The 144,179-nt window shown below is 39.5% G+C and overlaps 1 protein-coding gene across 5 annotated transcripts; it reads right to left on the bottom strand.

Annotated features, from left to right (window-relative positions):
- Positions 1-31,389: 31,389 nt before the first annotated feature.
- On the bottom strand, positions 31,390-97,171 carry Npr3 (natriuretic peptide receptor 3). 5 transcript variants are annotated; one of them, XM_063258044.1, is made up of 8 exons: positions 96,801-97,171; positions 84,317-84,439; positions 71,696-71,859; positions 47,110-47,245; positions 41,366-41,460; positions 39,252-39,387; positions 37,679-37,766; positions 31,390-36,828 (listed from the first exon to the last, which is right to left on the bottom strand). In XM_063258044.1, exons 2-8 carry the CDS (start codon positions 84,429-84,431, stop codon positions 36,717-36,719), a joined length of 846 nt encoding a protein of 281 aa, XP_063114114.1. In that variant the 5' UTR covers positions 84,432-84,439; positions 96,801-97,171; the 3' UTR covers positions 31,390-36,716. The 5 variants fall into 5 exon arrangements, with proteins under 5 accessions (XP_063114114.1, XP_023421035.2, XP_063114111.1 ...); XM_023565267.2 differs by lacking the exon at positions 96,801-97,171 and adding an exon at positions 94,987-96,794; XM_063258041.1 differs by lacking the exon at positions 96,801-97,171 and adding an exon at positions 94,987-96,794 and having other exon boundaries at positions 37,679-37,763.
- Between the last annotated feature and the right edge of the window lie 47,008 nt (positions 97,172-144,179).

The following is a 144,179-nucleotide window of genomic DNA, read 5'->3' as shown; positions in this document are numbered from 1 at the left end:
ACTATACCTAAATAGAAATCATTCTTCTGTGACCCATATTTTCCATTTTTCCCTGTCCTTTCTAATGGATGGGCCCAAGGAGTGTTTTACACAATGTTATTAATTATCTATTCTCTTATATTTGTACCATAAACTCCATCTTAGATCATTTGGAAATTTCTCCAAAATAGCAACCATCTCAAATAGTAACTGTCAGGCATGTAAGCATGTGTGCTACAGAATTCATTTAAAATGAAGAGGTTTTCTTTTTAGAGACTCTTGTGCAGCATCCTGAAGCTATAAACCCAGTCACTGGCCTCCTTAACAGTGGGTTCTTGAAAAACAGGAGAGAGTGGCAGCTAAATGTTCTTTCAGTTTAATCATCTAAAAATATAAAACACAGGAATTTTACTTTCTTACTGATGTATCTCCAACACTTCTGATGGATAAAAGAGAGGCACTCACATTGTGGATTTGGATGGGTAGCAAGGCATTATTTGGAATATCTAGAGGAAAGAAAAGTAGCACTAATTCTTTAGAACGATTATGAAAAACTGCCAGCAGGGTTGGAAATTCTTTATAAATAGTTGACTTCAAAGGCCCAGGGATTAATGGACAAGAAAGAGAAATGACCTCATGAGCTTTCACCTTGATGTCATAAACTATCATTGCTTGTTCTTCCTTTTGTCAAACAAAGGCACTCAAAACTTTTGGACAAGCCCTCTCAGGCAGTTAGATATCTCTGCCCTTCTAAAGGACTCAAACCCTGCTCAACCAGGAAGAGAGAGAGCAAACAGATGCTTATCTGCATGGCCAGAGGAATCGGCTGCTTTCTGGTCTGAACCTGAGCTGACAGCCAAGCCAGGCACCAGGAAGATGCTATCTGGCAGGGAGCCACTTGGTGCAGTCCTCCCTGGAGGCCCAGTGCCCTGAAAGAGTTCATTCAGTCAACATGGGTGAGCAATTTCCTCCCAAGTGGCTACTCACCAAGGGCAGCCCCAATTACAGACAAGATTGATGGGTCTGCCTGAGGTGCTGAATCCACCTTTTTTTTTTTTCCTTAAAAAAATCTCCATGCAAGAAACTTTAATACAAACAATAAAATGATTTCTCTAAATAGTCTTTAAAAGGAAACAAGGAAGAAAGCCACAAGAAATGTTGCAGAAAAGGACTCAAGTAAGCCTTGGCTTCCACATTTTCTACACACACACACACAGAGAGAGAGAGAGAGAGAGAGAGAGAGAGAGAGAGAGAGAGAGAGAGAGAGAGAGAGACTCCCGAAGGGTAATGTTTCTCAGGCAAGAATTGAAGGCACTTTCTTACCAGAGTGGGCAGAGCTATAAGCTCTGCCAAGGCCTCCACGGCCTAAGTGTGTATTCTCTCTCTTTCAAGCCAAACTCCTCTAGCTGGAGGCTAACGTGAGGAAGATGAGTTTGCCTTTGTCCTATGTTATCTAGCATAACTTCTTAGTTAAACTATATTGGTATCCCAAGGCCTCTGAATTTTCCTTGACCAGCATTTTAGAGCCAACTATATAATTTATGGGGATCGGAACAAGATGAAAGTATAGTTTCCTATACAAAAACCGGGAAACATTTTTCTTCTAGATTCTCTTTTCTGAACTGTCAAGGTGTTGCTTTTTTGGTTTAGTTGCTTGGTTTCGTTTTTGTTATTTAATGTTGCACTTCCTTGGCTTCTCATCAGGGAACATCAGAGCAAATGGAAACCTCAAAGTTACTCTGGTCCTCACCTAGCAATGTGGGGGAACATGCACTTGACCACAAACCTCCCTCCATCCCTACCCACAGCCCGACCTAGCACAGAGGATAGCAGCAGTAACTGGAAAGTCGCTGAGTAGATCTCATGCCCTAGTCCCAATCTAAACTCACCTGACCCTTGTCTTCCGCAGTAACTGAGTGATAGTGTGTTCTTTCTACAATGCCTAAGTTTGGCAATAAGCAAGTGGGAGTTATAGCAGCTACACCCTCTGCCTTCCATTGTGTAATAACTGCATCAAAAGCACAGCAGGAAGTTGTGGTGGAGGAAAGTTGCTCATTTCATGGCAGCCAAAAAGCAGAAAGGGAAAGAGTCAGCTAGACTGGAAGGGGCTGGTAACACGAACCCCTCATAAGAGCCCGTTCAGTACCCTCTGATCCATTTTCCCAAACACCATCTCTGAATATATGAGACTTTGAGGGAATATTTTAGATCTAAACCATAACAATTGCACCATACATCAATAGCTTACAAATATGAAATTGCTAATAAAAATTGAAAGTGAGTATATTTATATTTAAATTTTTTATTTTAAAGAGATTAAGACAAAAGAGGACAGAACAAAGCAGAGCAGAACAGAACAATGTAAGAACACAGTACTTCACCACAAGACAACCCAATATTAATAGTAGCTACCATAATGTCTCTTTCTTTGAAATAGTGGAGCATACATTCACATACAATAGCAAATTTTTGAGCTAAATGTAGTACTCATTTGTCATGAACCAGAGTTGAAACTAACAATAAAAATACAAGGTACTCAGTTAAAATTTAATTTTGCCAAATAGTAGTGAAATGACTTCTACTGAGTAAACTTTTGTCATCTTATAATAAAAGCTGAAAACATTCCTTTGTTTCTATTTATTAAAAATCTAATATTAAACAGATTAAGATAAAATGGATCCATTTGAGAGTACATTTTTTAAGAGAACAATTTAAATCTGAAATCAGTGGGGGCTGGGGATTTAGCTCAGTAGCATAAGCACCTGCCTTACAAGCAGGCAATCGTGAGTTCGATCCCTGGTACCGATTAAAAAAAAAATTTGAAATCAGCTATAAAAATCAACATCTGTTTAGTCATATACAAGTAAAAATAGCCCTTTGTTCATGGTACATGATTACTTCCAATTATTCTTTATCTTTTTTATTATTACATATTTGTCACACACATAGATTATAATCATCACAGGGAATTTATAGCTGTTCCTGAGGTATCTTGAGTTTTCTTTGTTTCCCATTCCTCTCCCTTTAACCCATCTTTCCCTTCCCATTTATAAAACCTTTCTTTCCATTTTTTCCTTCCATTCTCTTTTCTTCTTTTACCTTCCTTCTCTTCCCTCTCCCCTTGATCCTCTTATTATTTTCATTATTATGCAATGTCAACTTTTAAAAACGATATGGATATATCAAGAGCAAGTAATATCATTAAAGAAACTGAAAAGTGACCAAAAACAATTAGACAGGACAGAGATTATACCACAAATTACAGTAATATTATGTCACATGACAGACATATAATTTAATAACAAAACAATGTTTTTTTTAATTTCATTTACTAACATTTTTCAGATATTTTCTCAAGTTCTTTGGAAAAGAAATTTTGTTTTGTTTTGTTTTGTTTTGTTTTTGCAGGGAAGGAGCTGGCTTTATTTTTGATGTTGTCCTTATTGTTTGTTTAATTTTATTTCAGAAACCAGAACTCTTGAAATAAAATTCTACTGTTAGAAATTTTTCATCTAGCAAAATCTATTCACACATTGGCTTTAAGATGTGTCATGGTGTGTACACAGTATTCACAATGACAACCCCAGGTATGTGATGTCTGAGTGTGTTGTTTAGAGATCATACCAGTGGAAGCAATGGCCCAGGAGAGTACACAGAAAAAAGGTTATGGATTTGATTTGAAGGAGAAATTGATGGTCGAATGTGACAGAGGAATGCTTCCCACATACCAAGCAAACCAGATAGAAACATCTTGTCAGGAGGATTTCTATGCTAGAAACAGTTGGCAAAGAATTAGAATGGAAATGAAGTCAAATTAAATCTGAATTTGGTCTCATCACTTCCCTGTAAATGTATTGTCCAACTTCAAGAAAGAATGAGATTGAAAGTACTGCATCCTATCCCAAATTTCAGTGGATGCATGTAACTTCTGAGTGATACGCAGCTCAAGATAACAGTGAAGTTCCCTGCCCCTATCCCCTACAATGGGAGCTATGCCCACCATGCTAAGAATGTTCTCACAAAATGTGCTCCTACTGGCCTTGTAGACTTCATGAATTGCAGATTTTTGAATATATAAGTGCTTTGTGAACAAATAATGCTGACTTATCCAATCCTAGGTTTTTTAGCTTTGCAATCTTCTGGCTTCACTGTAGAACACTGATGGTGAATCTATGGCATGTGTGCCTCAGCTGGCTATTTGTTATCATCGAGAGCTCTAAAAGGTTCACCATCACCGCAAAATGTAGATATTGGAACCTACCATTTGTTGTTGACTTTATGGGCCTCTAGCAAAATCTTCATTAATATCCCATTTCACTGGCATCTGGATGGCACATTCAGAAGATATGCATACAGTGTATATGTAGTCATTGTCAGGAACAAGGACTGATCTGCTACAGGACATACCTCTACCAAGTTCAAATTTTTGTTTCTGATTTTTGTAATCACACACACACACACAAAATCACTTATACAGTCTCCAAGACACTCATGTTAAGGTCTTCATAAAGACTGTGGAATCAAATATGAAGTTAAGGAGAGAGCAGACCGTGGCATGAAGGGTATGGTGAATATACAGATTCAGAAGATGACTTCAGCTCCCTGTCCCTTTTCCTCTCAACACTTGGCTTTGCTTTCTCTGGCTTGGCTTCATTCCCAGGATGCCTGTCTCCACAGGGAAGCCAATGTGCCTCCCGATGCTCCAAGTTCACCTAGTGCTCAGAAAGTCAAAAATAAGAAGAACCTCTCCTTATAGAGTTCATGTTGCTGTACTCCATGCCAAGATTCTCAGAGTGGTGATCTAAGATCTCGAGACCAATTTCTATATTCAAGAAGCAAAGCACTTGGGTTGATCAGCTTAAGTTAATTGGCTATCAAATGTTACATGGGACAATGTCCACTTAATTAACAGCCCCATCTAAAATATATGTAAAGGGAATAAATATTTCCTAAAATTATGTAAAGAAGTTAAGAATTAAGGAAGGGAAAATGGAAGAAGGAAGGAAGCTGGTAAGGAAGGTAAAAGATGTCTACTACATTACAGACTCAGAAATTATATGGACTATTTATTGTTAACTGCATGAATGGTACTGAAGAACTTTGGAAATCTAGAATTTAATGTTGAAAGTTTTACTATAAGAAATTTCAGCAATCTGTGACCTGATGGCACAAAATAAATTCTATGGTAATAATTTTTCCTGCTCTATTGATTCCCAAATTTTAGTGTGCATTGTCATCACTTGATGGACTTGCTTAAAATTCAGACAGCTGGCCTCATCTGGAGTGAGGCTAAAGGATATACATTTCCAGGAAGTTCTCTGGTTTTGCTGGTGTGGTTGTAAAGACTATACTGGAGGACCACAGCCCCTCTCAAAGGATTCATGAAGGAAAATTAGCATAAATAAAACAACAACTACTAATTTGAATCTCAGTTCAACAAGAATAGCAAACTTATTTGGTGAACTGAATTGCAACTTCTGCATAAGAATTAGTAGTATTCTTGAGTTTAGAAATACCCTAAAGTCTACTGATATATTCCTCTTAATCATTAAGAGTTTCATGTTCAAAGGTAATATAAACATCTCCCACCCAGAACATTAAGCTTAATGTCAGATACAAGTCATCAGATTAAACCTAAAGCCTGAAGCAAATAGTCTGCCCTGAAAACAATGCATGTCTTGACCAAGTCAAGGATACCATGAGAAAGAAACCAACAAAACAAGCAGAAAGACACCAAGAACTTTGCTTTCATCTCCAAAACAACACATTCTTTCTCTTTGGTTCATTCAGTGTTTCTGACAGAAGTGAAATTCTTCTCTGGCATCCAAGAAAGATTTATGGCTGAAAAAGAACAGATTTTACCTGGCAGTTGGTGCATGCAAGGTCTGTTCTCTCTCCTACCAGTCCCAATTGCTCTTTATTTTGTAGATACTAATATTAGACCCAGTTAATCATTCACATTCCTTTTATTAGGTGAGGAGCTGCATTCTTGAAACCACTCTCAGGAAAACAATCCTTCCCTTCCAGACCACCCTGAGCTGTAGACTTGGGGTTTCGGCAGCGGTAGCACTGCTGAGCCATGTGGCAGACATTTGGGCAGCCCATAGACATCTGCTCTTCAGCCTCAACCCTTTGGAAGTGGTTCGGGAACTTCCTCTTTTCTCCCCCATTTGGCCCAAGGTTGCTCCTTCTACAAACATCATGAAGGTGTTAGTACCACCAGAGTATTAGACTTTATTGCTTCTTTCCCCACGGGCAAAGCTGCCTATAATGAGAAGGCTGCTAGAATAGGATGTATTCAATAGACTTTGTGCAAAAGCCCTAATTCAGACAAGTTTGAGCCTTCTAAGTTTTATGAAAATCTAAAATCTGAAATGGCTAGATTACATTCAACTCCATTAACTTTAAGTGACTATATTTTGAATCTAAGGGTCGTTTCTAAGTCAACTATTGGCAAATTAACAATTCAATTTACCATAGAAACATTGTGGTCAGATTCTGAGCCAATCCCCAGATACTTCCTGAACTCATTTTGTGCCCAAAGTATAGTACTATGCTGATCATACTATAAAATCTCATCACCAATTTAAACTTTGCTTTGGAATAAGAAAACCCATGTTCCAACTCAGGACCTTAAGATATTGTTGTTGGGGCTCCCCTTGATTCTTTCTGGTCCAGCCACGTGGTCAGCAGGACTCCTAACAATTAGATGGGGACTCCAGAGAGCAGAATGGGGATTCTAGGGAGGTGTGGGGTGATGGAGTGACAGAAAAAAAGACAACAGGTCATTAGTAAATATGGACAAACAGTGTCAGGTGCCCACCTTATACATGGTCCTTGACGTGTGCCAATGGTGGAAACGAAGAGTAATGAAACCCCCAAAATGACGGTCCATTCCAGAAGCAGGGATGCCAGCAAGGAGATAAACCTCTGGCTTGAACTCTGGGTTACAAGAAGAAAATACTTGAGAGTCCTATATTAATAAGTGGTCCGTGTGATGACTATGGTGGAATTTTTTTAAAAATATGTGCCCAAAGATTCTTACGGGATTGGCTTCACCAAACAAAATGACTTATAATTGGCACATCAATTTGAAATCTAAATGCTTCCAAAATGCTTGAGAATCATTAAGTCTTATAATACCTACTTCTCTGCCAACCCAAATTTTACAATCAGACTGTACCCAGCAACTATTTATCAAGTACCTACTCTGTGTCCATATCAACTTTATATATTATCCATTAAGGCAACCTGTATAGCATTTGCTGTGCACATCAGCTTGTCTCCATCTTTCCTACATGGTGGCATCTGGTGACTTTTCTCTCTTCACTTGCTCTTTCTCTGACCAAGTTTCACTCTGGCTAAGCGGTTCTCCAAGGGTCACTGATCAGTACTCTGGGCATTGATCATTCTAGAATCGCATTGCAGGTTATAACACCAAGGCCCAGGTAGACAAGATCTCCCCGTTCCTAAAACAAGAAAGCAGACACTAGTCTTGGGTGCTGCCAAGCTGTGGAAGAGGATAATAAAGTCTGCCTCTATTCCTGCCTATTTCCTAGACTCTAGTTAAAATCAGTTCCTTCCCTTTTTTTCTTTTTTAATTTTTCTTTCTCCCTTCCTTTCATTTTCCCCTTGCATTATTTCCTTTTCCCTATCTTTACTGTTTTCTTCCTTCCTTAAAACCTGTATTTTGTTTAAACATGTATCCTGCTAAGCAGTGTTAAAGATTGTGGTGGATTAACTAAATGTCAGTTTGTAACATACAGCTGAACTGAATCAGCGTGGTGCTGGGTGTGGAAGGCCCACCTGAGGATTGTTGCCAACAGCATAAAAAAATAACTGGAGGGCAAGATGGTGTGTTACTGATTTCCCTGCAGCAGGTTATCATGTTGGTTTTCTGAAATAAACTCAGCTGTTCTCACCTTTGGAGGAGCTCCAGTCCTCTGTTGCTAAGAACGGTTGTGGTTCTTTTCAGGGAACTCTAGTCCTTATCTTCAGTGTCACCTCCTCGCTCCAGTGCAGATCCCTCAGCAGGCCAACATTGGTCCTTCATCCCTCTGACACAGACTTTTGACTTCTACCACTGACTTTTGGGCCTCCTCAGTGCAGGTCCTTGATATAGACTTGCATGAGACATTGTCATGGGCTCTAGGCCTCCAGTTGGACTGGTGCAGGACATTGCCATGAGAGCGAGGCCTTCAACTGGACTTTTTGGGTCTGTATTGTTTAGACAGATCCCCTGCACTCTTCTGCATTTGACTTTTGGGTAAATGTTATAAAATAGTTTTATAAATCATGTGTCCTATATTCCCTTGTAAACCCTGACTGCAGCAAGGATCAAGGGAGACATTACATGTGCAAATGCCAAGCACACACAGAAGAAAGATGCACATATTAGGCTGGAAATGATGAAACTGGAATTCAGAATTACATTCCAAAAAGAATTCTACTTTGGAAAGATTCCTTACAGGTCTTCAATGAAGGCTCCAACCTCTTAAGCTTCATTTACATTTCATAGTTTTTACTGAATTTTCTTCAACTGTGTCTCCAAACATACTTCTCTGGTCCATAAATTGTTTCAGTAAAATTTAAATCATACTTGGTGTGATTTCTGTAACTCTGTGGGAAGCTGAGACATTCTAAGCACTCTTCTCTACTCAAAAGCTCACGTTGGCCATGTTTCTGTCAGTGTCATTGACTGCAGCACTCTGATAATCATGGTGGTCTGCTACTTCCTAAAATAGCAGTCACTGGGACCCTGCTTACTGCTTTCTAATTCATTGTTTTTTGTATAAACCCTTATTTGTTTATTAAACTGTACACAAGCCTGGGGCTAAGTGTGAGAGAACAGCTGCTCACACTTGGTATTCCCAGATTTCCCTAGCCATTCCTTTGCAGGTAAAAAATCTTTCATACTATAATTTAGATAACAGATAAGACCTAGAGATAGATGACTTTTTTGAATATTTGGTATTTTTGTTGAGATTGAAGTAATATGAAATTTCAGGGAAGGAACAGCCAGGATGTTTTGAAGCTCTTAAAATATATCATGAGGGCCACTAACTCTTGGGGACCCAAGGGCTCTGAGAAATGGGAGCTCCTTGGCCTGTCGCTTCCAGGAGTCTAACTCTTTAAAATGATGAGGATGTAATCCGAAGGCAGCCTGACCCATGAGGTTTCCTAACACCTTGAACACGAGGTAGGAGAAGCAAGGGCTCTGTTCTCATGTCTCTTGGAAGGAAGAAACTGTACAAAGTCCTCTTTAAGGCTCCTACAAGAAAAAGTCTTCCATCCTGCTAGGCATCCAGCCAAGGAAAAGAACAGTTTGTTAAAGTCATTGCTCAGTGTCAGTTTTGCCAAAGAATTGTTGTGGGTTTCAGGGTGTGCTGTGTTGTGTTGTGTTGTGTTGTGTTGTGTTGTGTTGTGTTGTGTCTAGGTGGCATTTATTTTTACAACCTTGGGTGGCTTCCTTGAAGGAGAAACCTGTCCTTCTGAACTTCCAGAAAAACAATGGATTTCACCTCCAACCTTATAGACTTGGGCTTTTTAGTCATTCTAAATAGAGTTCTGTAGGCCTCCCTTCCAAGCTCAGAAAGTTGTTCTGGCAATCACCTGCTTCTCCAGAACTACCATTTTTAGGTACATTTGCCCCAAACATGGGCTTATCACTGAACACACTCCTGCACAATTTGGAGGCCTAGACAAGGGCTTGGCTTGTCCTGGGAAGTGGTGGTCATGCTTTTCAACAACGCAAGGGACTCTTGCATCTTTACCTGGAAGCCTCTGCTTTCAGGAAAGGTAAAAATCCAGTAAGAAATCCACATTTGTGCTTGTGGATGGAAGATAGTCATTATTAATGACTCTAATCTTCAAGGTATTTAGAAACATAGAGTCAGGTTTTCATTACCTAGAATAGTCACTGGGGAAATCTCAAACAAAAATCATTTGTTTAAACTGATAGAAAACAACTATTATTACTGCCTTTTGTTTCATTTCCTGAGGGGCTTGGGAACTATAAGTGACTTTTACTCTAAGGCAAGATATCAAATAATATGAAAATAATCTTCTTAGAACTTGACACAGAGCAAGTTGGACTAGTCAAGACTGTCCCCATTCTAAGGAAAAGTTACTCAATTTATTCAGGTCTAACCCAAATTGTACTTATTTAGAGGGCAAATTTGGGGGCTGGAGATTTAGCTCAGCAGCATAAGCACCTGCCTTGCAAGCAGGCAGTTGTGAGTTCAATCCCTGATACCAATAAAAAGCAAAAATAGAGGACAAATTTGAGATAGTGTCTTTCAATTTTGTTCACTATAATCCACACCAAAACACACACACATATGTACACATACACACGATTCTGACACACACAAATATTTACCAGAAATATATTTTATGAATCATGATTTACACTTACCATGTGCCATGAACTCCAATATTCTTTATGTTCTACTCCATTCCATTCAGTTCTATTTCATCCTTTTAAAAATATTAGTTGTAGGGTGAATATGTAGTCAGTGGTGGAGCACTTGCCTAGCATGTGAAAGGTTCTGGATTCAGTCCCCAGTACAAACACAGAAACACGCATGTGCACGCACGTGTACACCATACACACACACACACACACACACACACACACACACACACACACACATACACCATTAGTTGTAAACCACAAAATTGATTTCCAAATCCTCCAACCACATGAGGAACACTCTTAGGGACAGGAGGGTGGATTTATCACAAATCCTCCAAATTCTCCAACTTCCATTGAAGATATCCAAAAACTGTCACTGAGCATGTCACTGTTTCGGTCAAAAATTTTCTTTCATTAAAATGTAAATGAGGCCAAGTATGGTGGTGCATACCTGTAATTCCAGTACTCAGAGGTTGAGAGGAGGTTGAGGCAGCAGGGTCTCTGTGAATTTGAGGTCAGCCTGAACCACAAAAATGAGTTCAAGGCAGCCCTAAGTGCAAGGCAAAACTCTGTCTCAAAAGAAAATTATTTATACACACACACACACACACACACACACACACACACACACATACCTATTCATATATATGTAGTAAATGCGCCCTGAATGAGTAGTAGTCTGCCCTTGGTCCATCACTCTGACTTTATAAGCGGAATATACTGCCACCGTCTCACATCCAGTGGAGAAAAGAGCTCAGGAAGCATGAGGGGAGGGCGAATGTGAACAAGCGATGAAAGCTCTGGGAGGGACTGGGTGAGGTCTCCCTCGGAGGCTGTCAGTGCCTCAGAGACCCCAGGCCTTCATCCCCGCTCCATGTGCAGGAGGACGACCCTGGCCGGCAGCCTCCATAGCCCCGCCAGGCTGCCCCTTTCATTCCTTCTTACACCTGGGGCAGGGATGGGATTGCTTTGTGGAAACAGAAGGGAGAGCTCTGAGAGCCCATAGGGATGCTGCTTCTTTCTCCTGCAGGGAATGTTCCTCCAGTCTCACACTGTCACCTTCTCCAGTAAGAAGCTCCCGATTTGTCAGGCTTCCCTGATCTTTCTGCCAACCTCTCAGTCCTTCCAGAGCCCCTGCGTGTACATTGATCTGTGCACTGTACCCAGCACCAACACTGTTGATTGAGCTGTCTCTTGTCATTAGAGGGACCCTACCTGAGAGGCCTGTGGTCCTCTCTGGGACCCAGCATGGTGACCCTCACACCCTCACTCATCCATATATGCTTTCTTGTATTCATTCAACAAATAAACTACAAGATAACATCATGAGGCAGCACAGATTTAACTTATCCTCTCCTTCCCTTCATTCTTCCAGCTACAGAGAAGGCCTACAAAGGCAGCTGAACCCCATCTTGGCAGAGTGCCTGATGTGCTAGCACTGTATGGTTATCACTCCCTGGCCTGGGAGAGCTTTTCTCAGGGTTTCAGTTCACCCACAGAATTTCCTGACTGTGTCTGAAATAACCAGCTTCTCCATCCCAATAGCAAAAATCAGAAGTGTCCCTCAACTTAGTTGTATTTAAGGGCCATAATGCTGCCTAGTGCATACGGATGGTCTATAGTGAAAGAACAGAACCTAAAAGAGAGGAAGCCACCCAAAGAGAGGCCATCCAGACTAGGAATGCAGAGAGCTCCAGGGCTTTTGTGTCCAGTGTCCCATTTATCCCTGAAACCAAGCAACTTCCCTTTCCTTCCCTCAGTCTGGTTGTTTTTGGATTCTGAAAACCAATAAATTCCCCATTTTTTTTTTCTTTTGCCTAATCCCAGCTGGGTTTCTGTAAGTTACAACCAAAAAATTCCGAAGTAACACAACCCTTAATTTTTCTCTTCTGGAGTACTGCTGCATTGCTCCTACGCCAAATTTTTGCATTCAATACCTGTCTTTGGATGTAAAGTCAGGCTCTTACCTTTATTGCTGAGAAATATCATCTTGTTCTATTTGATTCATAGTTTTGGTATATCTGGTCACAAGCTTGCACACACAACAATCAGTTGTGTAAAGTAACTATGGCTTTTGACAGTGTTTTGGTGTGGCCTTGGCCATCACACTGTCATTCATAGCCAGAATCAGTGGTCATGGCCATTTGCCTTTGCTAACAAACTCACCATATACCATTGTAAAATAAACATAAATCTAGGTTTAGTGAGGAGGCGCTTTAACAGGATTATTGGAAAGGGGAAAAAGGAGCCATCGCCAGATGAGGCGATGGCTGTGACCCTAAGTTCTGCAAGGTTTAAAGAAAAGTGTTTTTTTTTTGCTTTGCTCTATTGTCATTTTTTATAGAAAAGAATGTACAAGGCTGAAAAGATCTAGTTGTAGGTAAGGGGGCTGAAAAGGTAGCATAATGGAACCGAAGATCAAAGAATATTTATCCTACCGACAGCTTAATCTTAAGAGGAGCCTTAGGAAGGGTCAGACGGGGCCTCAAGCTGCGGGTGAGCCAAAGTTCAAAGACCTGGGAGTAGGAGGGGCTCCTAACCCAAGTGTGACTAAGGAGTATCTCACTCTGACTGACGAGTGAACACTCACACTTCAGCTAATCATTTATGAGGCAAAGCCTGGGGATTGGGAAGTTCTGGATGTGTTCTTGCCATAGCTAAACAGATGGTATCCATGAGTCTTATCTAAGTAGAAAAGGGGAAGGATGGCTTTGCAATCAACCCTTTCTCAGGATACACAGGGTTGAAGAGGTTTCTTAACCATGCTTGTCTTTCAGGGTCATGGGGCTCCAGTAAACATCATCACTGTGAATCTTTCCATTGAGTGCAAGCTCTGTCAGCATCTCTTTGTGCTTTCCCTGGCCATTTGCAAATTTCTGGGCCATAAGAATGACACAAACAGACAATAGGAGATAAGAGTAATACTTTAGGGCCACCTCTCAATCTGCCTCCCTATGAGTGACACATGCTGGAAATTAGGTCTGTGCAGGTAAGTGTGAAGCTAACATCTGAACCTTGTAGGTTACCTCGGGTTACAACTATGCAAACCAGCCAATCATCTACAATATCATTGGTTTCCACAAACCTATCTGAATATTTCTGTAGCATCTGAACTCCTGACCTTGAAGGAGGTCCCTTAGGATCCTAGCATTTGACCCCACATCTTATTTTCTCCTTCCTGTAGATTTAAAGGGTAAGCTTTCCCTCAATCCTCAAAAACAGAGGCCTTTGTTTTTGTATTCTACTGGAATTATCCTAATTCCCTCTAAAGCAAACAGAGGACTCTGGCTCAAGAAGAGAAAGTTACATACAGGGAAGTTCAAATGGAAAAATCACTTTGTTATATATCAAAACCACTATCCCCATTACATCAGCAGGGAAATAAAATTAGAAGCAACTATGTCATCAGCTGATTTGCTAATATTGTGATCTCATTCACCAATAAATTTGAAAGATTTGCCAGTTGGAAACATTGGTAAAAATGATAATAAAGTTATTGAATGATATGGAGGTAGAGCTCTGAAACACAGGACTAGAAGAAATATATCTTCAAATTAACAGTGATTCATAGTGATATTATTGCCTGGGATTCATCACTACGCAAGCCCAAGTAAATTCCTTATTTGGGGTTGTGGTGGCAGATCCAAAGATAACCCCTGATGATCTTCATCTTCTGATATCCATGCCTTCGTGTATTCGTCTCCCCTTGAGTTCGAGTGCTACTTATGACTTGCTTATAAAAGATGAAATATGCCAATAATGATGCATTGTCACCTCGTGATTATATTAAATCATACAAGACTCCATCTCCCTAGAGACTTTCTCCCTTGCTGCCTTGGAGAAGGAAGGGAGTACGTGAGGAGGTACAGATGCCAAGGGGATGTAGAAGAGCTGAAGAACATCTCTAGTCAACAGCAAAAAGGAAGCTAGAGGCTTCGGTTTTATAGCAACAAGGAAATAGGTTCTGTTAACAATCTAAATGGGCTTGAAAGTAGATACCTCCCCTGCAAATCTTTCAAGAGAAATCATAGTCTGGCTGCTATTTGATTACTGCAGCCTGGGAGGCTACAGCTAAACCTTCATCATACTTCTGACCTTTGGGAATTGAGGAATGTAAACATGTCCTCTATTAAAATGCCATATTCATAGCATTTGCCACATAGCATAGAATATTACTTTTATTGTTGTTGTTGTTGTTGTTACTGTTGAGACAAAATATCCAACATCCAAAATTACAGAAGGAAAGGTTTATTTAGCTCATTGTTTGTGGAGGTTTTAGTCTATAATCAGCTGATTCCAAAGCAGGGTGGCATTGCACAGGGTCAACAGTTTAAGGCAGCAAAAGCAGCAAGAACAGAAGGGGGAAAAGAAGCCTCTTTTTCTCTCTTATACTAAAAGCAAGCTACACTCCCACCCCAGGAAAAGTGTAGCACTCACATCATCTCTGTACCCTCCTCTGGCACAGGATGAGGATGTTTGCAAAGTGAGGATCCTGGTCCCCTGCTGAGTCACTTAATTAAACTTTTAAATTTTAAAGTTGACACAGTGTATCAACTATTATGGACACTATACTTATGCTCTTGCCACATAAGACAGAATGCCAATACATGGTCATACAGTGAGGAAGCAAACTATTCAGACCTATGCTTTGGATTATGTCACTTCTTCTGCCACATAATTGAGTCAATATTTCAAAGACTTAGGAACAAGGCAAAATCATAACTAGAAATTCTCATTCCTTCTCTGCACCTACATTTTATCATCTATAAAATGAAGCCTTTGTACTTGCAAAACTTGAAGAGACCTTTCAAGTAGGCAAACTTCTGTCCTACAGTTTGAAAGTAGAAACATACCTGTGAAGTTATTTGAACTGAAATGAATCAGAAAGAATTAAATTTGGAAATAATGGAACAGAAATGAGTAAGTACTGAAACTTAATGTAAAATTTAGCTATAAGGTAACAGTAAGAGCCTATATCCTGGTAACCCCTTAGAAGCGACTGAAATAAAATGGCCCAGATCAAGCACAGATGCACATCCAGCCAACCTAGCAATGCAATGAGACTTTTAGTACCTCATTTCTTTTCATGAACATCACACTAAATTTCCCAAAGACTTTTTTTTATTTAAAAAAAATCTAATACAAATTTTTAGTAGTAAAAGAAAAATGAACTTACCTCAGTCCAATTCTGAAAAACTTAGCGTGGAAATCCTCTTCATGTTCTCCACCCTTAATAACAGACATTGCTTAGTTATTAGACCGCTGTCTTGACTTCTGGTTAGTCAGGAAAGCAGAGCCAGTGTTCTTAGAAGTAAACCAGAGAAACAAGATCACATGAAACAGTTTTGTGAATCTCAATTTTCTAATGCCACATAAAGAAAGACTTTGAATAATGCTGGATTCTGGGAAGAACCATAGTAAGTATTTTCTAAGTTTTCAAAGTCAATGGGGGATATAACTGAGAACATAAATTCTGAAGCCATCGTAAGCTGAATGTGGAAAAACAGAAGCAAGTGTTCTTTCCAGTGTGAGAAAATAAAACCTCTGCTCATTAGAGCCTTAGAATGAATCTACTCTTACAGGCCTAATCCATGAATAAACTAAGTAATAGAACTTTGCTGAAAAATTCCTCATGGATTTATAAGTTGCTGTAAGTCCCCAAGGAGTAGGATTTGAGCTATAAAGCTGCCTGAAGTACACAAGTCTGTACAGTGTAGTAAGAATTTGGGAACTGACATATTTCCACAACAAAGAATCTACTGATACCAAAAACCAGACCTATCTGGCTTTCTGTCCCCTGTGTTATTAAATAGTACTTAGTGTGGGTTTAAGCATAATTTAAGAGCTGCTGGCTTAACAAAAGACAATTTTGAGGGACTGTTGGATGTATAAAAATAGAAGATCCGATCTAGATTTCTTAAAAATCTTGAATGTGAGATAATTAATAATTTTTTCTTAATCTTAAATTGATAATTGTGATTTAATAATATTCAAATTCATAATTGCTTAGAAATAGATAGATAAAATAAAAATATGTGAATGCATGTGTTTTCTTGTCAAAATATATAATAATGTTAAAGACCAAGAAAATAAATGTGTTTGATAAATATATATTTCATTTCATCTCCATTCTGTGCTTTATGCAATTGGATCGTAGGAATAGTGGATCAACTCTTTGGCAGCTCTCAAATTTTATAATTGATTCAACTAAATATTAAGTGTATTGTGAGAATGCGCATCACTTAAAAACACAATCACAAATCTGAATTAGAATAAGACCAAGCTGATAATTGGCAGTCTTGAAGATAATGCTGGTCTTTCATGTTAAATCCACTTTTTAAAAAAAGTGTTTTGGCAATCTGGGAGGACTACCGAAGGCAGGAACATGATTGGCTTGGGAATATAAGAGTGTCTGGTCAGAATAAAGACTATTTTACCTTCTGTGTATTTTGCCTATTAGACTGAGTCACAATTCTGTGGGTCTGTGATTGGTCATGATCTTACAGTCTTAATCAGACAGCTGGATGCTCACCAGCTGAAGAATTCAAAGGGTATGTTCTGTGACCTGTGACCCATAAAGCTCATCCATGAACTTTTTACTTACCTCTGAGTTCAATCAAACTTTCTAGATCACATCTAAGAATTCAACAAAAGAAAATTTTTAGTAATTTTATTCAGTACTTGCTTACCAAACACTCATTCACTAAAGAATTGATTGATTTCCAACTATAGGCACAGCATTTTTTTTCCAAAAACAGCTTAAAAATCAGATTATAGGAATACATTTATACTTGTGCGTATAGCAGCACAATTCATAATAGACAAGTCTTCAAAGCAGCCTACAGGTCCAACAACAGGTGAATGGATAAAGAAAGTGTAGTATTTAAGCACTGTGGAGCACTACTTGCCATAATGAAGGATATATTTGAGTTATTTTGCAGGAAAGTGGGTGAACCTGGAGATCATCAGGTCAAATGAAGTAAATCAGACACACAAGGTTAATCTCACATGGTTTCTCTAATAGGAAAAACTTACTGTATAAATAAAGTACAAAGTAAAAACTAACAATAGGAAAAAAGAAAAAAAATTGGAATTCAGCATGGATAATATATCTAAATGGATATCTTGATTTAGTATAATTATGAATTTTACATATTTTTTCCTGTTAGTCTGGCTGTTAATTTATATGTATAATAATTTACTTTATAAGCACTTGTTACATAAATGAATGAATCTGGTGCTGGCAAAAAAAGACAAGAAATATGAGAAAAAAACACTCCAATTTAGAGATGGTAAATTGGGAAGAGAGGTACAAAAATAAATGAAACATAATACTTGACCTGTATGAACTAACACAATAGTAGAAATGATATATATATTCACTCATAACCATAAACAAGGTATAATATACCAGAAGAATAGTACAGATAATATATAATATAAATTCAAAATTAGCAAGGATTATCTGTGATTGGTAGGATTAAAAAACAATCAGTGGTATTTACTATCAATATCACAATGTTGAGCAATCAGAGTTATCTTAGAATCCAGGATTTCAGAATTGGAAAGATTCTAATAAATCAAGTCAAATTCTTTATCCTTGAGTTCTAAAGTAAAAATCTATGGCTTGCCTCTCAGGTGTCCTACACTGCCTCTCATTCTGTCTTCTTCAGAGATCACTTGTATCCTCAAGGATTAATTCCACACCCATCTTTCTACATCAACCAACTTCTAATTAATAATGAAATCAAGTGGCATTTGGTGGCAAATGTTAGGTGAGTGACAATTTGGAGTGAAAAGAAAGCATGATTACTCTGTATATTTTTTAATCTTTCAGAAGATAACATGCTGAAATTTTCTTTGCAAATTAAAGATTATTTGAATCCCTATCTGCCATTGATAGCTAACCTGAGCTACCCCATTTAACACATTGTAGATCAGATTATTTTATTTTCAAAATGTCCACCCGGTCACTGAGGTCACAGATGTGGGTGGATACACCTAAGACTAATGATACCTGGTTTTCTCTGTTCGGCCCCACGCTCACTCTAAGTTCCAGATGCATACACTTAACTGATTTATTGGCATCTCCACTAAAGATCCCATATACTCAGCATGTCCAAGGTCAACTTCAGAATCTACTCTCTCAGAATCTACCCTCTCAAAGTATGCCCTTCTTTCCCACCTGTTTCTATGCTTAAACTCTTACAATTCAATCCACACACACTAAAACTGGGAGATTTAACACACATCTTCCCATGTCACAGTTTTGCTGAAAGCCTCTTAGCAGTTTTCCATTGTAACTAGTCAAATACACCTATGCATCGCTGCATAGTTTGGGACACTTTAGGCTATAAGTAGTAGAAGGCACAAACATACACTCAATGAGCTTAAATAATACTGATGTCATCTTTCTTTTTCTCATTGAATTTTCTTTAAAGATTTCTGACTTGTGCTTATCATGATTTGGGTCATTAAGAAAAATTTTCTTTCCATATCACTCTTTTATTGAGCTATTACCTAACATGCCCTCATTTTGACCCTAAATTTCCATGAGAGCATTTTTGCAAAGACCTTTCAATTGCAAAACGATTCAAGGCATTTGTTGCCTTACTGGAGGGCACAATTTTAAGAACCTCTGTCCTACTTGGTTGGCCAAGAATTATCGTGATTCCATACAAACTTACTTGAAAAGCACCAACAGTCATTGAGTTTCAAGACCAAAATCATTAAGCTGTATTTGACTGAAATGTTTAATTATGTTTGGTCAAACATAGATTGACACATTGCTATGCCTATTTGCTATCTCTCAATAAAGTAAAATATTCATTAATCATGAGTCATACATTCTCTCCTTGCTATGTATCTTGCTGATTTGATCAAGAAACAATAAGGAAATGACAGAGAATATAAGAGGTGTGATTTCTTGTTTAGAGCCACACATTAGAGAAGTACACTGGGCTGAAAGACAACATGAAATACCCAAAGGTATGTCTCTCTCTCCCTCGTTGGACATGCATAACACTAACTGGAACTCAAAGTTTCCCAGCCAAATGCATCAAATTCTGATTCTTCATCAACTGCAAATAATGTCTGATAACCAAGGAAATCATTTGGGATGAAAATTATATGTTGAGTGGTCCTTCCTTCAAGGTCACCAAAGCAGACTTTTTGACATCCAATGGAAGACAATCACTTCAGATGAAGAGAGACCAAAACCTAGGATTGGTAGAGAGTGTATTCTTATAATTCTGGTCTAATCCAAAAATATAAAAGGTCTGACACAATGACCCTATGATAAGCTCTCAGAAGAAAAGTAAAACCCAAAATTAAGTGGTTTTCTATCACAGGAACACATACAAAAGGCTTATAAGGAAAGCTCTACAAGTTTATGTAAAGAAACCAGGTGGAATTTGGTGATGACTCTTAGCTGAGTGGCAATGTTAGATGAAAACCAAACATGAATATTCTGGATATTTTCTATTCTGGATTAGAAAACTCTAGATTTTTCAAAACTTCTTTTCAACCTGAAGATTGTTTGAATCTCATCTGCCTTCAAAAGTTGAAGTGAGATATTCAAGGTTGACTGATTGTATTATTTTATTTTATTTATTTTATATTTTGTTCTTTTTGAGACAGAGTTCTCACTATGTAGTTCAGCCCAGCCCTGAGCTTACTTTGTAGCCCAGGCTGGTCTCCAACTTGCAATGATCCTCCTACCTCAGCCTCCCAAGATCTGGGATTATAGGCATGCACCACCACGCTCAGCTGTTCCACCACACCCAGCTGTGATTATTTTTAAAAAGTCAAAATTTCAGGGATTGTGTAACAAAGTATAAGAAAAGGACTTGGGATGTAGCTCAGCAGTAGAGTACTTGACTAGTATGCATAGGGCCCTCAATTCAATTTCCAGTAACACCCAAAAAAATACAGATATAAATTCCCTATGATGAATGTGATTGTTATCCTTAAAATTTACCAATAAACTTAAGAAACAAAGTATAAGAAAAACATTGCCCCTTACACTCATAAAGATGGTTAATATTAGCAATAATAATAATGATAACAAGAGTTAATAATATGGAGATATTGAAACTCCTGTGCACTCATACTAAGACTGGAAAAAAGTGCAACTACTGTAGAAAACAGTATGAATGTTCCTTAAAAAATTAAAAGTAGAGCTACTGCTTTTAATTCAGCAACCCCACCACTGACTATATCCAAAAAAAAAAAAAGTTGAAAGCAGAGTGTCCAAGAGATATTTGCTCAACCAGATTCATATAATAGCATTATTCACAGAAGCCAAAAGGTGAGAACAATCCAATTGTCCACCACCAAAGGAATGGATAAACACAATGTGGTAACACATACAATGCAGTATTAATTAGCATTAATTAGCTTAAAAAGAGGAAAATCCTGTCACATGTTACAACATGGATGAATCCTGACATCATGCTCAGTGAAATAAGTCAGACACAAAAGGCAGATGCCATAGGGCTCCACTTACATAAGGTGTCTGAAGTTCACTGAAACACAAGTAGCATTCTGGCTACCAGAATCTAGGGTGAGAGGAAAGATGACCTCGTTTAATGGGTATAAAGTTTCAGACTTGCAAATGAAAAAGATGTACAAGGCTGGTTCACAACAATGTGCATGTATTTAACACTCCTGAACCTCACACTTAAAATAGTTAAGATGGTAAATTTTGTATTTTTTTTCCTAATGAATAGGAGAGGTACATTATCAATGCCTCTGTTGGCTATTAACTACAAGAGAGATTAGGCTTCACAAACAACAGAAAAATGAGTGGGTGAAGGAATACAGAGCTTTAAATGGTCTAGGTTGTCTGTCTTTTCCAATAACTAGGGATGCAGAATGTAAATGAAGAAATAATAACCTTAGAATATAAGAGGGGTCAAATGCCTGTGTAAGACCTCCTTTCTATTAACTTTGGGTCTTGTCACTCTTGGACTTCTTGCATACCAAAGACTTATTCCTTCCTCCTTAGAATATATAATACGAGAAATTTCAAGGCACACAGTTCATATGATTTGCCTCTGTCAATGCTAAGGAGAAGATTAAGAAAAAGTGCTATACCTGATAGCTAAATGCCAACAGTGGAGTGGTCTGGTGGGTGGGGAGGATCTGGGTACTCATTGAGTTGTCTGAAGGTGGACACGAATGCTCCTGTGAATCTGCAGCAAGGAAATCGTTCAAAACATTCAGGCAGTGAGAAACTGCATGATAACAAAGCTCTAAAAATAAAGCATCTCATAACCTAAGAGACAGAGGTGGGAGCCTGAACAGTAGGCATAAACTAGAGCCCGTGTAGAAAATATGACCAGGGGTTGGGGATTTAGCTCAGCGGCATAAGTGCCTGCCTTGCAAGCAGGCAGTCGTGAGTTCGATCCCTGGTACCGGTAAAAAGGAAAAAGACAAAAAAAAAAAAAAAAAAAAAAAAAAAAAAAGAAAATATGACCAATAGAAGTATCAGAAATCAGCCAGGTGGTCTAGGTCGTAGACCCAGGAGCCTTGCAGCAAAACGCAAGCCAATGTGCCTGACAGAAATCTGCAAAAAAAAATTGGAGGTCTCAAGAAACGACACCACACTGTTGGGTCGGGAAGCCAGGGGGGCACCTGGAAGGGGACAGGGAGCACACAGTAACCATAAAACAGAGCTCTTATCAGTGGCTGCATTCTCCACAAACAAGGAATTCCGTGTTTCCCTGTGAAGGTGAATATGAGAAGGTTGGAAAGCCCTCCGATGACTCACTGAAATGCACCCAGAGTCGCTGTATGTTCACCGGGAGACCCTCGTTGGCACTGCTGGCTGTAAATTATGGTCATTCCTAAGAGGTAATAAGAGAGGTTCTGTCAGCTGTGCAATTACTTTGTTTTGGCAGGACACTTTGGAGTCAAGAAAACACTGGCTGAAGTTCAAGGGCAAGATTTTGGATCAGCTGCCACCATAATTTTTCAAAAATGTGATGACTGTTCTTCAAGAAATAGTTTCCTAAGTAGGCTGCAGGAATGTCTCCTGTACATGTTCGATAGGGATTTAAAGAATGAAGCCCACGGGACCCACCAGGATAGTCAAGTTGCCGCTAGGTTTTCAAGCAAAGGGTGAGAAGTCCAAGTCATAACACAAATCCTCCTCACCAAATTAGTGAAGAAACTGGAATGAGCCTTCAATGAGGGGTGTGCACCCACACTCTTTGAGCACAGTGCTATGAAGTCTAGCTGGGTGATCTAGGGAGATTTCTCCTTCATTGCTGTTCTGTGCTAACTAAACAACATAAGCTTCCTACCCTACCCAGGATTCACTTGAATGTAATGCAGTGAGGAGAATCACACAAGGTCTGTAAAGTTCTTAAAAGTTTTATTATAGTAAAAGCCATATTGCCATGAATACCCCTTAAAATACTCCCCTTTGCTTTGAACCCACTTTCCCGTCACTCTTCCCACTTTCTGATGCAGGTCTGAAAGTCTCTTTCCTAACTGTTGTGGCTGCTCGTTGTCCTGAACTGATTCAAAATGTTTACCTTTCATAGTCATTTTGACTTTGGGGAAGATCCAGGAGTCGCATGGTGCCAGATCCCAAGAATGAAGTGGTTGAGGACACCCCGTAATGTTTTTAGAAGCCTACCTTTCCGTTGGATGGAACTTTGCAGCAGCATTTGCTGTATTTTTTATCACACCTCATAAAGACACTCACAGCCGAGGACTTCAGGAACTGCTTTTGAAAGTGGCAAGAACAATGTGAAGTGAGGGGGGTTGTCTTGAGGGGTTAGTGACACAGTGTCTCTAACTACAATCATTTTGTAATTCCCTGTAGGTCTTGATCACCCCTTGTGTGAATATGTAAATAACCCCCTTCCCTCGCTGCCACTCTCCAGGGGGTTAATGAAGTCCCATAGGAACTCTGCATCCTTTCTTGCCTGCTCCCAGTGCTTCACTTGTATATATAAGAAAAATTCAGAGAATCATGGTAATCTGCATATCCACATCCGCAGTTTACCAGGGAAAACATTCTCTGCACTACATCCAGACAGACAATCCATTATTAACACTGTATTGTGGTGGATGAGGGAAATATTTAGGAGGTACCTCAGTTCCTAAAATAGAAAAGAAGGTAAAGTTTGAATGATGGAAGGTTGGGTGTAATATGGAGACTGTAGTGAACCAGAAATGCCATTGTGGAAACATAGCCAAAATCCCTGAGCATGAGTGACCAGTGAGGGGACATAGAAAATTATCAGTTGTTGAGGGCAGTGGACGATGCAGACAAGATTCTCAAAACATGAGGTAAGTCAATTTTTTATCAATTATTTCATTCATTTTATTGATTTCATAGAAAAAATAATATTAAAAATACTTTTTGTTCTAAGAGAGATTTAAAAAGAAGTCAAGTGTAGTGACACATACTTTTAATCCAGCACTCTGGAAGCCTGCAGTGTGAGGATCACAAGTTCAAGCCTACCCAGTTCAGTGACTTAGTGGAACTCTATCTCAAAAGAAAAAAAGGCCTGGGAATGTAGCTCAGTGGGAAAGCCTTAGGTTCAATCCCCAGAACAGCCTAAATAAATAAATAAATAAAACAATGACTGATGTCTGAGGATTTATACACTCACCACAAATGGTTCCCAAATGGAAAATGATGCTGAATTCTTCATTCTTTTTAGGAAACCATATTCATTACTTTTGGGGAAACCTGTAAAAATTTCTTTGCTTAATACAAATGTGCTTAGATTAGCTGCACATCATAAATATAATATTTTCAAGACCACAACAGATAATGTTATATAAATGGTATGGGCTGAAATCTTATTTGGAAAGCCCAGTATGTCTCAGTTATTTTGTGGGAAGTTTTTATTGTCTATATTTTTAACACATTCCCACTTTATCATGCATGCCATGAGTTAGGATGTGGGGTGGGGGGCTATAAATTTAGGAAAAGGCAGGAGGCCTGGAAGGCTCAACAGCAAAGCCTCTAGTAGTCCGATCCCTCGTAATTCTCATGTGCCCATGTCATCCTCCCCTTTCCTGCCATACCCCAACTTGCAGTGCCCATGTAGCCTCACTAAAACACCAAGGATTTCTTGTGAAATAATAAATAATGTGGGAACTATCCCCTGTGGTCATAAAAGTACGTTGGTATTTTAAGGATGTCTGCTACAGAAATCTGATGATGATCTCTCAGCAGATCCTCAGAACAGAACTTTTTTCAAGTCATTTATGTATCTGAGAAGTGCCTCAAAAATTCAAGGTTAATTTTAGGATTAGATGTATCCTTTCTTCTTTACTATAAAGTGCACCACATAGGAATCTGAAGCTGTGGGCTTCAGTCCTGGGTTTATTGTTACCAGATGAGACACTTTGAGGAGCTCACTTAACTTCGCAAAACTTCAATTTTCTTATCTCTGACACAAAAGTATCACTGATGAGTGATCAGCCCAGTCTAAAGAAAAGAATGGTGGAATACTGGTCAACACCTAATTATAGGTCTGAGGGGATGTGTCATGATCTGTAGCGTTTGTTGATTTATGTGGTATAAAGATTGGCAGCATAGCGAGTTCCAAGATACCAATGTGATTTCACTGAATGTGGAATTAGGGAAAGATACACAGGGCCCACGTATAGTATTTCTACCACACAAATCGAGGGATAAATGAATATAACCTTACAATATAGGGAATAGGAAAATGGAGTCAAACAATAAATGAGGTGTTTTGAGTTTTGTTATCTTTGTTTCTCGTAAGGTTCATTTAATTGTGAATTAAATTTGTTAATTAATTTTGCTTTTTAAAGAAAGTCTGTTCACCAGCCAGCTCACAAAATTCTTGAAAATTTAGGGAGTGATGAAAAGCAGAGAAGGAACCTCTCCAAGTTTTGATGTCCAGATCCTGGAATATAGCAACATGAGGAAGAGAAGGAGCAGAGAGAGGTGGGTCCTCTGGACGTGGGAAGGATCTGAACTGAAACTTGAACGCTATGGAGAGAGATAATCCAAGAATTCAGCAAAAATAAGGAAACCAGGAGCGATGGCCCTCCCTGATGGGTAGAAACAGCAAGGAAGCAATATAGCCCACCCCACGCCCATCACCGCACACAGGGAAGGGGAGAACCACACACACCTATAAGCAACCAGACACAGCACAGGCTGAGACGGTCATAACTGAAGGAGGGGAGTAACCCGAAGTTTATGTTGTCTGATTGACTTTGCAGGCCTGGGGCCAGCAGTCTGGCAACTATTTGGAGGACAACAGTATGTAACATAGTAACAATTGTGGACCTCCTACTGTCCAATCACTGTTTTGTTTGTTTCATTTTAATGTTCTGTTTTAGTCCCTTTAAAATAAAAAAAAATATATTCTTGAAAAGTCAATCATTTGTTCTCATAGGCCAGCTCCAACCATAACTAGTGTGTCTGGTTTCTTTTATATGATAGAGAGGAAACAGTGTGACAGTTAATTCCTAAATAAAATCTAAAAATAGCTAAAAGTTTACTTAAATAAGAAGATACAGGATCATGGATGAGTAGAGATGAGATAAAAAGATAAAAAACCATCCATACTGATACCAGGATTTACAGCATTTAGAATCCAGAGCTTTTTTTCCCTTTTACGTCAAAGCAGCTAAGTTTAGAAAAGGCTTTAAAATAAGGAGGAAAAAAATCACCAGTGTCATAGTTTGGAAAGATCCAACAAGTAAATATCTCCAGTTGTTTGGCATATTATTATCACTATCGTTATTGCTGCTAAAATAAGCTGATAAGTCATGACCTGTTCCATTATAGAAGTTGCTTATAATTATAGTCAAAAGTTCAACATTTTGAGAAATAGTTTCCAAGGAAAGGTCAGTGGTCTGAGATGTTTGTTTTGCCAATGGTCTGTTAATCACTCAGCTATCATCAGAATGTGAGAGGTTTGTCAAAGGAGGATAAAGATAAACTTTTCAGAATCTGGGTTGGGATATAGGTTTGCTGTGGCCCTCAAAAGAACCAGCCAGCAAGTACTTATCTAGCAGATGTCTCTAAGTCAATTGGATACAAAATAAATATAAAGGTGCATATTTCAGAGCAAAAGGGCACTTTGGGGTTTGTGGCCAGATTCCCCCACATCATGTCCTGACTCTGTCATTTTCTGACTGCATTTCAGGTTAAATTGTCTAACCTCTCTTCTCAGAGATGACCGCAGTGTCTACCTTATAGGCAATGATGACTACAAGAGATATAGCTTGTGGGAGAAGACCGAAGCTGCCCAGTGAGCTCAGAACCACGAGCGGCACACCCACAGTCCTGCACGCCGAGTGTCCTTGGCTGTGACAGGAGGATGTGAATGAACATGACGTATATCTGCTCTCAGGTCACACGCTGATAAGACCTCACAGCCTCGGTTATGGATCACTCTTGGCATCAAAATCCCAAGAAACTGAGGGGCATTTAAGGTATTATACCATGGAAGTATTAATGGCTTCCTTACTGAACTTCTTTAGCAGACAGCGCATTAAAGCTCTACAAAGTAGTTATTGTCCTCCTGATTATACAAATGAGTAAATTGAGGCTCCAAAAGATCCTCTGGATTGTGGAGTCCACACACCTGAGAAGCAGAAGAGTAGGGATTGAAATTCTAGAGCTCTTCTTATAATGGACCATTGAAGACTATTCTAAATTCTTTAAAAATCTGATTTCACAAAGCAGAAATATGATGAACTGATTATTGACATTACAAAAACCCGACTGAGTTTCTTTGGGAAATAATTCTCCAGGTGTAGGAAATATTTTGTTTCAGAACTAGCACTTGACAAAGAAGCTGAAGGGAGAGAAACAAATCCACAGCGTCAGAGAATTCTTTGGAGACCAGCCACTTGGAGGCTGTGATATTAAAAGGACAAATAAGGTGACAACAAGCGATATGGCACGAAGCCCTGCATGTCCACCCAATTAGCTGTGCACTCAGTTTACAAGTCCCAAAAATAAATTGATGAAGAAAACCGAGTGTGAGGACATTTGGAAGTGTAGGAATCTGGTCAAGCTGAAGAGCATTCACCCCATCCAAAGACATTCTAATTCCACTTTTTTCTAAACAACGACTGCCCAACAAAATACATCTGCAGCCCCCCAATTCATTAACCTTAGAATAATAAAGGCCCACAAATAAAATAGAGCTAATTGGAGGTTAGGACAAACGGGAAGATTAGAGAGGAATTAGGATTCAGAGTTCAGGTGAAGGACAGACTGACTTAATTAGAAGACAAAAGTTTTCCAGACAGAAAGCACAGTGGGAATGATAAGGCAAAGGTAATACAGGGAATGTCTTGTGAGTGAGAAAGAAATCAATTCAAGTAAGTCAAGTTCAACACTATTACCGAAAAGAACGCTGAATAGAACCCGAGGGGTGTAGTCCTGTGAACACCGGGAACAGCATGTGGAATTTGATTTGTAGGGAGTCGCTCTAGGTTACTAAGCAAGAGAGTAACATTGTCACGTTGTGGCACGCATTTTAGAAAGTGTGATGCAGCAGTTATGTGAGAAATAAGTAAAAGGGAAGATTTGCAAGCTTGCTTCCTAGTCATGATAGAGAAAGCTGATGGAGATCTGGTGGAACAGAAGTAAAAGTGTAGAGGAGGGGAAGAAAGGGAGTCTGGTTGGATATGAAGGGAGAGAGGTTACTGGCAGAAAACCGGAAGTGACCCTGTCTATTTTTAGGCAGTTCGGTAGAGGTACTGTCTGCAGCCGGCAGCTTGACTTTATGTTTTTTTTTTTTTTAATTTTTATGTTTAATGAAAGCATAAATTACATGTTTTACATAGCAGAAAATTATTGCAGAAATAAAAGTTTTAGTTTTCCAGGATCCTCAGCAAAACCTCTTACTAAACAGTGAGAAAGTTAAGCCAAACCCTACTGAACAATTTATATTGGTATTGCTGATTCCTATTATGAGAATATTAAATTTTTATTTTCATGATAGATTTTAATTTGTAAAATTTTCCTTGCATAGCAAGAGAAGCTTTGGGATTCTGGAGCCCTTATTCTGACTTCTGGCTCTTAAATAAATGAAACTTTAGCCAAGGCTATAGCTCTGCAGTACAGGTCCTGCCTGGCAGGCATGAGGCCCTGAGTTCAATTCCCAATACCAAAAAGAAACTTCAAAATGTCAAGAGTAATACTGAAAAACAATGTAGTTATATTTCACAATGGCTTTAATTGTGATTATCATTAGATGACTATAATGACCCAAAGGACACATTATCTTCATAATATCAGGACTATCAGGAGATATTCTTTATTGATAAAGAGCAACGTGACTTTAAATCACCACTGGGCCACCTAGAGGCTCTGAGATCTTCAACAAGTTACTTAATGTCTCTGTACCTCAGTTTACCCACCTCTAAGATGAAGAGGAAAATCATAGTCCTACCTCTTAAGACTGTTATGAGAATTAAATAAACAAACATATTTAAGGTGTTTAGTCTGATCTAGGCCTGGAGAAATTTCGATAGTATCACCAAATTGAAATGGCACACGCGCTATGCTCATCGTTTTTCTTCTGAATAAAATGTTGAGAATAGTCCTAAAGTGGAGTAGCATGTGGTTAAGATACTAGGTGGCAAGTTCTATTTCAATAGGGTCTCTTGCCAGATGTTTGCCTGAAAGCATTAAATACCCTGCCATCCAAGACATTCCTCCTGGGGGTGGGGGTGGGGTCCATTCCTGCACAGCTGGCCCTCCTTGACTACTCTACAGAGTGCTCTATGCACCTGGAGAGCATCTGGAAGGAGTGAGCAAGCCCTAAATGCAACCTCACGCTGAACTGTCAGAAGCCCTCCTGGAAGAACAGTGTCCTCTCTGTCCTGGTCTCCTGGGCTGCTAGGCCTGGGAAGCAAAGGCCTCTAGGAGTGCCAGGAACCATGCGGCCTTGGTTCCAGAGAGGTTACTCTGATGTGGCCTTCTCCACCAGCCTGATGACACCTGATCTCTCCTCACCCATTGCAGCAGCAGAGGAAATAAAAATCCCTTTTGTCTACACCGGGAAATGCACCACTCACTAACACCCTTAATGAGGTGCTTCACTTGGGTCACAACTCCAGCACACTCATGGAAGACTTAGTCTGAGCACCGTCAGGGTGGCAAAGCTGTTCTTCAGGACACATGAAAGTCCTCTCTGTCATGAGGAAGCAGGTTCTGCTATAAACAACTAGAGCTGCCCAGTGGGTAAAATCTGGGGAGCGAGCTGCAGGGCCATCTCTGCCAGGTGGAGAGCTCAGGAGGGAGCAGAAGGCAGTGAGTGACCTGTGGGCACAATGTTGCTCTCCACCCAGAGCGGGGAAAAAACAAATCAAACAAATCGGAAGGAAATTTATCTGGCCCTCTGACAGCTTGTGACCATCACTGCCTCCTTCTTAATCCTGTCCAGACCTTTTCCAAGGAATCTGCACACAAAAAGGGATCTCTTATCTCTCACCTCACTCTCCAACAGACCAAAGTTACTTCCCACCAAAAAATTGAAATCAGTGGTGGAGGAGGGTTCTGATTTTCAATGGCAGGGACTCTTATTGTCTTGAAAGACCTCAAATTCCACCCGCTATGGGGTGTTTGTCCCCTTGTCCAATGAGACAGGCAAGTATATTAACAATTCTATGGAGTGTTTCACAAAGTACCAGGCAGCATTTTAGATCTGAAGTCTTCACAGCAACCAGGGAAGACTAGCATTATCCTCATTTTCACACAAGTTCTCAGTGCTACAAAATTGAGAGCCAGACTACAAACCCCAGGAGGCTGGCTCCAGAGTGTCCCCATCTATAAAACAAAAATGACAACTAGCATGAAGAGTGAATGGTAAGCTAGCACAAAGTATATAGCACAGCCTTCCCCCTGCCCACCCACTGTTTATCTTCCTCCCCTCCTCTTCTCAAGAGCTTCAGCAGCTAAGGATCATGAGGCCTGCAAAAGGAATTCTTTTTCTTGGCTCTGGTTCTATGCTAATAGGTGGTTAAGTAAATTTTAAAAGACACTAACAATAGTAATTGCTATGTAAGTCAACACCAGAAACCCATGTTTGGAGCTCCCTAGGGCTCCTCCATGGGGTATGGCTCAGGAGGCATCACAATCGTGGGGCCTCATTGGTCTGTGAGATTTGGGATACACGTGAAGATCAGAGGGAACTGCAGTGGTAGGGATAGATAGAAAGATTCCAGGAGCCCATGGCTCCAAAGGGGATATGGGAAAGGAGTGGGAATATTTGTTTCCAAGAGAGGGTTTCCTGACTCGACCCTTTACTGCTGACAAACTTTCCCACATTGTCCCTCACCCTCAAACAGCACCATTCAGCAGACTCTCCTCACACCGGTGTCTGGGGTGAGAGGCATCTGGTGTAGGCAAGGGATCTCACAACAGCTGCTGCAGCATGAGTGGAACAGTGCTCCAACCATGGGAATCACTATGTGCTTTGGTTTGGCTTGGTTTGGTTTTGGGTTTGGGTTTTCTTGTTCTATTTTGTTTGTTTGTTTTTATAGATACTATGTGATTTTTAAGGTTAAAAGAAATCATGAGTAATTTGACAGGGCCATCCAGTATGACTTCAGATGCTGGAAGCTGGACCCTCTGCCTAACGTTCAGGATCCTAGGCAGTTCCTATATGTGACAAAATGGACTTAGAATCTCCTGAAAGTGGGCAAGAGACAGAACAACACAAGTCAGTGAGGCCAACCAGTATTCTCAAATTGTAGAGACCTAAGAAAGTGGATACTATTCATGAAGATTTATTCCATCACCTGCCAATTCAAAGTTTGTCCCTTATTTTAATAATATATTATTTTCTTAATTCTGGGTTTGTTGGGCAGAAATTCTTGAGTCTTTTCATAGGTACTCTTCAAACATTATAATACACCATTTCCACTACTGATCTTTTACTTAAATTAACCCTATAAGAAAGTCCTCAGAGAACATGAATACAAGTTATGTATATATGGGTTAAATTACAAACATGAAAAGATTTCTGTGGGATGTATTTTTTAATGAGAACACATTGTTATAGTCAGAATAGGTGGCATTCTTGCATAATAGAAACATTTATAAGAATACATACACATTTATATCCAAACACCAAATAAAGTAGATATTTTAAATGCACCAGAAATAAAATACATTATACAAAACAGAGGTTATATCCACAGTCATTAATTCTTAATTTCTACACAGAACAACAATAAATTAAATCACATTATATGCAGATAGTTCTACTTACATTAGAATCATAAACTGTATGTAGCTTGTGCAGCTTTTACTTTGACTTCTCTATTGGACTCATGATAAGTTTGCATTGCTTGGCAGTCCTATATTTAAATTAACAATGAGTACTAAGGCTCAGAAGACAAGCACACAGCCTTTATCCTCCACAATGTCTATCCTGTGTCCTCTTGGTTTCAGTTATGCACAGGGAACAAAGCTCTAACTCCCAGGACCCCACACAAAGGTCCACAAATTCACACCCTCTTTGTGCTGTTGAGGGGCATTTCATTGCTGTCTTATAAGATACATGACATTGAACATTTTCAGATCTTCACATTGAACAACAAATAAGACAAAGCCCATTTCAAAATCCAGACTTCCTTTTCTTAGTTTTCTTTGTCCACTAATAATTATTTTTGTAACAGCAACATCAAACTGGTAGTTTATGTTATGAATAAACATGTGATAAGTGACCTTTGTTCCTTATGCATAGAAATTTAGGCCTTTAAATCTTTGAAGTGCAGCAACACAACATGTTTGATATCTCTTAATTCTATTTGTTCAGAAGTTTCCATGAAGAACCCTCCCACACCTGACACATCAAAGAACTGTTAAAACGTATGGATTTTTAATGCTGAGTCTCAGCTCTCAACAAAAGCTTTCATAGTATTTGAAGTAGCTTAAAGTGTGAATGTCAACAGCCTCCGCTGGCTTAGAAAGCTTTGCCTTTGGTATGAATTAACATTAGTGGTTAATGAGAAGTTTGAAAGATGAATCAAGATATACAGTGGACAGGTACAAATTCCCTATGGTGAATGTGATCATTATGTATATCTCAAATGTACCAATAAAATTAACTGAAAAATCAAAGAAATTTGAACAAACTCCAACCCAGCAATAACTTTTGAAAGTTATTTTAATTCTGCACTTTAGCAATGGCGTATACGTTCAAGAGACATTTATGAAATCTGTGTGCTGAAAACCAAAGCCAGACTTGTTGAAGGAGATACACATCACCGTCCCCAGGGCTGTGTGGCCACGTTAGTGTAGGGGCTCTGACGGCCTTTTTCTTCCAGCCATCACTATTTTACCTATTTTTCCTCTGAGGAAGTATAGAGACCTTCTCATAAGTTCCCACCTTCCTGGGCAAGATGCTGACACACCCTTGGAGTCATGATGGCTGCCAGGTGGGGTTGGGTGAGGAAAGAGGGGAAAGACAAAAGAAACCTGCAAAGATACCCTTCCCCATTTCCTTTGGGGGGTCAAAAGATTCTTCCTGTGGGCGTGTCCCAACCTTCCTGCTGAGTCTTGATGTTGAAGAGGGACTAAATTGTTACTATTATTATTTAGTTCTAAAGACCAACTGAAAAAAAAAAAAAAACTGGTCCCTCTGAACACCACCATTTGATTCTCTCGCTGCTTCCACTCTGCCCCTAAAATATATCCTGTGTTTTTAGACAGTTTTAGTTTTTTCCACTGAACAAGAAATTCGACTCATTACCAACTTCCTATGAAGGCTTGAACCACAGGGTGTAACTAAACAAAATCCATGACACATAGATCAAGGGGCCTAATTTTGGTTGGCGTTTGCCTTTATGACTGTGTCCATTTGGGATGTGAGTTCTTTATGTCCCAAGAAACATAGGCACTTGTTCCTTAGAGTTTATAAACACTCCCTTAATACCAACGGCACAATATTCTGTTGGGTCTCCTAAAGAGACTTCAGCAAATAGCCAGCATACGTTCATTTACAAGAAAGTGCCGATGCCATTAGAACCTACTTCCAAATCCATCACTGTTTGTCTAAGGTCTACATTGGTTTTCACTGCCCTCAAAATCAGTCCCACCAGAAGAAAAAATAATAAGTTAGGGTCAAAGAAGGCACATGTACCTTGAGTAAGTAGATGGCCCTGGGAACCTGTGAATGGGAGAAGTGACATGGTATTCCAAAGCAGAAGTCTGAACCTCAGGGAGAGGAGAAAAGAAGGTGTTTATTCTCTTTCCCTATGTTTCTCTTCTCCCTCCATTAAATATAGCTTCTGAAATGTAAAGAACTACTATAAGGCCTGAGGAATCATGACTGTGGTTCAAAAAAAGACAAGTTGATAGTTCTTCAGAGAAATGCAGGGTTATTCCTCATAAAACCTGTGATTCCACTGTGGGGAGAGATCATTCCCTATATAAGTTATCATGCAGGACAAGATTTTATTTGGGATTTCCTCCCACCTGCCAAAATCTACATCAGTAATAAATCCTGTACTTATTCCCAACACCAAAAAGTATATACTCATGTGGATCTATATGAATGTGAGCATATGACAAATCAATTGATAAAATATCCACTTAGAATTCTGAACATCCTGATTTTCAGAGCATGATTTAAGAACCTACCCGCTATGTACCTTAGCATGTGACTACTGGAAGAGTGTGAATGAACAGTTGTCAAAGATGTTGTTTAGCAATTAGGAACTTAAGTCTGAAAATATAATCTTGAGATCTTAATCCAGGGCAACATTGAGCCAAACTTCTACACTCCTAGCAAAAGTTTCCCAATTTAATGGTGTTTTCCAAATTCAATAAAGCATTGGTAACCCATGTAAAGATTTCAAGGGAAACAAAAGAGACAGTAAAAATGTAAATAAGCAATCAACCTTAAGAACACTAGAGATTGCTTCAAAAATAGAAGAAAATGACATTTGCATGACAAAAATCTCGTGATTTGTGCTGCCATTTATACAGACTAAATTCTCTCTTTAAAATCTTATCTAGGGATATAATACTAAATTTATAACTATTTCTCTATCTAAGGTAGAAATAAAAGATATTTGCTCTAAAAATGTTGGCATTAATGAGCTACTATGTAAATTCTAGAAAGGTCGGAAATGTTTATACCAAAGATTACAATCAGGAAGAGTGTTTTTCACCCTGTAAAAAAACCACATGGGCTTGAAATGCAATTTCTTATCAACACAAAATAATAGGGAGTTCATATCACTAAAATATATTAGAAAACATCATGAAATAATAAAAAGAGAGAGAAATAATCTCTCTGATTCACATAAGATGGAACCAATTCTTCCCACTGTTTTTTTCATTTTAAGGAAAGCAAATACTTTACTTTACTGGATTTTACTTTTAAAACTCTCTCCCACATCAGAATTTCTGGAGTTTGCCTTCTTTTTTTCTATCATTGCTTGAATTCAGCATGATTTTTCTTTGCAAACAGGATGGGGAACTACAAGGTAGTTGTTTCTGTTGATCATAGGTAATTATTTTACCATGTCTTCCCAGAGGCCTGCATTCCACTTTCTAAAGAAGCAGAAAACAAACCTCACATACAAATAGTCTGTTCAGTGGGGCCGAAGCATGAGTAACAGATGTAGTCTCCTCTAGTGAGGGAGGCAAGCAAGGCCAAGGCCCTGAACCTGGTCCTTCCCTTGACTCAGAACACTAGAAACTGTCACCTCCATTGAACTATGACTTCCATCACTGCCGAGGAATTGCTTAAGCACCCCAGTTTCCCTCCCTATTTATGACCTTTTAAGGTATGAGGATGGCTTTTATTGCTATTTTATTGCTGAAAATGTTATCAAGGAAAGACCCTCATGACATATTACACAATGACACACTCATGGGACAGTCTCCATTCCTTTCTTTACTATCTAGTTCCTCTACAAATGATAAGCAAAGATGCCAACCTGAGTTTAAGCCTCTGTGCATAGTAGTGGATGCCAAGTAGACATCCAGCAAATACTTATCCAACTGCAAAATTCCTTGCAACCACACCAAACCCACCATTAACACAGGCAACTGGTGGGTGACTACAGAGCTCTGTGGAGTTGAATGAAAGGGGATACAGTGGAAATTTAGATTCCTCTTTTGACCAAAGTCATCACTGTGAATGCTGGTGAGCATTATGTATGCATTTTTTAAATTTATCATTTCTGTGCCTGCTGTCAAATTTTCACTATTAAGTTGCTCTTGAGAGAAACAATCTATCTCTTTTCATAAAACTTTGCAGAACACTAATAACTTTTCATTCCTCATCTTGTAACTCATCGTTTGATCAGAACTGGAAGGACTATAAACCTAAAGCAATTTGCATTTAGCACAGTTAAAAATGTAAAAGCAGCTTAAATTGATGTAATCCTATAGTTTATAATCTGAACACCTTTACAGAGCTTCTGTAATTAAAGCACTAATTGGTATTTGGCTCCAGCCAAAGAGAAGTGGGAAATGGGTAAAAGAGAAGCATCATTCATCATCACTTGCTTGTTGTACATTTTATCCATGCTTTTAAAATGTAAGTGAAATTTTCAAAGTGAAAAAAAAAGACACATTTTCTGATACCAACATGTAAGATTAAAATACTTAAAAGTAAAATGTTAGTGTGAATTCGGGCTTCTTTTTACATCAGAAACAGAAACATGTCAAACTTGTTTTTCTTACATGAATCCTCCAATCTCACTAATATTTACATTTTTCAGAGTAACTTTTATGAGACACTGAAAAAAAGACAGAGAGGTTCCTTCCTTGAGATAGGAAATCAGACCTGAGTGCAGACTCTGGACAGAGCGCTTCCCAACCACAAAGTTGCCCACCAGCTCCTGAGAACAATGCCAATCTCCAACACTGGGATTTTTCTTAATATTTTCTCCTTATCGGGTGTCAAATTCTTTCCAAGAGAATTCTTTAACTCTACTTGTTAAAATGATTTTATTCTAACTACAAAGCATTTCATTTAAGAAAACCACATTTTTTTATATCCTTGTGTGGAATGCCCCCCAAAAGCCACAAAGATAAGGAGACATCTGATTCTTTAAATATAAATCTAATTATATACCCTCAAGCACTACAAATATTGAACACAATAACATTATATCCTATATTTGTTTGACATGACATGAAAGGCTGGGAGGCAGATGGTGATTAATAATAGTTCCTGAGCTTCTAAAGAAATATTAAAATAAAATGACTAACTGCTTTAAAGAATGAATTCTTCAATAACACCCCTTCTGTTTCATCGAAGACTTTTATCCCATCTATCTCCTTAAGGAATCTCAAGCAGGAAAAAAAAAAAAGAGCCTTCTTTTAAGCCACGGAAAAGTGAGATCTGATGGAATCTTCCCGCAACTCTCGATGTTTTCCAACATTGCTTTCTTCTTGTTGGTTTCTCCTCTCAATGGTTATTCTGTATTTCTTCCTGGGTAAAGGGAAAGTGAACGTAGTAATAAAACCTCAATTGGCTACAAAATACTATGGCTTCTCTTACAAAGAGTGCCCTCAAGGGACATCTGGGTTTGGTTTGATAAATGAGAAGTGACAGAATATGAAACCCTGGTCAGAGATTAAAGTAGTGTGCCCCAAGGCATTATGTTCTTATTCAAGGAAGAAAATTGGCATGCTTTCTGAAATGCCATAGAACAAGTCCTCCCCTTCTTCCCTGGGTGCCTTTGGGTTAAGTCTCATCTATTCTGCCCCCAAAGCTCTGCCTGCCTCCCAGGATAGGTCCTAGATAAAGATCAGATGAAGTGTACTGTGAGAACAGGAATACGATTGTTCCCGGAAAGGATCACATATACCCAGAGTTACATTCCATGCAAAAATGCACAACCCTTGAGTCTGATGACTTACAAATAAGCCACAAACTCAACCAGCAAACATTACAAAAGAATGGACCACCCTCACAGTGGGGAACAATCAGAACTTTGAACATTCACACATATTACAATCTTACAAGCCTTGGGGCTTAGCTCTAGTGCTAAGCATGCAAGACGCATAGCACAGATCAGCCTGGAAACAGGGGACACTCTCCTAGACTGTCCTCCTCAGTTCTCTGGCCCATAGATGGTACAACAGAAACCCATGACCCAGTACTCATTGTGTGAACCCACTGACCCACAAACCGGAGGTCATACCACAAGAATGGCTTAACTCTCCCAACTACCATGCTTCTTGGTTAAAAGATATGGTCAGATTACAAGGAACATTGTGCACAAACAAGCAACCAAAGCAGAAAAGAGAGTAATTTTAACTGTGTAAATGATCCCCACCTGAAAAAGTAAAATGCCATTAGCAAGCCAGCTCCTAGTAAGGCCCCCACGACAATTCCCGTCACTGCCGATTCTTCTAGGCCACCTGCTTAAAAAAGAAACAGATAATCAGGGTTCATTTGAGGAAATAAGTAAAAACACCTCAGGTTTCATTTATTGGAATGTGTCTCTCAGTCTCTCACTGGAAACAAAAAGAATGTTTTAAGGACATCTTGCATTCTTTTGCTTTTTCTTTACTTTCTTGCCTAGTGCCTAATGTAAAGTTTAAGAAAAACTTTTCAAAAATTACTGAACACAGTGCTACAGGAGAGTGAACAGAACAAAAATAGAAACAGATTGAGAGAGATTTGAGCAAAACTGGGAAGTAAAGGTTCCAGATGTATTTACAGTCTTTTGAATTTATAATCAAAGATAAGAACTGGATTGACCAAGGCACTGACCCAGCACTTCTGATGTTTACAGATGGATGGTGACACTTCTAAGTGCTAGATTTGGTGAAAACTCATTGGGTCAGTATTCATTTTTAGATGTTCTCTCACTAAAGCCAGAGTTCCATGTCAAAATGCCCTACATAGCTTTCTGAAAATTGGAATAACAACTTGAAACAATCATGTTCAGTGTCCCAGTTATACAAAAATGAAAAATAGCTAGCTTTGCATACAAAGAGTTTTGGATATGACCTCCAGTGTATTAACTCATTTGCTTCTTGAAGCAAGGTTTATAAATTGTGTATGTTTATTTTATTTTATTTTATTTTATTTTATTTTGCTTTATATATGGGGAAACTCAAGCTTACATAGTTGAAGGAAATCTCTTACTGTCACAAAACTAGCAAAGAATAAGATGGAATTTCAAATCCAGACCAAATAACTCCAGAGATTATATCCTCACCATACATCCTCTGTATAATCATTGCATGAATATAAATATTTCATAGTTTGAAAAATGGTGTCAAAATATAGTGAGCATATATGTATTCATCTAACAAGACCAACTAGCCTGAAAAATCAATATTCACTTAGCTCTTTCACAATGATTCACAAAAATACTTCTCTAAAGTAGTGATTTCTAATAAATTTTCTATTTGTGAGTTATAAGAACACTCCTCTGTTTATGAAGAGGCTCTTCATAAATAATCCACTCATTTACCAATCTGCAAATTTTCAGGCATTTGAATCTGAATATTTAGAGGGATAACTATAAAATTTAGAAACAGAATGAGATGTCTATAAGACATGAATATGTGAGTAATGTATGTAATTAATCATTTGCTGTTTCCCTAAAAAAAAAAAAAAAACTAAGAGATTATAACAAGTGATATAAAAGTAGGTAGAAGTTGTCTACCATTTTGGATGAGAATTGAGTGGAAGAAAGACCTGGAAATCACTAAGAAAAGCAGAAGCCAGTTTGTGAATAATTTCCATGAGTTTTATCACGCTAAAAAAAAAAAAAAAGAAGAAAGAAAGAAAAGAAAAAGAAATCAGGACTTCCAGGGCATGAGAACCCAGAAAACAGGTCTGTGAGCCTCACACAGAATGAGGAAACACTGAGCAAATTATATCTCTGAGCTTACATGATTTGCAGGGAGAGCTGTTGCTGTGCTCCGCGATTCTGGTTTCATCTATTCGCAGCTTCAGAGGGCCCCAAGGATATTTAACATTTGGTCGCATTTCAAAACGACCTTCTTTTCCAAAGTAATCGCCAATAACCTACAGAAAGGCAAAAAACAAAGTTACAAAAGGAAAGGCCTAAGACACCTGCTTCCACAGGAGGCCCAAAGCTCACAGCCTGGCTGGGCTACTCCCCGAAATGAGCCTGATGGCAGCAGGCTGCTCTAGGTCCCCAGGAAACCAGACGGCCACCTTCCTCAGCTCACTTCCTCCAGGAAGTGAGGGCAAGTGCTTCGGAAGAGCCGGGGCCTTGTGTACGCCTCTCCTGCACAGACTGACTGGGTGGCTGAGGACCTGGTCAGTCAAGATCCAAAGTCACTGATGCTGCAGCCACGGTGGGCATGTGTGAGGGAGAAACATCAGGCAACATGGTCACCCTCAGAGGGTGTGGATGTGGCAAAGCAGGCCGCCACCCAAAGTCTGCCCCTACTGGAGACTCTGTTGTCCCTAATTTTTTTTTTTTTTTTTTTTTTTAAGTATGGGGATTGAATTAACCCAAGGTGTTCACACTGAGTTGCATTCCCAGCCTCTTATTTTATTTTATTTTGTCTTGGTTTATTTTATTTTATTTTATTTTTTGAGACAGGCTCTTGATAAATTCCCCAGGTGAAATTTGAACTTGCAATCCTCCTGCCTCAGCCTCCAAAGTGTTGAGATTACAGGTATGCACCACCACACCTAACTCCCTAAATATTCTTTAGTGTACTATCTGGCGGGAAGAGAGAATTTTTTTTCTCCTATGTAAACACTTTTGAAAGTCAAGATTTTTTATTTCTTATCTTCCCATAAGACAGTGCCCCATCCATCTGCTACACAGCAGCCCACACAGCCAGCCATTTATTTGTAAGGCCCAGATAGCCATCAGGGATCTATGAAGAAGAGCCAGCTCCTACCGAATATCCAGGTGAATATACACTCCTTCCTCCCCCCTCGAAAATCACTACTCTTATGGTTCAGTTTCGGGCCTCAGATTCTGGCCAAGACTTTCAATCAGCTGCCTGAGCCTGGGTCTGGGGGCCTCCCCTCTCTTCTGATCAAGAGGCTCTCACAGTCTATGTTGGGTTGTAATAACAGAAGAGTCCTAGCTCCTTATCAAAATATAATAATCACTGGCATGCGCTGAGCTCTTACCCAGGGCCTCACACACCTTCCTGATGGCAAGCTCACAAAGCGCTATTACTTCCCACGCTTCCATTGGGGAAAGTGGACACGGAGGAGTCCCAGGCTATTGACAGAGTAAGACTATCACTGGGGAAAAGAGAACAGGACACGCCTGCTGCCCTAGCCCCTCCTACAAAAGCCAGGCACACCTGAACAGAGAGGAAAACAGCAAGTCCCCTATTCCACAGCCACAAAAGGTGACAGGAGCAGTGGTCCTGGGCATGAGCCACCCAGGAAACACAGAGGAAGGGGCATTATTTGCTAAAACACTGAATATCTTCATAATTCTTATGGGCATCTTATCAGTTAAGGTCTGTATAGTACTTTGCTAGGTTTCATGCTATCTAGTCCTAGTCATGTGAGGAAGACGCTGTGAATTCCACGTATTGCTCAGAAAACCAGAGCAGAGTTCACACCCCCATAAGCATCAGAGACTGAACTCTGCATCCAGGTCTTTTTTTTCTCTTCACAATGGCTATCCTGGAAGCACACTGTCTTTAAAACATTACCACATGCAGAGTTTATAATCAACTAGAAGCGGGGGGGGGGGGACCCCCAAATTCAAGGGGATTTGAATGAAATGCAAATGAGTTTCATTGTACCTCTTTCTCCCAGTGTCCCTATAGTACAGGACGCCTGTGATTCTTGACCACTTGAAAGTCAGGGTTCCTCAGTGAGTATAAACATGGAACCACTTCCTGACTGTCCCCCAGGCCCTCCACCAACAGTAAGCTGTCCTCAGTTGGCACCCCAGGTTTTCCACTTGTTTTATTTGAAGGCTATTCTGAAGATGGCCTACTAGACATCAGGACAAAGACACTCTTAGTGTCACCTTTCAGAAGCCTCCTTCGCTCACCTCCTGGGTGCCTGCTTCTGCGTCAGTCATGGCGATCACAGAGAAGTCCCCGTATCGGTCTCCATTGGCGTCTATGGATACCTGCCCAGCAATACCTGTAGTACCAGAGGTGAAGAGCTCCAAGTTAGTCACTAAAAGTATCTGTCTGCCAAGAAAAAAAAATGAATTACAGGATTTTTTAAAACAAACTTATACCACAGGGAATCTCATCAGATTTTGAGCATTTTCATTGGCATTTAGAAAGACATTGTAATTTCCTCTGTGTCAGCATTCCTAAATTCTTAACATTTCTCAATTTAAAAATAAAAAGAAACAGCAAAGTATGATTTTTCTCTGGGAAACTTAGTTTTTAAAAAAAGGATTAAGGCTAATCCTGAAAGCAGCATGCTTATTCCAGAGTGTTGCACGAATTTTTCTTAAAAATGACAGACTGAGAAGTAGCGTTGTCCCATCATGAGTACACATCATCACTGGGTGAATATTATAAAAAGAAAATCAGTCCAGGCCCGGGACATGTTGAGCACGCTTTTACAAGGCTGTGTCAGCACACAGCATAGCACAGGGCCTGCTTCGAGGTTCCCCAGAGCCAAGACCTAAAGAGGAGCTGTCCTTTTCCAGCCCTGTCCAGCTTACTCATTATCTACCCAGATATATCGGGAAAATGATGAGCTATTAATTCATTGCAACAGCTGAAATCAAGATGAACTGAACACAGTCTCTGTTGAAGAGGGAGGAAGCCTGGGCCTGGGGTTTGGCCATTGCACACTGGAATGAGCTTGCCAGCATTGAATTCCAGCTGTGACACCCCCACCTCTGTGACCTTGGGCAAGATACTTAGTCCTTTGTGCCTTAGTCACCACAACTGTAAAACAGAAATAACAGTATGTCCCCTACCAAAAGGCCAGGGGGATGATTATATGAGATAAAACAGGTAAAGTACTTCTAAAACATATTTAAGAGAAGTTAGTTGGGTTTTTGTTTGTTTGTTTGTTTGTTTTTAGTTAGTTGGTTTTTATTACTACACAGTGAACATCCCTAATCCAAAGTGCTTGGGATGAGAAGTGGCTCAGATTTCAGATCTTGGACACATATATTGAGGTAGCTTGGAGTTGAGATCAAACACAAAATTCATTTGTTTCACACACAGAGCTCCAAGGCAATTTTATATAATATTTCAAGTAATTTTGTACATGTAAAAAGCTTTCATGGTGAGGATTTTTTCATTTGTGTTGTCAAAGTTTCTAATTTTGGAGCATCTTAAGTTTCAGCTTTTTCAGTTTCGTTCAATCTGTGTTCACTTTATAATTACTATTATTATGGTAATAATGTATTTGACATTAGGCAGAGGACCTCTGATTAGTGCAGTGAGCGGGAGAATCCAGGGAACTCAGTAAAAGAGAAGGAAATTTATAGGTACATTGTTGGAAATCTGTAATTTGGACAAGCCAGAAAGGTTGGTCTGGTTGTATTTCCAAAAGCACAGAGGTAAAAAGAAAAGACCCAGAGGAACTGTGAGGTTCCTGGGGAAACGGCCCACGTGTATGAAGGGGTGCAGAGGTACATGAGGCTGGGTAGCCCGAGCCTAGAGGACCCTTAGTACCTACTTGCTTCCGCCAGCAATGAGGCTTAGAGTAGCTACTCAATAAAAGCAACCACATACCATTGGCTGATACTAAGTGCATCACATAACAGTCACAGAATGCACATTAACAGTCACATTCTAATTAACTGAAGCTATTTGTTTTCTTTGTGGGAGAGTTCAGTGCAATTCCCAATTGATTTTTCTATTGATTTTGTTCTCTTCAGAAGTGCTGAGTCCCCTACTAAAATGAATGTCTGGGGGAAAGCATCCCAAGGGAAAGTTCCATCCTCTAGTGTGGTCTGGAGAGGGCAGGTGTTTGGGTTTACTATCCGCTGGGCTGTGGTTTGCAGGCCCACTGGTTTTTCCAAACTTTGGTCTACTTTGCTGGAAACAGAATGGAGCTGCCATTCAACTTGATTTTTTTGTCCTTTTAATAGAGACTGGTTATAAAGCTTACACCTACCTCAAACTTGTGCTGTATATCTTTGACAGTTTGTCAAATTTGAAGTGATAAATATATATTTTAAATACACACATTAAATATAAAGAGAAAGAGGTAGACATTTAGATATTATATATCAGCTATCCAAAACCATTTGTTATTCTGTTCAAAGAGGTATCTATAATTGTGTGTCCTGTTCAGTGTGTGGCAGAATATTTTATAAGAAAAGGTATCCCTAGTAATCCAAGACCTCATGACACCTTAACGTTATAACAATTTTGCCAAGAAATGGGGTGAGAAGCTAGGGTGACTGATTAGCAAAGTGAGACTTCACCTGAGAGTATCAGACATAGGTGAGACTGTCAGGCTGCCTGCAGAATTTTCCTGCACCTAAGTGATGAGACTTCCCGCCCCCGTTTCCATTTGCCCATAGTGGAGAGCAAGGTCTGAGCCACAGCCCTATTTACCTTGTCACTCTGACCTCTCACATGGAGGAAACTCCCAGACCATTTATTGAAAGTCTTGAGACATGATCACAGGTTTCATAGCAATAAAATCCAAATTTGTCAAATAACATCCAGGGTATTTTTCCCCTGACAGCTTAATGGTCACTTACAGCGACCCTTAAAATTAAAATTGTTTTTAACTGTAGGATGGTGAGGGCTTTTCTTCCTAAAGATATCCTAAGGGTCTTTTTAGGCTTACCCTCAGATAGACTATCATTTAGTAAATAAAATGGGCTCTCCAAAACATTTAAACCCAAACCTACCTTAGCTTCAATTATCTTTATCTTTACTGTATATGGACAAATGAGATCCTAATTTTAGGCAGAAGCATACAGTTGGCTTCTTGCAGGTTCACTGCAAGTGCCGTGCAGAACAGACCCTAGGATGAAAGTGCCAAGGTAGCCTGTGGGAAAATTTTGCCCATGGCTGGGCTCTACACAAAGCTACCTTCCAGCCATTGTGAGTACCTGCCCTTCCCTTAACCTCGCTCCAGGTGCCCTCCAGCACCCCCAACTCTGGCTCCTGTCCTTCTGTCAGAAGACCAAGGACAAACGACCACACCATGTTGTGAGTAATAGCTAAAAGTGGGATGTGGCCGACCAAGGTTGTGTCCCCACACACAGCTTCTCAGTATACTGTGCACAACTTCTGGGAAACTTGACCTTGTCCTAATATGCCCCCCAAGTTACCCTACTTAGTTCCTGCTCCTTAGCTGAAGCAGTCAAAGGAAAGAAAATCACCTCTGAGGCTCTATCCCCCACATCTTACTTACTATCTATCTGCAGTAAAAGAGAGGTCACTCTAGTTTTTGAGTATGGCATGGAATCCACTAAAAATAAAGAGAAATGAAATCGACCAACAGCCCCCACAGCTACAGCCCAGACAGCCCTAGCTGGGGCTTCACTGCGCTTTCCAAACACCGAGGACAAGTGGAGGCATCGCAGTGGCTGGAAGCCAGACTGGGCTCGCTCTTGACACGAAACCTTTCATCCACTCCAATCCATGAAAGGGCTCAAAGAAAGAGTAAGCAAGAGGCAGCACAGAAAGAGTGTTTGTCAGCCACCAACTAGCCCAGCCTCACCAAACAAGGGAAGAAAGAAGCTCAGCAGACAGTGATTACAAGTCAGCGGCTAGGATGCTGGTCCCTATTCCGGGTTAATGGCTCTCAAAGATGCCCACCAGCTTTCTCCAAAGCACTCCAACATGTCACCAGAAATCCTCATGAGACTCTCTAGTCTTTTAGATGGAGTTCAGTGCCCTAGCAAGGCTTCCCTCTAGGTTCACAGGCTCTGGCCTCTCTATCTCTCCAGCTTTGATTCCTGTCACTCTGCCCTTATACTTATATCAAATATAGTCCCCGGCTCCATGGAAGGCGCGACAAGTTTCCACCAGAGGTGTTCAGGCTCTGGGGAATGGCGGTGCTCTCTCCTAAACATCTCTGTAACTCTTCCCACACCCTCAGGTCTCTATCCAGGGGCCACTCAGATGTTTCTGAGTACTCTAAATCGGCAGTCCCATTCCTCCCCGCCCATCACTCTTTTTTCTCACCTCCCTATTCTGCTTTATTTTATATTCTCTGAAATGGCAAATCTACTTGTTTACTGCCTGGCCCACCAACTTGCATGTAAGCTGAACTGGTTTCAGGGAATAGCTTTAGTTCACCACTGAATCCTCAGTTCCTTGAACAGTGCCTGGCACATAATAGGTGCTCAATAAATACATGAATGAATGAATGAATGAATAGAAAGTTGATGTTTGCCAGGCAACAGGAATCAGCTCACTTTCTTAGTGAGTCTCTTGTTAGTTCTGAGCGCTGGTAAGGGGACAGGAAACAAGTCCAGACTCCTTATCAAATGCATAAAGCAAAGAAAGTCAGAGGAAGGCCTGAAATTACTCTTGTACACATTGTGGGCAAAAAAAATTTCCAGACTTTTCTGGAAAAGATTTGCAATATCCACTACACTTTAAAAAGCACTAATTTACTTTGGGCCAAGAAATTCCATGACTAGAAAAGTTCCCTGTTGGAAATATTCACAAAACTCGCCAAAAGGTGCAAAAGGTTCATGACAGCATACTGAATAATACCAAAAGTTAGAAACAACTGAAGCATCCACCATTTGAAGGGGGTTAAAGAAATTCTTGAATAGCCATATGGTGGACCAGTAGGTAACTCCCATGGTAAGTGTTCAGACAGAAAATTCTCTTAATTGATGACATACAAGTTAAAAACCTAAAATGAAAAATGGCATTCACAGTATGACCCTTTTATATAAAAGCTCTATATAAGATATTAATATGCCTACATGCCTGCAGAGGCATAAAATATTTTTAACAGGGTCAGATAGAAAATTGTTAATAGTGATAATGTTGGGGGAAGAAGACTAAAATGCAAAGAAAAGCCTTCATTTTTCATTTGTTACACTTTTATACTGCTTTAATTTTCTACCCAAGGATAGTCTTGCCAGATGTGTTAGCACACATCTGCAATCTTAATATTTGGGAGGCTGAGGCAGAAGGATCACCAGGAGTTCAAGGCCAGACTGGACTGCATAGTGAGACCCTGTCTCAAAAAACAAAACAACAACCAACAAAAAAGTAGCCTTGTCTGTATAATTTTTAAATGTCAATAGAAGTTGCTTGAGCAATAAGATTATAGGCTGTTGTTGGTCTTATACTTCTTTGTTCTTAAGAAAGCAACCATAAACATGCATCATTTTAAAAGGGGGTGATGCCTGACAAGCACAAGGTACTAAGCTCAATTCCCAGTACAAAAAAATACAGGCAGTGAGAGCAGCAGGGCAAACCTAACCTGCTAACTGTCTTGAACCACCAGGTTTAACCATGCCAGAGAAAGTCTTCTGAGTTTCACAAAAACCAACATAGTCTGGCCAAAGGAATGCTTATCTGGAATTAACACTTTCTTTAAAGCCAGTCACAGATCTCTTCAGAAATTGATTGTTGCTGTGCATGAGGTTTGTGTTAAATGTAAATTTAAGAAGCACAGGGTTGTTAGCTAAATAATCAGAAGGAAACATTTCCTATGTCAGGGGGGCTTTACAACGCACATAAATTTGGTCTTCATTTATTATCTATCCCTTAAAAGTAGGAAAAGCAAGACCCTGGAAAGATTCGATAGCTTTATCAGAGGAAAACCACTACAGAAGAAGCAGCTCCATCAGCCACAGAGCTGTCATCCTGTGGTCTAAATCCCTACCTTCAAATGTCCTGTTCCAAGTCTGCTGGATAATCTTCCCTCCATCCCTCTTGCTGTAACCAGCTCTGAGAACTTCATGCAAAGCCAGGACGTAGAGAAGGATGGCATCGTGGAAGCCTTCAACAAACATGTTCACCTGAAAAGGAAACCCCAGTTGAGTGAATCTGAACAGCAAAACATTACTCATGTTCATGAGTTAAGAAGCAAGCACCAAGGTTCACAAGTGGTCTGAGAGGGCTGGCAGGGTGGGCAACTAACAAGCCATTGTTTTCTTGCAAAGGCTGAGTGAAGAAAACCTCTTCCCAGTTTGGGAACTTTGAGAACAGACAATATATTACAGAAGGCAAGAAAACTACATGCTGACCAGGTTAATTATTCCAGCTTTTTCCCATAGTTCCCTATGCAGAGATACCCTTCTTCCCCATGACTTTACTGCAAGTCAAGATAAATCTACCTCTGCCTCAAAGTCTTATCTGTCTTGAACATCCCCCATAATCTCTCCATTCCCTAAATGTAGAACACACTAAAAGGGAAGTGTCCATGCATTCCCACCCAATGATTGTCAAGCAGCCCATTAGCACACATGTGTTAAAATGCAAAGAAAAGTGGACACTGATTTTTGCCTGCTGGCTAGGCAAGTACTTAAATCCTCTCCAGTGTCAACAATAACATCTCTATTTCTCTTTCCACACCTCTGTCAACTCTAAAGACAGGAAGGGAAGACAGGCTTGTGCATTGGTACATCCCATTGGGCTTTGGCTTAGAAAGGTGGTCTTGCCTTACAGAAATATAGTTTCATTAACAGAAACACCACCAGAGTGAGCTAGGGAAAGTGGCTTAGTCACATAGACTTTCTTTCCCTTTCCTTCATCTTTATACAGACCATCAGAGTAGGGCCTGCTTTAAGAGGAGGTAACAAGAGTCACGTGACATGGGACCATAAATTGCTTGATACATCATGCCCAGCACAAAAGTGTTCAACAAACACAAGCCAAACAGCATTATGATCATTTTGACCATTTAGTCTATAGACTCTAGCATGTCACGTGCTGTGTTAGAGGTCTGTTCAGGATACAGAAAAAGAAAAGAAAGCAGTCAATACTATGAGTCAAAGAAAGATGGGCAAAAGAGGCTTTAAACACAATGGCAAAAGCTGAACTGAGTGTTGCAGAGATCTTGGGGAAAGGGGTGCCGAAAATACTCCATGGGCCATAGGCAGGGCCATGTGAGTGAAGACACATCATGATAGGCAGCTTCGTTAAGCGCTCCAAATGTTTTTCGAGCCTGTAGGAGGAGGGCAGGGCAGAGCCGAGCCACTGGGCAGAGAGCTAAGAAAACACAGGTTCTTTGGTACCAGCAGGCTCCTCTGTACTGAAGAACCCAGGCTATGGTCAGCAGGCACTTGATCACTTTGCTCCACTTTATAACTAGATAACAAGGATAGGTCCTAAAACCACATCTGAACACATTATAACCTCCACTGGACATGCAGTACACAAACCCAATCTTGGAATATTGAGTAATTTACCATCTCCATGTAAAAAATACAAAAATAAATCCACACCTTCCTGTTTCAGGGCACAGAAGATGCAAAGGCAGCAGAATGAGCTGGGCACTTATTTCCTGGGGCACTATCCTGAGGCTCTTGTGTGAGGCATGACCTTTGCCCTCTTAGAAATCCACCCTGTCCTCAGAGCCACGATTGACCTGTGATGCCTGGCTCCAATGCAGGCTCAAAGAAAGGCAGCTTGCACTGCTGTGATCCCTAAGGACAGTGGGTCCTGATCCTGTTACAGATGCAAATGTCTCAGATTTGTCAAACGCCAGTCCTGAAAAGCAGGTTAGAATATGGCTAAAGAACTAGGCCTCCTTTTCAGTTCTGCCACTTCCTAGCTGTGTTTCTGCACCAATTAAGCCTCAGTTTCCCTACCTGGTAAGTGACAAAAAGCTATCTCTCATTGATAGCAGTCAGACTTAAATGACTTGATAAATCTAAAAGACTTCTAACAGCATCTGATAGAATCCTCACCAACTGTTGCAATTGTCTAGAAGTAGATAATTATAAATGTAATTATTAGCTTTTAGTTCCTAACAGCAGCATTCAGAAAATAAGTGACAATTACAGGTATAATATATCTTGTTGACCCATTTTACTCTAGATGAAAACTAAGACTTCCCATTCTTGCTCTGATGCCCAGGCAGATCTCTTACTTCCCCATTGTGAAGATCACAATCCTGCCCAATATGATGGGCATAGCTCAAGCTGGTCAATCCTGCTGACCCCCAGAGAAAGCGGGGTAGGGGGAAATGTGCTAGTTCACATGAAAGCTCAGAGTTAGTTAGCTGGATCCACAGCTCAGTCATAGACCTGACACAGAACTTAATCATTCCAGTATTCAGTTTCCTCTTCTGCTAGCTAAGGGTTGAGAGCCAACTCCCACTCTAGAGTTTTTCTGGGGTTTAAATGAACTAACGCATGTAAAACGCCTGAGCAGTTCCTGGGACCAGAAAATCACCTAATAGAAATTGTGTCTTACTCTTAACTGTCAATCTTATTTCTCAGAGTTATTATTTTCTTAGACAAAGAATGATGTAGAAATAATGTCTACTAGTCAAGCATAATTTTCTGCATGCTAATTCAGTTTTCTGAAGGAATATGAAATTTTTACCTAGGCCATGAAGTCAGCACAGCTTGAGAAAGCCCACATGCTGATGAATTTTAATAAGTATATTTTAGCTTGTAATTCTCAAGCCACAATAATGTTTTTTCAAAAGATCTAACTCCTCACTGATAATTGTAACCACCTTGTTACAGAGAGAAGACATGGAATCAGAGTTGTGGAGTAGGGGGCTGCAGGTGCCTTAGAGGAACTCTAGTTTAATCCCTGCCATACCTAATGACCCAAAGTGACAACTCCCTCAGTCTTCCTGCACTCTGTTCTTGCACGTCATGTTCTGCAGCCCCTGGATCCTGGGGCACCTATGATGACCCTGGTAAAACGATCAAGTACAACATTTGGGGTCTCACTTGTTCACCTCTCTTCCTTCTCCTCTTGTCTCTTCTCAGAATCCTAACCCACAACCACCTGAAGCAGTGGCCATCCACGCCAGCACCACCCCCGTCTGGACCTTCCCCTTCCTGCCTCTTTGGTAGGTCTTCTACAATCCAGGATGGGAAGGATGATTAACTGACTAGTACTACTTTGTTTTAACAGGTGCCATGATAGAAGATGGCTCTGAACACATGCCCAGGTCTGAAACTCATTCCATTTTGATTTGCAAACATTTGTCTTCTTTTCTCTCAGAGTAGCTGAGTGTCTCCCTTTCTTACCAAAATTAGCATGAGAGCTGCTGGCTCTGAAGAGACTCACTGCCTCCCCACTGTGCTATGGAGGAAGTTTCAACACCTACCTCATAGGGTCTGGGTCAGAAAGCAAAACCCTAAGAGCATTTTTTCTGGAGGAGAACATTCTCACATTCGCATGTTTTTTAATAGGAGGAAAGCCCGTTAGCACATTGTAGATCCTGAAAATTGGAGGTGCAAATTAAGGGGGAGACAACCAGGAGGGAAAAAAACAGTATTAAGTTGTCTTAAGAGCACTTTCCACTGGACCTCTAAGCTGAAAAGATCCAGGTCATCTGTTCTTTGCTTCTGGACTGAATAGCACTTAAACCTCAAAGTCCTGAATGGACACAGATTGTGCTGTTGCAAGCAGTCACAGAAACTAGGATCCCTCCATCTAAAACACTTGTCAAGTATTTAGCAACCTTTTTAGCTGGAAAGTCATTCCTTACTAGCCCTAAGTCTTAATTAATTCCCAAGTGCAGCCATGCTTCTGCTAGACGCTAAACAAACTGAATTAAAATAAGAATGCTTTTCAATTTGTACTAGACAGCTTTTCAATATATACCACAACTCCATATGGGCACATGGATAGGCTGGGTCCGTGGAAATCATCACATGGACCCCCGTCAATGCTCAAATAGCACATGAAAGCTACATTTCCTAATTCACTTCTTCAAAGACCTCTATCATGGAAGAAATAGTTTTTTTTTATTTTTAACTAAGCATAAAGAGTTAGCATTCCTGACATGATTCCTATTTGTGACAATAAATAGCATCTTTCTCACTGCTCTCTGGGAAAGCAAACTCATTTTTAGATGAGATCTCAGTACTGTGTTCCAAACAAGAAAGTAAAGAATGCTGATGCTTTGGCTGTTGTATAAAGTTAGCCTGATCTGTAAAGTGGGGGTATCAGGGAGATCCTGTAAAGCTTTCCCTCATTTGCTTAAGGGAAGCTACCAAAGGTCAATACCGGACTAAGCTGGCCCAGAGATTTGCCTGCAGTAGCTACACGAACTCAAGAACATCTCACAGTAGTTCTGTCTTCATTACACAAACCAATGGTTCTCAATGTAAATGAGGGAAACTGAGAAGGTTGAGTAGAACTGAGTAGAATTCCTCAAGAGTCCTTTGAAAAGGATGCCCTTTAATCTCTCATTCAGCTGAAGGGCAGAAGGGGAAAAGCCAAATTTCAATGGAGAACAGGTAAGAGAAGAAATGCATTTGTAACCACAAATGGCAACAGCATCTTGTGCAGTAAGATCCTGAAAATAAAATCTCTCCAGCTCTCTTCAGCCACTGGAGACTGCGTGTAGCAAAAGTGGTGAGAATACTGTGTGGGCAGTCCAGAGGTCGAAGTATAGTCTGCATTTGATGAATACTTCACACATGAGTTCTACCCTCTAAACAGATGGTAACTGTCTTGATTATTTTTTTCCCATTGTTGAGACAAAATATCTGACACCCATAGTTAAAGGAGGGAAGGTTTATTTTCACTTTCCAGTTTGCAGAGGTTTCAGTCCATATTCAGCTGTCTCCAAGACATCGTGGCATGGCACAGGGATATCACAGAGGAGAAACAGTCCATGGCAGAGCAGGCAGGAGGCAGCAAATCAACAAGAGGCTGGTTTGCCCTCTCCTCTTATCCCGTCCTTTTGGGTAGTGCCATCCACGCCAAGTAGGACTTCTGTCTCCAGTAAGTCCACTCAGCCACACCGAGAATTATACTAATTCCAATCATGGGCTAAGTACCACACACACTTAATCCAAGTATCACACACATTAGATTCAACCAGCTCTGGAAAGCCTCACCTGTGAACACATGACATATGTGACATGCATTCAGAGGGCAAATATATCAGATATCTGAATTCCTTGTGTGAGCACTGGGGAATCAACATGTCATTCCTCATGCTCCATGTCCACCAAGTTCCAAAGCAGAGCCCACGCAGTCCTCTTTGTGGCTCCTCCAAGGAGCCCCTGAGTGGCTTCTCGTCACCCATCCCACTCAAAGGCTTGAGAAGGTACATGAATGATGACATTAATTGTCCCTGGCTTTCAGATGAGCGAGTAAGTAATATTTGTCTTTGGTCTTGACACACCACCAGCATCTGGCTTCTGTAAAGTTAGTGAGCCAGCTCCCACAAGACATATACCAGCCTCTCTTACCAAGAGTCTGTGTCCCTGCAAAGGAAAGATGTTGAGGTGGGAAGAGATACAAATCAAAACTCAACAGGAAAAGAACAGATTCTGGCAGCAGGCACCATGAATTCTCTGCTAGGTTGTGATGGAAGTACATGGGAAGAAAAAGGAGAACAGGCCAAAAGAGGATACGGACAGTGGAAGGAGGTCAAAGTCAAAATGTTGGGATGTGCTCTTTCATAGTGGCCACAGAGAGAGCTCCTCTCTGTACCTTGGGGTTCATGGGTTTGGTAACCTATCCACCCTCTTGCTCCTTTCAGTCTAGGGAAGATAATGCTTCATCATTTTTCAAGCCCTATAGCTCTCTGCCATTCTTTACTGGTATTCTTTAACTACACACATACCTTTGCAACTAGTGCTTTTATTAGATTCCCTTTCATTTTCCTTAAGTGCATCTTCTATATCCTCCCAGGAAGCTAACAGAAAAATCAACTTTCTGTGAGCCACTCAAAATTGCTCTTGCTGAAGTCATCTGTCAACCACCCAGTTCCCCTACTCTTCTGCAAGTGCGCTTATGCAAACTTGCATGACTTCATTCATTCGTCTATTTTACACCTTTATTTGCGTAGATACTCTGCCAATAGATATGCCCCTTGATGCATAGCTACATTTTTTTCCCTAGGAGTTGGCTAATACTAATGTTCTATAAGCTGCAGGGGAGAGATGGGAAAGGTTGTTATAACACTACTTAAAATAAAGGTAGGCTTGGTGGTTTAGATCAGAGATGGAGTGTTTGCCTCACACTGGGTTTGAGCTCTGCCCCACAATAAATATATAAATATATAAATAATAAAACAAAGGTAAGCTGGGAACTATAATATGAATTTGTAGTCCCAGCTACTCAGGAGGCTGAGGTAAAAGCATTACTTGAGGTCAGGAGTTTGAGGTTGGCCTGGGCAGGGTAGAAAGTCTTATGCTGTGACTGTAAGCTTTAGTGTTTGATTAGCTCGAGAGCTGCCTAGAGAATGGGGAAAGCACACTTCTGGGTGTGTCTGGGTAAGTGACTAGGCATGACCTTGAAATCTAAACGTAATCCCTGGCCTCTTCTTCTCTGGTGGTGCTGCTCGCCTGCTCTGTTTCCCAGGCATCATGAACTAAGCAGCTTCACTTCAGCATACCCTTCCATTATGACGTTTCTGCCTTGGAGCCAGATAACCACTGGCTGAATCTTCTGAACCATAAATCAAATAAAACATTCTCTCATTTAACTTGCAGGTGTCAGATAGTTGGTCTAGGCAACAAGAATGTGGACAAATATACCCTCTCAGCAATGACAACAGCAGCACAAAAAGATAACTTGGTTCTAAGTGAGTACTTGAAAGACTCCATGATTAATGAAGTATATGTCTAGCCATTCAAAGGCTCCTTAGCTCTTCACTGGCTAAGACTGCTATAAAATTGGCTCAGGGCTACCGCTAATGGAAGGACTTCCAGACCAATACAGGGAAGCTCTTAATGAAACTAACAATCTCAATCAGTAAATGAATGAATTCAATTTTGTTGAGAAATCTTTTCCATCAAGTTTTCTACCAAACTACACTAACTAAATTCTCATATCACTCATATGAATCTTGATTTCTCACATTTTGAATACTTTATGGAAGAAGTTAAAGAATTACTGTCAATTTATGAGTGCAATAACAGTATTTGAAAAGAGATTTCTAGTAGTGGCAAAACACCTTGTACTAGTCTATTTCTCAAGTAACAATTACATACTGTGGGCACATTTTTTTAAAAAATACTATTTGAAAGACTATTAGATGACTAAAATCAGACCATAGCTGAAGAAGATTTAACCCATGAAAAAGAGCTATATCATATGGTACTAAATATTTATGACTTTCCCCCAAGGAATATACCTGGCCCAAGAGGCATCAGGCAGCTAAAACTCAACAAGAAAAGCACAAGCCTCTTTGGCTTTAGAGGTCAAGATGCAATTATGAGCCAATATTGACAGCAGGAATTTAGGGAGTGAACCCTGGGGAAAGGAGAACCCAAGAGAAGGGAGCACCTAATTATGTCTATAAACTTCTATGTTCTTTATCCAGATCCCAAACTGCACATGCCCAAGGAAGACTCCAAGAAGTCCAGTAGACACCTGAAAAACTGAAAAATCTGGGGAACATTTGAACTATGACCTTAGCAAATAAGATTTTAGAGTTTGTATACCACCACAATGGACAGACTAGAGAACCCTTGACACCTTAAGAATAAAGGCTTTGTCCAAAGAGTAAGGATTCATCCTAATAGTAAAAACCAAAAGAGTGCCACCAATAGGAAAAGCTAAACCAAATTTCCAAGCACTCATAGGAATCAGTAACTTAACCGCCTATTAGAATAAAAATTAACACTTCAAAGAAACATAACTGAATATAATCTCTATAATATATCATCCATTCATAATATTCAGTATAATATTTAAAAATACTAGACAGATAGGGCTAGGGATGTGACCTATGGTTTAAAAAGATGACTAGAAAGTGACCCTAATGATCCAAATTTTGGAATTAGCAGACAAGCACTTAGTACAAAGATGTTTAATAACTTAAAGGAAAAAAGATTGAACAGACCAGTAATTTCAGCAGAAAAAAAGCTCTAAAACAAGAACAAGTAGAAATTCTAGAAGTAATGAGTGTGATATTTAAAATGAAATATTCACTAAATGGTCTTAAATGCAGACTGGAAAAAACAGAAGATCCTGTGATAATGTATCACCAGTAAATATACCAATCTAAAAAAAGGAAATACTACAACATTGGTACGCAAAAATAAAATGTATTTCTATAGAGTAGCAACAAATAACTTTAGTAACACTAGAGAGTTTCAGTAATGCTATAAATAGTTCTTATTTAATTTTGTATCTCTATTTTCCAATAGGAAGGGAGCATTTAGTATAATTTAGTTAATCTCCAGGGACCCTTTTAATGTGCCAAATCAAGTGCTATTAGCCTAGGATTCATGGATTCTTCGAGTACCTAAATGGGTTTCCGAGGGTCCAGAAGGCCCTTGAAACTTTATGTATATACGTTTATAGGTATTTTTCTGTGAAAGAGTTCCTAGCTTTCAACAGACATTCTAAAGGCTTACACACACACACACACACACACACACACACACACACACACACATACACACACACGCCTGAATAATACCTACTTCATATTGAGGTCTTGGCTATGATTTTTGGATAGTAGTTATTGCTGCCAGGAACTGCTTTACTCTCAAAAGTCTTGGAAATCATATTTTTTTACTACAATCCCCTAGAATTTCTATAGTCTTCAGGGCATGGGGCAAGCTCTCTGGGCCCAGACACCCATCCTCCTTGACTTCCTTATCCTTGATCCCAGAAGGCTGAACGCAACAGTCCTCAGGAAGGAGAGCGGAGAGAGAGACGGAATCATTCAGGCAGAGGCGCCCATGGAAAATTAGAAGTGAACCACTGCTCAGGAGGAAGGTTGGATTCAGGGATAGAAAGTCAGGTGGTGTCCACACAGAGCTGATCATCTCATGTAGGTGAGTAAATTCACTGCCCAGAAATAGCATTTAGACAGAAGACAGCCTGTGGAAGAATCTTGGAAAGCACTAATATGTGTGCAGAAGGTGGAAAAGAGGACTAAGAGAAACACAGCTATATAGGTAGAGAACTTGCAGGCTGTGGTGCATTGACAGCCTAGTGAAGAGCAAATTTTAAAGAAAGAAGAAAGAAATCTTTCCAAATTACTCTAAGGAATCCCTCCATTCAGGCTGGGTTGTTTTACCACTCCCTAAATGTGTCTAACGTGTTTTTACTTCTAAGCTTGTATTCCTTGTGTTTGTCTCACTTAAGAAGCTCCTCTGTACCCATCTATTCTTTCCCAACAGAAACCATGTACCTAGCTGTTAAATTATCCTCATAGCATCTAGCACAATATTCAAAAGAGGGGCTCAGTAAGTGCTTGCTGGCACGCACAGAGGTTCAACCAACAATCATCTACAAGCTTAATAATATATGCACAGTGATACAGGAGTCAAGAGATCAGCAAAAATATATATGCACTTAGAGGACATCAAATAAATAGAATACAACATCCACCCAATGAGAGAAATTCTTGGACATGTGATAGTCATAAACACATGTCATCACTGAGACAGAAATGGAAAAATACCCTTAGATTAAATGAATGCAATTCATGTGGCTACAATGGGCCAATTAGCATACCAATCTGATGTAGGGTTGTTAATTAAGAAATTAAATTTCATTCAGATCTTTAGGATAAGGTAGAAATACAGCTACTGATTCCAGTGACTTAGTAACTACTCTAGATGGCTGTAGCTGAGTAAAAAAGAAAATTAGTAAAGATCTTCAAATTAATACCAAAGGTCAAATTGTTTATCAAAATCCCCACCTCCAAAACTCCCTACCCCCAGGCAGTGGGGTCAAAATTTTTAGATCTTTATGAAATGAGGCAAGTTGGCTCCAGGGCTGAGGGAAATATCAGAATTTAAAAGACTAAGCCAAAATAATTTCCTAAAATGAAAACTATTTTCAAATTTCATAACCAGTAAGAGGATTGCGTCCTCAGCAATATGTTATTCTAGGTCATCTCTTTTAGCAGTTGGCTGGATCCCAGGGAGGGTGTCATTCAAAACTATCATACTCTGCTCGCAGGGCTTTGAGGATGGATGTTCTGCTATCAGAGGCTGGAGTTGTTTGGGGAAGAGGAAGAAACTACCACTTAATGTAGTTCAGCTCATAAAACACTTTCTGATCACTTCCTAGCTTCCTGGAGTAACTCGGTGTGATTTTCTCCATTTAACAGGTTAAAGTCTCTGAAACACAAGGTGAGATGCCCTGAGCTTATCAATTGTTTTAATGCCCATCAATTAGTATTTATTGATCCAGTGCCTTGGATTCCTTAACCACATCTACCCACATGGATATCAAATTCTCCGGCAGGGCCCAGGAAGTAGAGCTCTGCCCTAAGACTAGAAACATGTGGCTGCAGTCAGCACCCAGCACCAGAGTCCTCTGTTAGTGCAGTGGCCAGGAACGCTGGCACTTCCCTTCCACCGAGCTGGTAGGCTGACTACAGGGGCTTCCCCTCTCGGTTCCTGTCAAATGACTGGAACTGCAAAGTTAGTGTGCTGCTGCTGTATGAGATAAAGGCAAACTTTCACATAACAGAGTTCAAGTTGTGAAAGCAACTATGTGGCTCCAGCCAGTTAGTGATCCAACTAGACATAAATAAGTGGAGCTCTTCAAGAAGAGGAAACCCTGGCACCCGAAGGTCACTCATGTCCTCTGCTTGACCACCATACCACCTCCAGATTCATTTACTTTAAGCTTTTTTTTCCTTTAAATGCAGTGTCTTGGTAAAGCTAATCTGCCACACTTTCATAGCTTTGTGTGAGTTCCTCACTAAGTAACAGAAAAGGATGCTGAGACATGAGCTACCCAGGGTAAGACAGGCAGACAAAAGGCATCTGAGCTGTCATCTTCCACACAGTGACAGGAAAAGAAGAGCGATAGTTTAGCTTTTCAATTGTAAAACCTATTTTCATGCTGCATTGTTATTTTCGTCACGCATACTTGAGTATATTGTCACCATTATTGTAAAATGTCCTTCTAACTCAAATTAATTGCATCATCACACATAATAACAACAAAATAGTGACCATCTTCTGAAAAGACAAATTAAATTTATTGCTTAGAAGAATCCCTTTTCATAAGTGCTGTGATTCTTTGCTGTTTTCAGATTATACCAATGCAACAGCATTTTTTGTATTTAATCAAGTCACATCTTTAAATATATGACAATTACACACAAGCGGAAACTTATTTATAATCAAACAAAAATACTTTGATCAGGACATTTCTAAAATCTTCAAGCATTCTAAGTTAATACAAGTGAAGTGACTTAAAATTTACAGGGCTAGACAATTTAAAGCAATTTTCCCCTTTATCTCAAAAAGTGAAACTGATGTGGAATTTTTTTAAAATTTCAATGCATCTTATCTAAGTATGTTTCAATAGCTAGCCAATATTTTTTAGCTGAAAAGAATCCTTTGCAGTGCCTCCATCTCCCTGGTTACATTTTCCTAATAAAACTAATCTTATTAATATGTTGACATGGATTCTCCTATTGTTAAAAGTCAACTTGTAGTTTGCTTTTATTCTCTCAAATACAATTTGTTAAGCTCTCCAGTGTTTGAAAGGGCCTTTTCATTTGGACAAATTATCCCCTGTTTGGCTTTGGGGGTAAGGCCAAAGGAGGGAAGCAGGGAGCCCCTCCTGATGCAGCTCTAGGAGAACATTTGTCTGTGCACCACCTCACTAAAGTGAGCAAATACAGTTTGAAATTGAAAGAATTTTTTTTCTTTCATTAAATTTGACTAGATAGCTAACTTCTTAAATTTCTAGTAAGAGTATACAGTTCCAAATAACTGACATTTCAGGAGACAAAAGGGGTGAAACGTCCTGCCAAGACTATTGATGATCTGATAACTTTTCAGCCCATGTGATCTCCTGCGTAGCTTCTGTGCAAAATAAGTGTCAAAATACAAACTGGTTTCAACAGCTTTATCTCTGGGTCTCTCCCTTCATTTATGGAAATTGCCTAGAATGTTTTTTCCAACACTTTGGGCTTTCCAAAATGTAAGCTCTGGTTTCTTTAAACAATTATGTTTAAGCCCCGTCTCTGTTCAAATACCCTGGCTGATAAACTGCATGCTCACCAGCATCACGTTTCATTGTTGAGAGCCAGAAGGAGACCTGGGATCCAGGGAATGCCTGGTGTGCTGCCTGCCTTCCTGACAATACTGCTGTGCATCAGACACCCGCTGAAATATTTGCTTAATTAGTTAGATTTTTCAATTTTTAAATAAGGAGAGAAAACAAGCTATGGGTGGCCTGCTAACCTCAAAACAGCAAATATTCCAGGTTATAAAATCACCCTTGCTCAGAATACTTGGTTAGAAATAAAAACAACGTTTACCAAATTCTACCCCAAGTCAAGAACAGAAGTTGTATTGAGAAGTATGAAACTGGATTTGACAAGCCAAGGTACTAAGGTTGCAGCATTATTTCATTTAAAAAATAGGTTACAATACATTATTTTCACTAAAACAAAACCCCCAAATAACCATCCCTGCAATCCTGATCCACTTTCTAAAACTAGGCTCTAATTCCACATTTGCAAAACTACACATGTAGCTGTGTCTTTTCAAATGCAGATGGAACACAGACCATCGCAGTTACTTAATTTGTGTATACAAAAGTGGTGTTTGCATGTTCAGTTACACACCAGAGAATGATGAATAGTTTGGAATTGAAGAAATGATGGTGCTCTGTATTTTAAAGAGAGAATAGTGAAAATTTTAAGAGACTGTTCTGATGTTATAAATAGCAGGTACTCGAGTGTAATAAAATTCTTCTAAAATTGTGTGTGTGTGTGATTATGACACTACGATTTTTCAGTAAATGATAAATTTCATTCCCAAATAATGCCAAATTCAGCCTCTTATTCTTTTGGTTTGTATTAACAGAGTCCTGTGGATGACAAAATCTCTGGAGATAGTTGTCCAAATCTCTGGTTGTACAACAGAGAAAGCCCTGGAAAGACAAAGGACAAACTGCAGATCTGGACACAGAACACTGCAGTTACTTATCCTGTAATTACAACAGTGGGGTTTGCGTGTTTAGGAATACACCAGAGACTGGTGATCAGTGTGGAGTTGAAGAAAAGCTGGTGTTTTTCTCAAGGACTTTCTTGGCCCAAATCCACTCTGATAGTCCACAGCCAGGAACTCTGTCTTCTCTCTTAGGGCACTGAAAAGTGATGCTCTCTGTCACCCTGGAGATTAGGAAGGGTGGGTCCACTTCAGAGAAGATGGTCTCTACTCTTTTCAAGAGGTACACTTGAAGAAAACTGGGCCCCTATTAAAGTCCTCTTAACAAGTTTATGTCCTCCAACATTTTTTACTTGCTTTCTAAAGTATGTTACTTCAGAAAATAAACCTAACTGAACCTAGAAAGAGAATAAAACTATTACCACTGAATTATGATAAATTGAAAATAACCTACCAGGACACAAACATCTCTATTAACATATAAATACCCACGTTAATCTTAAAAGTGAGTTGAGCTTTTAAGCAGTGTCTACTTTATACCTAAAATTCTGCACTTGCACAAGCAACAAGATTGTTAGCTGATATTCCCATAGATGTACAAAATAATAGTTTTTCATGAAGCCAGCATGAGAGCTACATTACAGGAAACAGCCCTAGACATAAAGTAAAATAATCTTTCATTTTTATATATCAATATGATGATATGTAAAGAGAATATCCCTTTTTGTATGAACTATCATTAACATATGTTGCTTGTGTACAGTTGTTTTCAAAGGCAGGTATATCTGTGCATGTGAGAGAATAAAACATTGTGCTAACAAATCAAGAAAAAAATAACCTTTAAAAGGAAACAGCAACCAAATGCAAAGTTCAAAAGGAACTAGAGAATTTTGCATGAAGTATATTTCTCTCCTTTCTTTTTCTTTCCTCCTTGCTTTGAATATAACTAGATTATCCCCCCTCCTTTCACTCCCCCAAAAAAGATGACACCCCCATATTTGAATACCTATCTGTATGGTATTGAGATTCAATGATGCAGGGAGACTGATACATCACAGCCGTTTAAACACATAATCCCTCCAAAATCCCCTCTGAAATAATAAATAAAGTTTTCAGTTGTAAATTTACAAGTCCGAAGAGTACGTGGAGAAAAGAGTACATGAGAAACATGAGTGAAGATCTGAAAGTGGGACAGAGGACTAATTCAGTAGCCTGAGAATCCAAAGCTAAAGCGTGCACAGGAAGGTGGCAGAGGGGCTCAGCAAGAAGAGCCATGCCAGTTCCCAGACTATAGCTGGAGACACCAGCTGTCTCTGGAAGTGCGAGTGTGATAGGGTTGAATATAGCAAGATTACTTCAAAGTCTGCATTAGGAATATTTGAAAACCTAGACCCCTTCTCCAAACTTGTTCAGAGAATTTCCCTCTCCCCACTCAGGCAGAACAGGAACGCTACCGACTGAACTGAAGCTGTAGAAGCAGAGAATATCTGAAGAGTAGGTTGACCAGCACTGATGACGATTGGGGGAAACATTAAATTGAAAATGAGGTATAAGTGGTAGGTCTGTAACCCTGAAAGTAAGGCTCCCCTTCCCTGGGCTTCCGGAATGTAGGACAGGTTACGACCCTTGACAAGGTGCAGTGGAGAATTCTCTAGTGAACTGACCAACCTCAAAGAAACAACCTTCAAATAGTTGTGTATTTGGTGTCATCATTTGAGAAAGGCTGACTTGACACCTTATTTTCCTACCATAAAATCCTACTTAACAAGTTCCACCCAAATGCATCGAGCTTCTAAATATAAAAGACTACCCTAGATGACCAAAACGGTAAGAAAGGTTTCTAAGATGAAACACAGAGGACTAGGAACAGATGAACTTGAAAGAACTGAGTGATACTGGAAGTAGAAGAGAATGAAAAAAAGTGAAGGAGGAAAAGATGAGGAAGGGAAGAAAGAAGAGGAGGAAAAGGAAAGAGGAGGGTGAGGAGGGGGAGAACAATTTTCTCTCAACAAATGTAAAATAGCAGGAACTTTGTTTTGTGTGCCTGAAGATAGAATTCCACCTTAACTCCACTTAAGTTGTGACAGTCCGATGCTGGGACTGGGAGGACCCAACAAGAAGCCAACCAGCCAGCCTTTGTGGTCAGCCATGCAAACCATGTGGCTTCCAGGAAGAGAAAAGTCACTACCTCCCATGTGCCTACAGGCATGTGGGCTGAGAATCAAACACCTTCCCCACTGTAAACAACCCTCTAGTTCAGAGGACAGGCTGAGTTGATATCAACTAATGTACATAAAGCAACTCAATGCTTGTATTGTCTGGTTGATTTTGCAGGCCTAGGGCCAGCGATCTGAGCATCTCTTGGGAGGATGACAGTGTGCAATATAGTAAATATGGGGAATTTCCTTCTATCTTGTCTTTGGAGTCCAGTATTGTTCTACTGCTTTGCTTTGTTCCAATTGTTTTGCTTTATTCAATATTCTGTTTGACTGGCTATATTCTGTTTTGTTTTTGGTTTGAATTTTCTATACCTGATGGAATGAACAACTATTGTAAAGATAACTAGATACACTGTGGTAGCTATTGCTGTTTTCCTCGTATCCTGCTTTGAAGTTCTGTACCAATTTTGCTGCTTTGTTTTGATTAGCTTTGTTCTGTGTTGTTTTGCTGGATTTTACTATCTTTAAAAAGTTTAAAGACTAAACAAAAAGTTATGACAGTCTATGAATTATAAAATAATATCTCAACTTTAGGTAAGTTCAAAACAAAACTTTTGTACCTAAGACACAGGTCACAGTGCTATTTTGAAAAATAAAAATAAAATGAGGCACTCAATGAATAAGAGAAAATTCTAGGAAATAAAAAAGATAATTTAAATTAAAAATTAAATAGACAAGTTAGAAGACAAAGTTGAATTAATTTCACAGAAAGTTTTTTAAAAGACAAAATTGGAAAATAAGAGAGAAAATGAGGGAATTACCTGAAGAAAGTAACATATAATTTTAAAAGTTCCAGAAAGACTGAACAAAGTGTTCAGACAAAGGCTTAAAAAATACCCACATCAAGAAACATCACTGTGAAACTTCAGATCATCTGTCAGCCAAATGCCTGCCCAATTGGTCTCCAATTCATTCCTGGCCATCACTACTCTTCCCCTCACCTGCTTTGCTTTGCTCTTCATCAGAAAAAGATGACTCCTGCAGGGCGCCAGCTGACTTCTGACTGATGCAGCCAATAAAAGGCATAGGCGGGAGAATACAGTCAGAAGAAAGAGGAGAACCTGGACATTTGTTCCCTCTGTCTCTTTACCTTCAGTAGCTCGTCTGGCAGAGACCATGTTTACTCTATGCCCCTATCCTCAGTGGGCGACCCTAACTTTTGAGACCTGATAAACCTCTCCTGGCCAGTCCTCCTTGATTAAGATCGCTAGTGATTTTTGCTGTTATCTATCTTTGGCTTGCCTTAATCTTCCATTTGGCATCTCAGCTCTCCCTATACTTGGAATAGGAGCTATTTTCCTGAAAAGATTATGACTCGTGCAATGAATAAGATAGAAAAAAACCAGAAGCTTCTAAATATAGAGAAAAGGAAAGTAAGATTGAAATGTAAAAAATGAGAGTGAGTCTAATAATAATAAAAAGCTACAGTGACATCAAGTTTTTGGGGGAAAATCATCTCCAAACTATAATTTTATACCCAGCTAAATTGCTATTACAAATAAGAATAAAAGAAAATGTTTACTGATACACAAATTCTCAAAAGATTTTGCTACTCATGCCATCTTTCTCTTTTTAAACCAAGGTGAAATTCAAGAGAGGCAATCTGATATCTGAGAAAAATGATATAGAGGACAGAAGAGAGCTAAAAAATATTTCCAGGTTAGTACTGAAAGAAGAAATTATTCTAAACTAGAGTAGAGAGACAAAGGGTTAAAAAATTTGACAGTATCAAAAATCTTTGACTAAAGGGTTAAGAAATACCTAAAAGTGAATAAGAAATCAATAAAGTTTTTAGCTCCAAAATAAAGCAAAAGGCATCACAAGAAACAACACATGAACCATGGAACACTGTGTAACTCTACTATAAATACTTGCATGTAAAAATATTGAAAGCTCTGAATGTTGTATCTTAGATTTCCTCACATTTTATTTAGTGGATGTATCTTTAACCAGAAACTATCATAAAATAATGCGATTGTAAGAGAAAAAGAAACTATTGGCAGAGAAGAGTTTGTAAAAGACATAAATCATTCTTCATTTTAGGAAACAAAAAGATAGTATTAACATTTTCTTTATAAAAAGAAGCAATATAAATAACCTATTTTCAAAACATGAAGGGGAATTGCAGAAAAGAGGATAAACATATTAAAGATTATTGCCTGAAAGTCAGAAGGAGAGAAAAATAGAACAAGGGAGGATTTGTGTCTTTCTGTGGCTCTCAGGTAGTATAAATTGACTTTTAATTTAATGAGGGATTTTTTTCTTCTACTTATTGTATTAGACCCTTTGCATCTGGAAAATCAAGTATTGCTTTTATTTGAACAACAACATCAGGGAATGAAGTTGAGCTTCACTCAAAGACAGAGGCAACTGTTAAAGGATCAGTCAGTGAATGGGTTTTGAAAGTGCCAAACACAATAGGGAGAATGAGTAAAGGCCAGAAGTGAGATTTACAGGGAGCAGAAGCCAGAGAGGCTGCCAGAGTAGAAACACTGTCTCCAATACTGGCTCTAACTGGAGAAATAGTTTCAGGGACAAATATAAGTCTGCCTTTTAAACACATAATGTGAGACGGCTGGGAACTGGAAAGACTGAATTGACTCCCTAATCCAAAATGAATGAATCTTTCATCTCAGAAACAAAATTAATATTTTCTGGATCTAAGATTATGTAGTAGTTGAGCACATTGGTATTTTTTCATTTTCTTCCAGGGGAGTGACTTTTCTGCACAAACCTCCATGCACAATGTAGCTGGTGCCCTACCCCTGTCAATAAACAGGGCTTGGGACAAAAAACTGTACAAATGCTGTGCGACCTGCCGTGATCTATGTCACTGATTCTCAAATTTCTGTTTCACTGATCGCATAAAGGATAAAATGAGGAGTATTGACTCCTCTCTGCAAAAGTACATGTTTATGTACACATGTATATGTGTATTTGTACATGTGTATTTGTATACGTGTATATACAAAAGTGTGCATAATTATAAAAAGTACCCTAAGTCAAGAAATAGTGATCTCCTTAAAGAGCTCAGCAAACTTAGATGAATGTGAAAGAAGCCTCCTATTATAGAAGAACTCAGTGAACCCAATGCCCGGGATTTCATTTCCCTAGGAGTGTGCATATTTTCCCACATACCCTACAACTGATCTGCTGCAAGCTAAACTGCTCACACTTCTGTGAGTGTTATCAGCATATCAAAGTGGTTTGCTCTTGCGGATCCTAGAGCTCATGGCCTTGCTACCTATTATATGACTGTTTAAAAGTTTTAAGGGGCAGATGACGCCACCCCCAGTGGGATTGCTCATTGTCTAGAGTCAGGTTCACAGCCACTGTACCTGTAGCACTTAATAGACAGCATCTGTTGACAAGGAAATGATGGCTTATACCTCAAGGGGAACAATTGGGACAACTGGTGACTACAGATGAAGAAGAGACAGAGTCTTGGCCAGACTTTGTCAAGTGTGTGAAAGAGTGAAGAGGAACTGATATCATAAAGTGCGTATTTGGGCAGGAGGGGGTGCAAGGAAAGGAAGGAAATACTTCACCCCATGGTTCTTGCCAGGCTCGCTCATAGTGCCTGAGACACTTAATCTTCGGGTCATGGGTTTGTCTCCTTACTGGGCACATTGTTGCTCAAAGGGTCAGACTGATGTAGTGGAAAAAGAAAGTCACTGGCCCAGGAGCTACAAGATACAACTAATCTTGGCTAGGCCACTATGCAGTGTATTCTAAAACCAAATACCAGTGCTCTGGAATTGGAGCCATTTGTGTGTCAAAGGCCAAGCACCTCTACTAAGATGCGCTTGAGTGACAGCCACTACACATGTAGGCAACTCAATAAAACCACCAGAGAAGACTAGGAAGGCACTTGGTAAAACTGATCAGAGCCATGCCTGGATCCCCACACATACCAGAGGGCCTCTCCAGGGCAGATTTATTTCTCACTTTATATTTCTGAGAACCCCCAGATGGTCTTCAGAAAGCTTTTACTAACCCCTCAACATATCTCCCACGGTATGAGTGAAACTGAACACCTGATTTTGTGTACCTAAGGTTGCCAGCCAACTTTGCCATACTAACTACAGAACACTGGTAACATTTGAGAAGACACCCTATCTCCTTCAGCCTCCATTTCCACTGCTGCATGAGAAGGGAGTTATTTATCATGCCCTTCTTATTTAATAATAAGAAAATTAGCATAAAATAAGTTGGTTATCCCTAATTAGGAATGCTTAGGACCAGGAATAGTCTAGATTTCAAGAGGTTTGGTGGTTTTGTTATGGGTTTTTTGGGATTTTGATACATACATGATGATATCATAGGGATAGGACCCAAATCTAAACATGAAATTCACTCATGTTTCATATATATCTTATACACATAGCATCAAGGCAATTTCATATATTGTCATATATCTGCATTTTGGACTTCAACCCTCCACATGAAGTCAGGTGTGAAATTTTCCACTCATGGTATTATGTCAGTGCTCAAAATGTTTAGGATTTGAGAGAATTTCAGATTTCAGATCTTCCAACTAAGGATGCTCAACTTGCAATAACAGTTACTTTTACAGGCTGTCTCTCATGTGCTAAGCATAGAATGAGCACGAATGTGTATGGTTCCTACTCTCACAGAGATTGGGAGCTACCAAAGTTAAATACAAAATCCCACACATCGATGTATGATTATAGCTGAGATGCACGTTCTGATAGAAAGGAGCAGAGTGCAGTGTAACAGTCCGGCTGTCAAGAGGCAGTAGTATCTGATGAAGACCCAAAGGATGAGGAGGAATAAAAGGGGCAGGAAGCATCATACTTATTGGCCTAGAGTGTAAAAAATGAAAGTAAAAGAAATAATAGCTACCACCCATTGAGCACTAAGTGCCTGGCAAGGGTTGAATATCATTTATATATAATTCTTGAGTTCTTTCAGCAACTTAATCAATTAAAACTTTATTGTCATTTTACAGTCAGTAAAGTAAGGCAGAGTTTCATAAGCATGTCCAAAATTAGAAGTACTTAGTAAGAGGCAGAACCAAATCTGTGAAACTCCAAGCCTGCATATTTAAGCCTGGATAATACTGCTCCATCGGTGGCCACTGTGCTCTACCAAAGCATGATGTATCAGAATGAAATAGACTTCACTCAGCTCATAAGCAAGAGGACAAATATTTTAAAATATTATATTACCTAAAGGAATATATATGGTAGAGACACAGTCATACGGTACGTGTTCTAAATCCTCCACCTTAGAGTGCTCAGGCACACTACCACATGACAAGGTACATGTTCTAATAACTGGACAATAATAGTATATGTAACACTTACAGCCCTAGTGGTAGCCTGACCCTGAGTGATCTATTTGCTATCACACCACACGCGTGCACCATCTAATCACAGGTTTTCGACGCAGTAGTGCAAATTTGAAAAAAAGTGCAAAAGTGCAAAAAAGAATTTACAGGCCAACAAGTAGCCTTTGAGCTAACCAACATGAAAAGTTCCACTTAATCAAGCAGGTATAGGTTTAATAATAATTATATTCTCAAATATATGAACTTTGCAAGAAACTCAAAGTTTTGCAGTAGAGAGACTGGAGTTATTCTAAGAATGCAGAGGTGTTTAAGATTAGAAAAATCTAGTAGTGCAACTAACCATGTGATAACCTTATTACAGAATAAAGAATTAGATTGCTGCAATATGTTTTTAAAAAGGCGCTTGATAAAATTCAACACCCAAACCTACACAGGTGATACAACTGCATAGAAGAAATCTGAGAGTGTGATCAGTTTGTTGCATCAGGATCCTGACTGAATCTTCTACATAATTTTTCAAAATGTTATCATTGCCAAAATCAGGCAATATACACAGGGATATCTCTGCATTATATGTTAAAACTACATGTAAGTCTTCAATAATCCCAATTAAGCAATAAATTTTAAAAAGAGAGAGATCAAGGGAAAGAGAGAAAAAGAGATGAATTTTACAAAAGCAAAATTATATCCATCAAAACTCAGTAAGAAAATTATAGAATATTAATTCTACTAAAAAAATTACCACTCCATCCTTCCAATACTTTAGCCAATAAACATTTTGAAATTTTAAATGTTTGCATTTTGAGAACCTGATAACCTTCCCAAGGATGATGACAACTTACTAATATGAATGTGGTACTCACATATACGAAATAGAATAAAGGCTTCCATGCAATTTATGATGCCTAAAATAAAAACCTATTTTCAAGGCCTTTTGTTATTCTACATTAAAGAATTCTTAGTACTTGTACTATTTTTGTTGCACTTATCCTGATAAAAATTTGTCATTCTGAAAAAAAAACTTCAACAACAAAAAATAAAAGAGAATTTCTATAATCTAATAAGCTCTCTCAAAAACCCCACAAGTAACATCATGTTTAAGCAGTGGTTAAATGATATGAAATCTGTTACATGTTCTTCATTTTAAAGTTAAGGTGAATACTAACACTGCTTAAAGTCAGTACCATATTGTGGTCCTTACCAGGGCATTAAAATTGTTAATTTAATTTTTATGTTTAATTTTAATTGAATACTTCAAATTGCATGTATTTTTAATTAAGCATATATAAAAGTAAAATAATTAAAAAGAAACAAAACAGTTACTATGCACATGAAATGTGATTGTTTAGAAAATGTAGTGTATATTTTAGAACTAGTAAGAGTCCACTCAAGGTACTGCATGTGAGATAAAGGGAAGAAACAGAAGGGCTCGTGATGAGCACTGGGAACTGAGACCCAAGCAGACAGAACAACTCATGAATACGCAAAAGGTCAGAAAAAGAACTGAGCCCCAAATGAAGCCCGGGACTCTTGTGCAGCATCTCCTGCTGCCCTAGACCAAAGCCTGCCATCCATGTGGGCCTCGATTCCCGACTCTTAACTCCCATTTCTCCCTCCCATGACTCACCATGACCACCGAAAAACATCTTTCAGAACTGGAATAAGCTGTTATAATGAGCCCAAATTTCTATTTCAAAGTGATTGATTGATAAAGTTCAATTTTAATAGTCCTTCCAGAAGGGAGACCAGTACTATAATCCATGGCTGCTAAGAATCTCTGAGTAGTAGTATTTGGTTAGAATGTATTATGGGCCTTGATAGTAAGTATGCCTCTCTAATGAGTCTTTTTGCTTAGACCAACACTAAAATAAGACTTAATACTGTGAACACAGAGTAACTGAAGACTAAGAAGCGTGACTCAGCCATGTGTTAAGATGCCAGCTTTGCCCTGGGAGTATCATTATGTTGAACAATGTATGCTGAAGTCATTGAACTTCAGCAGCCTCAAGGAGAAAATCAGACAAAATGGAAGCATTGTTGAGTTTTTCATCATAAATTTAGTGTGACCCTAACAAAGTAAAATAATATACAGATCTATATGTAAAAGATCTTGGTGTTTTCAACTTGGGCGCAGTCGCCTTTGGTAGCATCACGGGAGGAAGCTCACTTCTCTTTGTGCTTTTCACGTTCTTGTGACAACATCACCACAGGTTCCCTGAAATCTGGGCTTTGCTGCAGAAAGCCTACTTCTTTCATAATCCAGAACACACGGCCCAATACCACCATAGCAACAAATGACATTAATTAGTTAGTACTTGGACAAGGGCTCAATTTGCTGTGAATGTCAAATACAGCAATACAGGCTCTGGATTTCAGAGACTTTAAAAAATAAAAGAAATAACAAGTTTAATAATTTTTATATTGATTTAATGTTAAAATGATATTTTACTTTAAATAAAATATTATTAAAATCAATTTCACCTATTTTGTTTCTTTTCCCTTTTTTAACATGTATACTACAAAATCTTAAATTATGCATATGATTCACATTTTTGACTCATTCCTAATGGAAAGCGGGACTTAGGAAGTTAAAGGGTATTTTATATGGAATGTGTATATTATATTTAAAACATTAATGAACATGTTTATAAGGCCCTTTGTATGTTTTTGATAGAAAATTCCTGTAAAGATAAGTACAATCTTATAATAGCTATACAACAGAGGTGCCATTTATTAAGTTCCAACTTTTTGACAGCAACAATGCAAAACACCATCAAATAAATTATTTGTAATCTTCCCAAAAGAGAGGAGTTATTTAAATCAGGAAGACTTTCAGAGATATAGCTCAGTGGCACAGCACCTGCCTAGCAAGCACAAGGTTCTGAGTGCGACTCCCGGTATCAAAAAAAAAAAATCAGGAAGACTGAATAAGACATGAAAAACCACACAGATAAAAAGTGCTATTTACAGGTCCTGAATGTAGGTCTGTGTGAGGTTAACCCAGCTCACTTTAAAGATTTTTAAGAGTGATCCTGTTTGGAAATGACCATCTCTTGCAAGGTTGAGTCACTATCACATTTAGGCAGGGAAAATTAACACCATTTATCTATCATTAAGGGGTTTGTTTGTTTGTTCACTTTGGAGGACAGTGCAGAGTGAGCACCTTGAAAACCAGCACACCCTCTCAATGAGCCCCTGCCTTGTGAGAAAGCATGTGCCATTGTAGTGTGCCAAGCACAGCCCAAACAATGGACGCAGGAAGTAGTCATCTGCCTTCCGTGCAGTCTTTTAGATGAGCGCCTCTGTTTAATACTTAACCTGGTATAAGCTTCTGACTCTACCTACCCTGAAAATGCATCTAGTAACAGCACTACAGGAATGGAAAACCCTGAGACACTTAAATAGGGAGCTGCCTACAACAGAAGGGGGAGCAAGACAGACAAGCATACTAGCCATGAAGTGAGGACGAGTTGCCAAGAGAAAGAGCCTTCTAAAACCCAAACCATCTTCTGCCACCAAGCTTTGGAGAAATGAGGCAAGCAAGACTTCATTGCTTCAACCACTTTCTCCCCCAGCCCGTCCCAAATGGAGGACCACAAACACAGATGGAATCTCTGCAGACATTCTGCACCGCACACTACAGTCCCCCGAAAAAAGGTGATTTTCATCCCTGCAGTAGTTTAAAAAGCATCAGTGAAGGCCAGAAATGATGGAGGTATGGTGAGGGGGGTTGGGGGGAGTGAAACTAGCCAGAAAAAAACACATGGAAGGCAGCGGTGACTTTCAGACCTGAACTCGGAATTTTTGAATGGCTCAGAATGGGACACTTTGTCACTTCTGATTTAATTAGAAGACTGTTTTCAGGATGCTGAAGGGCCAGGTTCATAATTAAGCACTTACGTAATCCTCATTGAGCCCTTGCTTCTCAACAGAACTTTTCACCTCCATGGAAAACTTCTCAAACTCAGGTTTCACGGTCCTCAGTAGAGTGACTGTTTGGAGGGATGAGTACGCTTGCTTAGCTTCAAAGTCATGTTTGTCTCCTCTCTTCCACGAGCCATCTCCTACGGGAGAAATAAAAATATTTATAATTCCAAGCCAGTCACCATAAAGAGGCCATTCTCTCTTTTCAGCTGTGATGTGTCTCTTCATGTTACTTCTGGCAGCCAGGTCAAGAGTTATTGTCATAGTTTTGCTCTTGAATGTTAAGTGACAATGTCAAGACCATTAAAGGAGAAGAAGATTCTTAGGACACATGTCCCTTTGAGATGTAAAAGAGAAAGAAAAGCTCTTTTGATGTGATTGCCTTATGATTACCATGTAACTGCAATTTTCAGCCCTCCTCCAGTATTGCAGGACTGCAGAATTAAGAAGCAAGTCTTGTTCCCTTCCAGTCATATTTATTTTGTTAACATCTACGTCAACTGCGGAATGAACCAATTTGCTACTAGGTAGGCACAGGGTAGAAGGTTACAGCAATGCACAACAATGGAGAGGCACAAGCATTATAAAGTTGGCATGGTTTAAAGAAAAAAGTCTGGGTTGATATTTGTTGCATCTCTCCAGGGTGCAAAGTAGCTTAGGTGAATTTGAGGATTTGTGTCTCTCTGATCCTGGTGACATCATTAAATTATTTTTGGGGCAAATTTCATCAGTGCATCAATGGTAATAAGTATATTAAGCATGCAGATAGTAATGATAAAAGCTCTATTTTGAGCACTTTATATACAAACTCATACAATTCTCATGTAAGACCCTGTAAGACCCTATTATCTTTTATACTTTACAGATGAGGAAACTGGGGCACTAAAATATTGGCCTGCTGTTTCATAGCTCTCTCTTTCACAAAATTAATGAGTTTTCACATGAAGAAAAAATATTCTTTTTATTTCATTTTTTGGAAAAAAAATGTGACTTTCAGGGCTCCAAAAGGCAAGATGAGCCTTTTTTAACAATAATAAGTTGGGTTTTCTTCTATGAATTTCATCATGAGTTCAGGAAGTATCTCAAAATACAACAAGGAATACAACTTGCTAAACACAGCATCTGTGTACCTTGAGCTCCCCATCCACAGTATATTTCTGCAGCCCGAGAGCTTTGCAGCAAGGATGTCCCTGGAACATGTGGCCAGTTTTGTGGCACTGCCTCTGCTCTTTCAGAATTTCAAAAAAGACCTCGTGCCTCTGGAGTTTCTACCACAGCCTGCATCACACAAAGGTGTCTAAACAGTGCACATGTTACATGCAAAGTTCTATAATAGCCATGATGAGGATCATATATCTCTTGAGTAGCTCCCACCAAATTCAAGAGAGAAACTTACAGTCACATATGAATAACTGAAGCTAGGATAGGGTGGGACTAGCAGCTTACTATGGAGAGGAGAGTAGAAAGAATGCGGAGTATGGAGGAAGAGGCTAGAGTTCCAGCTAAGCAGAAGGAGCCATGTGAGGAGAAGGCATTAGCCTGGTACTAAATGTGGGGATAGGATTTTAGTAGGGGGAGAGGAGGGTGGAAAGATATGCCTGGCAGAGCCCACAGCATGGGCAAAGGTGCAAACGTGTATGACATTCAGCAGGCAGCCAGGAGCCTCAGTCTAAAGCATGAGAAGAGTAGAGCCAAAGAATATGTTTGTGGAGGCATCTGTATAATCATAATCCTAATAATAGCAGCCATTTATTAATGGCTTACTACATGCCAAGGAGCTGCTACAAAATAAGACAGAACTGAGCACAGAATTCGTTAAGGACCAGACCCATACTCAATGAACACAAGATTATATTACAAGCCACCAGACCAAACTTGACGGAGTCCTCGTCTTCCTGCACATCCTCCCAAATCCCAAAGAGACCCCAGTCTGAACTGAGCCATGCTTATGCTGACAGAGCTGGGGACACCCAGCAGGGTGCTCGGTCCTAAGACACAGACAACGTAGCATTTGCCAAAGAGCAGAATTCAGCCAGCCAGGAAGACCCAGATTCTAAGACTGCCCAGAACATTTCGTCCCATGAAAGACTCCATTTTCTGTAGGCCTTCAAAAACAGCTCCAGGTTCATTTTTCACTGATGCAGGGTCTCAATACTCAACAGAAGTGGTATTTCTTCAGCTAGGAGAGTAAGAGTTTCTTGGCTCTGGGAAAGAAATCTCTCGGGGGCATAAGAAAGGAAATAATTAATTACAGCTAGAAATTGTCATGGGGTAATGTATATTTTGTGTACTGATGTGTGACATAGAAAAAGGGAAAGGTAAGTTTTTTCAAATGCAGTTACTGATATTGTATGGGCAAGGCCATCCCATAACTCCAGCAACTGAGAGGACACAAATATGCAGGAGACTGGGGATAAAAGTGGACCTCCTGGGGCCAGCATTAAAGCTTTGGATCTGCTGTGCTAACCTGACATTAGCAAAGAAAGCTAGGTTTTATTTTAAAACAGAGAAAGTGAGAGAATGGGCTGATTTCAGGCTGTCCCCTGTTGGGGACTTGTCAACAACATGATTTGCCATCATCCTCTTTTCCCCAGCTACAGAGCTATTGCGACAGCTCTGGGGACCTACCATGCCTGGGCTAGAGCTGGAGGAGTCTGGCACCATATCACACTTAGGATTTCTTCACTAACTATTTAATAATGCCATATGTTTTTTGAAGATTAGAGCGTTTGTTTGAAGAATCTGTTTACATTCCATATTCCAATAAAATCATATTGGTATTGGTTAAAAAAAAAAAGAAAGGAAATACTTAACCCATAGGGCTTTATGCTGTGAAATTATAAAATACACATTGAACTACAAATAGCAATTATGTGTTACCAAAAGGAGGCAAACAAATTTTTCTAAAAAGATGTGAAATCTTGCTGGGTGTGGTGGCACAGGCTTGTAATCCCAGAACTAGGAAGGATGAGGTAGGAAGATCACTGTGAGTTCAAGGTTGGCTAGCCTGGGCTACACAGCGAGTTTAAGACCAGTCTGAATTACAGAGTAAGATCCTGTCTCAGAAAAAAAAAAGATACAAAGTTTATCCTAATAAACATGTCTACAACAATCTACTAGGTAACTATTTTTGGAGTTCGGTTTTCCAGTGAGTGGAAACAATAGTACATAATAAATTTAAGCCAAATTAAATCGGTATCTGTTCACAAGCATGACTTCCAACCTTCACAGTCACGTCTTACTATGATGTGTCAGGAATGTCTCCCGTATTAGTGCTGCTGCACGTGAAGAAGGCCAAGTCGGGTTGGCATAACACCCTGCCAGTGGAGACAAATTTAATTCAGTAGACAACTGGGTGCCTCTGGAGATTTATGAGCAGGACGGAAGAGTGATGTGATGAGAATCACGGCTTGGGAAATAGCAGTGGATTAGAGTGCAGAGACACTGAAGGTTCACAGCCACAGTAATCCAGACACTAGGTTACGAGAGGTCACAGGTAGGAAGTCACACACCGAAAAAAGAAAAGAAAACATTATCTGGGTGGTTACATTTATGACCAAGTTTTCTTTTTTTCTTTCTTGTTTTTGGATGGTTTTGTTTTGTTTCGTTTTGTTGTTGTCATTTGTTTGAGGGTTTTTTTTTATTTTTATAAATGTAGTAAATTTTCTATCATAAATATTTACTACTTTTATAATCATGAAAAGAGTGAGAGGCTTTGCAAATGAAAGCAGAGGATTGTGCAGGAGGAATCCCAAGACTAGTGACGGTTAGGGAAAGACCAGCAACAGAGAGGGAAGCATATCACAGATGACTCCGAGAACAAGAAAATGGTGATCACTGGAAGAGTCACGTGGAGGAGGAACAGACTAGGTGGACTTGGAAACAATGGCTTCAGCTAGGGTCATAGTAAACCCAAGGTGACTGCAGGATGCTCAAGTGATGCCAGCAGGCTGGGGATGGAGATAGCAGCCTGAAGCCAGAAAGAGGAGCAGGAGAGGGCTAGAGAGAGTGTTGGGTGTCATTTCCACAGAGCTCATTATTAGAGCCCAGGGGCTGCTGGATCTGGATAAGAAAGATTGCAGGAAGAGAGAGAGAGAAGGACCAAGCACAGCCACTTGGGGGAAGCTATTTTTAGTGGGCAGAAGGAGTCAGAGGAGGCAGAGAAGAGCTCACAGAGAACCAGAAGAATGCTGGATCATCATAGCTAGGAGCATAGGGTTTCCAGACACCGCTGGATGCTCTAGAGCCACACTGCTAGCATTGCAATGACCAGTCACATGTGTGACTACTTAAATTTAAATTAATTGAAATGAAAAGCTCAGTTTCTGGGTCACATTTGCCACATTTCAAATGCTCAAGAGCTAGATGTGGCCAGTGGCTACCATACTGGGCAACACAGAACAGAACGTAGCCATGATCACAGAAAGCTCAAAGAGATTAACATACCGGAGGTCACCCAGTGCATTGAAGGCATGGGGGCATGGTCCCAGGTGAGGCTCATGGATTTGGCAATGAGAAGGCCATCGATGACCTTGAGAAAAGCACTCAAGAATATGACACTGGGGCTGGGGATTTAGCTCAGCGGCATAAGCACCTGCCTTGCAAGCAGGCAGTTGTGAGTTCAATCTCTGGTACCGATAAAAAGGAAAAAGACAAAAAAAAAAAAAAGAATATGACACTGATACCCACCAGAAGATTAAGATGAGAAAGAAGTTTGCTAGTTAGAAAATAAAATAAGGTAATTCTTTGCAGTTTTTTCAGGATAAGGGAAAGCAGACATACCTTGCTTTGCCTTTCTTTGTTTTGTTTATTTTGTTTTTAAATGTCATAGAGAAACAAGCTTACCTTGAGAATTGGGAGGGTAGAAAATATTTATGAAAGGGAAAGTAGCCTGCTCAGCAACTAAGTCCTATGTGGGACAATCCTATGGCCAAGAACATGGTGCCAATGAGAGGTAGCCCTGGTGCCATAATGTGCTTCCCATGGTGCCCAAAACTTACCAAGCACCCACCATACAGTAAGCCTTCAGTATGCATGGCTTGCATGAATAAATGGGACATCAGTAAATTTGCCCAAGAAGTAATAACTGATCTTGACCTGTGCTGGCTGCATGACTCTGTGGCTCCTTGAACCTACTGTTTGTTACATACCTCATCGCACTCACCCCAAATGATCTTGGGGTTACATTACCATGGGGGTAGGCTGGCCAGTTATACCCATCAATAATAATGCCACCACTTACTGTGTGATGCCCGTATGCACAGCTCTGTATAGCTACTTTGCCTGTACTATTTCATTCTTCAGTTCTCATAACTTCATGAAAAGATTTAAGTACTGTCCCTGTCTTACAGATGAGGAAACTGAGGCTCAAGAGAGCCAACATATCTGAAGTCAGTTAGCTAATAAACATTACCAACAGAATGAAAAATGCAACCAAGACTCTAAACACTGTTGCCCTGTTCAATCCATACTCATTTCATCAGTTTGGGTCATTCTAAGATATAAAACTGCACAGGCAGTGAATGATGAAAATTTTAATAAAGTAGCAGTCAAAAAATATCAAAAGAAGAAGTACCAAAATACTGTTTAGCATTTGTTACAACTGAGAATTCTTCCTTTTCTTTTGGTTCCAATTTGACTCTAATGGGTGTATATCACTTTTACAGCCAAATATTACAAATCCAACCCTCCCTAATGTTTTGGTTATGTTTCCGTTGGTAGCCAGTCGAATAGTCTAATTTTCCTGCCTTACCAACTACTGTTATATTCTAGTATCACCTTAAATTGTGCCCTCTGAGTTTTCTGGAAGACAAGAAAGCTGGACAATGGCTGCAACCCACATAACCAATGAGGTGTGCAGAGGAGGCGATGAGAAATTAAGAAAAACTAGACACACGTTAAAAGGAAAGCTGGGACCAGGTGGAATCTCACCTTTCTGATGGAGATGTAGTGACCACCCAGCACAGTCTATGTCTTTATTTATACACAGTAAAAAAGGGGGACACACACTAAGGCGTCAAAAGTGCAAGGTCTCAGAGTTTTGCTGAGAACATTGAAAGTGTGGCATTCTCAGGGCTATCTGTGCTGTAATTAACAGGAAGGAACGAGGCCAGACACCTGCTGGACTGGCCTTGCTCTGGTCCCAAGGAGTTCGCTGACCTCCAGCTCAGCCACTCCCCACCACAATAATTCTAATAGGCTCACACAGGATTGACCAAATAACTTTCCCCCAGCCTTCATTCTGAGACGATAACATCAGTAGATGAAAATCCCAACTGGGAATCTAACTCAAGACCTTGCACTTGCCAGGCAGGTGCTCCACCACCAAAAACAGATACTGTTTGAAAGCCAACAAGAAAATATATAATCTTGTTTCTAGATTTTTTTCTAAAAACTTGTCTTTAAAATCTTATTTTTCATCATTTGAATTCCTTGACAACATATTATGTACTGAACTGTGACTACATAATTTGGGCAGATGTGAGAATTTTGTTGAGTGCCCACCAAGACTAAACAATCTAGTAATCAGCAAAAAGTGAAACACTACCAACATATCTTCTTAAAATCCAATGTCAAGAAAATACTGATTAATATATAGGCCTTTCTCTAGAGCACTTACAGGGTTGGTTGTGAGGTGACATAAGTCGAGGTGGGTTGAAAGAACTTTTCATAAACATGTATGTAAATATTAGAACATAAGATCTCATAGAAGTCCCTTATTAATGATGTTCATCAGAATTTTGGATTAGATAACTGCCCATCACATGATTGTGTTTACTTCTCCTGTGAGGAGGAAAGTGCTTTGGGGTCTATGAAAGGCAAAGACACCTGCCTCCTATATCCATTCTCTGTTCTTTTCACTAACAGATTTCCAAATTGACTTAGGGTATCTGGTAGTCCAGCTAAAAATCTAATTCTGTTTAATTCTGAATTCCCTTGCAACCAGGAACTAATCCTATGTAACCATATATTAATGAATAGGACTTTTCAAAGAACCCTCCAAAGGAAACCAAGTCAAATGAAAGAATATCTATTTACCAGTTGTGTCTTCCTTGTTTTGGCTAGAATTAAGAAGTGATCCCTAGGACCCTGGCTGTCATCTTAGATCTTAAGGATGGATACAAGCACTGAGTTTGAGGAAACAGGAAATAGGAGAAACTGGTGTTTCTGGTGAACTTATAGAACCCCATCTTTGCCCTGGACTTCTCATTTATGGACTGTTTCAGGTGAGAGAACAGACCTCCACATTTATTTCAATCACTATAGTCGAGCAACTTACATATGCATGCAAGTAAAATTCCTAATCCACCCAGGGCCATAGGATGTATTAAATAAAAGGTAGTTAATTTGGTAACAGAATATATGAGCCTAGATCTATCTATAAAACTACTACCAAATAAAAATGCAGACTTACAATTTTTAAAGTACCGTATATAATGGTCAAAGTAAACTGAGACTAATAATGAATGTGGTTAATATTTATTAGCCAGTTTTTACATTCCAAGAAGTTTTCTAGGTGTTTTACATATATCCCCTTATTACTCAGTCTGATACTATAAGGGGAGTACTACTAGTATCATTAGAACAAAAACTTACAAATGACAGAGTTAAGGGTTAAGCTATTAATCTTTGGCTCTTAGAGTTAAGAGTTAGTACATGGCTCTCAGGATGATTGACCCCAGAGTCCACAGTCTAAGCAAATATAGTATAAAAGAAAAAATAAGAATTTAGTCAGAAACTCTAAGTGCTCTTTGCACATTATATAAGATCACTCCATATAATTCTGTGCAATTAAACTTTCAAAAGGCAGAAAAACTGAACTCAAGGGAAACTAAGTTTGAAGAAATTGTCCAAATATCACCAACAAAAAGTATCCCTCTTATGCAGTTGTATTATACATTAAGAAAGATGCGTCATTTTTGTAGTATTCATGCCAGAAAATGAAACTCATCCTATAGTGGGAAAAATCAGATAAATCCAAACAGAAAGTTATTCTACTCAATAACACATCAAAAGTGTCAATGATTGCAAACTAGAGGAGACAGCAGCTAAATCAGTGTAGGATGCTGTGACTGATTCCAGAGCAGAACAAGAACATTAGGAGGATAAGTGTGATAAATTTAAATAAGACTTCTAGCTTGGTTATTAGTAGGATTAACCTTTTGTTTTGATAATTTTATTGTGGTTATTTAACTTGTTAACATTGAAGGATCTTGATAAAATATATACATAAAGTATATATCACTTTTGCAAGTTTTCTATAATTGTTTCAAAATAAAAACTTTTTTAAAACTTGCCCATGGGGGAAATAGCTCAGTGGCACAACAACAGCCTGGCAAGTGCAAGGTCCTGAGTTTGAATACCACCAAACAAAAACAATTGCCACAAATTTATCTCTAAAAGAAGGAAGGAAGCCCCCACTGCGAACCACCATATGAGGCTGCCACCAGCATGGGGACAGCCAGATCCTAGCCTTTCCCCATAAGTCAGAGCCATTCGAATACTGCAGGGGGAGAGAACAAGGCCTCACCAAGAAGCAAGCCCCTCTGGAGAACCAGCACCATGCACAAGCCACCACCAGCATGGGGACAGCAGACCCCAGCCCCTTCTGGCGTGTGGTCTGACAAACAAGAAATACAATTGTTCATCACCACCCCCCAATAAGGGCCCAGCTGATCCAGAGGACCATAGGCTGTGATGATAGCTATTGAGGTAAAATGCAATTCAATGCTTAAGGTGTTTTGGTGTTTCACTGACCTTACAGGTCTAGGGCTAGTGGTCTGATCATCTGTTCAGAAGATAGTGGTACGTAGTGTAGCATCTAGGGAGGATCTCCTTCTGAGGTCATTATTGAGTCCCTATTGGCTTGTTTTGAAGTCCTGTATTGTATTCATTGTTTTGTTGAGTTGGGTTTTATTCTTTTTTGTTTGTTTGTTATATCCAATGGCAGCTATTTCAAAGATAACAAGATATATTATGGTAGCCATTTTGGATTTACTATTATCTTGTTTTGAAGTCTTCTATTGCATTCACTGTTTTGTTTTTACTGTTTCTATTCTATTGTTCTGTTTTATTTTTACGACATTCAAAGGTATCTGCAGCTATTTTGAAGACAACAAAAGGCATTATAGTAACTATTTGTTGATTTATAATGTTTTGAAGTCCTATATCATTTACATTGGTTTGTTTTGATTGGTTTTATTCTATTTTATTTTCCTTGGTTTTCTCTTATTTAAAATAAAATTAAAAAAAAAATAAGTGAGAACCAAGGATTTAGCTCAGTGGCACAAGTGACTGCCTAGCAAGCTCAAGATCGTGAGTTCAATCCCTGGTATTAAAAATAAATAAATAAGTGAATTCCAAATATAAAATTGATTTCCATAATTCCAGGTATATTCTCATGGTATATCAATTGTTCAAAAGTATGGAAAACAGTGGAAAGCATCCCAGTTAATTCTATACAGCTAATGTAGCCTGACATTCAAATCAGGCAGTATCACCTTAAGGTAAGAAAATTACTGTCCAAGCTCACTCATGAATATGGATTCAAGATCTTAAATAAAATACTAAAACCTTAAATTCAACAATTTATCTGAAAAATCATCATGATAAAGTACACTTAATTAAAGTATCATTATAGCATAAGGTTAGAAAATTTATAAAAGTAATGAGTCAAATATATTTGATAAAATAAAAATTCATTCCATATTTTAAAACTCACATGTGAAATACTAAGAATAAAAATACACTTTGGAGCATACTTCAAGACAGGAAATCAGATATTAAAGATACTATTATCGTTTTTATTACCAAATAAATGCCATTGTCTTTGAGAGTCTTGACAATGTAATATGAAAAGAATAAGAAATAAGATGTCCAGTTATCAAAAAAAAAGGAAAAATTGCTGTTGTTAGGTAAAAATTACACAGAAACAATTAGAACAGAGGGATCAGTAAATGAAACTGTCGCAAAACAAGAAAAATCAGAATATTTCTATACAGCTAGAAAATATAACAAAATCACGATCATAATAACAACCAAAACCATAAAATGCCTGTGCAAGAATAAACTCAATATAAATGATACATAATGTAAATATTTTAAAATAATGAAGTTAAATTTTAAATATATAACAAAAATATCAAATAAATGAGGTGATAGATATGTTGATTCATTTGATTTCATCACCAAACATTGCAAACATGTATCAAACCATTATATTTTACCTAGTAAGTGTGCTATAGTCATGATACATAAGTTAAGAATGATATTAATTTAAAAGATAGTGGTTGCATAGTATTATGAATATGCTACCAGCTGCAGAATTTTTCCTTTTAAAGTGGTTTATTTGATATGAATAAAATTTAGAAACTAACTTTAAAATAGCTATGTTAAGAAAAGCAAACTGCAAAACTCTGTTGGTGAACATAAAAAGAAATTCAGATAATTAAAATAATTTGAAAGATCATGCAGGTCTGACAGACTGTAAAAAATCAGAAAATCTCATATATTGTTGGAAAAGTATAAACTGGTAAACCTCTTTGTCACAATCTTAGCAATGTCTGTCAAAATTAATGTATGTAATATTTGAGCCAGCAATTTTAATTCTAAAAATGTATCTCATAAATAGCATATATGTAAATATGTGAGTTAATATGCGCGTGTCCACATACACAGTTACTCAATGCAGCATTGTTCTTAAGAGCAAAAAGCTAGAAACATATACATTGAAAAATAATAAAGTGAATACAAATAGTATGTAAACATTAAAAAATACTATATAATTATACCAAAGAGTATGATAATTCTATTAAAATATATTTTATAAGATATACTTATTTTAAAAAGAATAATATACTTCTAAAATTATTAGTATACTTTTACCTGGGTGAATAAATAAAAACTTATTTTCTTCTCTTCACTTTTCTGGTTTCCAAATTTTATACCATACTTATGAATAGGAAAAAATCAATTCAAGCTGGGTCCGTGTATAGAAGGAAGTCCGACGCCTATTGTTTGCATTAGGTACTAGACAGACAAGGCATGAAAATACACATTATAAATGCACTTTTATAGGGGAAAGATTGTTGCCACAATTAGGAGGGCAAAGTAGGGCTTTCATCCTGTAAGCCTCACGTGTCCAGTTTCACCACTGCAGGAAGCAGTTTCATCAGTTTTTTCTTTATATCCATGGTAAGCACAGTGTATCATCTGTATATACACAGTAATACTGTTTGAGCAAGCCAAGGTATCAGGGCAGGAGACCAGAGTGTATGTTTGAAGATTTAGATCCTGTGTAACTGCATACAGCCACAGGAACTGGGAAGTAGAGCTCGGAATAAGCGTCATTTGTGATCTGCACATTTTCATTCCCTAAGAATTGCTCAACTTCGAGTATCCCAGCTTACAGGATTGAGGAAACATCTGTAGCCCTCATAATGAACTTTAGAGAAAGCCATAATCACACTGAAAAGAAAATGTTCTATACCTGCTATCATGATAGCCTCCTTTAACACCTTCTAAACAGGGACCTGGGAACTTCCTTAGATCCATCATAAAGAATTAAATGCCATGGTCCTAGCTCCCAAAATTCTGCATAGGAGAGGCTAAAGGCACAGTGATCAGAAAGGAAGGGGGCTATGAGCAGTGGCATTCAAATGTCTTTATCTCAATTTACAGAAATAGCTATTTTATTTCACATTGTGACTCATTTTAAACATATGTGTAATGTGTATAAATATATACATGTTCATATTGCTAACATGAAGTGTCTAAAAACCAGTACATGTGACAAGTATGACATACTTTGACATGTCCTATCTTGGTGTATTATAATCTGTTCCATTCTAGTTCAGATTCTACCCATGGCTCACTGAAATTATTCTGACTGTCTATTTCAGTGGTAGCAACTTTCAGCTGAGAAAGAACTGGACAAGGGGTCTTCAGGCCTTGCATTTTAACCACCTGGAGTGTGGGACTGGGCTATGTTGATCCCCAGACAAGTACCTTGACACCATGAATACATACTTTTGCTCTCCTCAAGTCGTCAGAGGAAAAAAATTTGAGGAATTATGAGATGTTGTCATAACATAGAGCAGAGCATTCATATAGTCTTGCTCAGAATCACATTTCAAAAGCATATTTATGGAGATCACATTTTTGGGCATAACTCAAATTTTTTCATCATCCTCATAATCCCTCTTTGACACAGCTCTGATTTGATCTCAGATGCCCCCTATGGGCATGTGTTGAAAGCTTAGTGGTTGCCATGGAGCTATTGGGAAAGAATGGACACTTGATGAGTCAAAGCCTAGTTGGAAGAAGTTAGGTCACTGAAAGTGTGCCCTTATAGAGTCATGGTGATACCAGCCTGTTACTGACTCTCTTTGCCTCCCAGCTACCATAAAGTAAACAGGTCTTTCCACCATGCCCTTTTGCCATGATATATTTTTCTATGACAGGCATAAAGGAACAGGGTCAAGCAACCATGGACTGAAACCATGAGCCAAAATAACCTTCCCTCCTTGGAAGTTGCACACAACAGAAAGCTGACACAGACAACTTGGCAGTGAGAGGGAAATCTGGAAGCAGAGTTACCATAGGAAGAGCTGTTGAAGAGTTCAATGTTGAAGAAGGCATAGTCTCCACTGGTCATGCCATGTCTGTGTGCTGCCAGCATGATGCTCCGGATGGTGTCCCCACTGGCACACATGATCACCACTGGGGAAAAAAACAAAGAGCACACGTGAGACTCTCCACCACAGCAGGTAGCAAGTGCACCACAGCCAGGGGGAGATAACAAACACAGAACTTGGCATTTATAAGGCCATGAAGTGTCTCCTCATAAGCTGTCTATTATAGCAACACCCCATCTGCATGGCATCTCCTAGCCCCCAGTGAATCCTGAAACTGTGGATAGTACCAAACCCTCCATGTACTATGTTTTTTCCTATTTGACACATATCTTAATGCTTAGCTTACAAATTAGGCAGACTAAGACACTGACAATATTTAATAACAAGTTACAACAATATACTATATTAACAGCCATTTAAAACTCATGAATTGCTTACTTCTAGAATTTTCCACTGCATTTTTTCAAAGCAGTTGACCATGGATAACCAAAACCTTAGAAACTAAAACCATAGGTAAAGGAGAGGATCATAATTCTACTGTGGAGAAAGCTAGCGGACAACATCACAACCAAGTGCCAGGAACTAACATCACCAGTGTGGGAAAACAGACTCACCAGAGTCTTGACAGAACACACCAAGGACCAGACACATCCAACAAGCAAAACACATCTAGTCCGGAGGAAGCAGGTGCAAACCCAACTTAGGAAACAGCAGAATAATTGACTATGTTCCACCACTACCCCTATTCCCTTTTAGTTTGCCACTGAACTATATTCCCAGTCTGTCTTCTTATTTTTTGAAATAGTCTCCATAATTGCCCAGGTTGGCCTCAAATTTGTGATCCCCCTGCTTCAGCCTCTTAAGTTGCTGAGATTATTAACATATGCTGCCATTCTGGCTGGCCTATGATCTTTGAAATGGTTGTTTTCTCATAATGTTAAGTGAAATAAAGAAGACACACAAGCTTAAATATTGCAAAAGTAATAAATACACAGCAAAATAGAAGACAGATCATTGGTAACAGGGAGACATAGTTTTTGTGAAACAGAAGGTGACCAAGAGATAGAGGGAAGGAGATAAACGAGAGGAAGGGGATCAAAAAAGGTAATTAAGGGCCTGGGATTTAGCTCAGCAGCACAGCACCTGCTTGGCAAGCATGAGGTCCTGACTTTGACTCCCAGTACCCAAAAAAACAAATAATAATAATAATAATTAAGACATGTTATGTATATATACTAACTCCCATGGTGAATGTAACCAGGACTGCGAATATACACTAATGAAAAATTTTAAAAAGAATTAAGATTAGGGAGGACATTTAAGGATTGACTGAGTTATGAGGGCCTTGCCCCATGAGTGGGTTAATCCATTTATGTACTGACAGATTAGTGGGTTATGGGAAAAGATCACTAATAAAAGCCAGTTAGCTCTAGGTTCTGTATGTGCCCCTTCTGCCATGAAACGCCTCTCAATGCCCTAAAATTCTGCAAAGTCCACACAGCAAGAAGACCTCACCAAATGTGATCCCTCAGTCTTGGACTTCCCAACCTCCAGAACCATGAGCTAAATAAACCTCTGGACTTTATTTTTAAATTAATTAAATATATAAATAAATGGCCAATTTCATGAAAAGCAAAGACAGGCGCGCACACACACAAAAAAAATTCTAAACTGAAAGAGATTTAAAAGAACAGCAAACTAAATGATACTTAGTTGTATTCTGGGCCTTAAAATAAATAAATTAAACCTTTGTTATAAAAGGTATTATTGAGACCACAGTAGGATTTGACTAAAGTTTATAAACAAAATAATAGAATGTGTTCACATTAAAATTCTTCATTTTTGTCACTACCCTGTGTAAGTGTACATCCTTGCTCTTAATAGACACACAAATCGTTAGGGGTAAAGATACCTACTCTCAAATGGTTCATTAAAAGGCAGCATCTTCTATGTGTATCCATATATATGTGTGAGTATGTATACACATATCAATAAACAGACACAGTTAGCAGACAGACAGACAGACAGACAACAAGTGAGGAAAAGGAGAAAAGATTTAGAATGTTAGTGCACATACAGCAAAAACCTGATTAAAGCTATATAAAGGTTTTTTTGTGTCTTTTTATATCTTTTCCAAAAGTGTGAAAACTATTTTAAAGTTAGATTTTAAAAACTTAAATAAATTTCTAGATTTTTTCCAATATAAGATGGTGAAGACTGTCAACTATTTTTCATGCTTAATAGGATGTTTTCTGAAAAAGCAAATTCAGTGGCTTTAGGGAAAACATTCTCTGGCTATCAGTGAGGGGGTGTAGCAGGGTGTCTCTCTGTCACAGGTGAATCAACGAGGTGCCACGCTATGCTGAAGTTTTCTCAGCAGATGAGGGAAGTAGATAACAGGAAGCTAGGTCTTCTCTCAGTGTATGTCCACACTGTCAGATCTGAGAGGCTTTAAGCAGCCCAGGTCACTTGCCACCTGAGAATGACACAGGGTGGAGTGAAGTGGGGACTTGGACATTGTCCAGTCACTGCCGATGTTCTGCAGGCTCCACGTCTTCGCTATACAGCAGAATCTCTGTACTTTCTGCCTGCACACTGTGCAAATAAGTGACTCTCCCAGACCTGGGTGCTGTCAACCGTGTTATCACCATGCATGCCAGCCCTCCAAAATGTATAAGTTCTTGTAAAAGCATGGGTGCTAAAAGACATAAAACAAGCAGCAGACAGAGCCCGAGTGTCTTTAGCAACCTGCGTGGAAGGTTTGGCTCTTGTTGACATCCCATTTATGACACAGACGCTGGTACTTCATACTACAAAAGGACTTCATGTGCAAGGGAGTGGTCCCAAAGAACAAGCTTTTTGAATAAGGCAAAATCCCCAAAAGGTCTGTGAATATTGGAGTCAATGTTGTTTGTGTTTTCATAGTACAATTCTACACTGGGGATAAATAGTCAAATTTCAAGATGCTTTCATAAGGAAATTCTCAGAGAAACTCTGGATTGTTCATTATGGCCTAAGCCCCTGTGTTAGTTCTAATTTGATTCTAGCTCTTTCAATTAAAAAAAGAAAAGAACCAACGTGTCCCACGAAACAGTCACCAAGAGGCCAAGGTCGAACATGTTTGAAGAGTATGGGTCTCAACAGTGATCATCTCCAGGAGGATGCAGGGAGCTCCGACTCCCTGTCCATTAAACAGCCCATAACATTCTTTGATCAGCTGCTCATAGCCCAGAGTTCACTTCTCAGTCCTCACATGTTTGACTTGATTCTCACCAGCACACAGGAAGCAGAGTCACTGCTTAGGGGCAGATTCTTAATAACCCACATCAATTGCCTTCAGATAATCTGCATTTCAGATTGCTTGAATTCCAGGGGGGCTATAATAATCATAAATACATTTGTGTAACACACCCTATGCCCTGGGCATAATATCTAGAGGACCAAATTATAGGCAGTAAAATGCTAGTGAAGATGAAATCAAAATTAGGGAGGTTTACTAGAGGACTCGGGTGCCAGAAGGCACCAGGCATTGATAAACCTAAGCATTTATCTGACTGATGTACCTGGCCCAGGTCTGAACAGGCTGTGGCTAGAGCCATAGCACAACTTTCATTGGGTCCCAGATAGATCTGCTCAAAACTGGCTTCTGGGATGCTTCTCTCCTTTTTACATTCTGACCCAGCTCCTCCTTCTCTCCCCATCCCACCACCACCGCGCCCTCCTGATGGATACAGTTCTTCTTAAAACATTAGTAGTCCCTGTTTAGACTGAGCAAGAGTGTCACAGAACCATCTAAGCATACCTCAATTATTTTATATCATATTTTGTGATGACCTTGTAGTTTATGTTCAAATGTAAATCCTAATTTCCAAGTTCATGGGCAGAGTTCTGTCTTAAATAAACCAAGCCCATCAACTAGTTAAAGCAAGTTACTAATAACACTGGCAAAGTAGAGTGCAGAACTCCAGATTTGTATAATTCTGTCAAACTTTTAGAGTTGTCTCGTTCGTGCGTAATTGAACAGCAGTTTTAGTAACTTACCTTTATACAGTCTAAAAAGGGTCCAAAATGTTTTTGATGAAATAGCTTCCTCTTCCTGCTAATATTTCAACAGTTTATACAGTTTAATTGAATTAAATACAAGTACATGTGGAATAATACAACTCATGAAAGCCACATGGAGAAGTATAAGTGTGTGGTGTGCTGTGGAAAACTATATTAGCTGCCAGCACCCACCCCATCAGTAAAACTGACAGAAAGTCAGCATCAACTAATCCTGAAAACTGCGTAAGTAGCAATTAAACAGTTTCTGTTGTAACCAACAGTAGCTGAGTACATAACTACTAATTTGAGGTCAAGCCATTAAATTTCTAAAAGAGGAGACGATAGTGTGGTGCTAAATTTCTGGTTATACTTTTCTTTGTCCAGCTTTTTTTTTTATACAGGGTCTCACCATGTAGTTCAGACTAGCCTTGAATTCACTATGTAGCCCATGCTGGCCTCAAACTCATAGCAATCCTCCTGCCTCAGTCTCCCAAGTGCTGGATTACAAGAATGTGCCACCTTGCCTGGCTTGTCCTGCTCTTTTGACTTGTGATGCTCCATGCCATCCTTCCCCATCTGTTGCCACACTGTCCTCTATAAATGCCTCCTCACTATTGAAGCATATTGAAGCTCCAGAGGGAGCAAAAGACAAGATGTAAAGGATTAGCTGTAGACATCAAAAAAAACTAGGAACATTCCAGGCATCACACCTGAGTTGGGGGACATCGTTTCCCCTTCTCAGGTTTGCATCTCTACTGGGTGAACATTCCTTGGAGTCTTTATTCTTCTTCTACCCCAAACAATCTGGTTGGTGAGTCAGGAAGAAAACATGGGCATGCTAGGCTTTGTCCTCTTGCTTCCCCACTCTGATGTGTTTATATGAGATGTGATCAACATTTGCAGTGAATGTTTAAATTTTTAGAATGTATTGCACCACAAACGAAGTTGCTTTTTATCACCCTTGTCTTAGTTAATTTTCTCTCACTGCTAGGACAAAGCATCCAATACCCAAAGTTAAAGGAAGAAAGGTTTATTTAGCTCACAGTTGATAGAGGTCTATAATTAGTGGGCTCCAAGGCAGGATGGAACATCATAAGGGCAACAGCAAAAGGTTGCCGAGCTTAACAGTATCTTTCTGCCCCTTTTATACTCTATCTAGGGTGTTGGGATTAGGGCAGTGCCAAACCGATTGGTGAACTGATCACATATCTGTCACCCCAACATCACATGCTCTAGATTCAGCCACTGCTGCAAAAGTCTTATGACCACATGAGGCTTCGGGTGGACATCCAGACACAAACCGTAACACTCCTCCAAACTCATTTTCATACAGTTATCCTGGTCTTGCCACTTTCCGAAGCAGGTGTGGAAGCTCTGTTTTGTGCAGGTCTTCAGGTGCTGTCATCAAAAGTACAGTGAATGCTTCTTCCAAGTGCCATTCAAGACAAGGACAGGTTTGTAAAAACATTACAATGTTTCCTCATCCACTTTCCTCACTGGGTCTGGCAGCCTCCCGCTATGTGTCTTCCCCAAAATCAAAATGACCATGAAAGGTAAACTTTTTGAACTGATTTTGGACATCAAGGTACTCACCACAGCACAACTAAAAACACTTCACAAAAGAAGACTCTCAGATGGCTTCATAAAGCAGCAGCTGATGGGCTAAGAGCTGGGGGGAAGGAGGTCTGAGGGCAATTAATGGCAATATGTCTTTCACTGCAATCAATTTTTAAAATTAGGCATTCAGTGTATTTTTAGATCATACCTCATATGCAGAGAGCACATTCTACAGGCTGTATTTTTCACTCTGGATGGGGGACCCGCAGCTGAAAGATCCTATCTGATTTAGTGGCTGTTCCTGCCTAACTCTGGGAGGAAATAACAGTAAACCAGTCCTGTTGACAACATAGCTAAGTCATATTCTCCAGTGAGTTTTAGCAACAATAAAAAGTATATTTTCACATTCTTCATTTATTCCTTCAGCCATGTTCCATTTAAGTCTAACTTAGAGGGGAAAAAAGAATGTTTCTTCATGGAAGCAAGACAGATTGTGCTATGTTCTGCAAGCTTAAAATGTGATGCAAACAAACAAAAGTCAAAAACTCAGGAGTAATTTTGGAAGTGGTCAAAGAAATCTCCAAGGAAGAGTTTTAAGTGGTATATAGGTAACAAGAAGAAAATAAGAAAAATAGAGGATCAATTGAAGAAATATAGTAACAAAAAACTAGAAATCAAAAACAGATGAAAGGAGGGGGTAAAATCATCAAAGAGATTTTCCCAGAATTAAAAGACATGATTTTCTAGAAAGAAGGGGCTTATAAAGAGCATAAGGCAAAATACCAGCACCAGTGTATATCATAACAAAATGCTGAAACACTGAGAGCAAGAAGATTCTAGAACTTTCCAGAATGGTGGATAACAAGTATTACATTCAAATTCCATGTAAATTCAAGTTTCCAAGTAGTAACATTGGAATTTAGAAGACAAGGGAGCTATGCTGTCAAATTTTGAGGGAAAACAATTTCCAATTTAGAATTCTACAACTGGTGAGAAGATATTCCCAGTCATGAAATTTACCTTTCATTCATCCTTTCTTGAAAGGCTCCTAGAGGATATGCTCCACTAAAACAAGGGCATAAAGAGAGAAAGAGAAACATACAAGGATATAACTTAAGAAAGAGATGATTAGAGTCCTAGGAATACACTAAAGAATGAGCCCAGAATGATAACTGTACAGTGTACTTTAAAAACAATTAAACTAGAGAAGCTCAGGAGCTTAAAATAGAGCCTTAGATGATTTAGCTATGAATCCACAGGAAACTTAGCAAATCAACAAAAAGGAAAGCACTAGTACAACAAAGAAAGTGCCATCAGAGTAGCCTGCATGGCTCAGCTTCCATGTCTTCAGCATTTAAAATAATAAAAATAATAATGACACGATACGAGCTAAAAAAATTTTAACATAGCCATATCAGAAGGAAAGTTTCCATGTGTGGCTGACAGACAGTAGAAGACAACTCGGTTGTCATCTTCCTTTGGGATACCAAGAAATAAGACCTGAAACTGAAAAGATCAAAAGTAGAATATTAGAAATAAAAAGGCAAACAGAAGATCAGCTCCAAAGAGCTCCAACACCTACAGAAACAGCTACAAAAGTTGCAGATTGACGCCTCCAGAAAATAAAAAATGGGAAGTTGGAGACAAAGATTTTCCTCATAAGATGTGTGATTTTCTAACTTAAATAAATTACGATTTATTTTTTCCAAAAAACGATTTCTCTGGCAACTTGTACCTACATAGCAATAGATATCATTTGTAAAGAGAGAGTGTATCTTTTATCTACTCCAAAGGCCTTTGGAATTTTTACATTGACGCCTACAGTGCTATTTTCTACTGCTATGCACTGTTTTACACTTGTCGTGAGTTCTCTGCCTTAAAATTCTGCTGATCAACCACTCAGTCATCTACCAGGCCTTCCTTTACTCTAGACTACCAAAAGTAAGTGATTCTCAAAATCCCGTATCTCTGTAGTCATTATTCAGGACAAGATCAATGACATGTTAACTAAAATAATAACTCTTATTCATACAAAGCTTGTATAGGATACTTCTAATTCTGCACATACATAAATAAAACAACTGCTGGCTTTCATAGCTTGAAAAAATATCCAATTCTACATCTGTCTTGTTAAAAATACTGAGGAATACTGACAGTGGTCCTCAGCTGTATAAGTGAACCCATTTTAAAGAAAGGTCAGTATTTTTAAAAACACACTCCTAGATGTGTACTTCAGTGATCTCAACTAAAGACATAAAAGGAAAATATGTTTAAATTATTAACTTGGGTGCCTAAAATGAAAAATAATTAATGCCCCTATTTTTTTCTGCAATACAGCACATAACCAAGTGAAAATTTAGTCATACTATTACTGCATTTGAGATGGAGTTATCAGTTTTTACAGGGAAGAGCCTCAAATATTCATAATTTGGCTTTACAGATGACTTGAAGACCAAAAAATGCTGAAAATGTTCTCTCCAAAAGAAGATTAAAGCATGCTCTTGTTCATGGTGATTAAGAAGGAATTTTCAAAGGCAGAAACGTTGTCAGTTACATTTTTACACTTGGGTGAGCAAAAATAGGGTCACTGAACATTAGCTTGAAGAGGCCTTATTCTCCTGAGTCCTTGTTTCACAGAGGAGGGAATTCGGACTTGCACAGGCCACAGAGCTATATGGAAGCAGAGGCTCCTGCTCCAGGGACATCTGCTTTCCAGGCCAGGGTTGCTTCCCATGTGGCAGTCTCCCCTTATAGAAAAAGAGGGGACACCAATGCACAGATCACCCCTAAGATGAAACAGCTCATTTGTTCACTGAGCCCTCGGATTGCTGTGACCCTGAGTCAGCACACTCCATGGGTTAGCTCCTTGAACTAGGAAGCCCTGTGGGCCCCCCTGCACTACTTTACCTGAGGAGCCCAAGGTATGGGTTCAACTGCGGCCCAAGATCCACCAGCTGGTGAGTAGCTCAACCACAAACTCCATCGGAAGCATATACTGAATCCCTGTTTGGCCCATTAACTGCTGACTACGAAGTGAAGACTCAGTGTGCTCCTAGAAGATCCTCTAAGAAAGTTTGTCATCAAGCAACTTTTCTAAGAGCAAAAAATTGGAGGACAGACAGGTGCAATTTAGGGAAGAAACTGTTTTGTTTCCATATATCCGCCGGATCACTCTTGGAAATGCGTTTTAGAGCAAGAATCATAAAATTGTAAAATCAATAAAATATAAACGTCAGCCAGTATATTTTCACCTCTAAATTCAAAGTCCGAAGGAAAAAAGCAAAGAGACTTGGGAACGTCTAGAAGGCTCTGAGAGTTTGGGGAATGGGGGGGGCCGCAGCAACAGAATGCTATGCAAATGCTCTGTCGCCTGAGGCACCCGGCCGGCAGGCCGGCCAGGGCTCCGCGCCCTCATGGCCCTTGACCTCCATTGTGAGGTTGAGAGGTCCTTTGGCCTCCATCCGCCCTCATCTGGACAGACAGATGCCCTTAGCCTTACATCCCAGGCCAAGTGAGGTGAAGCCCCGGGGACCAACAGGGCAATGGAAGTGCGGATGTTTCCACAAAGCATGGATCTCGCAGTAGGGCGCCACACCCCCCAACCCCAACCGACCCTGTAAAGCCCAGAGCTGAAGTAATAGGTTCGGGGACCCAGAACAGCTAGAGGAACTCTGGGGCTTGGGGTGCGGAGGGAAGTAATCCCGGGCTGACGACTTGGCAGCTGCCTTTGGGTACAAAGCCCTTTTTCGGAGTCAGCTGAACTGGTAGGTATTCGGTGCAGGCAACCTGGAGTTCAAGAGCTCAAAACCAGCTTATACCCCCCTGGTCAAACCCCCTGCCTCTTCGGTCTCGAGGGTGTGTTCACTGGCTGTAGCTCTCGCCCTGCTCAATCTCACCTGTTTCTGAGGCTCCAGGCCTCGAGTTGCGCTGTCGCCCACCGCTAATGCTCGGCCAAATCACGAATAAACCCCTGGCCTGGCTCAGTCCGGGTTCCCTTGGGTCACCTTGGGTGACACCAGGATCAGGTAGCTTTGCCCAGGTTGCACCGCTGGCATTATAGGCGCGTGCGCGCGGAGGAAAAGCAGGGGTGGGATTCCCTGTCCTTTGATCGCCCCAACCGCGACTCCGACTCTGCTGACCAGAGTCCTGTACTGTGCTGGGATTTCAGCCCGCCTTCTTGCAGTCTACCCTCCAGTAAAACAAGACGCACAGGGGGCTTCCCAATTAACCTACCGGCTCTGTGTAGCGGCAGCCACCAACCCAACTCAGCATTGCGCTCTTTGTCCAGTTCGGAGATTATTTCAAATTCCCGAAGACTCCCAGAGAAAATGTGAGGGGAGACCCGCAGGTGGAAAAGAAATTCAAAGCCTCCCCAGCACCACCTCCACCCTGCGGAAAGCATAGCTCTGGGGGCTTTGCAGCCTGCCCTGACAAACGCACACGGGTGTCGCCTGAGTCCAAACACAGCGAGGCATTTTTGTGGAAAGCACAGAAGCTTGTTTATAACTACAGGAGCCATGGAAGAAATGAGAAGAGTGATACAATGAGCCTTTAAAAGAAACCTAGGGTCTCTGGCAAGAGCAGTCGGGAAACCAGGAGGCCAGGACTAGACTAGTGGCGGCACCGGGCAGCGGAGCAGAGGATTCCGCACCAAGAGTGGGTGCGCGTCGGGAATGGGCTGGGCCACAAGTTCTTTTGGAATTGGCGCGCTTCAGACCTTAGAGCAGGGCACTGATCGTGCTCCCCTAACCGTGAGCCCCGCGCTGGCAAAGCAGGGGGTGAGGTAGGCAGCTTGACAGCACCTGTCAGAGGTGGGCACGGGAGAGCGTGGGCTCAGACATCCCTTTGTCCAGAGCCCTTCACTTCCCCAGGACCCTCTAGGTACCTCCTCCACTGCGACCTTCCTCTGAGCCCGCGCTCAGGCAGCGCGACCTGAGCGAGACCCTGCGCGCGCTCCCCCAGCCTCAGCAAAGGACCGCGGCGGCGAACGGTTGGGTTAGGGTCCGGGCCCCGGGGCGCGCTCCTGCTCACCTCGCTCACTGGCCTGGATGTGGCCCACGATGTCGTCCAGGTCCAAGCCTTTGGTCTCGTCGAAACTGTAGGAGGATGTATGCAAACCCTCCTCCTGGAAAACCTCGTGGACCCCCTCGAGAGTGAAGTAGCAGTTGCGCTCCAGTTTGTCGTCGCTGTAGACCAGCACGGCGCGGCTCCACTGGTGGTGGCGGAACAGGGCGAGCATCATCTCTCCCATCTTGGCATAGGCAGGCGCCACGCGCGTAAGGTGCGAGTACTCAGTGTCCTTGTGCTGGAAGCCGGCGGCCAGGGCTCCCGCCGACAGCATGGGCAGGTCCCAGTGCGACGCCAGCCTGGCCACCGGCGCCGCCGCGTACTCGCACACCGGCCCCAGGATGAGGTCGGGCTTGGTGCCCCGCGCCGCCGCCACGCGGTCCACCAGGCTGAAGAGCGCGCGGTTGCCGCAGTCCGAGTCCTCATAGGCCACCTGGAAGCGAGTGCCTGGCGGCAGGAGCCGCCGGCCGGTCCCGTTGCCCTCCACGCTGCGCAGCGCGTACTCGATGGCCGGCCTCACGCGGGCCAGCGAGAATAAGTAAGAGTCGTCCTGGGGCAGCAGCACCAGCACCTCGATCTTCTGGGGCGGCAGCGCTTCTCTCTCCCGGCGCCCGCCGCCCGGGCCCGCGCCCCCGCCGCCTCCGTCACCGCCGCCCGCGCCGCCGGCCAGCAGCGCCCAGCCGAGCAGGACGTGCGCGGAGAAAGTGAGCACCGGCAGCAGGGACGGCATGGTGCGGCGACGCGGCGCTCGCCCCGGCCGCCGGCTCGCCCTCGGCCCCCCACCCGCCCGCCGCCTTCCTCCCCACTCTCCTTTCCGAGGTCCCTGCGCCCCCTTGGGCGCCCTAAGGAAACAGATTGCCCCCTTCCCTAACGCCAAAAGATAGTAAGACTCCTCTGCAGTGTCACTAGCATTAAAAAAAGAAGAAAAAGTTCACCGAGTGTAAACCTGTGCGTCTGTAATATACATCTATACTATTATAAGTATATATTCGCCCTTCCTTTATACATTTGCTGTTTGGCTTAGAGGTGGCTTCTTATTTGGGCGTTGCTAAGGTTGCCTTTGAAAGCGTATTTGCAAAAGAAAAAAAAAAAAAAAAAGACTTGTCCAAGTGTTTGTAATTGACGGTGCATCTCCTCCGCGTTTGATCTCATTGATTCGCGCGGGTTCCCGGATCCATAGCCCGCGTTTAAATAGTGTGGCAGCAGCCGAGCGCGTTACCACACAAGGCGCACCGAGGCCGGGCTTGTGTTCCTGCGGGTGGGGTGGATGGGGGTAGGGAGGGGGAGGGGTGGGGCTGGGCTGGGCTGGGGGAGCCTCTCATTAACATTCTTACATCAGGACTCCTCCCCGCACCCCTTCCCTGCCCACTGCTTCCTGGTCCCTAACCCCCACTACCCGCCTGACTGCCCCTCTGCCTTCCCTTAAACAGGCCACCACCCAGGTCTGAACCCGCGGGGAGCCCCCAATGCGCCGCGCGCCACTGGGGTCCCCGCCTCCCCCTGGCCCTGCGCTCTCCATCTCAGGGCTTTAAAAAAGGAAATGTGTTTGAAAGTAAAGAAATGCGCTGGCACACACACAGCCACACACTCACACACACACACACACACACACACACACACACACACACAGGCACACACTCACACACACACAGCCACACACTCACACTCACACACGCGAACACACACACCCAGGGCACAAGAGGCAGGATTGGGGAAAAGGAGCAGTTGTCAAAATTGCTACTCTCGGAGCAAAAACCCCTGGGTCCTGCGGGTCTCACCTCTTTCGAGCTCTCGGCCACCCGCACTCCCGCCGCGCAGACTGGGATTGATTGGGCACCTGACTGACCTTCCTGGTCCCCCGCGCACGGTCAGGGAACCCGAACCCAGGCTCCTACGCGGACCTGGCGTGCCCAGCTGGCCGGCCGCTTCCCGCGCCCTCGCTTTCCCCCGGCCCTGCGCCAGCCCCACCCTCTGGGCCGCTCGATTCACCCCGGAGTTGAGGCGGTGTCGGGGCCACCGCGTCCCCGTCGCAGAACCCCCGCAGGCGCGCGGAATGCGGGAAGGGGAAACTTGTTGCTTCCAAAGGCGAGCGAACGTTTCGGCTTCTGGAGGTGTCAGAAAGCTTGAAAGCCATCTCCGACTCGTCCTCAGGGCTTTTGCTTGTTAAACCAGCAAGTGAGAGGACTGTCTCCCCAAAACGTTCCCCGGAGAGTCCCCCTCCAACCCGAGCGCTAGGAGGTCCAAGAGCTTCTTTCGGCTCCAGGGAGCGCAAGTCACCCTGCTCGAGATTCTGCGATGCCAGGAAAGGTCCTGCCCCGGAGGCTCCGTCCTGCCCTGGTCACCGCCACAACGGCAGGGGAGACGAGGTGGAAACGGCCGCAGAGACGTCCAGCTCCAGACGAGCATCGCCGGAGTTCTCCGCGCAGCTGGACGTGGTAACACACAGAAGCCATGAGCAACGTAAATGTGCTCCACTGCACAAGAGAATTCTGACGCTTAAGTCCCGCAAATTAAAATAAATTGAAAATGTTTTAAAATGTTCTTTCATTTGGGCGTCCGGGTTCATAGTCTTAAATCTACGCCCCCTTACGGTGGAAACGCGCACAGGCTCTTTTCCACCACCACCACCCGCTCCCGGGAGCCACCCCCACCTCACCCCCACCCAGCCCTAAATCGCCCCAGCTGTCCTTTGTGACCCTGAAAAGGCAAACTGAGATTTCCGGAGATGTGGCAACCTTGGGCACCAGCCCTCCTCGCCGTTAACTGCACTCTGCTTATCGCCCTCTGTGGCAGCGTAAACGTAATTACGGGTAACATTTCATCATCCTTTGGGTCATTTAGACTTCAGGTAATTGCAGTGTAATCCCTAAATTTTCACTGTAAATAGGAGATTCTAACTCTTGAGAGAATTTTCGTTAATTTAATTAGAGCTGCTATACATTAGTAGAAGAGGCATCTATAATAAAATTTAATTCCACACACACTGGAAATTGAGATTTTGTGCTTCACAGCAACTAACTCCTTTCTGAAGTCATAGGCGGGCAGACGTTGTCCATAAGATCACAGTTATAGTGGTTTTTTTTTTTAAACAAGACAACAGCTAAATCTTGAATTCCAAGAGGCTTAATAGATTTCAGCTAGTTGCCAGGAGACCTGAAAGACCAAGGTTTCCTATTACTCCCGGCTCTGCCCAGTGTCTGGGAACCTCAGCCAATGGAGATACGATTCTGCAGTGTGTGGTGTGGGCTTACTCGGAGAGTCTGGGGTTTCAGTGGCACTGGGTGTGAATGCCACTCGCATCTCAGGCGCTGCCCAGCCTCGCCCACAGGTCAACAGCAGGGCAGTGCGATTACGTTAGGGTGAGCCTGGCCTTTGGATGGGAGCTCTCAACTTCCAGCCTGTGGCGAAACGGCACCGACAGGACGCAATGTGGCAGAGAAGAGGCCCGAACTAAACAGTAGGAGAAAAGCCAGTGTTGGCGTCCTTGTCACCCTCAAAACACCCCCTTTAAAACTGCCAAGAGCAGAGAGTAAGATCTTAAAGAAAAATTTTTAAATGCAAATAAGCACAAGATTACAATGAAGGGCTCACCAAGTATATTATGAATTTTAATGTTATGGACTTGTTTAATTTCATTAAAGCAAACTTTTTGCAGTCAACAGAAAATTTCTGTAAAAATGGAGCTCTGTGATTTTGGAGTTCCAAATAGTTAAGAAATCACCCATATAAAACCTAGTAGCACACACCTGTAATCCCAGCCCTCTGGGAGGCTGAGGCAAGAGGATCACAAGTTCAAACCCAGCTTGAGCAAATCACAGCAAGATGTTCTTAAAATTTAAATAAAATAAAAAGTTACAGGGGCTGGGAAATGCAGCTCAGTGTTAAGATCCTGGGTTCAATCGGGGGCACGAAAAGGAAATATAAAATAATAACGGAAGAAAGAAATCACCACGCCTGATACCTTGTATTCTCTAGTTAAAGAATTGAGGCCCAAAGAGTATAAATGACATATATAAATACAGCTTTGCCAGTGAGAATATTGTTAAATAAGACTGGATTACAAATAAACCATGTAGTACCTACTGTACCAAGTAAAAGAAGGTTGTGGACCAACTGCTACCTGGCACTTTAAGTAATAACATTCTTTGCTTCAAATCTTTTATGTTATATTTAGCTAGGTATTCAGGTTACAAGGCAGACTAAAGCTGAAAATAGCATCATTTTATAATAAGACTTTTGTAACACTTTAATTAAAAAATGAAAACAATAGGTGAGCATATTGGTGCATGCCTGTAATCCCAGTACTTGAGAGGCTGAGACCAGGATCACAGCAAGATCTGGTCCACAGAGCATTCAAGGCTGGCCTCGACTACACAGTAAGACCCTCAAAAACAAACACACAAAAGTTAAAGCAAACAAGAAAGATGAAAGAGGGGAAATAGAAATAACATCTCTTGAACTCAATTTTTAAGCATTGTTCCTTCCAATTCTGTAAAACATAAAATGGAAAAAAAAAAGAGGCCTTTTTCACATTCAAAATCCTTTCTGGATTCAACTGTTGAATGTAAACAAAAAAAAATATGGAGAAATGCTGCAAAATAAAGTTAGGCAATTGAAAACCTAAAGGAACAATGTTCACGTGATGATACAGAAATTCACAGACTTTCCATAGGATTTAGAAATGTTTTCTCCAACATTCATAAACCATGACTTTTTTTTTTACTTTAAGCTACTGAAATAGAGGCACGTTTTCTAGAACATATCTGGCTACTTAGTTTCCAGCTGTGAAATGAAATTTGTGGCCACGTTACTCTGCTACTACCAGGAAAAGCAGCGCCATACACAGAAACTAACACATGATTCTTCGAAATGTATTAGAAATGCCATCAGAATGAGGTTTTCTCCACCATTGTCTCTGTAGTCTTCTCCCCAGAACCCTGGATGTGACCACAAAAGTAAAGCACACATCAGATTTTCAAAGGGCCTCTTTTTTTCCCTGTCTGGCTGGGACTGTAGTGACACTAAAGATCACCCCTGTGAATCATGTGGCCTGCAAGAAAATACTTTCTGGGGACAGAACTGTTGAAAACACACTTCCCCTTAGAGGCAGAAAAGATGAAAGGACATTAAAAATAATCCAAACACATTTCTGTAATTGAATGAATATTGAAATTCTCATTTTTAACACAGAGTTCATGTTTCAGGCAAAACTACTCAATAAATGGGAGAAATAACTAATGGATACAAACAGTTAAATTAAAACTTTGCCTCTAGGTTTTACCTTTCCTTGCAGACTCTAATAATTGAGCCCTTTTCCCCTATTATATAAATCTCCATTTTTTTGCCAGTACTAAAGATAATAGTAACTATGTATTTTGTTTAGGTTTATGATTCATTGTCATCAGAAACTGCAACTAAATGTGGCCTTTGAGAAGGCTTCTGTGTTACTGTCCTCTTAGATTTCTATCCACTACAGTCCTATTTTCATTTGTTTGCAGATGTTCTGAGATGAACACTAGAAGGACTCCTGAAAAATGTATTGCTGGTCTGTGATTTAACTTCAGGACCAGTATAAGAAATGCAAGCGTGTGCGTTATACATTTACAGGCAAGTTACTTAATGCACATTATCACGTTACAAAACCAAACATTACATCAAAAAACCAAGTGTGCCTCGACTTCATGCACAGCAGTACTGTTTGCTTTTCTTTTAGTTGTACATTATGTTCTTCCAAAAAGGATTTGAGAAGACACATACATATATGAAATGGAATTTTAGAGCACTTTGCTTACAGCACCATGCACAGGGCTCTACTTTCTCCAGTAACCTTCAGCAACAGCCCTAAGCCTCAGAGACATTCTGCTCTCCCATCTGAGTTTCAACAGCATTCCTAGAGTTCAAGATCACAGAGTTGTATTTCTCTTTATAAGGAGGAAATGTGTCTGAGTTGGGATCCAGTCTCCAGAGCAGAGTGGAGTACTGTGGAAAGAACACGCATTTAGAGGCTCACCAGAAGGTCTGCAGTTACCGTCCAATCCATTTGACCTTCATCTCCCTCTCTCTCTCTCTCTCTCTCTCTCTCTCTCTCTCTTTCCCTGTCTCTCTCTCTCTCTCTTTTCTCCTCTCCCTTTTCTCCCTCTCTCTCCATGGACCTGAACCCAGGGCTTTCACACTGAGCTCTATTCCCAGCCCCTTTTATATTTTTTTCTGTTTTGAGACAGTGTCTCACTAAGTTGCCCAAGCTGGGTTCAAATTTGCAGTTCTGCAGAGTATGGGTTTACAAGCATGTGCCACCATACCAGGCATAATTTTCTCATTTTTAAAGTGGAGATATTGTCCTGGTGTCTTAGAAGTAAAGGCAAGAAAAAGCAAAAGCTAAATGCTTGGTATGCCATAGGAAATTAATAAACAGCACCTCTTGTTTGGACATTTTGTTCAATTCCTGATTTAAAAAAATACATCAGGTAAATGTTCAATAAATGCTTATGGAATGAATAAGTAAATTTAAAACTGCAAAAAATATGGTTCATGTGTAATTTGTTTGGCATCATCTACTGCTTGATTACAACAGACCTTATTGTATAATGCTTGTTTTTAACAATGGCCTCCCTGGGGGAAACATTTTGGCAATCACTTTGATATAGGCTCTGGATTCCCAACCTTAGGGATTCCCCAGTAAACCTGAGACAAGAACTTGTTCAATATTCTGTCTCCTCCCATGGGTCAAAGAGAGCAGGAGCTCATGTCTATCACCCTATGTCTGCCCTTAACAGTCATCAGCCTCCTCCAGAAATTCCAGTATTGAGAACTAAAGAGAATAAGACAGCGTCAATTTAGGGAGTAATAAAAATAGTGGGGGATGTAAGAGAGCTCTACAAGGCACAGGACTTTGAAGATAAAAAGAGTAGGAAACAAGAAGCACAGACTATTATATTGGGAGGACTGTATTTAATTTATAGATCATAGACGTTACCATAAATAATGAGAGAAAATAAGAGGTATCCTAGTATATTACATACTCAGGCTATAAAAATGTTGGGCCAACAGCCTGAAACTCTTATTCAATTCAACAACCTGTTAAAACATCCATAGTGTGTAAAGGACTGTGGTATTCTATTAGTCTGACTCTATTATATCAGACATTCATTTGTTTGGGATATGATTTGACCCAAGTTAACCTGTTCTGATCATAACAATCAGATGTGCTAAGATTAGCAGCAACATTATCAGAACAAAAATATGCCAGATTTTAAAAACATGTCATACAAATCATTTTTCTAATATTTTTGTATCAAATGTTGAACATTTTATACTCCAAATTAAATCAGCATTAAAATACAAACTCCATAAAAAGCTTGTTCTTCAGTGAGGAATTTTTTCACCAATTCTACATTCCATTCTTTAAAAATAGTGTGCTAGAACTTAAAATTTCATTTAGCCAATGATAAATTCAGAAAATGAAAAGATGACTATGAAACAAAATTTAGAGGAAAAATAATGAAACACAAAAGGGAAAAAAGAGATACCTCAGAAAGAATTTATATTTATGTGGATAGTTTTAAAATTATAATTTTGAGAACATTCAGATATGCTCATGTTGAATTTCTGGTTAAACAAGCAATATAACAGATCAAAACTCCTAAATACCATTGTAAATAGTTTTAGTGTATTAATTTACCAGCACTTCATCATTCAAAGTTAATTCTTGATTAATTTTTGTTAATAAGAAATATTGTATGTGTTCTTCTTTTAAAAAATCAATGCATTATCTTTTATCACGCTATGAATAAGAATTAAAGGTGCTAAGGAAATTTTCTATTACTATTATGTGCAAGGTTATGGGATAGCATTTTTTATTATTTTTCAACCAATACAATTCCACTTAGAATTAAATCTTGGACAGCTGATGCATGGGACTAAAACAGAATAGAATATCATGAGGAAAACATCAGGAAAATTCTTGATACTTGCCCTCCCATATTTTTGGTGATTATGTTGTGACATCAAATTTTACTCTCACATTAATAAAGAAAATTATTTCATCAAGTTGACATTGTTCCTATTCAGCTGTTGATGACTCCTTCAACACTAAATATTATTCTTTGCTCTGTATCCAACCTACAAAAATATTCTTCAGTTTTTGTTCTTTTTGGCTTTTCCATTTGCCTAGGAAAAATAGTGAGAACCAATTCAATCTGAATCCTATCACTCTGCAGACTATTAATTACCTTAAATTCTGACATAGAAATGACTTTCTAACTGGGAAATTTCTCATATTCAAATGCATAAAACTTTACAAATTATCTCAAATTACACATCATTCATGTTTCAATGACTCCCTTTGAATTCTTTTCAAGCCTTGGGTACAATTTTTTAAATTACCAGGCAACCCAACAAGGACCCCTCCTGTCTCATAGGAGCAATTCCTGTTTCCCATTCTCCCATCCCTTTTCCCCATTCGTTTTCTCCAATAAATTTTCCTACTCTTAACCTCCATTCTTCAACTTCAGGGTACACAAATTCAGTGTATTTGACATCTAGCATTACCCTTATATCACATGAAGATCCCACCAGGATACTTGAAAGGAGGTAAGAATTCATGTTGGTATCATGGCACCCCTAAAATATTTTGACTAAATTCTGGCTTACAACTCATTTAGGTAATCAAACATTTTATCCTTGAATTTTATGCCTTGTCTTTGTCAACTGCTTAGGCCTTGTCTCTTTTATGCACTGTCTTTTGTTAAAATTATGATAAATTTAAGTCAAGAATATGGGAAGATTATGATGTCCCTTTGATGGGGCATTTTATCCCTGTTCTGTGTATGCTGTATTTTGGATTTAGTTGCTGAACTTACTAGTGTTCCTTGTTTAACCTGTTTGACTTGTCTGACTGCTGTGATTTGTTATCTTAGATAGCAGCAGTAGGGAAACATAATATTAGAGCATTCCCTAATGGGGTTTGATATGAAATGCTGTAAAATGGTCTTTTTATGAAACCTAGTTCATACTTAGAAAATACACATGTCTATTAATAAACCACATGACTCCTTCCACCCGTTAAAAGACACTAGGTCAGGGGACATTCTTAAAACTTAAAGGACAGGTTTCACTGGGACAGACTGATCCTAATCCTGCTTTACACTCTATAGGAAATGTCAATCCTGATTTGCTTTAGTTTCCTTTCTGGCCTGATCTTCCATTGATAAGGAAGCAATCTTAGCTTTTGAGATTCCCCATTCTCACCTTTCCAGGATGAGAATGATGACTCACGGGTCAGTTGTTTCAATAACTCACCTGTGGGAAGAAAAGAATTCCTTTCTTTGGTCTTATTTTTTTATCTTTTCCTGCCAGTTTGTACTTTCCTTTTTGGAGGCATGTAAGTTAGAGAAAGGAGAATTCTAAACTTACTCAACCTTTTCCTCCTACAACTAAACAACTAAGAACCTTTAAATTAAACCCATAGAAAATGAGCAATTGATAATGTTGGTTATAGGAAAATCATCTTACTTAAGGAATACATACCCTGTCTCTGGGTCAGATGAGATATCAGAATTTTGCTTGCCCAGGAGAACACACATAAGAACTATGTCTCAGCTTAATGTTCTGGGCAACAGTCTTCCTAGAGAGGCTTAACCTGAAACCCATGGAAAGGACCAACTGCTGGATAAAATCAGAAGGAGCTATTTCCAAACCACCATACCTAAAGGATCAAAACACATTTAGCCAGCCAGGCGTGGTGGAGAACCTCAAACCTTCTCTCTCCCCTCCTAGGTCTAGTTCATGTATGTGTATAGGAGAGGAAAATACTTTGATAGACTGTAGATTTTGAAACTTTTACATAAACTTATAAAGTGCTATGTAATAAATTTTGCTCATTTTTACCTATTTCTTACAGAACTTTGACAACAGTGGTTAGTCTGACAGCTAGTTAAATGAGCTTAGAGCAGTTGCCATTCTTAAAGCAGAGAAAAGGTTTCCCCAGCACCTTCTGGTGAATCCCATAGAGCCAGTGGCCAATGGAACATTGACCAGACAGGCAGCTGAATTCCTTTCTGGAAACAGATCTCTGATTGCATAGACCAGCAAAAGCAGAGGACAACTGAGGGATCATGGCCAGACCTCCTGTCTGGTGGATATCAAAAGATTCCTCAGTAGGAACTGGCTCTTGACTGCCAAACTGGGTAGCCCTTAGAAAAATGTCCACCCTTCTATTGTACTAGTAAGTTAGAAACTGCCTCAAAGTTTTACCCAACTTTCTGAGAGTTAACTTTAGAACTACACTGTCATTTGATCACCACAGGCTGAGGCAACTTCCAACAACTGTTTGCCTTTCACAAAGGAAAACAGTTCATGGGGAATGATTTATACCTGTGCCTTACACATGCTAATTAAGAGTAGAAAACAGATTTTAGTCAGCAATTTTTCTTTCATGTGTGTGTAAAAGACTAATAAATGCATTTCCTAACATGTAAATTGTGGTTACTAGGTTGATATAAGTTTAACACATAAGCTTCAGAGATATAAAAAAATTTTAATGGACTTAAAAGGTATAGCCCTGTCTTGCTGCTAGAAAAAGTTGCCAAGGTGACTAGGTAATAACAGGAATGTTTCAGAGACTTCTTTGCCCTAAGACTCACAGCAGGATTTTTTTCTGAGCCATTTTTACCTGATTATTTGTCTCTAGAAGTAAGCCCCTGTGCAGGCTGAGAAGCACTCCAACTACTCCCAATTCACTTTTTAGTATTTATCCTCTTTCAAAAAACTAGAAAGCAATGGTAAAGTAATAGTTTAGTGCTAAGCAATGCTTTCTTCTTTATATGTGACTGTTACAACTGAGACCAATCATTGTGCTTATAAACACACTACCACCTACAGAAGTAATAATGTGAGTTCCCTGAGAAGATAAAATTACACACCAGTGCAAGGGTGGATAGACTGGTCAAATTTTATCTTCTGGGGTCTCTCTAGATGGCATCCACCTGCTCTGGAATGGAATCTACTCAAGGGATGCCACGAGGATATAGAAATTAAATTTCCAGTTCCTTCTTTTTGCATTTCTTTTGCTAGGGAGCTCATTGTCAAAATCTCTTACACCTTTGGAATGTATTCATAAGCACTGGTGGAAGTTTGACCCTAACATATTGAAAAACAGCAGTTTACTCCCTAGTGCCAAGATGGAATGCAGAGGGAACTACTGATTGTGATGCCATTTCATACCTAGAACTGTATTATAAGAAAGAGGAAAACTGGTCAAAACTTTCTTTGTACTAAAGAAATAATCCTTACTTGTGTTCAAATGTAAATGTGAGCTACAGGAAAACCAGACACCTCCGACCCTAAGGCATCCATTATCACTGAGCCACAAGTTTCCTAGATATTTGGAACCTGAAGGCAAGATTTCCAAGACAACCTTAATAAAAACCTTGCCTACTGTTACTGAGTCTGAGGCTTCCCCTACTGGTCCTTCAGGTCCTGAGGATGGAATTTCTGGACTAGCCATAATTAAAGCCTCCAGGAGGCTGTATCCATCCTTGACTAATTTTATTCAAGCTCCTCAAGAACAATAAATATCTCATACAGGATTAAATGAGGAATTTAAAACTATCTATATTTGTGTACCTCTTTTCTCTCAGTGACCTAAAATAGATGAAGCAAGATTTACGAAAATTTTCAAATGAAACTTGTAAGTACATTGAGATCTTTAGAAGCCTTTCTCAGATCTATGAACTAGATCTATAAATGAGAGAGATGTAATTTCACTCTTAAATCAAACATTTGCTTCTAATGAGAAACAACGAGTGCAGACTTTAATCTGTAGTTTCTTAAGTGTATTACAGACACCTGGAAATATATTTTTTTCATAAAGGGTTTAAATAGAACCTAGCTAGCACTGCTACAGAGGAAAGTTTCCTAGGTGACCAGATAAAGAATCCAAAATGCCCTAAACACCTTTTTATCCTACAGCTGAGATTTCTCATGGACTATTACCTACCTGCCTCTGTCCCAAGAAGCAAGAGATCTCTTTTGCTGGCTGGAATTTTAGAACTTTTGATTCAGAGTCATTTATTAGAAAGTAAGTTCCAAAACCTTATAACTGAAACACTCCCAGGCTATCTCTTAGCCTTTCAAAAAGTTAAAAAGCAGCCATTCAAGTACTTTGATTACGGGTTTCATTTTCTGTTTAGTAATACAGTTTGAGCCAGTCATAGCTTTTATCTCCAGAAGCATGTTCTACTAAGGCTTAGAGGTCCACCCTAGGAAAGCTCCTGATTTTAATTATCTTTCTGCACCTGAGATTTATTTCTTATGTCATACTGGGAGTCATTCTTTTGTCTCTTCTCCACTACCCCGTTTCCAGAAATAACACAGTCTACAATAGTATTTAATCCAATACAATTATCTCCTCCATGACTTCTGAATTGCAGGACTAAGTCCCCAGAATGGTGAGTTTTTCCTTCCTGGCACCCTTCCAAGTGTAAAATTGACCTTCACTTATCTTGGGGCCCTATTTTTAAAAACTGGTCTAGGTTAAATCCTAAAACTCTCAAGGAATAAATATAAAAGTTTTAATCCAAATTTATCTTTCTTAATCCTTAGGCAGAGTTGAAGATTAACTCCTCTTCTTCCTCCCACTCAAGAATGATGCTGACTTGTTTTTACAGCACCAGGCAGACTGACTGGTTTTTCCAGAACATTTTGCCAGTCCAGCCACTAAGGCCTATAGCTAAGTATGGTCCAAAAGTCATAGGATCACAAGGCAGGGGGACCAGATGCATAGCAAGAGTGGCTCACCTGGCTTTGCCCACTTGCACCTCCAGTTTGATGCTGCTAGCACTGGACAGGGTGAAGTCTAAGAGATGCCTTAGATTGGGCACAGAGCAAGATGAATGGACAGGAACGCCTTCTTTTCTCTTGTTTCTTTCCAAAATGGGAAAATAAAAAACATCATAGGTAGACATCTGTCACAGGGCAGATTGAAACCTCAGCAGGCTTTCTTCCCCCACTGTCTGGAATTCATACTTAGCTCCAAAGGTTGCCACCTAGCCTGTGCACACCCACCCTAGAAATAGTTAAAACTATCTTTAACAGTCTGTCCCTTTAGAGAAAATGGTTGCATGTTTTTAAAATAGCAGTTTTGGCTATCATCTATGACTTTCCAGTAATTATGGCTATTAAAATAACATGAGAAGCCTATATATCAGGATATTCCAATCAGGTAAATCATCAGCTTAGGACTCATCTTAAAAACTGTCTTTGCTTTCACAGGTGTAAAAAACTTTTTATTTCTTCTGATTCTTACAACAAGATATTTCTGCTAATTGACCTACAAAAAATTCTGACTAGTTTATTTATAGTCACAAACTTAAAACTGTAAAAAAAAAAGTGTTATAATTCAATTTGAGCAAATTCATTGGAGTGCACTCTGGTCTATAAACAATTGTCTTATGTGTGTCTATCTGTCTGTTCAATTTGTGACTGGTCACAATACACCTGTTCTGTTTGAGCTAATTTTTTCTTCTTTTTGCCTTTTTATATTGTTTAAACATTTTTCTAAAATTTAAATTAGCTTATAGACATCATTAGAGTTAAGGACATGCTTCCACCCAGGTTACCAACTGATCAAAGTGATGTCAAAACTTGTTTTACAAATACAGTACATATAGTTGTCTGCATAGAATAACACAAAAATCTTTCATTGGTCAAAAATAATGTGTGAATTGTTATTATCTGGTTTTCATAGGACATCAAAAATTTGTCATGATAATTTAATAGGGACCCCTTTAGGTTTAGGGAAACTGCTGAAAATGACTTCCCTTGGTGAAAAAAGAGGGAGCTTCATGGAAATCTTTTCTGCCAGTATTTTTTCACTAATGAGATCCTAATAATTTCCATAGCTTTATAGGAAACACACCCCCAATAAATACCGCTAAACATATTATTGTGATATCTTTACACGGGCCATTGTCAAAAGGTTAACCTCTCTATGGGTATTAGGTAAAGTTTCTTTGTGTCTTTTAATGTCTTGTGATCAGATGGCTATCTACCCTAAGATGGACATTTAAATGTGTTTCAAAGATAAAAGCATGATTGTCATGCTTAAATACTATGTGTGGCTTTTGGTCTCAAGTTTTCTCTATAAAACTATGTAACTGTTGTCTGTTAACATTCTGCAGGAGTTCAATTACTAAAACAACTATAGTTGATAAGAAATAACAGCCCTCTGGCTATACTTTACATTACAAAGTGCTTGCTATTCAGGTGAGATTATAGTAGTTAAACTCACTGCTTTGTCTGCAATAATAATGTCGCTGATCTTTTCTTCTGGACGCTCAACAACTAAAGAAACTGGAACTAGAAGGATGACTAGACTAAAAGGACAGCCAATGTTTTAGCCCTCCAAGGTCAACAAGGATCTAGGACATGAGGGAATCTTTCTACAAGATCCTACAATTTTGGTAAGTTACCCAACCTCCTGAGCAAGAAGATATCTGGAGCCCAGAGAACAAGAATCAACCAGTATACAGTGTGCCAAAGATGGGTCACTAAGAGAAAAAATTTTCCCAATGCTTTCAGAGAAAGCATCATGGTCAAGCAAAGCCACGACCCATCCTGATGGTTGACAGGGACAGAAGAGCTCAAGGCTCTATATATGGTTCTAAAGTAATGAACGTAACTGACAGTAAAAGTTTAATTTTGATTAACACAGGTTATATTTTAACTTGGTCCTAAACACACACCACAAACGTATAACCAAAAGATGTATAAAAATAATACCATATTAATAAGAGCTAGATATAAAAGAGGCTCCAATCACTGACCCATTTTTGGCAGTTTCCAGATATACTAGTAGCTGGCCACTATGGTTCATTAAGATAAAAAGCTACAGTGGAATAAACATAAGCTCAGTAAGAGCCTCTAAATTCCTTCTGTATTCTTACAGCTAAACTAGAAAGACTTATAACAAGAACTATCAGGCTTATAGATAACCTCTATCAGTTGAGGGCCAACCTTTCCAGTCCCTTAAGAGCAGTTTCTAGATGTGGCTCTTTCCACAACCTGCCTTTTCATTCTAGTACGCATAGTTTGATTAATTTGCTTTAATGTCTTAAAAAATTGTTTATTTTTGCTTAGAAGCTGCCAAACTCCAATTGATCATATCTGTATGATAATAACAGATGTGCTAGACTCCTTTTCCATCAGACTGTCCTAACTGTTAAACTACAACATGACTTCTATCTGAGGCCCATTAGAATACCTTTCAGGAGAAGGGACCTGACTGAAGTTTCCCTTACACCAACCCATGTCAGCTCAAAGCAGCTAGACAGAAACTACACCTCTTGTCCACTAACTGTAGTTAGAGATGCCTCTTCAGAGGGGTGAATATTATAGACAGCTAAATTAGGTGGAAATACTTTAGGCAGTCAGATAGAATGGGCCCTTGAGGGAGTCTGTGCAAAAGAAGAAAATCCATCAGGACTATGGCTGGAGGCACATCTGAAGATTAAAATTACAATTGATAGTTTTACATACTTTCCTAAAGGATGAACAGAGGTTTGGGATTATTAGTATCACTCTTTTGAGATTTCCCATTATCTTATTAGGGGTGGGACATTCTCTCCCATGTACTAAGACTAAGACTAAAACCACTAAGACTAAGACTAAAGTACCATTAAATTAATATTACCTAAGTGACTATGCTTGCATTCTTATTGGTTGATCATAATTTGGCCCACACTGTACCCACCTCATGATTTTTCTCTATAAAACTTCCTTTGAGAGGTAGGCTCATGGGCAACCCATTTGGGACCACTATCTCTCAAGATCTATTACTATTCCCCTTTTTCCACACCACTATTCCCCATTCCTTTTCTCCAATTGGCACACTTGTTGTTAGTCTGAAAGGGTCTTGCTTATTTTAATTTCTCCTTTGCATTAATCTTTTTACATTCCTTTTACTTGGCATCCTCTTAATGTGCCCAATATGTGTCACAGATAAATCTAGTCTTAAAAAAAAGTGACCTACAAAGGTCACATAAGATGCACAAGCATCTTATGTTCTTCCAACATAGAAATTTTATTATGTTAGTTTTTTACTTTCACAAACAATAAGATGGATAACTAATATTAAGTGTATAAGCTATTTCACGACTTTCACATTTACACAATACTCTACTATACTAATATATTCTCCCAGTTTTTAACACCTACATCAATTCACTGCTACTGTCATCAGTTAGTGTACATTCTTACTCGTACATAAGATGGACACCAGACATGGGCCAGTTCCTGAGCTGCTTTTGCCTGTTTCCACTGTCTGCCTTATTCATTAGGGCTCTCTAAAGGGCAGGGTCCCACTATGGGCTCACAAGATGTTATCAATAGGCTGAAGCCAAAGTAGATATCTCCCGAGTAGCTGTGGGATGCGTGACAGGGCTGGGCCAATTCATACAGAAATCACCAGTTCTGAATGTTAGGACCTATTTAGGACCTGAGTTCTGAATGTTAGGGGCTGTCAGCTCTTAGGGTGACTGGCCCTCCTCACCACTGGAAGCCAGCACCTACCAGCAGATCTCTGGAACTCCTCCAGCCACAGGAGACAGCAGCTCCCAGTGTTGTTCTCAGCTGCTCTCCATCTTCACTGTTACCAGACCTAGTTTCTGGCTACTGTCAGCGCCAGTGGCCTTTGGTGTTACTCACTCCGGCTGTTGACTGCTTTCGGTGCCAGCAACCTTTGGCATTACCAGCTCTTGGCGTACTGGCTCAGCATGCTCTGCCCTAGATAAAAATTATGAATAGGCAAAAATATGCCATCCAGAAGAGGATTTCTTATGACTTATGCTGCAGCAGAAGGGGGAACAACAGAGACAGAACCCAAACTGAACAACACACAGACTGAATGATATGGCAAGAGGGTGTATAAAGGCGGGGAATGGTGGCCTCACACATGCACTGTATCACTTTGTTTGGACCTAGGGAGAGGGAAAGCCCTCCTGCACCTGAGTGAGGAGAGCCACAGAAGGATGGTGTCATCTAGAAAGGCCATAAAGAGGAGTCATCTGGGATCTGTCCATGTCTGAAGCCTGCTGCAGCCAAAGCAAATGTCTGCTGGAATGGCTGAGGGGTGCCTAATGCAGCTCTGCAAGGCATTTGGGGCAACTGTAGCTCAGGAAGAAATAAAAGTATCTCTTGGGGAGTTCCAGGCCCTCTACGCCTGTCTCACTACCAGAAGCTCCCCTACTGAAGATACTCATCTGTGCTGCCGCATGTGAGCGTTTTCCCAGCTTCCTGTTCCCAGCACAGAGGCATGCCATCTATGTATTTTCACTTATTTAGTACCGCTGGACTACTCTGTAGAATGGCAGCCTCACTTTACACTCCCATTGCTTCATGTGAGGGTTTCCTTCAGGACATTTCTAGTGTCTTCCAAGTGTGTCTCCATCACAAAAGAGGATTCAACTAGACTCTTGAGACCTCCTCTAACTTCAGAGTCTGTTTCCGAAATGAAAAAGGAATGTGAACACAAATTTTGGGCCTGAGCTTTAACTGTCCTCTGGTCACTTACCTTTTTCTGTTTACACTGGCCAAAGGAATGCATGTGATAAGTAAATAATTTATTGCCCTAAGTAAAATTCCAGCATTCTTACCAAAAAAAGGGGGGAGGGAAATGGATGCTGAATGATCAAAATGAGTGCCTCCTGGAGAGTACAGTCGTCCCATAGTATTCAAAGGGGATTGGTCCTAGAACTTTCTACGGATGCCAAAATCTACAGATGCTCAAGTCCTTTATATAAAGTGGTACAGTATTTGTACCTAACCTTCACAACCCATATACTTTAATCATCTCTGTATTACTTATACATAAAGAGTAAATGTTATATAAATTAGTGTTATAGTGTACTTTCTAAGAATTAATGACAAGAAAAAATCCCCCATGTTCATTTCAGATGCAATTCTCTTTCAGATATTTCTGGTTGAATCAGCAGATGCAGGATGACAGTTACAGAAAGCTGACTGTGTATGGTTAAAAGCATAATGTTGCATTGTAGTTAACGGGAAGACTAACCTATAATCTAATCCAAGCTGTAAATTCTCTGAGTAACATGCCTCAATTTTCTATTTCTCTGTAACAAATCACCTCATTACACAGTGTCCTTAAAACAACAAAAATTTGCTTACCTATGATACTGCAGGTAAATTCAGGGTGGTTTTTATGATGTCTCATCAAGATCGTGCTACAGCCACATCTGTCTGGCAGCTTACTTACCTGATTATTTGGAAATTTAATCCCTTTTAAGATTATAACATCACATTTTAAGATATATATACATTATAAAATGATTACTACTGTAAAGGTAATTAACACATCCACAGCCTCATACACTTATAGTAATTCTTCATTTGCTCCATTTAGAAACATTTTATAATATTGTAAGTCAAAACCATACTGTGAAACAGAAAGAAAAATGTGCTCAACATCTCACTCTTACAGTCATACTAAAAGAAGCAAATATTAGGAACAGTTTCTTTTCTTTTTCTCCTTTTTTTCAAAGTTAGAAGAGTGTTCACTGGAAGTAAGGAGAAGAAAAATAGCTCCTGTATTTTAGAAGGGGTTCTGAATGTGTCAGCACATGGCCCCTTGGTCCAGGACTTAGGGATAAGCCAAGCATGGGAATTGTGCAATTGTTTAGTGGCAACCTATCACAGGCAGCTGTGTGGATTTAAAATGACCAATTGAAACTCAAGCTCTCTAGCCCAGTTACTTAGCATATAGAACTTAAAGAAAATTGGGTTTAAAAAAACCCATTTATTGCTTTTTGCATTCTTAATGATACTATTCTGACTAGGATGAGTTGAAATCTCCATGGAGATTTGATTTGATTTCCCTAAAGACACTGAATTTTTGGTATACTATTGGTCATTTGTACTTCTTCTGAGACATGTCTGTTCAATTTGTTTGCCCATTTATTGACTAAGCTACTTGATTTTTTGTTATTGTTTATAATTTTTATATATTTGAGATATTAACTCTTTGTCAGAAGAGTATCTGGAATTTTCTCTCATTTTGTAGGCTGTCTCTTCACTCTGTGAGTTCTTTTCCTTGCTATGTAAAAAGGTTTTAATTTAATGTAGCCTCATTTTTTGATTCTGATAATTACTTTATATGCTATTAGAGTCCTACTTAGGAAGTCTTTGTCTGTGACTATGGCTTGAAGTATTTCTCTGTTTTATTCTAGCAATTTTAACATTTCTGGTGTTATAATTAGGTGTTTTATTCATTTTGAATTTTTTATACAGAATGAAAGATAGGGATTTGGTTTCAATCCTCTACATACAGATATCCAGTTTTCTCAGCATGATTTGTTTAAAAAGCTATCTTTTCTTCAACATGTTTTGGCTCATTTGTCAAGGATGAGCTCAGTGTATTTGTGTGGACCTCTTTAAGAGTCCTTTATTCTGTTATAGTGGTCTATATGTTTATTTTTGTGACAGTACCAAGCTGGGTGTTTTTTACTTTTTTACTCTGGCTGTATAGTATAATCTGAAAACAGGTGTTGTGATGCCTCCAGCCTTTTTTTTTTTTCTGAAGATTGCTTGAGATTCTGTGTTTTATGTTTCCATGTGAATTTAAGGACTTTTGTCTAGTCCTGTGAAGAATGTCATTGGAATTTTGATGGGGACTGTACTGAATCTGTAGATTGCTTTTGGTAATATGGGAATTTTAACAACATTAATTCTGCCAACTTATGAACATGGATGGAAGGTCTTTTCCATCTTCTAGTGTCTTTTTCAACCTCTTTCTTCAGTGTCTGTAGTTTTCATTGTAGAGATCTTTGACTTCCTTTGTTAGTTTGATTCCTTGTTTTGTTTTGTTTTTTAAGCAATTGTGAATAGAGTTGTTTTCCTGATTTCTTACTCAGCTAATTCACTATTGGTGTATAGTAAAGCTATTAATATTTTTAATGTTGCTTTTGTATCCTGCTATTTTGCTAAATGTATCAATTTTAAAAGTCTTTTAGTAGTAGACTCTTTAGAGTTCTCTCTCTCTCTCTCTCTCTCTCTCTCTCTCTCTCTCTCTCTCTCTTTCTCTCTCTCTCTGTCTGACACAGGGTCTCACTCTAGTTCAAGCTGACCTCAGACTGACTAGGTAGTCCATGCTGGTCTTAAACTCATGGTGACCATCTATATCAGCCTCCCAAGTGCTGTTATTATAGAAATGTACCACACACTTGGATGGGGTCTTCTAAGTATAAGATCATATCATCTACAAATAAGGAAAATTTAGCCTTTCCATTCTTATTTGTATCTTTTTCATTTCTTTCTCTTGCCTAAGATTTCTAGCTAAAATTTCAAATACTATATTTGAACAGGCATGATAAGAGTAGCCAATCTTGCCTCATTACTGATTTTAAATGATTTTTCCTTTTCTCCCCATTCAGAATGATGTTGGCTATCAATTTGTCATATGTTCTTCACTGTACAAGCTAAGATCCTCCAATATCTAGTTTCTTCTTTTACATGAATGCTGAATTTTGTCAAAGGCTTTTTCTGTGTCAACTGAGATGACAACGTTTTTACCCTTGAGTCTACTTCTGTGTTATATTTATTACGTATATTGAACCATCCTTGCATTCCTGAAATAAGAATAACTTGATCATGATCTATGATTTTTTAATGTGTTAACTGAACTCAGTGTGCAAATATTTTATTGAAGGACCTTTGCACTTATATGTTCATCAACAATATTGTTCTATAGTTTTCATTTATGTTGATTTTGGTATCAGGGTGATGTTGGTCTTGTAGAATGAGTTTGGAAGTGTTAGTTCTTTTTCTATTCCATGAAATAATTTGGTGTTAGTTCCTCCTTAAATGTGTAGTAAAATTGAGCACCAAATCCATCTGGTCTTGGGCTTTTCTCTGTTAAGACACTGTATTTCTATTTCAATCTCATTGTTTAATATTGATCTGTTTGGGTTTTTTATATTCTCTTGCTTCAATTTTCATAGAACTTATGTGTTTAGAAATATATCAGATTCTTCTAGATTCTCCAACTTATTTGAATGAAGCTATTCAAAATAGTTCCTAATAATCCTCTGGATTTCAGTGCTGTGTACTGTAATATTCTCCTTTTCATCTTTAGTTGTATTAATCTGGGTCTTCTCTCTTTTGTTATTTGGTAAGGGTTTATCAATCTCACTTATCTTTTCAAAGAATGAACTCTGTTCCATTGATCCTGTGTATTGTTCTATTGGTTCCTATTTCACCAGTTTTAGCTCTAATCTTTATTATTTCCTTCTGTCAGGTTTCATTTGGGCTTGTTTCTATTTTTCTAAGACCCTGGGATGTATCACTAGATTATTTATTTGAGACATCTCTGATCTTTTGATGTAGGCATTCTGTTATGGTTTATATCTAAATTTCTCCCAAGACTCATGCACTCATAGGTGAGGCTTTAAGAGGTGATTGGATCATGAGGGTGAGATATTCATCAGTGGATTAGTGTACTGATGAGTTTATAGCTAAATGTAAAACTGGAAGATAAATCCTGATCAGATAAAGTGGGTCACTGAGGTTGTGGCCTGGAAGGTATATCTCCCTCCCTTCTCCCTTCTCCCTTGTTCTCTCTCTATCTCTCTCCCTCTTACCACCATGACATGAGCTCTTTCTCCTCTGCATTCTGCTCTGTCATGTCATCTTCCTTGTAGCCAGCTGACTCTTGACTAAAACCTCTACCAACTCTAAACCAAAATAAACCTTTCCAAGTTGTGGGTGTTGGGTACTGTGTCTCAGTGATGAGAAAGTAACTGAGACATATTTATAAATTTTCCTCAATGAACTGCCTTTACAGTATCCCAGAGGTTCTAGTATGTTATGTTTCCATTTTCATTTGATTTAAGGAATTTTTAATTTTCCCTCTGATTTCTTCAGTTACCCACTGACTATTCAAAAGTATTGTATAGTTTCTGTAATTCCTCTTGATGTTGGTTTCTAATTTCTTTCTTTTATTAACTGATAAGATGCAAGCAATTATTTCAATAGTTCTGAATTTGTTAAGGTTTGGCTTATGGCCTAAAATATGATCTATTTTGGAGCATGTGTATTCTGTAGTTCTTGGATGGAATGCTGTGTAAATTTCTGCTAAGTCCATTTGATCTATGCTATAGTTTAACTGGTATTTCTATGTTGATTTTTTTTTGTCTTGAAGACCTACTTATTTGTGAGAATGGAGTGTTGAAGTCACCCACTATTACTGTATTGGGACTTAGGTGTCCCTTTATGTTGAGTAGTATTTATTGTATGAAATTGGGTGTACCAATGTTTGCTATGAGTACATATTTTCAACTGTTACATCATCTTTGTGAGTTGTTCCACTTACCAGTATACACTGGCCTTCTTTACCTCTTCTGAATAATTTTATCTTTAAGTCAGTTTTCTTGGCTCAGAGCATAGCCAAAACTGCCTGTTTTCAGATTCCATGAGCATGAAATAGTTTTTCTAACCTTTCATTTTTCAGCTTGTATATGTCTTTGCTAGAGAGGTATATTTCTTACAGGCAGCACAGAATTTGTACTTGTCTTTTAATCCAATCTGCCAATCTGTGTCTTTTATTGAAAAATGAAGACTGTTTGTATTTGGAGTTATTATAGAGAATTGTTTACTAAGTACTATCATTTTGGGGTTTTTTTGTTGTTGTTGTTGTTTTGGTAATGTTTGATTCTTTCCAAACTCACAACAGCTTGTCTACTCTTCCTCTTCTGTGAGTAGGATTCCTTCAAGGATCTTCTGCAGTGGTAGCTTAATGTTCAAGAATTTTTTCCATCTATGTTTATCTTGGAAGATCTTCATGTCCCCTGAAATTTGGAAATTTAGCTTTGCTCTATATAGCATATGTGTTGGCAGTTATTTTCTTTCAGAATTTGTAATAAATTGCTCCATGCTCTCCTAGTCTCTAGAGTTTCTACAGAAACGTCTACAGTTATTTGAATGGGTTTGCCTAACTGGCATTTCTCTCTTGTAGGTTTCCACATTATTTCCTTGTTCTGTGCTCTTAGTATTTTAGCTGTAATGTTGCATGCATAGATTCTTCTCTGATCATGCCTATTTGGAGTCCTCGTTACCTGCTTTACCTAAACACTCCTTATATCCCAAGATTTGTGAAGTTTTCTGTTGTTTTATTGAACAGATTTTCTGTGTCAGTAGTCTGAGCCTCAGCTTTTTCTTCTGTACCAAAACGTCCTAAGTTTTGTATTTTAACCATGTTACAGAGCTCTTGGATACTTTGTTCTAATTTCTTACTTTTCATTTATTGTTATCTAAATGTGATAATCCATCAAACTTACCCTTAAGCACTGAAATTCTGTGTTCTGTTTTATCCAGTCTATTAGTGAAAGTTTCCACTGTGGTTTTTATTTGATTTATTGTGCTTTTAATTTCCAAGATTTCTATTTGATTCTTCAGAATCTCTATCTTATGTTGAATTATTCCTCATATCCTGCAATGTCTTTCTTAATTTATTTGACTTTATTTTTATCCTTCTTGAAGTCATCAATCATTTTTAAAAATCAGTCTTTTGAATTCTTCTGATCTTTCATCCACTTCTATATTTTTGCATTCATGGACAAGTTATGGGCAAGCTATGGACCTTTGGAAGAGTCATGTTGTTCTGTCTCTTCACACTTCTGATGTTTCTGAATTGAGATTTGTGCATCGATTGGAATAGATTTTGCTTCCACTTTTTTTTTTTAACACATCAGCCTTCACTCAGAATTACATCCCCAGCCATTGTTATTTTTTGCTTTGAGACAGTATCTTACTAAGTCTAATTTGTTCAGGTTAGGCTTAAACTTGTAACTTACCTGCCTCCTTCCCAGAGTGCTGAAATCACAGGTACGAGCCACAACACCCAGCTCTTGTCAACATTCATGTGAGGGCTTTATTTGTGTTCTGCCTTCTTTTCAGGGCTTGGTCTCCATAAAGTTGTTATCTTGAGCAAATAAATCTAGGAAAGCCTCCCTCTCATGAAAGTTAGCAGGGTCTTGTAGCGGAAATGGCTCAGTTCCGAGGTATGCAGCATCTCCAACAGAACAGCCCAGGTTTCTTACATTACAGGAAGGCAAGCCCCAGTGTGTAAGGCCTTCTCAAGCCTCTAGCATGACACTTGCTAAGTCCCATTAGCCACAGAAGTTCACACAGCCAAGCCTAGAGTCAACATGGGAAAGTGCTACACAAGTAGCAAAAAAATAATTCATTGGAGACCATTAAATTATCATTCTACCCTGGCGGAGAACCATTCCACAGCTTCCTATGTTAAAATGGTAGGTCCAACTGAAAATCACCTAATAACAATTATTACTTAACTGATACTTGCGATAACTGCAGCCAGGTAAGACAATCCTGATAAACATCTTGCTCCTCTGACCATAGTTAAGGAGGGAACACCACGGTGATAGACTCTAAGATGATATCTCACATAGAAGCTAACGGGACCAAAAGCACAGATTGAAAAAAAAAAAACAGGCAGTGGGCTTTGACTTTCTGCCAGCTTTTTGGAGTTAGAGACAGCTACTTTGACTTTCTGCCAGCTTTTTGGAGTTAGACACAGCTACTGTACAGGGCTTCTGAACCATGGAAGCAACCTGTGCCAGAGACTTGCTCATCCAACATCCATTCTTCCCTTTGTCCTTATTAACAAAGCCTATTCTATTCATGACTACAATTTCTTCTGCTTAAAAGCTATGCTTACTAGCCTCCCTTGAAATTCAGTATGGTTAATCAAATAGAAACATGCTCCTAGGAAAAGGTCCAAAAAGGTTCTTGAAAAGAGCACATACATCAAGGTTCTCTGATCCTTTCTTTTCTTTCTTCCTCGAATGTGTACATCATGGCTGGAACCCCAGCAGTCACATTACGTCTTGTAATGAACTGGAGAAGGGAACTCTCATTTTAAAAGTAGTGGAGTAGAGGCCATGCATGGTCTCCCACCAGCAGGCAGACAGCCAGACCCATGCCTTTCCCCATGAGTCAGCACCGTTGTTCATGGACTGCAGGGGGAGAGACAAGGACTCACCTCTCTGTGAACCAGCACCATGCACAGTCCACTGCCAAGAGGGGGACAGCCAGACCCCAGCCCCATCTGGTGTGTGGGCTGGCAAACAAGAAGAGTCAGTCCTCCCTCAGCCCCAGAAAGTGACCATCTGATCTGGAGAAACACAGGCTGTGATGATAGCTACTGAGGTGAAATGCAATTTGATGCTTGTGGGGTTTGGTGTTTCACTGACCTTGCAGGTCTAGAACCAGTGGTCTGATCATCTTAGAGGACAGTGGTACACAGTGTGGCATCTATGGGGCATCTCCTTCTAAAGGTCATAGCCATTGTTAATTTTCTATTATCTTATTTTGGAATCCTGTATCATTTGCATTGTTTTGCTGGGTTGGGTTTTGTTCTGTTTTGTTTTGTTTGATTTTGTTATAGCCAATGGCATGAGCAGCTATTTCAAAGATAACAAGATATATTATGGTAACCATTTTGGACTTACTATTGTCTTGTTTTGAAGTCCTTTATTACATTCATTGTTTTGTTTTTATTGGTTCTACTCTGTTCTGTTCTGTTTGATTTTTACTATGTCTGAAGGTATCTACAGCTATTCTGAAGACAACAAGAAGCATTGTGGTAATTATTGTTGATTTCATATTGTTTTGAAGTCCTGTATCACTTATACTGGTTTGTTTTGATTGGTTTTATTCTGTTTTATTTTCCTTGGTTTTATCCTCTTTAAAATAAAAAAAAAAGAGTAGTGGCATAGAAACCTAGGGTCTGAGTCTCTAATGACACAGCTCCCGACTTCTTTTACAAAAATTAATAAATTCATATGTCTATTTGCTACCTTTGAGTTTGGAGCCAATATATTCAAAAGTAGTCCCAAATAACATACTAAGATAGGTCAAGTTATTTTTTGAGTGTTTTTTATCCTCTTTGAAATTGTCAATCATTTTTAAAACTCAGTCTGTTGAATTCTTCTGATCTTTCACCCACTTCCATATCTTTGCACGGTCCACTTTGAGGACCACAAAGTGGCCTCCCTTTTTCACTTGGACACATTGTCAAGCTTACACATTGAACATCCTGAATTCCTAAGAGGAAAGAAGCTATGCTTCCCATGAAGCAGGCTCTACTATGCTCATCAGAAAGAACTTCAGCCAGAAGAGAAACCACACCTTCCCATGAAGCAAGCTCTGCTATGCTGATTGGTAAGAGGCTCAACCGGAAGAGAAACCAAGCCTTCTCATGAAGCAGGATCCACCATGCTGATCAGAAAGAGCCTCAGCTAGAAGAGAAAACATGCCTTCCCGTGAGCCAGATAGTGCATGGTCTGAAAAACTAGAAGAGCTTCACCCCACCACCACCCCATTCACTACTGATTCAGGGAGGACTCAGGGTGAGATGATAGCCACTGAGGGGAAGAAATAGCTTGATGCTTGTATCATTTGGTTGGCTCTACAGGCCTGGAGCTGGTGGTCTGGGAATTATTGGAGGATGAAAGTATGTGTTATGTCAACTGTGGGGATATTCTCCCATCTTGTTTTTGAAATCCAGTGTTTTGTTCCATTTTACTGTTTTGTTTTACTCTTGCATCTGGCAACCTGAGCAACTATTTTGAAGATAACAATGTGAAGTATTATTCTCACTGTTTTGTTTTGTTCTAGTTTACTATTTTGTTTTATTCAATGTTATGTTTTTTATTTAAGACAGAAAAGAAAAACAAAAAGCAAAAGAGACAAACAACAACAAACCCAAAACAATAAGACAATATAGGCTTTCAAAACAAGATGATGTGAATTTAACAGTGGTTATTATATTGCACATTGCTATCTTCAAAAGGGTTCAATGTTATGTTTTGAGTGGCCTTATTCTATTTTGTTTGATTTTGCTATGTCTGATGGTGTGGACAACTATTGTGAAGACAGCAAGATATATTATGGTAGCTACTGTTGATTTCCTATGATCCCGTTTTGAAGTTCTGGAAAAACGGGCTTTCCACATGCCAAAAATTAAAACTAGACCGAATATCTTTTACCACACACCAAACTAAAATCAAAATGAATCAAAGATCTAAATATTAAAACAGAAACACTAAATTCTGTGGGAAGAGACAACAGGTAGAACTCTTGAAGACATTAATGTAGGCAAAGACTTTATGAACAAAACCCAGACCAAAATGTAAATACTACAAAGAATCAACACCTGGTATCTCATCTTATTAAAACTTTATGCACGAGGCTGGGGATTTAGCTCAGTGGCATAAGCGCCTGTCTTGCAAGCAGGCAAGTCATGAGTTCCCTGGTACCGATAAAAAGGAAAAAGACAAAAAAAAAAAATCTTATGCACAGCAAGAGAAACCACCAACAGAGTGAAGAGATGACCCACGGTGTGGCAAAAAATTTTGCCAGTTGTCCCTCAGGCAAAAGATTACTATCTAGACTATATAAAGAACTTTTAAAAATCAGACTCCTCAAATTTAAAGCCCCAGTTCAAAAATGGACATCTGAAGTGAAGAGACACTTCTCAGATGAAGAAGTAGAAAAAGCAAATAAACATATGAAAAAATGTTCAGCACCATTGATCATTCAAGAAATGCAAATTAAAGCAACACAGATTTTATCTCACTCTAGAAAGAATGGCTATTATCAAGCAATCAATCAATAACAACTGCTGGTGGGGCTGTGAGGAAAAAGGAATGCTTTTGCATTGTTGGTGAGAGTGTAGACTGGTACAACCACTGTGGAAAAAACTAAAATTAGAGGTTCTATTCAACCCAGCTATTCTCCTTCTTGACATCTTCCCCAAAGAATTAAAAGCATCATGAACTGAGGATACAGTCAGCAACACAGTGTATGCCTCACAAGCATGTGGTTGTGAGTTTGATTCTTGGTATCAAAAAAAGAATTAAAAATATATCACAGTGATATATGCATATCTATGTTTATAGCAGCACAGTTTGTAATAGCTAAATTTTTTTTTTTGCTTTTTCTAACTTCATTTAGATCATATTTTGCTTTTGAGCAGCTATACCCATCTTGGAATAATTTTGAACCTGATAGAAGAACCAAATGAGCATATGATCTGAGTACTGCATGTATTGTTCTTAAGTTAACAATGTATGAGCCAAATTTTGACAAGTTATCAACACACATACAAATGCTAAGAACACATTAATCATGTAAAAGCATGCCAAACACAAACTCTTACCTTTCAATAAAAAGCTGTTTGTATCACTGAAAGCTCTGTTATAGTGCTTTCTTTTTTTTATTTTTTAGAGAATAAAACAAAACAATAAAATCTTGGATTTCAAAAACCAGATAGTAGGAAACCAACAATAGCTACTACAACACACATTATTATTCTCCATATAGTTGCTCAGACTAGGTATAGGAATGTGAAGTTAATCAAACAATATAAGCCCTGTTGTTTTTTCACTTCACTTGCTATCATTTCAGAAATTTCAGGTATGTGGCTTCTAATTTATTCTATGTCTATGTCTCCTTGGCTTGTTCTGGGTAAGATGTAGGCATGCAAAATTAATCAAACAATATAAGTACTAAGTTGTTTCTTTACTTCAGTCGGTAATATCTAAATCTTGAAAACAGTCCAAATGCCCATTGCTTGATTGCTGGATAAATAAGATTTTTGTAATACAATGGAGTACTGTTCTTTCATAAAGAAGCATATGTTCAAGACATTTCTAGTTAAATGGATGCACTTTGGGGCCATGCTCTTTAACTGAAATAAATTAGACCACATTGTTTCTCAGGTGTGAGAAAATGAAATTGTAGATAAAGACAAACATGTATAATAGACACTATAAAATAGAAAGAAAATCTCCAAATGGGAAGGGGAACTAGGGAGGGGAGAGGCAAAGGATGAGAAAAGAAGGGAAAAGTGGAAATGCTTTGTAAATGGAGAGGGAAAGAGGAGTTGAGGGAAGGGTAGAGGAATGGGGGAGAAAAACAAGTTATGTCATGTACAGATACAAATTCCCTCTGATGAAAGTGGTCCTTATGTTTACCTAAAATGTGCCAATAAGCTTCATTAATTAAAAAAGGAAGTTGGATGTTTCTACTAAAATAACGGGGCAAAGTTAGAGGATTTTTGAGCAAGAGAATAATGCAATGTATGACTAAAGTACACAGTAAATGTTTAAATTTTTTAAAATGTATTTCAGTAAAAGACACATCATTAATCTCCTTCGAAATATAGCTCTGCAATTTTTTTAATTTGCCACTTTTAACCATACAAACTAGATTTGTGATTCTATAACAAAAGGTAAAACAAATCAAATAATATGTAATATAGTGATCCATAATGTGTCAATTTTGCCCTTGAGGGTTAAAATTTAAAATGGATTAAGGAGGAAATAAAGAAGGAGAAGAGAAAGAGATTAGAAGTAAGGTTGGCAGACAAAATGGGAATCATGCCAACTTGGGGAAACTGGTGCAAAAGACTCCAGGAAAAGAAAAAAAGAGATAAAAGGAAGAACAGAATAGCACCACACACACGCAAAGACATTAGGAACCACTTTCACACGCATATAAAAACAATGCAGGAGAAAGAGAAAAGAGAAAAGAAAAAAAAAGAAATAGTCCACTTCCAGCATTCTCTCTGGTTTCGCTAGTAGACAACCTTTGGAGACAGAGTCTTGAATCATGCTGATCTTATCCCTGCAAGTTAGCAATTGCTTTTGGCAGGGTAGTCGATAATCCCAGAAGGCCTGCCCTGAAACCAGACTCAATGGGATTGCTGTATTCAAAGCAGTTTGTACCGGTCTTCACCCAGCTGGACAAAGCCTTTGCTAGACAAAGCCAGAGGAAGTTCTGAGTTCTGCAGCACAGCTGACTCATCTCCAAAATAGCTCCTGGCCAATAGCTCTCTCCCTGCGGGAGAACTAAGTCCTCTACACTCAGAGCCAGCCAGTGTAGTTCTCCATGTCTGCTGTTCCCTCCACTGCCACATCTTTGTAGAGGCCTCTGGGGTCACCAGCCATCACTGTCACCAGGACCATGTATCCCCAGGTCAAATTAGCTCTGCAATTTTAACACACTTACCCATTGTTCTGCCACTTTGTAAAAGCACACCCAGAAGTCTTCTTTTGTGGGTGTCCTTATAAAGTGTGACAAAAAATATGGTGAAGGCTTCTGCAGAGCGCTACCCAAAGGGAAGGCAGGCTCATAGAAACATAACTGTGTCCTCACTCACCTTCAATACCCGATTTGAAGCCATGCCGTCTCTGGCTCTTCCCCAAGGTCAAAATGACCATGAAAGGTAAAGATTTTGAATCAATTCAGGATGTCAATGCAGGCACAACAGCACAACTAAAAACGTCATGAAAGAAGACTTCCAAGACTACTTCAGAAAGTGGCAAGAATGGTTAGAGAAGTGTATTTGAAGCAAAGGAGATGTTTTGAGAAAGACTGATGGCAATGTATCTTTTACTGTAATAAATTTTTACCTTAATATTCACTGTACTTAACTATACCTCATATAATGAAACTAATAATTTTTAAAGGTTAGTCTGTTACTGATGAGTTTGTAGCTAAAGGAATTTAGCAGTAATGATAGTCTTTATATGGTTGTTATAAAAGTCAAAGTATGAAATAATATTATATCGTCCTGGATGGACTAACATAATAGCAACAGTAATGGAAAAAAGTAAAAGATATGAAAGACTTATTGAAGGAAGCCATCAGGACAAAATGACTAACGAATGGAGGATACCATCAGTGACTTCAATGTGATAAGTAACTTTGACACTAAGAGGGAGCATTTCTGAGTTAGGTTTGGTTTGGTTTGGTTTGGTTTGGTTTGGTTTGGTTTGGTTTTGGGTTTTGGATTTGTTTTTGCTTTTGTTGGGAGTTTTTTGTTTGTCATGTTTTTCATTTGGGGGGTTGTTTTTGAAGCAGGGTCTCCCTATGCAGTCTAGGCCAGTCTTAAACTCACTATGTAGGCCAAGCTGCCCTCGAACTTATGGCTCTCCTCCTGCCTCAGCTTCCTAAGTGCTGGGTTTAAGGTGTGTCCCCTTGACTGTTATTATTTGTTTTTAAACTAAGGAACTAAAAAAGTACTACAGACAGCTATTACAAAAAATCTTACAGGAAGGGTTCCTGAATGTTTAGAATAGGCACCATAGGTAGTCTAAGAAAGATAGAGACGTTCAGCCTGAACAATCCCGTTACTATCTTGTTTCTCCAAAACACATACACCAAATATCTTATAACTTTTTATAGATTTAAAGTTGTTCTATACAGCAAACCAAGTGAAATGGTTGCAACCATTAGCTTTGCTAAATGTAATTGCTATCTTAGGCTGGGTCCTAGGATAGGAAAAAGACATTCATGTGGAAAACTAGCGAAATTTGAACAAAGTCCAGCGACTAGTGAATAGTAATGCACCAGTGGTAATCTCATAGTAGGATATTAACATGGGGAAACTCTATATACAGAACTCTGTATACTATCTTTACAACTTCTTTGCATATTTGAAAATATTCTAAAGATTAAAATTTATTTTTTAAAAAATCATAGAGTTGTAGTAAACTATACCTGGGTTGTCTCTAAGACTCACTTTCCTCCAAAATGCAAAGGGGATATGATAAGGCCAGTGTCTCAGCACTGCATTTGCTGAAGTAGATGAAGGACTTGGTGCTCTGTCTAGTACCTAGTGGCTATCAGTACATACATCTCTATGTGATATTAGTGAATGGTTTATTAAAAGCAGTGGAAAAATCTAAAATATCTTGGTCAGAAATGACTAACAGGTAGCAACTCAGACATGTCAGGAGAATACAAAATTACTTTGGAGTAAAATCCATATAAATCAGCTGGCTAAATGAACACAATTTTTTAAAATACTTCAGATAATTCTATAGAGCCCACATCATTTCCTCTGTTATTGACATCTTACATTGTTATGGTACGTTTGTTATGATTAGTAAGTCAATGCTGACACATTATTATTAACTGAAGTACATACTTTATTTAAATGTCCTTGTTTTTTTAACCTAACATCCTTTTCCTATTCCAAGAATCCATCCAGGTTGCCACATTTTATTTAACCCTCACGTCTTCTTAGGTCCTGAACGCTGCAACTTTGACATTTTTGAGGAATACCAATCAGATATTTTGTAGAATGTTCCTCTATCTGGGGTTTTCTGATATTTAACTCATAACTAGGCTAGGATCATAGGTTCTGGGAAGAAAGTCACAAAATGCAATGCCCTTCTTATCACACCTTAGCAAAGTGTTCTTTTAATTAAGATGACATCACTGATCAGATTGCTTTTGACCACCTGGCTAAGACAATGTTCTTCATGATAAACTTGCTCTGTTTACTCTGCTGTGAAGGAATTTGACAGAGATGTTTAAAATCCTGAATCAATTGTCTTTAAGGTCATCAAAAAGGTGACATGGCTGTCTAACAACTAGAGCAGAACTGCATAGGTGATTCAAAGGACACTGTCTGCCCTGCCAGAGCAGAGATACCTACTTTGGTACAGGTTGTGTTGGAAAACTTTTGAACTTCTCTCCAAGTCAGAAAAGTTACTACCCCAAAATTCACTGGAAGACATACATATCAAGAAAGCTTCACTGATAACAACAGCTGACTAGGATGAAGTTGGGCACATACAAACTAAGGAGACTTTTAGAGCTTCTGGTCTAAGTAGGATCAAAGGTGAATATATCCCATTCTTGAAAGAGTGTCCTGCCTCTCAAGAAGGCTGAAAACCGAACACTCTCTAATCTCTAACGTCTTGTTAACAGTGAAACTCTCTCTCTCTCTCTCTCTCTCTCTCTCTCTCTCTCTCTCTCTCTCTCTGCTAGTGCAATGTATTAATCCTTTGTTAGCCCCTCATCTCAAATTATCTCCTGACTTGGCTTTCTTCCATGACACAGAAAACAGAAAATGTTGCTGAGGAAATGGAAACTCGCCCGAGACACTAAGCGACAGACTTGGAACTGGGTCAACATCTCTGGTGAAGGTGCCTTGAACAGTTACAGAAGCCTGGCTTTTTTCAGCATCAACTCTGGAAGAGCTGGAAAGCCTATCTTTGCAACTGGGTGGCAGAATATCTGCTGAATCTCATGGAACTGGTTTTGACTACTTACCACATGCCTCAAACCAGAAATTTCTTTTCTCGGGATTGTATCGTGCTGAACCTGGAATGGAGAGCTCTCATTCTGTGCAAAGATGCACTGAGATATCACAGAGAACCCCTGCAGCTGCTGCTCTGGACAAAACTGATGTTTAGGAGAAGATTGGGGATTTTTGAAAGGAGGAAATGATGGCTAAATGCCAGCCCTAACTCCTTTAGATGAAGGCATCTGCAAGAAAGAGCCTTCAGTCCTCTTCTGTTCCCAAGGCAGAAGAACAAGCCCCATAGGAGGAAACCATGACTTGCTCTTGTTCCTTAATAACTATGAAATAATAACATAACCAGCATCTTTCCTAAGCGGGCCTCCAAGTATTTTTCCCATCCCAATACAGTAATATTTAGAAATAAGATCATTTAATTTTTGGCAACTCCTACTACTTCTTTTTCTGGGGCTGTTGGTCAGTGGATACTGAGAATGAAGTTTTGAAGAATATTGAATTGCTTTACGTTCTCATTGGACTGCACTATCCTAAAATTCAACTTTCCATCAATGGACTCTCTCAGACTACATGGTTTTTCTTATTCCCAATACTACTGTCTCTCAACAATTTTGATTTAAAATGATATCTCTTTCTCTGTAAGCTGAAAGACTTGGTTATTCTTTATATAAAATGCAAAAAAAATTATCATAAGTAGAATCCATCCAACAAAGGCAAGGTTGTGAAGAGTTGATTCTCCCAAGAAAGGAAATCTCAGAAAAGATCTGACAGCAATCTAGGACAAGGTGATTTGTAAACTTGCATAGAGGCAGTATCTTAGAAGTGAAATGAGATTAAAAGCTTAACCATGGAAAATCCTGTAATAATGCATGGGAATCTCTCAATTTGGAGTCTGAGAAGATTGCTTTTCCTAAGAGAAATGACCCTGTCCCTCTCCCCTAAATTGGTTTCCCACGACCAGAGTAAAAGGATGTGAACATCTCCTAACAAACATATTTCCTATGATGATGCAGATGTAACTACCAGAGCATGTTAACCTTCTGTGTTTAGGAACATGCTTTGGCTACACTGATTCTGCAAAATATAAAGATTAATCAAAATGATCTTTTCTTCATTAAAATTTTTCTAGTTCCTCATTTGTTAAAAAATGTTGTGACAGTCTAAAACATCTAAAAATTTTTTAATATTCTGACATCTCACATCTTTAAGTTTACGTATCCAAAAATAAAAACCAGCAAAAGAAACAAATTTTCTGTCTCTCTTTAAGTTAGGATATAGTGAACTTGTGACCAAAGCCCCAGCAGATCCCATAGATGGTTAGCTTTCTTTTGGAAGTGATTGATACGAGGAAATGGATGCTACGTAAGTCTGCTCTGGTGAAAGTAGCCAAAGACCTCATTTTCTAGAAGAAGCAAAGACAAGAGTTCTGACTTCTGGTGGCCGGAATGAGTTACAGGATTACTGTCCAGCATCCATGTGTCCTAAAATATGTGGTATTAATAACATATTTGAAGGACTCTATGACCAAAAGATCAGGAAACAGTTGCCATTGGAATCATAGTTTGTTGTTCATAGGTCCTAAGAGGGTGTGCCACACCATGGCCAGAGGCACCAGAACAAACATGAGGATTGGCCAGTGCAGAAAGAAAGGGAGGAACTCCAGACAAAAGCTTTTAGGGTGATCTCCCTGAGAAAGAACAGGCTAGTCAAGATAAACAGGCTTAGGACTAACCAGTTTGCGTAATGTTGGTGGGCTCTGAGGTGTAGAGGCTGCCTCTGTTCATTTGGTACCTCGTCTGGGATAACTAGGATGGGCAAATAGTGGCCTAGAGTATAAGAACTCAATATGGTGGCGTATGGAGATGTAGACTCTGGGAGAGTGGATTTGGATTTGAAGAGCAGGCCCTCAGTGAGTTGCTCACTACCTTCCGAAACTGGCTGTCCCAAACCAGAAGTCCTTCCAACGGCAGCAAGGCCCAAGATCAAGGCATCAGAATACAGAAAACAAAAGACACAGTTAAAACACCAAGTCTAGAAGTGGTCTTCTTCTATGGTTTAGCCACTGTTCTTGGCTACATAGCTTCTAAACTTTTCCCCCCCTTCCAGAAAGTCTGTGGACTGTGACCTCCCTTAACAAATTTCATTTTCACATTATCTAATTAAGATTATTTTGATTTTTGTCAAGAGCTCTGACTTATACACCATGGAAAATGCTTTACTAGGAATGAGTAAAGAGAAAACACGTAACAGACATTGGTTATTATTATCATCATAATTTATTTGCATCCTAGTAACAAAAAATGACAGTAACATTCCTTAGAACCCATTTTATAGTAGGAAACCGGGGCAGGAAGGAAGTAACCTTTCCAGTGTCATGAAATGCCTGATATCTAGAGTTCTCAGTGCTCTGTCCATCATAGCACAGGTTCCCAGGCTAGCAGATTTCAATGAGCAGCAAAAGGAAAGAAGGGAGGAAGGGAAGGGGAAAAGGAAAAAGAAGAGGGGGAGAAAGGCGGTGAGACGGAAAAGGGTGACAAATGGTAGCCTGCTTTCTAAAAATGACATGGAAGGAGCGCTAATTTTTATTTTCTATCACTACAATTTTCTAAAAGAAAAGGACAATGCCCTCAAATAGGAAGGGTCATCTCATGAAGCAGAATATTTTTATATTACTGTATTCCAACTCTTCATAATGGTCTAGCAGTAAGAGCAACAATTTTCTGTTCTAAATACAATTGATACCAAAAGAACAAAGTTATGTTCTCAGCTTTTGAGTATCTAAGCAGGCATGTGCAGCTCTGCAGCAGAGATAATAGACTGAAAACCAGAATTATTTTGGTTTACAAATATCAGGATCCTGTCAGAGAAAATAAACTTTTATTCTACAATGTTGACCTTACCTATCAAAGGAAAATTCTGGAAGGATCCCATCCAAAAATGAGGGAGAAGCTGAAGATGTAAGAATATTTGTCAATCCCAAAGGAGAGTAAAGTGTTCCCAGAAAGATCTGGAGAGGGGATGACCAGTGCCTAGGTGCTGCCTGGGTCTGAGTCCTGGGCTTAGAGAGTGACTTATACCAAAACCACATGCAAATTTTGGAAAACTCAAAGATCGGGAGCCAATGGCTGGTTTCTTGAGTTATATTCAGAGACTTCTTGAAGAGGATCCTCACCTCCAACACTGAGATGCACAGCAGCAATGGAGAGGCCCGCAGACCTAGACACGGACACAAGAGAGGGCTGCCCGTGACTGTGAGTGTGGGTGAGGCTGAGCATAGTCTCTGCCGCAGAAAGGGGAGTAGCAACAGCTTGAAGGACTGGCAAAACAAGATGACAGGAAATTAACAACGGTTGTTATATTGCAGATTGTTGTCTTCAAAATAGTTGCTCAGATTGCAAGATTCAGGCAGCAAAATTGATCACACAATGTGAGCACAAATTGTTCCTTTCAGTGAAATAATAGAATGAGTAAAACAATTACCTTAGCTATCTTGTGCATATAATTTTTCCCTTCCTTCTCTTCTCCTTTCCCCCATCCCAGTTGTTCTTTCCTTTTGAGAAGTTTCTTTCCCTTTTCACAATATCTATTGCACCTTTTGCATTATATTTACTCTTTCAGTTTATTACACTAGGGAGAAAAATATGATGTTTACACACACAAATCTGATTTATTTCACATGAACATTTTTTCTTGTGTTTGACTGTGTGCCTCTTACAGTCAAAGGAAGGTTGGCTGACAATCTGTTAACATAATATTAACAAATTACATTTTTGTTGACATCAACCATCAGACACACCAAAGATAAACACCAGCAAAGCTGCCAAGCACAAGAAAGCTGATAGCTTATTAATATTCACCTGGGGACACCTGTGGCTGATGGTTAGACTAGTACAAAATCATTAGAAGAAATAAATGAATTAGAAGTTTCCTTGGCAAATGGGGTTAAGGGTGGAAGAGATGTGGCTGAGGACTCATAGTTTTAACCATAGGATTATAAGATACTATAAATATAGAAGATAGTCTTTCAAGTCAAGTTTGAGTTATTGCTTTGCTTCTCCCTACATGGTCTTTTGGCTTAGGATCTATAAAACACCCTCAGCTAACAGCAAATTATCAAGAAATAATAAAAAGGAAAAAGATAAAATACTAGTCTGGGATTCTTCTTCACATCTACAAGAACTTGGATATCAGCTCAACATTAACTTCCCTCCTTTTTTAATGCCTAAGCATCCTAATACAATTGCTCTAAATACAATTGCTTCCATGAAGAAATGTGAAAATTGATCTCATTCTTTTCCAAGGTCTTCTTCCCACTCCTGGTGCGAAAGTTAAACCCAATGTTCTATAGGTTCTAAAGTAAGTTTCTCTCCAGGCCTCTCCTGAGTGTACGGCAAAACATTCCACAATCCAACCATGCAGTTGTCAGTTCTCAAATCAGTAGCCAGGGCTATTATAATATTCTGGATCAGTCTTCTCAGATTAATCATACTTTGTAAACTGAAACTCTTAAAACCTAATATGTCTTCCTTCTTACCTTTCTTTTCCTCCATATCAATCAGATTTTACTACATAAAGATAGAAACACTACATGGGTATTTCAACAGAAAGGGCATTAATGCAGAGATTTAGATTCTTTAAAACTATTGGAAGTTCCTTTGTGTGTATGTACTAAACTCTCCTTGTTTCCCAAACTTGTTTACTAACTTTTATCCTTCTTAAAGCTCAATTTCAGACACCAATCTAATGTAAGATTTTAGCTCTTTACTCCCACCAGCATTTCTTTGTTCAGTGCTTGTATGTTGAGACCCAATTTTACATCAGGCATTGTAAAATAAGGAGGTGGAATAAATTTCAATTCAGCAAATTATGACAGGTGACATAGCAAGACACATTTGTAAGGCTGAAATCATAATACCCCTGGAGAAAATATTTAATTACATTTCCCCATTCTGCACTAAATTTGTATGATTATAATCATAAATAAACACCATTTTAAGGAAACAGAAATACAAATTACAGAGTGATTATAGATCTTATACAATATATACTCCAACTAAAAGAAATTCTTAGAGATTGTAGGAACAGACAAAGAGCTCAGCTAGGCTTTCAGCCAGGTCACAACAACCTTGGTTGCAATTTCAAGGTCGTAAAACAGCTACCACAACTTCTGCCTTCCCTGCCAATATCACAGTTGCCTCTTACTCCAAAGATGGTGACTGAACTGGAGCACATGAGTATGGATCTTTGGAAAATTCATGCCTGCAAGAGCCAACTTTCAGCTGCTACTGACACAGGGACAATGGTCTTCTTTCTGTTTGCCACATATCTCAAAGGATTATCCGTGTGTCCTAGGTGCAAGGAAGCTGAGGGTTTTTCTATGACAGCTTCTTAGCCATCAGGCCAAAAAGTCAATGTGAAGGTGTGTCATAAACTAACTTAAGGGCCAGGGAAATCATCACTGTTAGATTCATGGACCCAGAAGAACCACAGTGACTCTATTGATTACCCAGCTTCCCATTTGTCCTCTCTATCATAGTAGTTCACAACAATGCTTTGGATCTGAGATACTATTACCAGCTTGTACCCACTGTCCAGCATCCTTAAAATGTTTGAGTATTCTTTTTTCCCAAGTGACTGGTTATCTAAGTGAATGGGGGAGCTTTGGTTCTTACTTTGAAAGTTGCTTCGTGACTCCAGTGCAGATCCCTCAGCCTGCTGGATTCTCATCCTGCTGACATAGATTTTTGTAGCCTCCACCACTGACCTTTGGGCCCTCTCAGTACAGATCCTTGATACAGACTTGCATGAGACAGTGTTATGGGAGCCAGGCCCTCAGCTGGATTCTTTGACAGTCTCTAGTGTGGACAGATCTCACGTACATTTTTGCATTTGACTCTTTGGGGGAATATTATGAAATAATCCCATAAATTATGCGTCTTCTATTAAATGTTTTCCCTTGTAATTCCTGACTACAACAGCTAGAATGCTCAGTTTTCAGGGAAGTTGTGCAGTCATTTATTGATCCACAATGAAGGTTTCCCAGGGAAGGGGAAGGTGGCATTCTTCAGTCAAGTGCAATTCCTGGAGAGCAACAACCAACAGTTCCAATAGGCAGTGGATTGAGTGAGTACTACAGAGAGGATTTGGGCAGCATGATGCATATTCACTGTCACTCAGAAAATGCAGCTGTTGGACTGATGTTCTTGATTTCAAAGGAGCAGCTTAAAAAAGACAAGATGTTAGAGGTGTTGGAGATCAAGATCCAGGACATCACACTCAGAGATGAAGTAGGAATACACGCTTACTATTGTGTGGGACCAGGACCTGGATGAAGTGATCAAGAGATCCAGGGCTCATCATGTTAGGAGGTGCTTACTCTTCAAGTTGTACAAGACAAGGGCTGGTACTCTCCTCACACTGTATAGCCTAGGCACTGTGAGCACCTTATCTTCCTACTGTTCCTATCATCGTAGACAGTAAATCATTCTAATAAAAGTGGTCTGGCCCACATGAAATTTTGGTGAGCTTTTTATGGATCTTTTGGTCCCTGGGATAAAAATTGAAAGCCAGACTGCTAAAGTCCTATTTAACTTGAAAAAGAAAACACTAAGTCCTAAAAATAACACAGATCCTCACACTGAGCAAATACTTTAAAACCTGCTGAGAGTACATAAATGCCAAATACCACTCAGTTGTTTAAAATATATATTTAGGTGAAGATGACAGATCCTATGAGAAAGACACTCATATGTATAATTACCCGTATATAAATATATACAAAAATGAATATATACCTATACATGTATCTCTCCATTCTAAAATTAAGGATAGTTTAAGCATCTTGTCCTCCATACTCCTAAGGAAGAGAGATTTCACTTTCTGAGGCTCTCTGCATTTTGAAAGCACTGTGTACCACATTTGGGTTTGCATCACTGACCTAGGAGATCTAAAATATTGCTGGTTTTAAGTAAGCTCCCAGGTCAAATCAAGCTCTTCAACAGGCTCGAGCTGAAGTGTAAGTAGCTCCTTGCCACCATGCTCCAGTGAATTCACGAAGTGTCCGCAGAACATGGAGACAGTACTTAAGAGTCTAGGCCAAGCTTCATCAGATGAATCACAACAGACAACCCCAGAGTTGCAGAGCAAACAAATAATTCCCTTGTGAGAAACATCACTTGGCTTGCTGCTGGATCCTGTGGAGACCGTGACTGATCACAGGCCACCAAGTGACTACATGACCTGGGGTGACCATCATCAACTGATTTTTACCAAACACCTTAACATAATGCCAAACATGCTCAGCAGCACTCTGCATCAGAGAGAAGAGATATTCAGTCAGGCTTAAATGGTCCAAAGGTCATGAGAAAGCTTCAGGAGATAACAAACTCCTTCAATAAATACCACACACTCCTTCTATACCAATACTCTTTCCTTTTTCATGTATACCTTTGGCTTCAAAGGGTGCATATTACAGCCAGTTTGCTGTGGAGAAAAACAAGCCTTATTTGTATACATGCTCAAAGTCCTTAACATCAGCCAGAAGTTACAGAGAGTGAACCTGAACAATAACAGAAAGGAATGTGTTCTTTGCCTTGAGGAGATACGACCTAAACTGTGACTATTCCTTCTCATGACTCATTGTCCTTTCATTCTTAGTGACTTTAAACTAGGCATATTGCTCGAGATAGACCTTTGCATATGATGTGTGTAGCTTCCAGAAAAAGTTTTAAAATTTCAGTTCCCTGCTTCCCTCCCCTACAGCAGTTAGCAGGTAGCAATGATAACTAGAACTGCAGAAGATATATATTTGATTTGTTGCTTGAACCAAGCAACAAGGGCCACACCCTAAATAGGACGAGGCAGTGACAGCCTGGCCATAACCTCACTCAAGATCTTTTTTATGAAAGTAACAACAACCTTTCTACTTTAACCCACTCCCTTGAATTTTTTCTGTTAAAATGTAGCTGATCTGAACCTTAGTGGGCATGATGGGAAAACATTAATCATATAACTTGGTGAACAGTATTCTAGAAGAAAAAAGATTTGAAGACCCAAGAGAAAAGTTTGGGAAAGAGTTACATGTACATGTTTAATGGCCTCAAGGTACAAGCATTTGCCCTGAGGAATGCTTCCCAGGAAGTTTCTCCCATGGGGGAGGTTTTTAAGAGTTCAGATGGGAAAGATGATCTGCTCCATCAGCTGCCTTCCCAGCTACTCCCTGTTGCTCAAAGAATTCATAAACAGAATGCCCGTGGTGGCAGGAAGGGAGGTTATACTTCAGTTCAACAAAATAAACTTCCCTCAAAACTGACTGAACTACCACTCCTAAGTACCCAGCTTGCCAGCAGTAAAAATCAGCCTTGAGCTCCCCAGTGTTTGGGTGGATCACCCATCTCTGAGACCCAGCATCCAGACATCTGGAAAAGAACAATGTAATGGAGAGAGAAAAGGAAGTAGAACTTGAGGGGACAGGGAAGGAGGGAGCTGGCAGGAATTAAAAAGCTACAGAGAAATTGGTGAAATGGATCACAGTGCAAAGAAGAAAATGAGGCAGTCTGGAAGCTGACCCTGTCTCCCAGGAAAGGAAAGCTGTCTCTGGAGACACAAAGTAAGCCTTAGGATTGGAAGCTCCAGAAGAAACAATGGACTGGACCAGAAAGCCCCCTAGCTAACTATAAACCACACAAAAACAATATGGGTTTTACTCTGAAGTGACTCTGTCCCCCCAGCAGGCAACAGTTGAGAAAGGAATCCAGTGCACTGCCCACAATATTGCAAGCGTGTTTAATCAGGTGCTACTTGGGCAAGGAGTTTATTATTTAAGATTGAGACTCAGAACAACTAAAAAAACAACTTCACTTCAGGGTTCCCAGTATGACTCCCCTGCAGTAACTGGGTGAGAGGCAGTCATGGGAGACAGTGACAGAGAGGGTGGGTACCAGACATAGACTGCCTGAGAAGTCTAAACTCAGGACAGGTAGGACATGAGATTCCACGCCCCACAGTGAGGAGCCAGGCCAGCTTGCATGGCAGGTAAGTCTGAAAGTGTTGCCATTAAGTATAAAAGGTTGCATGAGCCCCAACCCTGAGGCCTACATCTAGCACGGGTCAGAAGTCTCATTGCTGTTCCCACCCACCAACATGAGTGAATGTGATAGGTGGTTGATTGTGTCAACTTGAGTAACACCCAACTAAACTGGCTCACCATAGTTCTGAGTGTGGAAGACCCACCCGAGGGGGGATTATCAGCCAGAACTCTATAAAAATGAAATGAAAAAAGCAGCATTGCTTCTGTCGTCTTTGGAAGAGCTCCAGTCTTTGCTTTCACTGGAGATGTCATCTCTGGGCTTCCAGCACACAACCTCCAGCCTTCTGGTGCAGACCCTCGGGCCTCCTGATATGGACTCACATGTGACAGTACACGGAGCTCCATGCCTCCAACTGGATCTGTCAGATCCCCAGTGTGCAGTCAGACCCTCTACACTCTTCCATATCTGCTCTTTGGACAATCTTCATAAGCCAATTTTCAAAACTCTCACATATTTGCATATCTTGTATTATATTTGTTTCTCTAATAAACACTGACTGATACAAACAGACACACCTTTACTTGGTTGGCTGCCTCAGCCTGAGGTGGATGGACAGAGGCCCTCTGGAACAATGAACCTAACAGGCCAAAATCCAAGACATTCTGGATTCCAAGGCTGTGGAACCTAGAAAAAAACAACTCAACCAAAAATAAAAGATATCCAGGAGGGATCTCCTTCTGAGGGGTGCAGCCATTATTGATCCCTTATGATTTTGTTTTGGAAGTGCTATATTGTTTCCATTGTTTTGTTGGGCTGGATTTTATTCTCTTGTTTTGTTTGATTATGTCAGGTCTGATGGCAGGCACAGCTATTTCAAAGATAGTAAGATCTATTATGGTAGCAATTTTGGATTTACTATAGGCTTGTTTTGAAGTCCTTTAATGTATTGTTTTGTTTTTATTGTTTCTATTCTGTTCTGTTATGTTTGATTTTTACTATGTCCAAAGTTATCTGTAGCTATGTAAAAGACATCAAAAGGCATTATGGTAACTATTGTTGATTTCATAATGTTTTGAAGTCCTGTATCTTTTACATTGGTTTGTTTGGATTGATTTTATTCTATTTTATCCCATTTAAAATAAAAATAAATTACAGTAACCAAAAGGCATTTTACATTGTGGAAGAAAACTTTGTCCACAAATTTCACAGGGCCACAGGACTTGGATTCTAAATTTCATGTGCTTATCAGCTTGCACAGTGTAAGAACACACTTAAGGGCTGGTGGCAACCTGCGATTCTTGGCAACTTTTAAATGTTTATATTTAAGGAAGAGGAAGGTGTTCTTAATGTCCCCAAGATTTGTTTCAATCACATTGGTCAGTTCAGACAAATAAAGACTCGGTTACTTACATTCCTCAAGAGAAGGAGGCCCACCACACCGTGCAGAGCCCCATGTAGTGGCACCAAAGCCCCCCACAAGACAGAAAGAGCAAAGCAGAAAGCATGAACCAGAGCTTGTGTGATTTCCATGTAAGGAATGTTTAAGGAGAAGAGGAAGTTTGAGTAAATTTAGGTTGAGATATCTGGAATAATTTTAGAAGGCTCTGGGCTGAAGGAGTGGCTCCATTTAACCTAGCCTTGGGTGATTTAGGACAGGACTGGATGAATAAGGCTGTTGGAAATATGGGTTTTTGATTAGTCAGTTGCTTATGACAGTGTGAACAGAGTCATTTACTGCAATTAGCCAACACTGGGAGGGGTAATTTGATTGCACTAAAGCCCTTCAAGATATCAAAGCACCATACAATATAGAAAATAAAATATGATTAATACAACTCTAAGGCAAGTTCAGCAGAGATGAATAAAAACAAAATTTTATAGTGCACCTACTGTTTAAAGTTACACAATCTGTGACTTTTACATGTGCTTCTACCCATGAGAACTTCTAGGGGCTGGGGATTTAGCTCAGCAGCATAGGCGCCTGCCTTGCAAGCAGGCAGTCATGAGTTCAATTCCCGGCTAAAAAGGAAAAAGACCAAAAAAAAAAAAAAAAGAACTTCTATATACAGGTACTGAGAGGCGGTGCTGGGATCCCACACCTCAGGCTGAGGTCAGGTTTGGCCATCGTGGTGAAAACCTGCTAGAGTTCTCCCAAGAAGTACAGGGCTTTGGGAACCATTCTGCCAAGTGTCCTGGGATCCTTGTAATTAGCAAGTCACATCTACTTCCCCATCCAGCTTTGCCAACTCTAATGTCCTATCTCAATACCAAAAATGACAGGTACACAAGAAATAGTGTCCTGGAGAATTCAATATGACAATTTCTAGCTTGTGCCTTAAATACTAAACAAACCACGGGTATTGGGATGAAATTTTTGTGTCAAAATGCATCAAGTACCAAATTCAACAAGTTTCAGAACAGTCACATTACTATAGACAGTGAAGTCAAGTAGAAATGTTATAGGTAGTCAGACAGGGCTAGGCCCTCCAGGGAGTCAGTGCAGAAGATAAGAACACATTACAACCATAGCTGGAAGTGCATTTGTTGAAGGCCGGGCCTTAAAATAGAGATGAAATGACCAGGCCTGCCTACATACCACCCAAGGGATAAGCAATATACTATACTCAGTAGTACCCAATAGGCATCAGTCATACAAGTAGGTGACCAGAACCTCCTGACTCATCTCTTCTAAAGAAAAAAAAAGCCTTTGCTCTTTCAATGTACACTTTTGCTATGCAAATTGCTTCCTCATCAGGTCAGTGTTACCTCAGTGATTATACTTATACTTTTATTGGTTGATCAGAATTCTGTTCCACACTGTACCTACCTAGTGATTTTGCTCTCTAAAACTTCCTTTGAGAAGTAGGCTCATTGATAACCCATTTGGGACTCCTTCTGTCTCTCAGCAACTATTCTTATTCCTCTTCCCCATGCCTTTTCCCTATTCAATTTTTCTACTCTTAACCTCTGTTGTGCCTCAGAATTCATTCTTCAACTTCGGGGAACATAAACTCAGCATATCACACATCTAGCAGGTTGGGAATGCCATCTATTTCCCCTATATAATTTGGAGGGTCTGTATCAACCTCAATGAAATAAGAACAGAGATTAAAATATTTTAAAAGAATGAGTTAACTTATTAACATAAAGCATTTTAAATACAAAATTCCATAGTCTATATTATCTAAAGGTCTAAGAAAATGAAAAGTATTTTCATGCATTTAAAAAGTGAAAGGGACTTACCAATCAGTAGGTTTAAAAGTTTCCATTAAGTAAGATGACTAAGTGCTAGAGTTCTGTTGTACAACACTGTATCCTCCATAATAACGTATTGTACCACAATTTTAACAGGACACATCTCTTTTTTTTTAACACCAGGAATTCAACTCATGACCTCATGCTTGCCAGGTAGGCATACTGTATCACTGAGCTGTATCTTGGGCTAACATGGTACATCTCATATTAAGTGCTTTATCACTTAAAATAAATTTTCTTTAAGAGACAAAAAATTAAAAAAATCAGCCTGGTGGTCTATGCCTACTATGCTACACACTCAAAAGGTTAAATTCAGGAGGATCTCAAGTTCAAGGCCACCCTGTGCAACTTCGAATTTATCTTAAAATTTTAAAAGACTAAAGATGTATCTCAGTGTTAGAGGACACACATAGAATCCCCAGCACTGCAAATAGATGCTTGGAAGAAACCAATAAAGATCTATATCTATTACAAAATTTTTAGAAACTGTAAAGGTCATGCATCAAGATAAACTCCATAACATTATACAGTGTAGAATTATACATGATTTTTCTTCTTGATCACTTGTTGTCTTAGTTAATTTTTACTCATTGCTGAGACAAAATACTTGAAGCCCAAGTTGGGAAAGGAAAGATTTATTTTTTACAGTTCTTGGAGGTTTTTGTCCACACTCAGTTGGCCCCAAGGCAGGCAGGGATGGCTGGGCTGCAGTTCATGGCAATTGCAAAAGCAAGCAGGAACCAGCAAAGAGCATTCACACCTTCTTCCTGCCATTACATTACACCATGGCTCCACCCCTAGGTGGGTGTAGCACTGACACCATCAATCTGAGCAACTGGATGATAAACCAATCACAAACACACAATGCAAACTCATGAGGCCTAGGGGCACAGACATAAACCATGACATTTTTATTCTTATTTCTCTAATAAACATGCATTACTTTATAAAAAATGAGAAACATAAGTCATTGTTTTCATTGTACTGGAGTTGTTTTTCCCAAAGATATTTTCTTCATCAAAATCCAAGCAGGTTCATCATGCTCTGGGCTTCATTCTAAGCAAGACAAGGTATAACAAACTTTCACTTGATATACCAAAAGCTCAGAGCACTGGATTCTAGCAACTTGCCAAGACAGCAAAGCCCTAATAGTTTCTTGGAGTCTATTTTTCTTCCTGAACATATATGTGTCTTGATAAGATACCAACAGAATTTGCTACCTCCTAGTCATCACCTCTCATAAGCATACTTTCATTGACTTTGGGAAATCAAGAAGGTCAATATTTCAAATATCCAATATCAGAACTATATTACATCTTAATTACTTATCTCACTACTGAGACTAAATACTCAACACCCAAGGTTAAGGGAGGAAAGATTTATTTAGCTCACAGTTTGTAGAGGTTTCAGTCCATAATCGACTGGCTCTGAGGTAGAGTGGCACATAGGAGAGGAGCAACTGTTCATAGCAGCAGAAAAAAGCAAAAGCAACTAGGAAACCTTAACAGCAAAGCCAGCAACTGATCCTCAGCAAGGTCTTCCTGCCACCTTTATACTCTATCTACACTGCTGGGATTAGGATGGTGCTAAACTAATCAGTGAAGTGATCACATGCCCTTAATCTCAGCCTCACACACTCTAGATTCAGCCACTTCTATAAAGCCTGCCCCCCACCATGATTGCATGAGATGTTGGGGGGACGTGTAGACACAAACTATAACAATTACAATAGACAGCAAGAGAACTGACTTAACTCTACAGTTAAGCAGATAGGATGGGAAATCATTATATATATATATATATGAGAGAGAGAAACTGCCACAACAGGGCTGAATCCAGATTTTGATTAGAGAGTTTAACACACTTAAATTTGGCTCCTAGGAAATAAATCCAACATGATAAATCCAAAATCCCAGATGAGTGCTCAAATGTTAATAATTTAAGAAAAATAGCTTTAAATGTCCTTTTTGATCTAATATCTTAAAAATCCACTTCTACATATGCTCCATAGACTCCTCCCAAAAAAGATCTGTGATACTTTGCAGTTGTATGTCTATCCTCTGCCTTCCTAAAGCAAGTTCTGTACCTCTCTCTCCAGGGTCTGTTGGATTTTAACTCTTGAGTAGGCATAGAGATAATGAGGTACCATCAGCAGGGAGACAACTATCAGGTGTTCTCATTTAAAAACCTTTTGGCAGAGGATAGCTTGTACCAATTACAATAATTACAGCATTTGAACTTTTTGGTTGTGGCTATATTGTGAAGCCAATGGAAAGGATCATAGTATCTAACTTTTCACTCTATAATTTCTGATACATTGTCCCTTGGCTTCTAACCACTGTTAGAACCACCAACATTTATTTTTGGGGCAGGGGATATAACTCAGTGACATAACACTTGCCTGGCAAGCATGAGGTCCTGAGTTCAATTCCTAGTATAAAAAATAAAATAAATAAATAATAAATAATAATTTTTTTAAAAAAAATATATATAAAGCATCTTGCTTTATACCCGAAGTAGAAAATTCACATATTTCTTCTAAACTTTTTTTTTTTTGGTTGTTTTGAGACAGGGTCTCACTATGCAGTTCAGGCTGGCCTTGGGCTCATTTTGTATCCCAGGCTGGTCTCAAACTTGCAATAATTCTCTTGCTTCAGCCTCCCAAGTGCTGGGATTACAGGCATGAGCCCCCATGCCCAGCTATTGCTTCTAAACTTAATGGAGTTTTTTTTTCCATAAGAAGAATTGTTATGGTTTGGATCAAAAATTGCCCTCCAAAACGCTAATGTGTTCAGGAGTGGGGCTTTTGGAAGGTGAGCAGGTCACGAGGAATTGTGAATGCTCATGAATGGGCTATTAGGATGTGGGGCCCAGTTAGAGGAGGTAGGTCACTTGGAGAATAACCTTCAGGTATACCCTGTTCCTGGCATCTCTCTCTCCTTCCCCCTCTCCCTCCCCACTCTGTCTCAGTCTCTTTCTGTCTCTGACTCTCTCTCTCCCTTACCTGCCTGCTTTGCCCTCCTCCTCCTTTTGTCTCTCTCCCATGAGATGAGCAGCTTCCCTTCACCACGGTTTCTATCTTGGAGCCATTTAAGCATTGACCAAACCCTCTGAAACTGTGAGTCAAAATTGCTTTGAGTTGAGTATATCAGATATTTTGCCCTAGCAACAGAAAGTGACTAATACAAGAATAGAGTATTAGGGCCAGGGATAGAACTCAGCAGCACATGCCTGCCTGGCAAGTACAAGGTTGTGGGTTCAATTCCCAGTAACCACGAAAAAGAAAAAGAAAAAGAAAAAAAGAATATTCAATTTCTATTTTCTTACTGCTTTTGTATCACCAAGATATAGATATAGATATAGCATAGATATAGATATAGATATAGCAAATATTTGTATATATTTGCTATTTGTCTTATATACCTCTAAGCCTCACAACAATACCATATACTATATGTTTTCTCTCAGTATCCATAGGGTTTGGTTCCAAAACCTTCGAGGATACCAAGATCCATGACTGTTGAAGTCTTTAATATAAAGTGGCATTATATTTGCATTTAACCTAGTACTGTAGTTTAGATCTTGAATGTTCCACCAGAAGTCCATGTATTAAAGGCCTTCCTGCTCGGCAATATTTTTTGAGAGGTAGTGAAACTTTAAGAGAAGGGGCCTAATGGGAGGTTTTCAGGTCACTGGAGACATGCTCATGAAGGGATCTGTGGGAACCT

The sequence above is a fragment of the Cavia porcellus genome, unplaced genomic scaffold (genome assembly GCF_034190915.1).
Source record: "Cavia porcellus strain 051 isolate PalLab524CR breed Dunkin Hartley unplaced genomic scaffold, mCavPor4.1 scaffold_11, whole genome shotgun sequence".
Taxonomy (NCBI): domain Eukaryota; kingdom Metazoa; phylum Chordata; class Mammalia; order Rodentia; family Caviidae; genus Cavia; species Cavia porcellus.
This window is presented reverse-complemented; position numbering and strand designations above follow the sequence as displayed.

What these genes read in the sequence shown, in the direction of transcription:
- Npr3 (XM_023565267.2), bottom strand. Translation starts at nt 95,752, where the DNA reads ATGCCGTCCCTGCTGCCGGTGCTCACTTTCTCCGCGCACGTCCTGCTC. An exon ending in AAGGGCTCAATGAGGATTAC is followed by an intron (nt 47,246 to 71,695) that starts GTAAGTGCTTAA and finishes TTTCCTTTTCAG; the next exon opens with GTGAACATGTTTGTTGAAGG. An exon ending in ATGGCATTTTACTTTTTCAG is followed by an intron (nt 36,829 to 37,678) that starts GTGGGGATCATT and finishes CCCTTTACCCAG; the next exon opens with GAAGAAATACAGAATAACCA.